Genomic DNA, 131648 nt, shown 5'->3' on the forward strand with positions numbered 1-131648 from the left:
CCCCCTGCCAATTGCATGGCAAAAGGGACAGGAAAGCCTGAGCACTCCAAAATTGTAAGTGAGGCATCTTATTTTGGTTAAAAATAATTTTAGTACTAATTATAATTCCTTTCTTCTATATGACTTTTTGGAAAGGGAGATACTTAGACCATACTTGTTGGCTTTCCTCCACGATCATCATACATATTTTTAAGTACAGTTGTATAAGACTAGGTCTAATTATTGCATGATCTTTCTCCCCCTGAAAAGAAACACCAGTTGAATTTAGTAGTTCTTTGGTGCAACTTTTCACTTGAACAAAGACCTGCTGCCCCGCTGAGGTGTGAGCACAGGGAAGAGCGCTAGGGGATGAAGGGAGCAACCAAGCTGCAGTTGCCCATGAGTTGGTGTTGCATTTGCTTTGGGCCAGCCTCTCGGAAAGCCTCTCAGTGGCCTGGTGAGAAGTGCCAGCTCCCTGGGATGTGGTGATGATCTGGAACTGTCTATCATCATTAGAGCACTTTGCTTTCAAAAACTAGCCTGACAGAAGAGTTTTGTTCTGAGGGGGGGTGTGAGGAGATGATCTGAGAGGACATCTCCCCAGGCCACCTCAGGGGCTCTGCGCATCCTTGCCCATTCCTGGCATGGTGCGGTAGCATTGTGCTGTATGCAAATAGAAGTTAATCATTCAGCATTTTTCTCTTTCTGGGCGGAAGATGCTTGTTGGCTGTGGGAGGTGTTTGGGATGGTAGGGTGGGCAGAGGCACGCTGGATGTGTCAGGACATCACTTCAAACTGTGGAGAGAGTGGAGGAAACCAGCGCGACCCTGCAGAGATTTTGTACTGGTATAATTACCTCTTCTGGGCAAGTGGGATATTTTTAGCCTGCTTGTCTGAGGAAATTAAGCTCATGTGATCATGTAATGAATGTGTGTGCATTTCTGCATGTTTAGTTTGACCATTTTGAACACATTGGCAGTTTCAAGCCAATTTAATGGGGGAGGAAAGCTGTCTAATATACAATATACAATTAAGGTTTTATACATATTGTGAAAACAGTGGTCAGGTAGAGGAGAGAAATCTATAAATGCTCCCAATCATCATTTCTTGTCTGAATGACAGGCCATAGTGTGGGCTTCTACCTTATCAGACATCAAAGACTCCACACTGGGGGACAGAATTTAGAAAAACCCATTTGAATGGCAGGAAAAGATTTGATCAGAGCTCCCAATCAAGCATGGAAAGTAGATCTTAAGGAAACAGGGCTTTGTTATTCCTAGTTCTTATGGGACTGCATATTAATTGCTGATTACTTGTATCAGCACAAAGGCAAGTGTGGATTTAGTGGGAAAGTATAAAGCCACTTCCAGGTAACACAGCTTGTTCTTCTTCCCCACGTAAGTGCATTTATGTCAGTAAGGCTGTTTTGTGCACTCAGGGTGTTAATGCTGCTTTCACTTTGGGGCAGATACAGGGCTTAAAAGCCCCAAGTCTTTCACATGGAGATTCCTGTGCTGGGTTAAACCAAAATAGCTGTCAGATTTGGGTCTCTGCTGTACTGAAAGTGACATGGATTAGGACTAGGGAAGGGAATTCTCAAGGCAAATCCTCTGTGTTTCTCTTTTTCAGAGACTGTGATGGAGCTGTGCAGCTTTCTGCACCACGGGAAACGGACTGAGGGTGCTCAGCTCCCAGGAGCTTTGGCGAGAGATCTCATTAGTCCACACCTAAACCCTGGGCATGGTCCACTGTCCAGATCTACCGTGCTTTCTTCTTCTCTTACAGCTTTTCAAGGTGGAAAACCACATCCTTTTTGCCCAGAGGACTGTTAAAGGATTTCACCAGACTGTGGGTATCTCTAGGCTTGCTTTATTAACAACTCAGAGTTGGGCCATCGCCTCAGGGAGTGGCAACAGCTGACAAAAAGATGATTCTTCATAACGTCCAATACAATACCATTTCATCATCAATTTCAAAAGTCCATTATATTCCAGAGTTCCAACTAGTTCTTCTCATTACGCTCTGGTTCTTCTTCTGACATCGCTACTCCCTGATGCAGTCTTCGGTCATCATGATTACTTATCTTCAGTATTGTTCCTAGGGCACCTGTGCATACTGCACTGAACTGTTAGTATGGTTCTTAGAGCACCTGTGCTGTATAAAACAATATCTATTTATTAATATTCCTGCTATTAATAATATCCTAAGAGAAAACAGATTTATAAAGCTTATTCCTTTTACAAATTCCCTCCTTTTGTTTTTCCATCGCACTCCTGCGATCATTCATATTTATAATTCCGCATCTCTCTTTCTTCTGCATTATAAAAGATCAACAACCAATGTAACAAACAAAACAATCACACAGAGTATTATGAAACACTAAATTTGAAGCACTGTGCCACTTTAGGCCAGTCTGTTTACAAACCTTAAGTAATTTTTCTTCTAAGGTTAATTCATTCTACTTGGCCAGATGATTCAGGGTGATGGGGAGTATGAATTAATATTAATAGACTTCTGTATTCATGTATAAATATTGAAAAATAATTAAAGGGAAACAGTCTTTTAATACAGAAATTAGTGACTTGGGGCAAAACTATCATGTAGTTACCTTATTAGTGGGACAGTTTTCAGTTGCCTTGAGACTCAGATGTAGGCTGAAATCTGCATCTTAATCTTCTTTCTTTACAAGGAGAAAGCATAGTCTGTCTCATATCTATATTTGGTGTAGAGTGCATACTCCACTGTGCTAACACACCACATCAGGAAGGAATTTCAAATGCTCCCAAGGAATTTAGTAACAAAAGTCCTGCTGATTTTTCTTGCATGCATGGGCGAGGGAACATGCTAATCTTGTGTAATAAACTGTTCTCTTTCTGCTGCTGCTGCTGGAACCTTAACAGTGGACTGATGAACTATCTAAGGTCTCTTCATTCTCTCGACAGAGTTGAATACACCGTGTCACTGTTTTCTCTGTTGACAAGATTGCAGTTGGGATGACTAGTGTACGTGGCAATTGTGAGCTGTTAAAACTGCCTTACTTTTGCCTTCATCGGAGTACAACTCCATAGGGTGTGCAGCATTTGTTTTGGACAACGCCCAATGAGACAGAAATGTTGAGCTTCCCCAGGGGTGCTGTGGGGTAAGTCCACTCTCCAGCTGACTCTGAGTTTCTCCAGTAAACTTAAGAGGACATGCTGGTCTTCTCACCTGGGATGTGAGGGAGAATGAGATGTGATCACTCTGCACTTCATGCTTGTGTATTGTTTTCTGTTTTGTTTAATCTTTTCACCCCATTCAACAGTTAAAAATTTCATTGTTTATATTTTTGCCACTATATTTACACTTGAATAGTCATCAAGTCACTTTTTTCTTTCAGTCTGTCCTGTAGCCGTCACTTTAAGGAAAGGAATAAATCCAACTTGTGTTTTTTATTGGGTGTGACAGCAAAATAAAATCAAACTTGCTAAGAAAAATGACACCAAGTAATTAATGTGTTTGGATTTGGAGACATCTGTTCAGATGAGCTGGCTTAGACGTACATCTGTTAATCAGAGCTGCCAATGGCTTCAAAATTATCATGGGGACCTTGTGCTCTTCTCTCCCTCTCTTTCTCTTCCTTTCCCTAAGGTGCTTTTTTTGCCTTCTTCCTCCAGTTTATTGCCGTATGAAACCTCCTGAAGCTTATCTGTGACTAAAGAATCTAAAGCAATATTTTATTTTGCACAGAGTTAAGTTTAAGAAGGGAAGAAGATTGTTTCTGAAAGCACTAATGTTTTAATACATTCTCAGAACAAGAAATATGTTTTTTGGTTTTGGGTTGGGTTTTTTTTTGTGCTTCAGGAGTTCTTGAGTGGAGATCCCAACACCTCAGTTTGCTGCCCATCTTGAGTCACACAATAAGATAAGAAGAAAGCAGATCAGATGAGCAGGTTACCACCAAGCTTGGTTTATTATTTCTGTATATTTGAAAACACTCAGGGTGATTGTATGCTTTTCAGAAATTTAAGTACTATGATGCCTAGAGAATAAAAATGTAAGCAGTGCCTATGTGTCAGCATTCCTCTTTACCCTGTATATGATCCAAGTAAAGAACTGGAAGAGAATTTTTAAATAACAAATGCTAGAAAGAATGGTCTTTGTTTATGTAACATTTAGAAGCTGGAGTCTAAATTTAAAGGCTCTATGAGCTTTCTTAAAATAGAAGTGGAGACTGAAGTGATATAACATGTTTGTAAGCAATGGTTAAATTTGGTGGATCTCTTCTATCATTTAATAAACAGTATGGATTTCTGTGCTGTTTTGACAAGTGCTATGTACAAATAGCATGTATGCTTTGCAGAAATCCTCTAGGATCCAAAAAAGAGGGATACAGGGAAGATAATGCTTCGGAATGAGAGAGTGGGACATGAACAATTAATGGCCAGGGGACTGAAATGTATCAGCTGTCATTTCTTCCCAGGTCTGTTTACTGTATAGGTTTTTCTAAATGTTGTTGTCCTGAGAAGAAAACAAATACTGATTTTGCTGTTATCAGTGCACTGAATTAGCAATGTTAAACTGCTTGCTGGTTTCTTTATCTCTAGTACATTGTTGGTTGTAGTTAGTAGTGCTGTGTTGTGGGTTTTTTTTGTTTTTTTGTTTTTTTTTTTTCATGGAGACATATTAAGTGTGACAGGGATGAACCAGGATACCTTTGCTTTTGGTCTTTTCTCTGCTTTGTGGGACAGTGCTTTTTGGGTAGATTTTTCTCGTCATCCTGTTTTATTAGGGTGGTATAAAGTGTCTTCAGGACTGGTAATGAAGAACCAAGAATGGAAGGGTTTTTGTTAGGGTGATGCACAGGAAGAACGGGAAGATACAAGCTATAATGCTTCATTACACTTGCATGTTTTTAAATAAAATGAATCTGGGAACTATCAAACAATAATCCAGGCAACATGGACCGTAGTTTGTTCTTACCATTTTTAGCTGGGGGGCAGTGGGCTGTCTTTTATCCCTTGGGTACTCTTTCACAGCTGTTTCCTAGCCCTTTGAGACTTTGCCTTCTCTCTCCATGGTGGCAAAGACAGCACAACCCCCTTTTGGGGGCCAGCAGGGTCCCAGGCTATTTTAGGGCTGTCTTTTCTTAAGCTCATGGGCTCTAAGCTGACAAGGAAATGGCTTCTGCCCATGCTTCAGCTGTTACCTACCTGAAGTGAATCTCATTTACCCTGGCTGGCCCTTTCCATCCCTTCTGCAGGTAATAATAACCTTGCTTTTGGGAGTGAGGAGAGTTTCCTCCCCTCTTGGTGCACCTGCCCTGCCCCAGTAACTTTGGCAGCAGAAACTTCTCACTGTCATGATGGGAGCGAAGCCAGGCTGGGCGTCCCTTTACCCCTGGGTGGTCCAGGGGTCATGGGAGGACAGATCTCCCTCTGCTGTGGCCTGTAGCTGAATCTCATATCCCTGCTGCAGGCAGTGGTGTAGCTTATGTTACTCCTTTCTCTGCGTCTGGGTGCTGGGAGGTTAGTTTGTGCCTGGCCCCCACTCGCCCTTCCTCAAGTGTTTCAGTTTCCTTCTGTTTTCTGACAGCCTTCATAGTGCGGTTCTCTGAAAGAAATACTTCTTTCTAAATAAACGTTAAGAAATAGATGGTATCAAAAGTTACTGTTTCTCACGTGCCATTCATGTACTTTCTGACCTCTGGGGGGAGGCATTGCTGTTTCCTGCCTTCCTTTCTTGACTGCTGCTGCTGCCAGGCTGTTTTTCATCGTATTTGGTTTTGCTTTTTACGAACAACAAAACTTGGTGAGGAGTTCAACCAGTTTGTCATCCTCAAAACTTACTCAACCAGTGTAGGGTAAAGAGGAGCCTCTTTTCGGGGAAATAGCTACCTCCTGCTCAACCCTCACCCTTGTATGTGAACTCCATGGCTGCACAGTCCCCTCTTTGTGAACCTGGGGAGACTTGCAGACTCCTTGCTTTCGTGCCCTCATGCTGTCATTCCTGACAATATCTGAAAATGGTGCCTGCTCAAAAGGTAAGACGATAGGAGCCAGCAAAAATCAGCAACCATAGACTTGGAGAGGTCTGACATCACTGTCCCTCGTTCAGGTGGGGCTGTCAGAGGGAAGCAGTGTTTATGTACCTTTTTCCAAGCCACATGAAACCCATCACTTTGAGGGATGCTTCCTTCCCTTGTTCTCCTTCCCCCTTTGCTGTGTAGGCCTGTTCTCCCAGGCATGAGACAAGGTAAAAAAGTAGACCCGTTACATTTACAAACCAAAGTGAAAGACCTCGCAGCTTTGAGGCTGCAGAGAATGAACTCTTGTCTCTCCCAGAGGCATTTTCATAGTGCACTGACAGCTTCAGAGTGCTGAACAAAAAGCAACTTACCTCAAGAAAGATAGTCCTTTTCCTATGCGTGTTTCCCTTGTCACACGTGAAAAAAAGCCACTGATAAAGACACAATCCTTGTTGAAAATGGAGTTTTATCACGTTTACCTCTCAAATCCTTTTTACATACAGTTGTTACAAATAATACCTGACATTATTTACACTAGAGACACTTGGTCTTTTTTTTTTTTTTTTTCTGTTTTCATGAGATTGTTTCCTTTGTTCATTTGTTCAGTTTTGTTGCTTCTCATGGACAGCTGGTGAATGCTAGTTTCCTCTTGTCATTCTTATTCTCGTCTTTCACATAGTGGTAGCAAAGGAAAAATACTTCTCTCTACTGACACAGGGAGTCTGCCTATTTCTGGCTTCTAGCAGAATTTTTATTTGTTTCAGACAGAGGAACAGATGACAGATAAGTAAGTAAACAATACTGAGAAAGTCATGCTTGTTAAATTTTGTTTTCCTGGACACAGCTGAAATGGATCATCATGCAATGCCAAAATCCTGATCTTTTTCTTCTAGGATTGTGCTATAAGATCTTTTCTAATCCCTCGCTACCTTTTCTCTGCCTGATACTCTGATGTTTATCTGTCTCTATCTTATATGCTTAGCATAAGTCAAATAAATACAGTATCAATTCATTTATTGCCAGATATTTTGAATCGCTTGACTCAGTTGCTGCCAAACTTGTTTAGGGTCAACTTCTTGAGTGTGATGTTTTTTCCATGATTTCTAGCTGTCAGCTCTATGAAAAATGATTCCTCATTTAATCTGAGTGTAAAACAGCTCTTATGTCTGGCTACCCTTGTGAGATGATGGATTGGCCCAACTTGTGCCATGAAAAAGTACATTTAAAATGTACTTCCGAGAGACCAAAAACTCAAGGACACACTTCAACGTAGTACCAAAATTGGTTTGTAACTCCTTTTAGAAGACTAACAAGAGGTCAGACAGTTTTTTCCAGCAGCCAAATCCTGTTTGTTCTCAGTCCTGCCTGCAAGGTGAAAAATCCAGTCATGTGTCTTCTGAAGTGTCTTTTGGCAATCTTGAGTATTCAGCAAATTTTGTACAACACATCTACCTTCTATTCAAATCAATATAGGCCTCTCTTCTGTTTCAGTTTTGAGGTTTTCTTCAGGATTTCTATACTCCAGTTTTTGTGTGACCATTAAATTTCAAATACTTTGTTCTGCCATACCTATTACATGAATACGCACATGAGTCTCTGAATAACTATATAATGTTTCAGTGGTAGAGGTCCATGGGCCTGTCACAGGTGTTACAAGGAATTTTGGAAAACTATTTGGTATTTGTTCCCTTGTTGGCACCTTGAGCGTTCATGGTTCTGTTTTGGCACAAGGGATGGGAAAATCGTTTTGATTTGCCAAGACTGTTTGGTTCAGCACAAACCAGTACAACACACTTTTGGATGCCCCGTTTGAAACCTATGGTTTGAAGATGGTGATCAGATTAAGATTATAATCTGCTAACAATTGGTGAGGCGAGGGGTGGGGGTGTGGTGTGTGTGGCATGAAAAAACAAACAAAAAATCCCAGACTTTGGTACATCAGTTCAATTTCCCTGTAACTGCCCTAAATTCCTCCCAGTCCAAAATAGTTTAGAATTTGCTTCCAGATCTTGGTTTCACTGCAGGTGTGTCTGTTCTAGTTTAAAATCTAGTTTATTATAAAAGATTATCTAAATTTTACATCTTTTTTAAACAAATCAAGCAAGCAGATGCTTAGAGGAGAGTTATATGTGTCATTTCTTAGCTGGAATTGTGTTTCCAGAGTGACCTGCAAATCCAAACACCAGTGTCACTTTCTCAGCTGTTCTGTGGAAGGAAACCTAGCAGCTGCTGTCTCGTACTGTAGGCTACTTGTGGCATGCTCTGGGTTTCTGGCAATAGAATTAACATGCCAAACCAATACTGTGATTTAAACATGTCTATTCAATTTCCACGCACTGAATAAAAAACTTAGAGCGGAGTTTAAACAATCTTTAGAGGTCTTTCTTACGCTCATTTAGAACAAAATGAACACTATAGAAACAAGTCGTGATTAAAATGAAAATCAAGTAAGTTATCTTAATTTTAGGCAGGAATCAAATACTCTTTAAGAACTCACACAAAGTACTTGGTTTCCTTCTCTGGTTGTTCTCTTTTAAATATTTTTGGATTAAAAATCCTCTCTTGGTTTTGATTCAGCATCTGATTTATATCCACATGTTCATCTTGTTTAAATACTTTGACTCAGAGGAAGAATTATGTTAAGAAAATATATTCAGTAGCTAGTAAACAAGAAAAGATTTTACTTGTAGAATGTGAAAATGTAGATTGTATGGTTGTGTGTTTTGAAACCTCAAAACACTGGGTTTGTCTGTATAGACTCAATAGTAAATTTTTTGTATCTTTTTAAGTTTAAGCATCTTTTTTTCCTCTGGTTAGCCAGTGTCAGGTGGTGTTCATGGAAGAATCCCTTCACACTTTGGATGGTGACAAAAAAGAACAGGCAGCTTAATGCTACCAAACTAGGGGTGTGTCAAATCTCTCGCAAGAATGATAAACTCAATGGGGTTGTCTATTTTTAACCACCTGTTCTTTCCTTTTGGCAGACTAATCAGTGTTAGCTGAGCTGTTTCACTGAGTGAATCCAAGCAACTCTGTTGCTTTCTGAAATGAACAGTGGACCTTGAAAGAGCATTTCAAGTCTGCTTTAATGTATGGTCCCATTTTGAAACACCATGTCAAATGAAGCCAGTTCGGAGCAGAAGCCTTCTACAACAACAGTCAGTTCAGTTGCTGTTCAGGCTGGGGATGCCAGTATTGTTATAGCTGTACTTAAGGTAAGGCAACAACTTACCTTACCTAAGAGCATGTCTGTTCTTGGCTTTCTGCTACACATCGATTACTACTCCTTTTAAATGTTCTGTGCAAATGAATAGTTAGTATAAAATTATAAGGCAAGGACATTTAATGAGGTAACATCTAATAGAACTTCCTTGGAAGTTAACACTTATTTCTGTTCACAATTTCTGTTTGTGGTTTGTTGTTTTTTTTTAAATAGAATAAATAATTTGGGCAAAATATGTAGGCTCTTAAAGCAAGGAATTCCTTCCATTCTATTTAAAAAGAGATAAATGCAGTGCACCATGAAAATGTGCTAATAAGCATGTTACCTTTAATTCTAGCTAAGACTCCTCAAGAGTTATTTTTAAACTATACTCAGCAATATTTTTACATAGTAAGTAGTTTATCAACTCCATAAATGCAGGTTGTGTGTCGTCTTTTCAAATATTTGCTGGGGAGGGAGGCCTAAGCCTGATAATGACTGGTTATTTTTGAAAACTGAGACTTGATATTCCCATAGTTTTTAGTAGAAGTCCTTGAGTATATACAGTTATGTTTAGAGCACCTAAAGTCCTGTTCTGTGAACTGGAATCCACACCTACAGCTTGCACAAATTTGTCATGGGGAGTAAAGCTGGATGATTAGGTACTGAATCCCAGCTGGGATTTATTGGTAGTTTGATTCTTCATTCTCCAGACAACTTGGAAAACACGCAACCTTCAGCCACTAGAGTTTGTAGTGTAGCATAAAGTGATAATGAGTGGGTCTGTCAGGGAATTAGGGTGATTAATCTGGATGGGATTACCTCAGTTGTGCAGGTGGGAAGGTTCTCCTATTAGTTCTCACCCTTCCTGGGACACGCTGTCTGTTGCCTCAGGGGAGCAATTCTGTTGCAAGGAGACTTAAGTTTAGGGTGAGGACACTCATTTTTCCTCTGTGCTGTGGGAGCCTGCTCCTAGTTGTGCAATCTCTATATATATTCAGTATATCATACATGCATATTGGATCTGTGTGGTAGAAATAAGATATGGGGTTATGGTTTCTGCATTTGCTGTAATATATTTGTACCTTCCACCCACCCTCACCCTCACCTAATTTCCTTAACTATATTTGCAGTCTTCAGCTGAAAGAGGACATGAGTTAGAGAAACCTTTTTGGCTCATTGCGATAATCTTACTCTTCACAGGCAAAACCAAACTTACAGTAGGTAGTGGGATTTTGATACCTGTTTTGAATGAAGTTCATATTGTATCCTCTGTGTCTTCATTCTGCAATTGAGTGTTTATGATTCCCTGTGCTCCTGTGACTATGGAAAGTATGTGTGACCTGGGAGTCTGTGTGAGTAAATAAATGCAGGCAGGCTTGTGTTTTCTGACTGCTGTAATTGTTTACTTAACAGTGTGGAAAGTGGGTGAAGCTTCAGCTAGCTGAATCAAGACCAAATTTATTAGAAATTGGCAGCAATCAAGATGAGACGAAAAAACTACTGCAAGATCATGAATTCCTCCTAGCTAAACTTAAGGTAAGCTGTGATAAAACCACACAAAAATACATCCAGTCTTTGTAGTTCAGGTACAACAGCTGCCATAGCTGCCTGGGCCTCCTATTGCAATGTGGTTGTGAGGTTAAACTCCACACAGGAAAAAATATGTTCAGCCTTTGTCAGTGCAACAGGTCAAAGCTAGGCCTGCGCACTGGAAAAATAGTGTTAATTCCTATTTTCTGACAACAACAGTAAAGATGCACTATTTTTTCCACTTTATACATTACTGTCAAGTCAAGTAAAAGATTCCTATAGCACTCAATAACTGCTAATGGAATGTCTTTTTTTTTTAATTCTCCAATGTTATGAAAAGTTTGATTAGTTTCTAAGAGCTGTAAACACAGACAAGCTCTATGTAAGTGTGAAGTAGATATTCTAGGCACATTTTAAATATTTTTTCAATATTTTTATTGAATATTAATTGATGTAAGTTATGGTAAGAATGATGTAGTAACATTGAATATTGCTTGTCTTGAGCTAGGAAGATTTTTGCTAAGTAACAGACCTAAGATCAGATTTTAGCACTCTTGAGAACAGATTATAACAACAGTGGCATTTGGATACAGGGTGACATGCTTGCATGAAAAGGTTGAATTATTTTAAATGTGGACTTTGACACCGAGAAGAGTCTAAAAGCACCTAAGAAGAAATTTTGTTTGCATGTTTTGATAGGGCACATTGACTTTATATCTTTAGACAAATTCCTCTAAAATCTTGAAGTTGTGCACAGCAACTTATCTTAATAGATTGCATTTATTTTTTTGAGATTACATAAAACTCAGATCTGAAAGAGCACACATGATCTGGATAGGATCGAGTGCCTTTGATCTAATACTAGTGACTATGTGCTTCTCCAGTCCTAAATCTCAAATGTATGTGAGGTAATTTAATACAGTATATAGACAATATAATTTAATATGGTGCATACTATGGATTTTGTGTAGTATGAAGAATAGCATTACAACAACAACAACAACAAAAAAGTATGAATCTCCAAAACAAACCCCCCATAACAGAGAAGGTGGTTCTGCTATCTTTACTTATGCAAGTGCCTCATCTTTATTGCCATCCGTGCTAAAGTCAGGCATTCTTGGAACAAGCTGCTGTATCCTGTTTGAACAATTCAAAATTAGCTGAGATCGTACACACTGACAACTGGAAGAAGCTGTGTTGGGTTGGTTGTGGTTTGTTTTTGTGTGTGTGTGTGTGTGTGTGTTTTTTCCCAATTGTTAAAAATAAATTTTAAAGAGAGAAAAAAGAAAATGTAATAAATCCAACCTTTAAAAGAAAAACAAATGTTCAGATAACATGTTACCCTCAAGTAAAATTTTAGTGTTACATACTTATACTAAATGTTGTTTGCTAAGGGGAAGAAAATAATACAAATGTTCTGAAAGACACCTTGTAGGTCTTGCCATCCAAATATATCAGGAACAAATACTCATTTCATGTCTTATATCTATAGTCCTTGGAAAATTCAGCATTGATTAATGAACATTCTATAAAAGGATTAAGTCCAAAACGACTATTTTTTCCCCAATAACTTAAGAGCTGCAGTAATACAGGACTGCAGTGTCACTATCATTCGTACTGTGTGTTTTTCAGATGTGACTGTCTTACAGTAAGCTGTTAACACTTGTTCGACATTATTGTTTTAAGTTACTCAATCCACTCATCAAAAGTTTTTTACGAGAATGATTCTCAGTCATTGAAATACTAATTATAGAAATATTTCCCCTTAGCATTTGTTAATGAATTATTCATTAGTTATGTAAAGATGGATAAAGAGGTAGTGATGTTTCAGTCTTCAACATTTATGGACATAAAGATTTAGTTACTTATGAGAGAATAAAAAAGAATTTAGAAATGTGGGCAGGAGAGGGACAACACAAAATTGCAGTTGCTAGATGGTCCTTGTTTTGATGGTGTCCAGCATATGTAATTCTATTTGATCTTTTACCATTAGTGAGCAACATAATTTTGTAAATTTTAACAATAATTAATTATGCAAATATATGAATAGTCTCCCAGCTGTGGTCTTATCCAGTGCAGTTTTTAATCCTTCCATATTGGCTACAAGTTGTTATTTTCACTGACTATCTTGTTCCAACTGACTCTATCAATGGCATTCTATGGCAGCTTGTAACATATTTACTTCTGCTCTTAATTAGATCTTGGCATTTGGAATGTATTATAAATAGTCTAAAAAAAAAGATAAAGATGAAGATGTGGTTTTGTGCTCCAGTAAAATTTGTTCTAGTTATGTGACAACATTGTGATATTTTGTCTCAGGTTTACATATCTTTTAAAAACACATATATGCAACTTAATAAACCTAATACAACAAACAGCAAATCAGAAATATCTTGTTAGAACAGCACATTTATTAAAATTAAAGCTTCTATAATTTATGAATATCCATCAAAAAAATCCTTTTATTCAAAATAGTGTATTCATTACACTTTATATTTAATCTGAATTGCTTCAATGATTAAATTTGTACGAATTCAAAAAGTAGCTTCATTTGGTTTTTTCAGTCTGTAATTTTTCAAAGTAAGAACATTAGAAAGTTACATTATAGCAAGAGGAAAAAAGTTGTGATTTTTTTTCTACTGTGCTTCATTAAGAAGAAGGGAGGATGAAATCTTAACATTGCTAAATGTTAAGAAAACCTAAACAACCAGTATGATACTCAGTGGGGCAGATTATAGTAATAGAAACAGACCTGTTAAATGAGAAAGCAGTAATTTTTAGAACATTTCTTTACTGCTTTTAATGTTCAGAGTTATTCTGATAAAAACTGGTGTATTTAGGGCAATAGGAGAAAACATACCCAAAATCGTTTCCTTTGATAGAATGTACTCTGTCATACTCATTACTGATTTAAATTTGTTCCACTGAGTATGGGAATTTGGAACACCCTACTATTTTAATAAAAAGCAGAATACAACTTTTGAAAAGGTCCCTATTTCAAACGTTTATGGATTATGAAACAGACATGTTATTGTTAGCATGAAAAAATAAACACTGCTCAGGAAATAGCACAACTGAGACCAACCAAAAGCCATGTACATGTTGTTTTACAACATCGACTTAAAACTCCTCTCAGTGCTCTTCAAATTTCATTCATATGTATCATATTGATGTCCTTTATAGAGGCAATTATTCTATTTGGTTTTGTTGAATTCTCATACTGACTACTAGCAGCCCAGATTAATGAAAATTGTTTAGCAACAGTGATTTAAGAGGTAAACTATAGTTCAGTTTCTTAGTTTTGTTCACTAATGCCTAACTGATGGCAAAAATTCATATATGCTTGTCACTTGTTCTAGGCAAGCTTACAGGTTTGTTATCCTTTAGAGATAAATTTGGTGTTTGTAAGTATTAAAGAATTACTTATTCTTTTATAACTGATTAATTCATCTGACAGGTCTAGCCGCTCCCAACACTTACACATATGAACTGTTGCAGGTTCCATAAACTGAAATTAAATGGTTCTTTTGAACATGGTTAAGAATTAACACATAAATGTTTTCAGGTTTGGAATCATAGCCTTTTCTCTTTGTGAATTGACCCTTCAGTAGCCTCAACTAATATTCTGATTCTAAAATAATATATTCTATTTCTCTCTTTTGCTAAATTAGACCATATCAGCAGTAAGTTGTTTTGAAAATATCAACTTCTGTGATTTCATGCAAGTCTCCTTCTCAACATTTGCCTCATCCTTGTTTAGCAGGTTTATAAGTTCTGGAAATGTAAATATAGGTATATGTATATTTTGATATCTCATTCTTTACAATATTTAAAAAAAAAAAAAAAAAAAAAAGAGAGAGAGAGAAGAATCAAAACCAGAAAAACTTGAGACACAAAGCTTCCAGGAGGTAAAATGATATTGATTGTATTGTGCATACACATTTCTCTGCCTTTCTTCTGTTCTCCATAATTCAGTTGTTTCCAGCAGAAGTCCTGTCTGGAGATAACATTCTGTCTTAGCGTTTGAATCTCCCAATATTAATGCTTTCTGGACCATTAAAAAAAAAAACAACAACAAAAAAAACAAACAAAAAAACCACCCCAAAAACCCCAAACAAATGACTGTGTGTGCATGTGTTGCCATGCTTTTGGCTACGAAAATGTTAAAATCCCCCCTAAAACAAACAGCGGCATTCTTGGTTTGTTTCCAAAGTTCTGTTTTTTATCATGAAAGAGACTGTGGCAGAACCACTACAAACCAGAAATAGCCTATAAACTTAAGTTTAAAACCAACACTGTTACTAATTTGGCTCATGAACCTGAAGATTGCTCCTAATTATTTTATTTTATTCAACTCACAGAGCATAAATTGCAAAATAGTAATTTATATGTTAATATCCAAGAAAACAAATGAGAAAATTACATTCTTCAAAAACCAATAATATAATATGCTATTTTTTTGCATCTTAGCTATTTTAAAGTCAGCTATTTCAAGTAAAATTATTTTTATAATACTTATTTTTCAGTAATTTTGTTATGGAAGAAATTATCGTTAGCATCTTCTGAATTATTTACATGTAAATATCGAAGTGCCCAGCAGTAAAATTAGCAGCAAAGCGCAGCTGCATTTTCATCATAAAGGAAAGCTGAGTTTTGCAAGTGACTTGAAAAAAAAGGGAAAAAGTAAGATTTAATAAATATTTTTTTCAATGTTCAGATTACTCACCAGTTTCAATATTTGCATAAATAAAATTCTCACTGAAATAGTATTTGTCTCAAAATAGTTTTGTGACTGCTTTCTGAGCTTCAGGTTAATAACTATTTGTGTTGTATAATTTCACCACTACCTATAAACACAGATTAATTTTGGCAGCATCTTGGTGAGGTGGATAGTATACACCCCTGAAAATTCCATTATTCCCTTGTGGTGGTTTAAGCCCTGCTGGGACCGGAGAGCATGTTGCCGTTGCCCCCTCCCTACCCTCAGCCGGTCGGGCTGGAAGTTAAGCACAGACCCCGGGCTGAAATAAGAAGAAATGCAATACAACAGAGTGATAGAACAATCTGAACAACAACAGTATCAATGGTAACAACAATAAAAAGCAATAACAATGAACAAGACAAAAGATATACAGAGAAATACCGCAAAATGGCCAGGGAACAAGCCTGCCGCGCATGTGTGCGCAACCCCAAAACCAAAAACGAAAGTAAAAAAGCTCCGCCCCTGGACCTGACGTCAGTATGGTATGAATAACCCGGTTGGAGATCCCTTCCCCCTCCCTGTCTGCTGGGGAAAACTTGACCCTATCCTAGTTGAACCAGGACATCCCCGTAAGAATCTGAAGCTGGACCTTAGTACTACGTAAAATACGAGCTGAAGTGTGAAATTTGGCCCAAAATAATAATGAAATATAGGGAAGGAAGAAGGAAAGAAACTACTGAGCAGGATCAGAGTTTAAATGTGTTTTTTAAATTATTATTATTTTTTTTAATTATTGCTACATAAACCAGCTTGAGGAGTTTAAAAATCCATAAATTCAGTAGCTTTCCTACTGAAGATTGCACTGAAATGAAATGTGAAGATCAGATGCACATACTTCAGTGCAACGTTTTGGAGCTCTGCATAAGATTCACCAAGATTTGGAAATATTGTGATAGTTCATGCCTTGGTATGCTCCTTGCAGTAGAAGTTTTTTTGGTGTGTGTGTGTGTGTGTGTGTGTGTTTTGTTTTTTTTTTTTTTCCCTAAAGCTAATCTTAGCTACATAACATGTACACAACATAATGTTGTTGAAATGAGAGAATACTGTAGCAGCAGAGATACACAAATATCTCATCATTGACAGCAACTTTGTAGCCTATAGACTACAACTAAAAATGCCTACCTAAAAATAAGAGAAAACTGTGTGTTATGAAATAATTTTAAGTTAGTAGCTAAAATTAAATGGCCTTTCGCATTCTTTAGAACCTTCTGGAGATAAGAATCTGTCATAAAGCGCAGCACTCATAGCAGAGAAGGAAGTAGTATGGGGAGCAACAAGCTGTTTTTGGATTATCTCAACCCTGGGCTGGAACATCTACTGAACTGACTTTGAACAAAACATGGAGGGAGTGAAGAAACAGGTCAAATGGCTTTTTCAGTAATAACTACCTCTGAGGCTGAGTGGTCTGTACACTCCACACTGCTTTATGTTTCTGCCCTCACCAGGCAAATGACACCTTTAAGAAACAATCTCATGGTCTCCCTCTTCACTAGAGTCATATTTTGCAGGTTAGAAATAAACTGATGGCTTTCAGGGACTCCAGCTCTCTGTAAGCCTCTTGAAATAGCTTGAAAGTAAGGGCGTGAGAATCTCACCCATGGCATCAACAGTTAAAACTGTGGGTTTGGTTTATCCCTCACCTGTAAAGGGTAGATAGCTCTCCAGAGAAGCAAGTATCCTCAATAGTTTCCAGTTTTCTCACCAAATTTTGGAACAATTCGAACAACAAAAACTTTAACACTGCATAAAAGCGAGTTGATGTATTTGAACGTTGACATGAACTATGTACCAAGTGAATCAAAATCACTGAGGTAATTTGTTGTAGGACATAGCCCTCAATTTGGGTCTATTTTAAAACAAACTTTAGGATGTAATAGCTATTTCCTAGTGTTGGGTGATAGATGACAAGAAAGGAGAATGACCCAGTCTGCACATGAAACCTTTGTTATTTTGTTTTCCCTTTCATGGTCTCTTCATATGTCTTCATTTATCAGTACTTAATCTACTGAAATAATGAAATACATAGGCATTTATTTTCCATTTTTATAGCTTTTTAGGAAATTAATACCTTATATCCTAATTCACGTCTCTTCTAGAAAAATATTTTCTAAATGTAAAATAGTGTTAGTGCTGAATTTGGGTGTTGAGTGCTATCACTTTGAGTAAGGCTGAACTGTTAAGAAAGAGTAAACGGTTTTCCTGTGTCCTGTAGACAAGAAGAGCTCTAGGCATTTCATGTTATATTATCATATATAATTAGAAAATATTGATCATTCTGTTGATGGACAGATAACGAAGCAGTGTGACATGGAACATTAGTATATAAAGTTCTCTCTTATGTGTCTGAAAAGCTAGTCAAATTATTGTTCACCGTGTCTTCATGGTAACAAAAACATTTTATACTGTGCTTTTATTGGGGTAGCCTTTTAAAATCATCTTGAAAGCAGCCTGGCTGTTTTTTCAAAATATATTTTGAGAACTGAGGTTTGTTCTGAAGGAATGTGAATGTCATATCCTGCCTTTATGTTGTCTGTGAAATGTAATGAATGATAACAGGAATAGCTGGATAGAAACTATTAGAAATAATTGGAAGATTGAAATATATTTATTAAATGTATAGATTGTTTGAAGAGCAGCATATTATAGTTATGTGTGCTCATTTACTTACTGGCAAATGGCTTCAGTTAAACAAATTGTTTGCTAGCATTCTATGTGCAAAAGCTTAGAAACAAATTTAGTGGCATAATTAGTAAGATGGAAACAAAATGACACACGAATCTACCAATTCTACTAGCATTATATAACACAATAGAAATGTGAGCGCACTATTAATGGAGGTTTGCTTTTGATGTGCTTGATGTGTTTTGTACTGTGAAAATCCCACGTGTCTGAAGTTAACCAACAAGTGGGAAATAATGGATGGGGTCTGAAAAGATGTGTAAAGTGGCCTTCCAGGTGAAGTAACTTCTTTCTTCCTATTAGTATTGCATTGACCATTGGAGATTTCAAGACTTCACCTAAAATGCAGTTTTCTCAAACAAGTGAACAATGTAGACAAAGATGTGCCCTATTAAGTAGCTATATTAAGTAGCCATACTTAATGTCGGTATACAAACAATTGAGACATGATGCAAACCAATAAAAACCCCAACCAAACAAGGAAGTTGAAAGAACTGTGTTAAAGATTGCAGTGACAGATTAATTTTTGTTTAACATTTTTACGAACTCAGTTCATTAACTTACAATTATCATTGTTTTGAAGCTGGGTTTTAAATTTTATTAATTGCAAACCCACATAATCTCCGTGGTTTAAAAATTCTCATGAGTTAGATGCTGTTCTTTTTTTATTTCTAGTAATAAGGATTCTGACTGCTGCACATAAGACTAGAAAAACACCTGCAGCAACCCTTAGTTACCTTGTCAGCTAGATAAATATTTTTGAATAAAAGTTGACTGGGGTACTTGTGATTAGATTCCTAAGGCAAAATATTTTTCCTGATCTGATTCTTGTCTCGTGGTATAATGGAGACATAAAACAGTTGCTATCAATAGTTACAGCTGTGTGACAGTATCTACTCCATGCAAATGACCTTATTTAAAGTCAACACATCATTTGAAATAAATGTTAATTAGATTTCTGTTTAAATACAGAACAAGTAGTATTTGGGGAATTGGAGCTTTTCTTCTCATATTATGAGGCAATCAGGATGGGGATTCAACAGTACAAAAAGAAGTGGTTTTACAGAAGGATTGGAAAGCAGCAGCTCCCATTCCTGGCATTCAGAAAATAAAATAGAATGTGCATTGTTCTCTAGAACACTGGCTTTTGATCAGATGCTCTCTGATGGGTTTGTCACAAAACAATAAGCATGCATTCATGTTGCTGATAATGACTGTTCTGTACACTGTAGAAAAAGATGGATTTGTTGGAGTTTTTCTTATGACTGTTAATTTTATCACTTTGTTTTCACAGTTGGCTGCCTGTAAATTTAAGTTAAAATAATTCATTTTTTTTTTCAAAGAAATAATAAAAGTTCCATACTTTATTATACTGTTCTCATAGTACTGCTTTTAGAACTGATGAGCCTCTTTGGTTCAAGCTGACATCTCTGTGTAGTACGCAAGGTCTGGGGAGGACTGGAGGATATAGCTCTTTGTTTAGAACAATAAAGTTCCCTGCAATTTCCTCTCTTCTGTTGGATATATCAGAAGAATTTGAAGTTTTCCAGTTCTTTAGCCTTTATTAGAGGCTGTGTTATGAGAATGAGTTACCATAGAGTTTCATTTTCCTAATTAGATTTCTTTTCCAGTACACATTCATTTGATAGCCCATAATAACAGAAGAAAGTGGTGCTTTACTAATTCATACTCATGATAAAACCTGAGATGGGGGGAAGAATAGAACAAATGTTAATGAGTTTTTCTGACACACTTAAGATTTTTAACATAAACTGCAAATGGTCCAGCAGTTATCTTTCTCATGGTGAGATTAGTAAAGGGAATGAAACACGGTAGAACAATTTTCTTGACAATAGAGTATTATTATTTGGCAGCCAGCATGAGGAATGCCAAGGGCTGAACTTGAAACATTGCATAAATTTAGTGTTTTTCTGGAAAATATGTGCATATATTCAAGCTACTCTTGTCTGGATTGCATTGAAAGCTTGTAATGCCAGGTAATGTAATATGATGGCATATGAAAGAAGATTCAAAATATTTGCATTACTACCACTTCCATGAAGATCTGTGTTTAAGGAGATATAAACCCATTTGAATCTAAATTTTAGTGATATAAAGATAAACTTTCTTAACACTTGTTTTTAAATTTCATAAAAATATTGCCTCTAAGCACAGATGAAATTCAGAAGCTTGCTATGAAACATGCAGGAACAGCTGCACTCCTATCACTAGGAACTGAAAATAAAGCAGGAGTAGGAGAGTTGTGGGTAGTTTATCAGACCCACTGAAGATATATCCTGACACCAGTATCAGCACAGTGTTATTTCTTCTTCTTTTTTTTTTTTTTTTTTTTTTTTTTTTTTTTTTTTTTTTTTTTCTTTCTTCTTTCTTCTCAGGCATTGGAAGACCAGGTGTGGGACCTGCTGCATGAAGCAGACAAGGCTGCAGAGGAGAACAAAGAGAAGAGTCAGGTGTACGATGCCATGGCAGAGACCCTTGGGGATGCATGGGATGCCCTCATCATTATGTTAGAGAAGCGACAGGCACTTCTGGAACTTACTTCAGTGTTCTTTGAAAATGCTTTAGAGGTTTGTATTTAAATAAAATTATTATTAATTTGAAACCTTCTGCATCTTACTGGTACTCTGTCAACTGTCATTTTACTCTTTTATAGGTTCATTGAATTCCTAAAGGTTGAAGCAATTAAGAAATCTCTAGATGTATTCTTCCTTTTGCACCTTCTGGATAGCTCAGGATGAAACTGAACAAAAATCCATGTAGGCTTTAAGAAATATCCTAGTCTCCAAATGATGTCTCCAAAAGTTGTACTTGACAGAGACAGTGAAAAATGGAACTTGACACAAACTTTAAAAATGTAATTCAGTAGCTATGGACATTCTGCAAAATATCTTTTGTTGCTTATAATTTAACTTATTTGGCATTAAAAGAACTAAATTCTCAGGTGCCTTCACTAATGCTTATTGAAGATTGGCCACTGAAAGTTTTACACCAAAAATATCCATAAGAGCTATTGTAATTATGCAAACTAAATGTTAATCTAATTTGCCAGTCCTTCCATGTGCACAAAATGACAACTGTGTGAGCCTAGAGACAGATTTTAGTGTTGTCTTTCCCTGTTTACCCATTTCCCTGTATCTCTTATCCTCAATTCACTGATCCATAGGGAGCTACATCAGAGAGGGATTCCATGTCCTGAAGTGTGCACTCACTCTGTGTAGCCTTACATTCAATTCTCTCCAATCTTTTACAAATTTGCATTAATTTTCCTTAAATACAGAGATTATGATGAAGTTCTGCAAAGAACATTATGCCGTGCTTCTTCCCACCCTATGTTTTCTTCATGCAGTTTGCTGTTAAAATTGACCAAGTGGAAGATTTCCTGAAAAATGCCCAGGAGTTTGACAATATTGACTCTTTGAGAGAACTCCTCCTGCAACAAGAGCATCATACAAAAGGTACAAACAGTATTCTACTCCTGATGGTGTGTGACTGTGCACTGACTGCTTAAAGGATTATTTTACTCTTCCTGTGAATACATTAATTGTGAATAAGAAACTACAGAGGTTTCTGACCCACACAGAAAGCAGGGTAGGAAACTCCAGCTTACCTGAGGATTGGGAAACCATCACAATAATTTTGAGAAACAGCATCACATCTGGGTTTTGTCTCAATGGCTCTCAGTGCACCATTGTATTTGTGTTTATATGTACTATTAATATGTACATACATGTATGTATATACACTCTTGTAACTTTGTAGGTATACTGTAGGTATGTAACTGTTGAAAATACCTTAGGGTACATACCTTCTAAAGTAAGTATTTACAACCTGTTCATGCAAGCATGAAAATACATTACACTCATGTATGCAAATAGAGAGGTAGTTTTAAAAATACTTGAGTAATATTTGAAATACACTACTAGAATTACAAATCACATTGGTTTCTTTCCCTATGAAATTGTATTCTTACAGAGCTTTTGGAAAAGTCCCTTGCACTTTTAAACAAAAGCCAAGAGCTAACTGAATTCATAGAAGAATTCAAATGTGAGGGGCCGAATGCAAATCCGGAGCTGATCCAGGGAGCCCAGAGCAGCTTCTTGAAAATTGACAATCTCCTTGAAATGCTACAAGACAGGAGACGGCAACTGGACAGATTTCTTAAACATCAGCGCCAAGGACTCCAGCAGGTTCTGCAAATTTGTTTGTGGCACCAACAAGAGAACCAGGTAAGACAGATAATATTAAGGGAAGTCACATTAAAAAAAACCCCACAACACCTTAGCAACTCTTTTGCAGTAGATGCCATCACAGAAAATGAGTTTTAATATATTTATTAGGCCAGTATCCCTGGGCCACTTCTGTTTGAGATGCTAACTTTTGAATATTTGACTTTGTAACTATAACATCCATATTTTAATATAAATTTAATGTCTTCAAAAGCACTATTTCCATTATGTGGATCTCTCATGTAAGTTATCAAATGTGGGGCTTCAAACCAAGCTAGATTCCTTTCAAACTGAATTCCCAGCACAAACAAACCTCTAGCCATGTGAAAAATAACAGTAACTGGTAATAGCAATTACAACCGCAGCAGACTGTTTCTGGACTAGTCAGTTAAAAAGAAGATATAGCATAGGTAGCCAGCTGGTGTGTCTGAAAACAGAGGAGTATTTTGTTCTTGGAGCCAGATTAAAATTCTTTAGGGTAGTGTAGAGATTGCAGGTTTTCCACACCTGCAACCTGTTTCTCTTTTTTCTTCCAGCTTAGCTTCCATTGCTCAGATCACAAAGAATAAGTATAGAAACTGTTTTCTACAGGCAAATTTCCTGATCATCCGAGGAGAATGGCCAGTATTTAACTACCTGTTAGCTCATATCTGCATCCAGTTTGAGGCTGGTATACACACAGAGTGACAAATTCAAATACTTTTTCATGTCATGCTTATCAGAATATACTGATTTGAGTATCTTCATTAGAGTCAAACCTAGTATAATATATGATTTCTACATTTATGGAAAATTCGTTTGTGTGCATTGTGGACAAAAAATAAATTCACATATAAATACAAAGAGTGGAAATTTAACTTTTAGAGACTTGATATAAAATTTCTCTGTCTGGCCTCTAACACATTATGCATATATTTCTGATTGATGACAGAAATGATACTCTCAAAGCCTCTCAGCATATCTGAAAACGAATATTCCAATCTCTGTACATGGACTGAACTCCTCTTGGTGTGCAGTGGTGCTACATATGCAAAACTAGCATATTGAACTCCTGCTGACATCAGTGGGAGGTCGGGTGATAGAGAGAAAACAGAATATGGGAGATAAGCTCTGCTGTGTAAGATCTAAGAGTGGTGGTCTTTGTATTTCCTCTGTTTTGCTAGGCATAATGATGTAAGGCCGAGGCTGCATAATCTGTGGGTTGCTTTTTTTAAAGAAAAGCCAAGCAGCTGTAAAGATCACTACTTAATTAGTTGGTTTTGAAGAACTAAAAATGCAGCACGTTCCTTTGATCTCTAATTGGAATGTGACAATCTGATAGTCATGATTGTAACATGTAACATGATTATTTTTCAGTATTATCAATACGACAAATTGTGCTTACTTTATAGAGAAGGGTATCTGACCTTCCTTTATAGAAGTGTCAGCATCACATTTTCTGATAATCTCTTTCATTAATGAAAATCAGAGGTAGGTTGGACTATTTTGTGCATAATTAGTTATCTTTGGAACAAGATTTATGAAAGTAATTTTTCTTAATCAATCCAATCGTGCATATATAAGAATTAAAATTATTCATGGCACTTGGTCACATCAAGGGCAGAGCTAATTGCTGAGTAAAACTGGGGGATAGGTGAGTACACCCACGTTTGCTATCTAGACATATATGGGAAACAAGCAATCTTGATAGAAGTTACAGTTCCCTTTTTTCATTTCATTTTCATTAAAGGTAGTTTAATTGACATGAAAAATCAAGTAGTGTAACCCAGTGAATTAAAGGCTGTCATTGGATTTTACCCCAAAATATTCAGGGCATCCTTCTTCACTTGTAATCTTTATATTGTAAACTGATAGGGTTATAACCTTACTTGCCTAAAAGAATTTCTGTCTGGTAGGATATGGACAAGTTCTGTTGTTTGTTTGCTTGGAAGCAAATTTCTATTATGAGAAATGAAGATTTTCATCTTAACATTTGACAAAGAGGATCTGCAAATCCAAATGTGTCAGTGCACATATAAAAGGAGAAATTCACAGCGGTAGCTAATGTGTAGATAACTGTCTAAATATGGACTACACCTGCTGGTGGTGTGCTTTTGCTGATTTTTTTTCCAGTATATTGCTGCTACTTCTACTGATAGCTAGAATGCAAACACTGAGGTTTATCTCAGACAGTTTGGAGGCAAGGCTGAAGATTTTCACCTAATGCATAGAACTATTTGAATCATCAAAATGATGTATGAAGTTCTGCTATAAAGTTTGTTTGATTCCAACACATTCTGCAAAAGTTTTTTTCATAAATATCAAAAATTGCGTTTTACAACGGATGCTAAAACACTTAGTTTAAGTTATTCAAATACACTTGGTTTAAGTTATTCAAAATTCAGTAATCAGATCAACAAGATTACTTCTCTGCTAGCTACTCCTGGTGAAATTGTGGCATGCCAGTGAGTTTAATAGGATGTCAGAAACTCTGATTGTTGGTCATCATAATCTTTCCTGAGCATGTATGTATTCTTGTTAAAATACGCATGTACCTATATGGATTACTTGGTTTTAATATTTCACAATTGCAAATGTTCCCTTTGAAATTGAAATGATTACTCTTACTAGCTAATGGAACACTGTGTAAATGAAGTCCTTTCTTAAAGCAAGGGAAAAAAGAAGGCCAAAAGAAAGCACATAGTGCTTTTGTCTATATGGACAAGAAACATCACAAATGAAAAGGATTGTTCCACATTATTGGAACTTGAAATGCTGTTGTTGACTGGTATACATCACATTTAGTGGTGTTTAGTTTCTTGTTTCCAGGGTCTTTTACAGTCCTTCATAAACATGGTCTGACAAGCCACAGGTAGCTGCTCTGTGACAATGCAATGCTGATATTTAATTCTTTTCCTGTAAAAGATCATTTTGTTATCCCTCTTCTTTATAAGGCTGTGCTTGATCATAGAAAAATCACTAAAGACTGGTCTTTAAATTGAAGCGCTGCATTTTTTTTTTTTTTTGAGAGTATATATGTGTCATCCCATTTTGCCCTAACTTCTTATTTATGAAATAAGACAAGGATGCTTAATCAGCAATGTTGTGAAGATAAATATATTGAGGATTAGGGGAGGATTTAGTTAGTATTGTTATGAAGAGACTGAAATGTCCCCAAGATGAACAAAACCAAATCTGTGCTGTCATGATGATGCCTTCGCATACTGATAAAAAATATTTTTTGAGATTTCAGATAATAAGTAAAGCACTAGCCACTCAATACAGTGATTATTGTCATGAAAACAACCTGTCTGGTATTTAACAAAGTCATTTTTTTGTGAATGCACTGGAGAAATTACTTGAGAATAGCTCATCTGTAGTTCTGAGTAGGTATGTCAAATTATACAGTGCAGGCTGCTCATCTTCAAACTGCCTGAGGTAAAGTCAGATTTAATTTATGGGATGTAAGTATGTGTGTGTTTAACACATACGGAAGAAAGGGAGTGAAAAAAACCCAAGCAGTTTTTCCTAGGGGGAATTATTTCTAGAAAGAAAAGTGTGTTACTTCCTAATTTCTGTTCTCAGCTATATTTGCTCCTCCCCTCCGTAGTCTCACGTTAGTGTCAGATTGTTCAAGATGTTCAGGGGAGCCCGGGACCGCACACCGGGGGCTGAGCTGTGAACTGTGAACATACCCCTGAAGCTCCGGCCGTGGAGAGCCCATGCTGGAGCAGGGTGTCCTGGCAGGAGCTGCAGCCCCTGGGAGGGCCCGTTCTTGAGGATCGGAAAAGCGTGAGGAGGAAGGAGCAGCGGCGAGGAACTGTTATGTACTGACCATAACCCCCCCCATCGCCCCTTGCCACTTGGTGAGGGTGGGTGGGCAAAGCAGTTGGGACTGAAGGAGTGAAACTGAGCCTAAAGAAAAGGGCTGGGTAGGAGAAAGGGGTTTGGGGTTTTGCCTTTATTTCTCACCAAACCTATAATCGGCAGTAATTTAATTTTCCCCAGTTGAGTCTGTTTCACCTGTGATGGTAACTGGTAAGTGATGTCCTTGTCTTTATCTCAACCCATGAGGTTTTAAATTTTATTTTCTCCCCCTGTTCTGTAAAGGAGGAGGTGTAAGAGAGGCTGGGTGGGTGTCAGGCACCTGGCTAAGGCCAACCAGCCATACCAAGCTAAGCTATCCTGTTAGTTTGGTGTGTGTGTCACCTCTAGGTCCCTAATTTGTTGGAAAACTTACTGCTTCTGAACTGACAGTAGAAAATGTAAGAAGGCAATGGAAGACACTAAGCATTGAAACCACCTGGACCATCATCAGTGCAAAATGAGTGGTTTAGTAACCTGAGAAAAATGTTGAAGAACCTTTGATTTCTGATACGGGTTATTCATCACAAATAGAGCAGATAATTGTTGTAAGTGCATGACAAAATCTAATTATTGAAGAGTGGGAGTGATTTTTAGATTTAAATGGATCAAGGAAAACCACTGTCTTTTTCAAACAGCTGTATTAGCCTTCTTTCCTTCCCCATCCCTCCACCAAAATCACTGAAACTAAGATTCTGTGGGTTTCTTTCCTAAAAAGCAGATAAATATTCTCAGCTGTTGCTTAAGAGCTAACCTAGCACAAGTGAAATCAGTAAGAGGTATTAGCTGTAGTGGAAACCAACTGATTAAACTCATTGTAATGGAGAGAAATGCTGCCAAGTGGTAAAGGGATGCTTTATTACAACAGGCTTAAAGATTGACTTTTTCCTGTCTAGCATTATAGAAATACTAGTTTGTTTTCCTAAGCAGATACATGATAGAACAGTCCTAATTTAAAATGGATTTTTTCTTTCCCTTTTAGCACAGTTTTTATTGTCCATTCCATTAATTTGTATTTTGGTGAACTAATAGTTCTGTGAAAATGTGTGCTTCCAGGAAAAATGTTTCAATCAGTAAGTACACATCTGGAGGGATATGCTCAAGAAATGAAGGCTTGGTAGTAAAATAATTTACTTTCCTAGCTCTCTTGAACTCCTGAGACAATGTACCCATTTTTTTTATTTGTAACTGAAAATGTTACCAGGACATTTTAAAGGCTGTTTCATTTTTCGAAATGTTTAAATTTATTAAAAATATCTTCTGCATGATCAGATTTAAAAAAATTGTATGTAGAGTGCTATTAAAAGCTGTAGTACCTAGAGTACAAAGTAACTCTTAGCATGGCATACATGATTTAAGTATAGTGGTGATTTTCTTGACTGAAAAGATTGGAGGAAGTGTCCTTAGTACTAATAACTCCGTCTGACTACTGTGTTAAAATGCAAAGCTTCACTCGGGGATTCTTGCCGTGTGTTGTTTGCGAAGAAAGTGAGAGGTACCTACTGTGAATCAAGCATAAATAAATGCAAGTCATTCTGTGCAATTTAGAAGATATACTTGTATGCTGCATATGGTTGCACCATATACTTGCTAAAGTAAGTCTAGTATAAGGTGGTTTTTTTTTTTCTTTAAGGCTACTGAAGATTATTTGACATAATCTTCATATCTCTCAATAGCTCAACTGGTTTTTCAAGCCAGAGATAGAGAGGTTCTATTGGGTCATAAGGCCCATTTAGTCTTTTTTTTTTTTTTTTTTTTTTTTTTTTAATATATATATATTCTTGCAAAAGTAATCAGATTTATAATCTTCTACTATATGCAAAGGGATGTTTTTAAGTTAATGTTATTCTAGAGAAAATGTGCAATATCTTCATTGTGTTATAAACCATGCATTTATTCTATGTGTAACTAAAACTTTTTATTTTACTGTGTTAATTTATAATTTGGTCATATGGGATTAAATACATTTTTGTCTATTTTATTACATATGTTCCAATATGTGTTTTGAGCACAGTTCTTTCCTTCTGCATTTATTAACATTTAAATAATACGAATGCAAACATTTGAATAAAAGCATGAACATTAGGGATGAAAAATGAAAGGAATTAAAATTAGGGCTTCTTTTGTACATAAAACTATCTTGTATGTATTTTAAAAAAGGACAGTTGGTTTTCAAATTTGTCACTGACTGACTTGTTTTTATTTAGGTCACATCTTGGTACAAGAAGAACATCAGAGATTATTTTCACAAACAAAACTTAGGCTCATCTCTATTGGAAAATGAAGAGTTACTTCAAGAGCTTGAAGAAATGGAAGTCAAAGTGAAAGTAAGCAATATGATAATTGGTAAAACAACTTTAAAAATCAATAACAAAATGTGAACTCAGGCATTTAATAAGCACATATAGGAGTACATACTTGGTGTGTGTACATAAGATGTATATTTCTGTATGTCTAAATGAGAATTTTTCCCATTTTACATCTTTTAATGCAGACCTCCATGCTTATCATTGTTTTTCTCATTTAAAGCTTTAAAAGCTAGTAATAACGTGAAAGAAGAGTAATCCTTTATGTTGGTTAGTTCGTTTTTCAAATTAGTGACCAAATTCCAGACTGGTGGTTTATATATTAAACCATGTTGCAAAAAATAAAAGTAATTTTATTAGAATATTACCAAATTTTAATGTTCATAAAGGATAAAAAGCCACTTCTACTATAATTCATTGCCACTGAATTGTGTACGTGATTGGAAGAGGTATTTGCCCATTCAATTATTGGGAATTGAAAATAATGGAAAATAATATTTTCCTTGTGAGTATTAGTTTTCCAGAGAATAAATCTGTTACCATAATTCATAAAAGCAAAATAAGGTGAAGGAAAATGTTGATATTAAAGAAAAAAGGGTATTTGTGTGATGTAAATCACATTTTTCCACTGAATTTTTATGTCCTTTTGATGGAAAGTATAGGCTTTTTATGTGTAGAAAAATTTCAGAACTTGTTTGGTTTTCTGTTTCTGCTCCTAAGCTAACTAGACAATTTCCTTTCCTGTTACATTAAAATGTTAATTTTTAATTATTGCATAAAATATTATCTTTAATTATTATACAAATAATGTATAATAACAAAATGAGGATGCACTTACTCAGCTGCGCTTTTCAGTTAATTAAAAGTATAGGCTGAAGATTATTGCATCCAGATCCCGAAAGTGGTTATTATATTAAATTGAAAGAAAAATTTAAAAATCAAGATTTTGCTATAGCTGTTTATCAGCAATAGACAAAAATGAAGAAAACACTTTGCTCTTATTGTGCCCCAGATTAATCTCTCTTTATTTCACTAGGAAGCTGAAATACTGTCCAGTTCAAGTCCTCAAGGAATACTTATACGGGGGAGGGGGGGCAGCACGTTGAGTGTTTTCTTGGGAAGTTGTGTGATTTCATTGTAGGATACTCTAAAACATCAGTATTTTTTATAAGTCTACAAGGAAATACAGTGGGCAGTATTTGGCCTTTCAGTGCTTGTGGAAGAGCTGAACTTGAAAAATCTCTGAGAAGGCTTTTTATAACAGTTCCCTTATGGAAGGAAAGAAGGATTAGCATGAGTGAGACAGATTTACATCTTTGTAGACATACAGTGCAGGTATATTGAAGCATAACCAAAACACAGTTCTAGAGGGAATTCTGGGGTTCTGACACGTTTCTTTTTCAAAATGAAACAAAGCTAAATATGTTGAAATATGTGGAGTTAGTTTTCTTACCAAACCACTTAGAATCTGGTTGACATGTTTTAATGCTACTGAATTATTTTTTGCTGGCTTTTGGGTATTGTGTTGTGTTTTTTTTTTTTTTTTTTTTTTTTTTTAGATTTAACATGAAAAAGCTAAATGAGGCATTAATGCAGGTCTATAGATTTTTACAGTTGATAAGGTCTTACATGTGAAGAGTATTCTCTGCAGTGGAAAAATGGCTTACAGACTCAGCAGGATTGTCATAATTTTCCTGTTCATCAGAATTTTAAGATGAAGGAATATGCTCCATTGCACAGAAATAGGATACCGGTCAAATAAGTCTGTAATCTGAGAAACTTCTACTACTTCAGTGGTGTTAGTAGTCCTTATATGCTTATTAGCATGAAGTCTTTTTAAAATTTTCCTCCTCGGAAAGCTTGCTTACTACCTAAATAAGCTTTAATATTCTTTTAAATTGGTTTTAATTTAATGGAAATGTGCTTGTTAAAATCCAGTTTAGAGTCTCATCATATAAAATATGCATCCTTTTTTCCTTAATTTTGCTAAAATACTTGTCTCTGTTATAACCTGCAGCAGTTAGTACCACTAATTCTTACAGAAAGTTTCATCACTTAATATGCCTTGGTAGTTATTTTTTGAGAGAGATTAAACGTATTTTTATATGATTCAGGATTTTGAGACTGTTGAGTTGCTATGTAGTGAGAACACACTGTGCATCATATTCCTTACTCCTGTGGGTTTGTTCATATTTTAAAATTACTTTTGTTACCTATGTCAGTGCCCACTGTTTCAGCTTTAGTTCATGTGCTGGGAAGAGGCATGGTCTGAATGCATGAGGTGTGTTTTTCACTGACCTGTGAGTAATGCTAGATGTTCTCCCCAAATTGTTCAAGTTAATCTAGAACGCAGCAAGGAAATGAGTCTCTTCTGTTGGAATTGCCATGTACTATTTAAGCTTGGGTATGTTGGGCAAGGGGTATGTTGGGAATTTAGGGTGTCTCTCACTTGTTAGTTGTTGGTCCAGATCTACTCCATTCCAACAGGGAGGGAGAGATAACTGCATCTGTTGAAGAAGCCTGTTAAATAAGTTTCTGGGGTTCTTTGTACAAGTGCTTTTATCATACCAGTTGTCAACAACAATGGACAATGTCAGAAAAGGAATGCTCTGAACTACACAGACAAAATAGGTCTACTCCTGTTCACTGTACTTCAAAGAAGGATAAAGCACCATGGTGGGACATTAAAGGGACATGAGGGAATTAAAATTGCTGCTGTTTGTGAAAGATCTGTGAATGACAAGATTACTTCTTTTGGGAAAACTGCCAAACAGCATCTTTCACTAGCAATAATTTCACTTAAAAAACCAGCAAATGTGAGGCTAATGTTCTTTAAGCATGCTGAAAATAAAAGAACCTACCCTGTAATCTTCTTGTGCCATATGCACACTTTGGAGTGTTTTAATGAAGAAATTTATTATTTTTAAATATTTTTCTGTCTGCTTTACCAGACATTCCCGTGGAAGGAGAAGCTAAATTAATTTCATAAAGGCTCTTCTCTTACTTAATTCATTACCAGAGAAAGTGGAGGAATGCTACCTAAGTCGGGAAATTGCAGTATAATACCAGTTGTTCCTTTTGTTTTGAATAGCATAATAAAGCACCAATTGTAAGTGTTGACAAGTACAGCAGGGGTAAAGTACACTGTGTAACAGTTTTACTATTTTATAGTTTTCCCAATAAACACAACAAAAACAAAGAAGCAACTAAACACCAAAGCAGTAGTTGCAAGACAGGAAGAGATGAAATGGTGTTTTTCTCTTGACACAAAGCTCCTTTCCTTTTGGGCTGTCTAGTCTGCCTTTCAATACCTCTTTATAACCTAAAGAAGATAGTGAGACTGAATACTGTGATAGCATTTATCACAGGTAAAAAAATGTAGGGAAAAAAAGTTTTGATTATGAAGGTTTAATCCTTAAATTTGATGTATAATTTGGGTCAGTACACTAGAAGCACAAGTCAGTTCAGTACGAATACTTGAAAAGAGAAATAGACAAATCAGTCAAATAGGCAATCAGTTCTGATTAGCTAAATATGCTTCCAAGTGGTACAATGCAGACAAAATATGCAAACTTGTATGGATTCAACTGAATCTGTTTTAAAGCACCTTAAATTTTCAAGTACCTGGCTCATTTAAGTGTCAGTAACGTTTCTGATTCTGTGGCTTGAAGTTCTGAAGTGTGATCTTCCTTTTTAAAGCATCATATCTGTCACTACCACTAGGAAGGTTCATGGTCGGATATGGCAGAGGCATGCTTTGAACAGACTTAATGTTTTTTGTGGGAAATCAGGGAAAGTGTACAATGGAGAGTGTCAAGGATGATTGCATACCTCACTGTAAGGGAGAGTCATTCGATTTAATTGATTACCAGACAGCTCTCAGCACAGATTGTCTCACTGGAAGCAGCTATTATCTAAACAGTGTTTTAATTTGCTCTTGGTTAAATAGTTGGGCTTAAGGGGCTGTTTGTCATGGGTGCGTGGTTTTACCCAGTACAAGTTTCTTGTCTTTGTGTTATCCAGACCATTTTCACCAGCAATCACACTGCTACTTCTGCCTGTGAAAATGTGTCAAGGAATGTAGAATGAAAACCCTGTCAGTGAAACTGGAATTTGCTGAGAAATCCTTCCTAGTTGAAATACTTTTTAAAATTGTGTTAACTTTCAGGCCTATGAATGTGATACATGTTTTCCAGTGTTTGTATTATTATTGTGCTGGTATATTACTTTTCTATGTGTAGTTGATTAAAATGGAATTTTTTCTCTTAGCAATGGAATTCCACTGTGGAACAACTGGAGGCTGAAGCACTTAAGATCTTGCTTTCGGAGGACTATACAGAAAAAGAACATCTAAAGCTTTCAAATCAGAAAATCTGTCTGTTGCGAGAAGAAGTGTGCTTCCATATGGAAGAAAGGAAAGCCCTGCTACAAGAGGCCAATGACTTTTTTCATACTGCTGGCAAGGTTGGTAAGAAGCCAAGTATGTAATGGTAACCTGATAATACAACTGTCAGTGTGCTCTTGAATACTGATATATGTGGGATTATGCAAACAGAACTCGTTAAACAGTTTGGAATGGAAAATTACAAACCTGATTGCCCTTTAATATGACATTTGCCTTAAACTTCCATCTGAAGTGGCAAATGCATTTTATAAAACATTTTTAAGTCAAAAAAGTATATTGAGCACTCAGTTTCCAAAAAAAGGTATTTGGGAAATATTATCTGCCAAAAATTGTACTTCAAGATCATGGGTTCTGTCATGATGGCATAATGCCGTATGAAGATACAGGAACTGCTCTAAAATACCCAAGCTGTTACAGGATAGTATAGATACCAGAAATGATGTCTATACTTGCAGTGGTCTCCAGAGGGTCTAATTAATAATCAGACATGAGAAAAAGGAAGGATAATACACAGTTCCTCATACTGAGCATGTCATATACCACGTGGTTGAGACATGATGTAACACCAAAGTGGCCAGTTAAAAAAGCACAAAACTCCTTTAATGACAGCACTAATGATGAATTAAGGCTTACACCTATACTGAGGTCAGCAAGAGAATGTGTAGGCAGTAATTTCCATCACTGATGAGCTCATGTGGAGAAGCAGTGATTCAGATTCTAGGCTTAGATCCTTGTAGCTCTCACAGGAGATGGCTAAGACGGCCTTACCTGTCTACTGGATTCTGCACCTTGCTTTTTTTATGTGGGTTGTGTTTAGATACAGCGGCCTTGACTAGTATTGTGTTTCATTTTCTGTCTTCCTAATCTCATGTAATGAGAATGCATAAATCATTGATGACCAAAAAAGGAATATTTTTAAAACTGAGTTTTTGCTTTTCAAACATCAAGTCCAGCAACAACTACTTGTATGAAAATTATTTTAATAAATTTGGTCATTAATTTTTGTTACATCCTTCTTATACTTTTTTCCTCTATAATATAAGCTGTTTATCATACTTGAACACTTTAATACACTTTCAAGACTTCTTTTTCTTTTCATTGTCTCTGATGTGAGCATGAAAAGAATATTGTTGTAAACTTTCTCTTCAAATCCCTATACCAAAACAAAAATAGCAGATTATTTTCTTCAGTCATCTGAAGTTGTTTTAGATTAGTCATCTTTTGATATTCTTACTGGTTCAAGGCCTAAGATCTTAAAATTATTTTTCAAATACCGTATTACATGAATTTTTAAATTAAATTGATTCAGTTGAGAATTTCAATAGGTCTTCAGTAAACGAAAGTTGAAAACTTATTGTTCAAGTAAAGAAAAAACACACAAAAAAAAAAAAGACAAAAAAATTCCTATGTGGGAGTACAATATGGTCAAGGAGATGCATATAGAAAGGAATAAAATAATAGAGTAATAGGCTTAATAGAAATTACCTGAGATTCAGCCACATTAAGTGAAGTGGAATGAAAATGTTGAAAGTGTGCACCTACATGAAAATGAAGAGTCGTCAGGGATCCAATGCCTATTGTTTGCTGTAAAATGCTCCCAGTTAAATATTTATAGTCTGGCTAGTGAAAGTATATTCACTTGTATTTCTTCTGAGCCTTTTTTTTTTTTTTTTTTTTTTTTTTGAGAGAGAGATTAGAATGAATTTGGAATCAGTTTACCAAAACCAGTTTTCTTTGGTATAATCAAAATAGTTATAATCCAGTTTGTAGTAGATGCATGCCCAAATGATAAAAATCAAAACCCTCTTTGGATACTATTTTGACACTAACTTGTACTGTCTTCTAGAAACTCAGTGGAGAGGTGAAAAATAAGTTGAGTAAGATTTCTCCCCTCTTAAGTAGTAGTGCTGGAAAATCTTGAAAAATTCCGATTTCCTCCCAGAATGTTAGAATATTGAGGTGGGAAGAGGATAGCACAGTTAATTAAAAAGTTTTTATCCTAAAATCAGGGTTGGGCAAACTCATGGGAACAGCTGATAGAAGAATTGATTAATAAAGAATTGAGGGAGGTTAATATAATTAGTTCCATTGGTATGTGTCAGGTTAACAATAGGCTTTTATGAGAAGACCAAATAAGGATCAGTAAAGGTGGAGATAGTGTTATAACAAACTTCTGCAAGTTATATTACTGCTATTTCTTGTGTTGATGGTGAAAGTGAAAAATACAAAATCCTGAAGCCACTTTAAGCTGATTCAGAGCCAAATCTGTTTTAAGCCTTAAAATGGGAAAACAAGTAGGGATTTTTATCAACAGATGAGCTTCCAGTGGAGTACTGTGGATTGATTGCTGGTATTTTCTTGCTTGTAATGTTTATAATTTATGTAATAGTAATAACTAATGAAGTCAAGGAAGTCTATAAGCAACTATATGGGCAAAGAAATTTTAACCTTGTCTTTGCCTGCACTAATTTTTGTTTTGAGCAACAGTTGGGGCTGTAATCATATTTGCCTTTAACATCTACTATGTTCCTTTGGGGTTTTTTTTGTTATTATTTACAAACCCTTGAAGTGTGAGATATCTTTTGCTCTAATAAGTCTAATGGATCATGATTTCATTTATGATGAGGAATCAGGGCTGGGCTAATGGAAACTCTTAAAACTGTTGTTAATAGTCAGCCTCCTTCTAGTTTGGGCAAGGAGCTATGCAAATACAGGTCTAGTTTTTTGAGAGCGAATGTAGCGTCTTTTCAGAATACAGGGCTGTGCTTTGTGGAAGTACCTGCTGCAGAAGGCATTAGCTTAGGTGTGTCTCCACAGTATGCCGTTACACCTGTTACGTGTAAGAGTGAACAAAACACTGTAGTTACTGTAGTTCAGAAGAGACATTTCAGTTGTTCTTGGGGTATACCCGCACCTCTGGGTTCCCTTTACATGTAAAGGGCAAACAAAAAAAATTGAGTATTAGTTTTTTTGAACTAACTCAAAAAGAACTGATTTTAGATCTTGTGTATCCCACTGTTATTTTAATTTGTAATGAATTCAGGAAATGAAAAACAGAGAAGTATAGCACTTGCATTGTGTTCGTGTTCTTAAATTTTGGTGTACATCTGGCTTCATTCTGTTTGTGTTTTGGCTGCATTAAGCAATATTTTTCTGTATGTTTGCAAGCTCCTTGGCTCTTTTGTCTCCTTGGCTCTTTTGTATTCGTGTACATTCCTTGCTAAGCTTTCCTTCAAATATCAATATATTTCTGTGTCCTTGTAGTTGCCTTCAGTTTGACTTTTTTGCAGGGGGATCTCTGTGTAGCTGTCCTCTGAGAATAGCTGGGAAATGATATGTGGAATAATCTGAGATTGCTTTGGTGTGACAAGCAGTTGAAAATTTTCATTTGGATAGCTTTAAGTAAATAAGGCTTCTACTGAGTTCAATATATTTGCAGATTTACAGTTTTAGTCAGCTATGGAGTATCTTGTACTTTGGTGCATAAGTTACTTCAAAATTCACATTTTGATTTTGAGCTCCAGGATATATGTACTTTCTTCTAACTACTTCAGATGTTGTTTGTGGTTTTTGTTTTTGTTTTTGTTTTTTTCCCTCCTATGTGCCATTGCAAAATTAAAAATCATTTAAGGTAGTATAGATAGCAACTAACTTTAAAGTGAACATACAAGATGAACCTAGAGTTTGAGCATTCTTTGCATGGAGCTGTGGGGATCGGAATACACACCTCTGCATCATCCAGTGAAACTTACTTTACTTAACCTTCTAGACTTTTTTTCCTTGTTAATGCAATTTTCAGGTTTGTATTTGTGGTGATAACATTCAGTATTTGTAAAAATAAACAAATGCATAAACAGAGGTCCATATTTCTGAGTAGAAGCCTTGCTGATAAATCCTTTCTTTTGATCTTGATAAGTGGATGAGAAAGACAGACTGAACTAAAATAAAACTAAAGTAAATTCAAAGAATTGAAGTGGGAAAAAGAAGAATCATGAAATTTTAATCATTCATGTTCTCGATGTTCACAACCAGAAAGCTGAACAGACTGGGAAAAGTGCATTGCATGATTTTTGTTGTTTTTTCTAAACTACTTAAAATGGATCCCAATCATGAAGAATGGTCAAGGTAACCATTAACAAGGATATTTAGAAAGAAGTGTTAAGATCCCTTTTGAATGACACTTGAATTTATTACAAAGTCTTTTGTAATAGCAGGAAATGCCCAAAGTGTTTCAGGAAAAAGTGATACTATTTCTACTTGTAGGAGTTATGCCTACATTACCTTCAGAATGTTGGTGTTCGTTTTAATGATGCTTGTAAGGCTTTGCTAGCATAACTATTGTTTTTCCCTACTAATCTTCCATGCTGAAATGGGAAAAAACCCCTTTTATAGTGATATAAATGCTTAAAATTAATGACTCTCCTTCATCTTTAACTTGTGAATATGTAAGTTGCAAAGTATTTTTGTGTTATTAGCTGATAGATCAAGTGATACAATTTCTATAAAGAATATCTTTTAATTTATGCTCTGGTACCACAGTTGCATGTAGATGTGCTGCTTTCTTCTTGTATTGTTGTCTATGCCATAATATGCTTATGTTATTAACAAAAAAAAATCAGAGATATATACATATGCTAATTCTTGAAAAGAGTCTGAGATAGCAGGCTGGCTTTGTGTGGATTGTTTAATGTTGATTTGTTTGAGCTCTTGAAAGTCTGAATTTAGTGCCTGATACTGCTATTCTCAACACAATGTGAAGGGCATAGGACTACCAATGACTGCAGCAGCTGCTATGGAAAAAGTCAATCCAGATAATATCTTGCTGTACACAGGCTTCCTACTTGCAATTGAGCATAAATCTTTGCTAGTGGTAGCAACTTTAATTGATTGAAGTAGCAACAGCAGTGAGAATGCAGGCAGTGCAATCCGATAAAGTTGTCTGTCATCCTTGAAGGTGCAGATTGATGAACATGCAAGGCTCTCGGATACCTTTAGGAAGAGAGGATACAAAGAACACGTGGTCTTTTATTCTTCCATCCTGATTCTCTTCTAAATAGTCTGTTGTCCAGTTCTCATTCTGCTCATATTGCTCTTTGACAAATGTAACAATGGCAGTAACAAGTGGCTTTTTGTTTTATTAGTTTTACATATCCTTACTGCTTTTTAGCAAGACTCAAAACTTGTTCTTACATTCGCTGCTTACCTAGTTAAATATGTTAACTGGTAATACTTGTAATAAGTTTGGCTGAGTGGTTAACTCCTTCTAAAATGTTTATAAATCTGTAATCATTCTTGAACACTTTGTGACTTTCCTATGACTCTTTAATATTCTTAAGTGTGGTCCTGAAGACTGAAATTCAAACAGAACCTGTTAGACAAAGTAAATAAACTTAGCTTAGTTCCTTAGTTCATGTGAAGGGCCTCTACAGAAAAAATCTTTGAGATTCACATAGGTCCATGAATCTTACGAGTTTCCAAAGATCATTCTAATTCCTGTCTTGCTTTATTTAGATTTAATGTTTTTTCAGTGTTTAGAGCAACAATAACAACAACAACAAAATCCATGTTAAGAATTTTGTGTTACCACTGTGATGATAATTATGCGCAGTAGATTTGGGCACATTTCTATTTCACTAATATTAGTATTTAGTAATATTAATAATGGAATATTTCAATGTTGTCCTTACTCTGTCTAAAAAGGCAGAAGTCTTTGTAGAGTACTATTGTGACTTTTTTTCTGGTATTTGATTGAGAGACTTCTTCTTGCACTAAAGGAAAACTGAGAATAGGTATAACAAAACCGAAGTTGCATATGTGCAAAATGTGAGCCTACTTTTAAAATAAAAATATAATTATGTTTTCCTTGTTGGATATACATTTGATATATTTAAAATATTAAAAAGAATAATAGTTTTGGTAAAACTCTTTAACAGTGAGCTTCAATAAAACATTGAGTGCTAATGCGCTCTATTACTCATTATTTTGGTTCTGCTTTGGCATGTCAAATTGGCCTGACTGTTGCTCAGAAAAATGGAATAGTTTTAAATTCAAAGACTAATCATGATTTTGCATGACCATTCTTATATTAACTTTTGTTGAATTATACCTGTGTTCTTCTGTGACCTGAAAAGGCAATATCAGGCCCTAAGTTAAAATAGTGCTTTTCATTTCTGAAGAAATGTCAAGTATTAAATGTTTACTGATCATCTATTTATGTAAAAGTATATACATGCACATTTCCAACAGAAATATTTACAACAGATGCTTTTTTATTTTTTCAGGTACTTGATGGCCTTGAAGGTATTGAGAATTACCTTAAAGTCTTTAATTCAGAAGACTTAGATTTGCCTATCTTGACAATGAAGTATGAGGAATTACAGGAAACAATTAAAGGTTGCACAGCGACTACCTTGCAAAAGGGACAAACTTTAGTTAATAAAGCAGGTTCTCAGAGGTATTCCCTCCATTTTTGCATATCTGCTGCATTTCTCTGTATCTACCTGTTGCTTTAAAACTCAACTAGTTAGAATTGAACAGGATTTAGAGCCAGTGCAGTTAACTAAGGTGTGCATTTAAATGACCTGAAACTCAGTGTCTGCCATGTATCTGTTGGTATTTATACAAACCAGTCTCTTTAACAAAAATATTTAGGAATATTACATGCTACTTGTAAGAGTGGTGCCAAACAGTGGAATTAGTACCTTAGGGCAGTGTTCAGAAGCAGCAATTTAGTTAATATTTTGGAAAAGTAAATGTATGTAAATGTTCATAGCTACTGATAATTTTCAGTCCCTGCTGCGCAGTGTAATCATTTTAGACCTTTTTGAAAGTCATCATTATAGCAACTATAACGTGATTTGATGCAAGACCAAAATACAGGTGTTAAGCCAAATGCATAAAATATGGAAGTTTCTCCACTTCTTATTCGTTTTAATTCAAGAATAAAATAACTTTTTCTTCCAAAGCTCTTGTTAATTGCAGTGATGATGTACTCCACAGATAGGATTTTAACACTGATGTAAAGCATGACTTAGTTTATAATCAGTCCCAGTGGCTTAATATCTTCTCCTTTTCAGGTCTTAGTAGGAGGCTGGTGCAATAAGAACAAAGACCGTTTATATTAATGAGTTGTTCTTCAAAGACAGAGCAGATGACTGTAGCTGATGTTTGACTAGTGGTCAGCTTAGCTCTACATTCCCATTGCATGGTTATGTCCTTAATTATTCCTGAACTTTGAATAGCTTTACTTCAACACTAGATAAAATTTTAATTTAAATCTCATGGCCTTGCAAAAAAATTTATCTAAAGTGCCTTCACCTGTCACCCCAGATGTAATTGGCTGGAACCTAGCAAAGGGATGACATAGAAAATTCAAATAAAAAGTTGTTTTGGGAACGTATGCAGCTGGCTTTACAGCTGTTGTTACTGATTCAGCATCTCCTGGTATTTCAATTAAATGGAAAGGAAAGGGATTTTTCTGAGTGAAACTTTGATTCCTAAACCAGCCATAATTTCAGAGTGCATGCTGCTGTGTTCTAGTACTTGATGTTCTACTAGACATTACATCAACAGAAGCAGATTTTGTGTTTCAAATTAAGTTGGCACAACAATGATTAATGTTAGGCATGCTAAATACCTTGATTGAATCCCTAAAATAACAATTCATTGTTTTTATTCCTTATTAAGAGTTTTAAAAAAATATTTATAAACAGTCCAAGTCAGTAGTGGGGATAGTAAGATAATCACTGGTACACATCAAGAAGAATATGATGAATTTGTCAAAATAACCCTATCAGTCATTTCTGGTAAAATTCAAAAAAAAGGTAATGCCAGAGGCAGATCTCCTGATCTGTGTGCCAAAGCGCTGCTCAAGATATTCTAGAAATAAATAAAGAAGGCAAGATTTCTGCCTAGATGACATTATAATATAAAAAACAGCATTACATCTGAAGCAGTAGTGATTTAGAGAAGGCAGGTGAAACTTACAACAATATCAATAGGCAATCTCACTAGAAATGTGTTTTGCTGTTTCTAAAGAACAGTGGAAGATTCCAGACTTTCAAAAAATTTTGAATAGCTACTTGCATTATAAAAATAAGTCCCTTTTTAAGAAAGCAAACACAAAATATTATGGCTTTTCAGTTTTTCTCTGCTGCCTTCAGACCTCATTACTCAAATGTAATGCATTTGCCATATATTTCAATGAGTAGTGTTAGTACTTCTGTGCAGGTGGAACATTTTATATTCCTCAGCATGGGCTTCAGAATTACTATCAACAATTTAAGCTGGCAAGGGACTCTGGAGGTCATTTGTCACAATTCCTTGCTCAAAACCTGTCATTAAGATTAAGTTGTTCAGGGCCAAATTTGGAGTATCTCACAGGGATGGAGATTCCACAACCATTCTGGGCAACCTGCTCTAGAGCTTAAGTGCTCTCCTTGTGAAAGATGTTTTTCTTGCATCTAGCCAAAAATTCTGTTGCTGCAACCTGTGAACATTGCCCCTTGCCATTTTGCTGTACGCCTCTGAAAAGACTCTGTCTTTTTTATAAACCTCCTTCCTCATAGATAATGAAAGACAGCAATTAGATCACCCCTTCACCTCTTCTCTACTCTGAACAGAGTTCTGTCAGCACCCCCTTGTATATCATGTGCTCCAGCCTCCAATCATCTTGGGAGCCTCTGCTCAATTCCCTTCAGCTTGTGTGTCTGCTTTGTACTGTGGGGAACCAAGATGGACAAACCGACCTCCAGATGAAGTTTCAGAAGCCCTTAACAGAGGCATGTAACTTTTTGGCTAGTCTCTTCCAGATGCAACTCAGTATGGGGCTAGGATTCAATGCCACAAGGATGATCCTGACTCGCATTAAACTTTTTGTACAGCGAGACAAGTTTAGGTGGTTTTGCTTAATCCATGGTTTTCGGAGATATCCAGAATGGTTCCAGTGAGCTCCACAGCCTAGTAATGCTGACATAGTGAGTTCTGTCAGCAATTGTGGTAAAGGTGTATGTTCCAGAATATTAATTTCCTCCAGAAAGGTTCACATTTTGAAAAAGGAAAGAGAGAGGCCTCTCTTTGTCACTGTGCTGTTTTTAAATGCTGGCCAATATTTAGCCCAGTGATTAACCCACATGGGACAACAAGATTTGTATGAACAGCTGAGGGCCAAAGGAGGAAGCTATGGACAGAAAACAAAACTCCTATCAAGACTGAATCCTGACTAGTATTTTGCTCCTCTTATTGCACAATTCATTGATAGTCTTAACTGCCCTCACAGACTTCCCATTTCCTTTATCTAACTGGACTGGAAATCCTGAGGGACATGGACAGTTGCCCTTTGAAGGTGATGAAAGGTGTGAATCTAAAAAAGTGTAGGTATCTTTTCAAAAAGCTGCTTTGCCATAGGACAGACAAGAAGGTATAATGTGACGGTGAGATACATAGCTGTTATGTGTTTGCAGTCTGGTAGGATTCTTGAACTAGCTGGCAGCAAATAGAAATCTCTGTGGAATTTGAAAATAGCTGCCAGCTCCCAGAAGGAGTAGTTGGAGCACAGTAGTTTTAAAATTCCTTCATCATTTGTGATAGAGAAGATACTGTGTGCTCTGCTACTAGCATGGCTTGTTTTTTAAAAAGAAGTCAGATTCTCCAGTTTTTCAGACAATATATTTATTAATAAGGAATCACCTGACCTTGCTCAGGTTGGGTTACACTTTGTCGATTTTGATGAGATGATGCTCTGAATTGCACTGTATCTTCTGAATGGGGATACTGGAAGATGCATTTTTAATGCAGTATCAAAGTGGCTGGTATGTGTAAGTACCAGTTTAAATGCACTGAGAGAAGGTGGAGTACTCGAACACTAAGAGAATGAAAATGAAGTTGGATTTCTGTATCCACATTGTTTTGTTATTTTCAGAGTATCCAAAATTAAGCCAGGCAGTTTGTATGCATATGTTAAGACAGGTCTAGTAGTTTCTGATTTACAAATCTAATACTGATATCCTCACATTTAGGGAGGACTATGCTTAAGGCTAGTGACACTGACTTCAGTGTCATAATTGGAAATCCACCGGAATAAAAATGGAGAAATATGATGCTAATTCTGTCCTACTTTCAAATCTTTTTGAGTTATGTTGCAGCCTTATTTTAAAAGGTAGTCCAAATAAATGAAAATACTGAAAATCTTTACATGAGAAAGAGGAATAGATTATAGAAAAATGGCAGAGGGCAGGGGTTTTTTGTAATCCTAGTGTTTCAAAATGAAAACATTGGTAAGTCTGATTTTTTGAGATCTCATTTTTAAATTAAAACAAGCTAGAAAAACAGGAAGAGCAAAAATTTGTATGTATTAATTCTAAGGAAAATTATTGAGTCAGTAAGTTTTGTCCATTAGGAGAACATTTGTTACTTTACCAGGCAATTAGCTTTCCTGTAAGAACTGTCTTTGTTTTACTGCTGTTATAAATTTATTGTGTTAACTCAAAAAAACCCAATGATCCTTTCAAAGATTTTATAGGGATCTGAATTATAATTTTCAAAAACTATAAATCTTGTTCTCTTACTGCTTTGTTTTTTGAAGTAGTGGTGCTAGTAGAAGTTTTAAAACATACCTCTCTTTAAGGAGTGCTGAAGTAGAGGAGTGACATTTTCAGAATTTAAGGATAAAGCACAAACTAACAGGTTGCTAATTTTTGACAGTAATTTACAAATTTGAAACCACTTACTTCCTAAAAGCGACTTAAAATTTAGTTTCTCTTAGTGATCAGTTCTTGTATCAGATTCAAACAGAATGGTCTATTAATACCATAATTCATGTTAGTAGTGTAGAATAAGGTTTTTCTTTGAGGTTGCAGAATTTAACACTCTGAGCCTGATCTGAAGTGAGGAGAAAATTTCCTACGATTTTAGAGGACAAAGGAGGAAACCTTGAATAAGCATCTGTATTAACATAAGTTTCTGATGAAACTAAAGTAATTAAAAACTTTTTTTTGGACATGTTTGTCTTATAAAAATTCTTAAGATCAATACGTTTCAGTAGTAAATCAATTGATATGTGGGTTTCTTTTTTTAATATCAAAACTTCAGATCTTAATTATTTCAGATTTTAATAATTTGAAGAGGACTGCCTCAAGTATTCAGATTGTGAATTTCTTCTGTGATATTAAATGGTTTAAGTTATAAGACAAGCCATTGTTTGTAAATTGATGCTTTTTCTTCTGTTAAAACAGCATCTTTAAAGAGATGTTGACTTAGAATGTGTATGACATTTTTTCAACCACTGTGGAAACACTGAGATATTTGAAAGGCCAAAGAAAACATTATTTTTAAAGAAGTGATATGCCATATATTTTTACTCTTTTTAGGCTATTCTATTTGTGATTTTAGTCTTTAGATAGTGTAACTAAAGTTAGAATTATTTATGAAATGAGATATTTCTTAGTGAATCAGGATATCTGGCACATGAATCTAACTTATGCACTGGTGATAAAGGATTTATTTGGAAATAGCGTTTCTGTGTGGAAACAGAATTTGAAGCAATTTTGTTTGGGTTAATTTTAATATTTCTCTTGGTAATTTTTGTTTTAAGGGTTGCAGTTTAAAATTAATGTTACTTGCCGTACAAATCAACAGAAAAGGTGGTGGGTTTTTTAGTCATTATCATCCTGATTGCTGAGCGAAAATGACCAATAACAACAGTTCTATTCTTCCATTTTAGCTCTAGGGTGATAGGAATTCAGAAAATGATGGAATATGTTAAAAATAAAGTAGATCAATTAATCAGGCAGTGTCCAGATTATAAAGAATTTAATTTGAAGAAACAACAGTGGACTGCCTCACTTGAAGATCATCTGAATAAGGTACATGATAGCACGTTGTCATCTTAATACATTCATGAGCGGTACATTGTAGTTCCATAATTTAGCTATGTGTATAGTAAAGTTGACTCAAATAATTGCAAATAACATCGGTTTGTTAGAGTGCACAGTTTTAGTTAGAATGCTGAATGCTATTACCAGCACAAACCTAAAGCTGTTCTGAAAAATGCAGCTGTTTCCATGAGAGCATTTCACCAGTGATCTTCCATAAAACATGGACTTGCTTAGATAATGAGCTATTATAATTTGTTACTTTGGAAAAGAAGTGAGCAGTCAGGACTGTGACCTGCAGTGCAGGTTTCCTATACTGTTCCTATGTCTTCTGTTTAATTTGGCTGAAGATAAAAATAGAAGTGTGGCAAAACTGAGGGTTAATAAGCATGGTGACTATGAACCACAGCAAATTTTCAGTAAGGCTGAAGTAGTGTTCTGTTCACCATAAAAATTCCCTTTATTCATTAAGATACCTATGCATCAAGGACATCACAGCCTTCTTTAAGCTGTTGGATGTTCTGTAGTACTGCAGACCTTTTTGATGACTTGTCAGAGATGGAATAGATACATGCTTCCTAAATAAGATCCCATGTGTAAATTCAAATTTAAAAATACAGTTTTTGAACAAGGTTCGTATGAGGGAAATCCCAGAGTGTAGACCAAAAAAGTAAATCAAATTTAATGACTGATTAAGTCTGCAGTCTGATATTTTATATTATTTGCGTGATGTTTATAATGAACTATTCTGAATCAAATGGAAGTCAATTTGCCATAAATTGATCCCTTTTCATACAGTTTAAGTAGGAGAGGCCTTGTGGTATTAGAACACAGTGAAAATATTGTTGAGTTTAGCTGAAAATAAGAGTTGCTGACGGCTGCTGTTGGTCTTGTAGAAATGATGTCACCAGTGTGTTGTGAATCTTAATCTAAAACTTCAATTATGAACCTAATTTTTACTCAAAATATAGACCCAAATTTTGACATATGGTTTCATTCTGCAGTTAGTTCTGATCACTTTGTTCCCACTTTTTAATAGAGAACATTTTTAAGATTTGAGTCATAATACATGAATTTTCATTACAGGGAAGAGTGCTTACTGTTATATTCCTACAAAGAAGAACACTTTTCATGCCAAACTTCTGCTAATGCAAAGTATCCCAAAGAATCTGGTGCAAATTCAACTGCTCCTGAGCTTAATTTAATAAAGTGACTGCTCAGTCAACAGCCACTTCTTGAAACATATGGTACATGTGAATTCACGTGTCTAATAATAACTATACGTGTCATCTGCCTCTGCTCTTCATAATCTGTTTTGTTATCATCATGCATATATAACATCTTACAGGGACAATGAAATGGAGTTGTGTACATGTATCTGCATAAAAATAGATCTCTTGGCTTGGCAGAGAAACTTTAAATGTATTTTCTGAAAAAAAAAATAACAGAACTATTCTTGCCCAGGTTATGATGTCTAGATTATGATGCAGTTGTGCCCTATTGAAATAACAAGTCTGGGATATTTAGGATAAAGGAAAGCACTATCAACAAAATGAGAGCTAACAGAAGTTTTTGTCTCATTCTGACCATACAGAATTTTCTTAGGAGAAATAGTAGAATTTTCATCTTTTGTATTTTCATTCTTGAGTTTCTCTGATTATACAAAGTACATAATCTACACACATACAGACAAGCGTTACTTCACTTTTTTTCTATACTAAGGAATGTTTTAAACTTTTTATACTCTCTACTTGTATAAATTAACTATATAAATGATACTTTCAAATAAAGGTATCACAGTCGATTAAAAAAATCACCGCGATGCTTGCAGTTGGTATGGAGATTGGTTCGTACTTCTCCGAGTCAGAAAGAGTTTTGAACAAACACATTGAACTGGCTAAAGAAACAAAGGTAAAAAAACCCAAACAAACAAAACTTTAATAATGTTAAGTATTTTTAGGAGGAAATGCATGCTGCATGTGATTCTAAATAAGGTGAGAGGCTGAGAGTTTCTTACGTATTCTTGGAAAGAAAATAGGCCAATAGTTAAGTCTAAAACTGTAGTTAATGAACAAAACCATAGATGACATTACAAGTCAGTCATTCTCCCGTCACTGGTTATCTCCATTCCCTCTATCTCGTCATATTATTTGTTCCTACCTCTAGATCTCATTATCAACCATTGCTAGGAAGACTCTTCTAATGTGGGTTGCTACTCCTACCTGAGGCACCAAGTTTAAAAATTGTCTAGATAGTCAGAGGCACAGAAAAATTTTCTTATGGTTTATTATGCCAAATAAAAGGGATGAATCAGCAAAAAAAGAAAAATTAGTTCCTGGGTGGAGAACCTTTGACAGGGGCTGTACAGTTGCCATCAGGTATCCATTGGTCATGTTAGCAGTGCAGTCACAGTATGAAAGCGCTGCAGCACTCAGCTCTGTAACGTCAGTGAGGCTATATTTAAGTCACATACAGGGCCTTTCCAACTCTCATAGCAGTGCTGCGGTATCTCAAAGTCACTTAAAACCATTTGAATCTCCTCCAGGGTCTTGACACAGGTGCATATTTCTTGGCTAAGCTGAAGAACATTGTAGTATGTATTCTAGGATATCCTATGTTTTAGAGGTTCTTAAAACTCCATTACTCCTATGGAGTACTTTTTTGTTTCAGGCAACAGTTTATGGAACCCAAGAGCTGGATCTGTATGTGTCTGTGGAAATAAAATTCACTTTAAAGAAATTCTGGAGAGCATATAGTAAAAACATTTTAAAAAATCAGCAGATGAGCAAGAGCTCCTTTCTGTTCCACAGAACTGTATAATAGTTTTAATTGTCTTTTCTGCCAGATGTTTCCATACCACGGTGTTAATTTTGGTGCAGTGTACAATCTGCCCTGACAATAGTAACCTCTCCTACTTATTCTTTCTGTGGATTGTGCTATGCTACAGTTTGTGCTCTTGGCTGAATGCCAGAGGTAGATATGATAAGGTGGTATTGTGTTAAGTATATAAAAATAGATAGGCACATAGACAGAGATACCTGAAACTATGAGTTAAGGCAGTGAAATCTGAAAAACAGAATCCTAGCTGAATCATGGAAAATGTTAGTAACTTATCTCTTGCTCAGACAGCATACTGTGACTTTCTTCTGGTCTGAGCAGTTAATGCAGTAACAGATGCAACCCACTATTCGATCTCCATCTGATTTCTGCAGATTTGCTGCATGCAAGAACGCTGCTTTCAGCTGGAATGCAGCATAGGCCAGCTTGATTGATAGGGACTAGCCTGGAGCTAGGAAGCAGTTGATTCAAGAATGAAGGTGTGAATGGAACGCATAAGGCAAAGTGCTATGAGGACAGGCCTTAAAACAGCAGTAGCATCATGAGGATCCAATACTTCTGGAGTCTCTAGAGTGGTCACTGAGTTCTTCTACAAGATTTTATTATCAGACCAGCAGTTGAGAGATTTAGACTCAAGAGAATTAGTTCAGAAAATTGGGCTATACTGTTTATTAAAGGAATTGTATCAATTCTGGCTATTGATGTTCCTATATGCAATGCTTCTGTTCTTTTAATTCTTACACTGTTAAGTGGTTTTCTTAGCCTGAACACTGAAATCGCTACTTTTTTTTTTTTTTTTTTTTTTAGGTATTTTAATAATTACATCCATAGTTTTTAGTGTCAAAATGTTACAGGAAATAAATGGTTAATTTCAGCAGGTAATGCCAATTATGAGCTCTTCTTCAACTAGAGTAATTGAATTTATACATAAGAAGGCAATACCAGTGAAAATGAACAATGTGTTATCAATCTTTACAAGTCCTTTTCCATCATTATACATGTTCTATGCTTGTACCCTCAAAGGAAACTTCACACGAACTGGAAGCAGCTGAGAGAATCATCAAAGATATGGAAGAGTTTGAACCTGAGCAGGTGGCAGCTTTTTCTAGCAGAACTGAATTTCTGAATGAAGAACTGAAAAAAATTGAAAAAAATATTAGTTCAAAACTAGAAATTCTAGAAACTTATGTGACCTTTTTAAAGTCAGCTATGGAGGTACTGATCACTTATTCTCTGACTAGACTGAAAGTCTTATAAATGAAAAATGTGCTTTTAGCTAAGACAAATCCTGTAGGTGCTGTGCCATTGAAGCACTGCAGGTCTTTGTAAGCTCCTTTCTACTTTAAAGATGTGTTCCATCAGGGCAGGCAGCCCTGATCATTGTATTTGCATCAACATAATGACTAGTCTATGTACAGATTTTCTACTGATTTAAATTGATATTGTAGTAAGTATTATAATTGATTTTTTTTACTTCTCCTGCACACATGTGCACATTCATTATATACATAACAAAATACTTACATGTATGTACTCTTAAATTTACTGATTTTGCTTCATATATTTTAAAAAATATTTCACATATGTTGATATAGATATTTCTCATAATATGTTGATATAGATATTTATCGCTATCTTGCAGTACTTCCACTGAAGTATTAATTCATCTGAAGGGGTTTAAAAATTAAATATAAACCAGCTGTAGCCGAAACCGTAATCAGTTCATTATCAGTGTAATTTTGGTATCTGTGCTAATGATGCACAGGGCAGTTATTTTTCATTTTGATGTAATGCTTGTTTTAAGATTCTGCAACACTGTTCTTTTATATTTACAAAGAAATTGAGGACAGAGTGGAACCTATCAGATAAAATTCATTTATTTGAAGATAAACTCCAAAAAATTGAATTGTCTACTTCCAATTATTGCTAATTTCAGTTACTTTGCGTTAAATAGATCTGTGAAAATCATTGCATTGATACACATGTATATAATATCAATGTAATGATATGTGACAAAAATTGAACAAATTGCTGCCACCCATCTGTTTGCCATATACTGGTTCACAGGTTATTTTTATTTAAAACAATTGTATTATTTAGTATTTGTGTGGATTTTAGGGAGGATAATAAATCTTAAAATTTGGAAAAGATTCAGAGGCTGCTATTCAATTTTATCATGTCTGTATACTTCTTATATAAAAAAAGAAAAACAAAACCATTATATTATTTTATTATAGCAGCTCAATTTTGATATGGTTTTGATGCTTATTTTATGTCTTTCTGTAGGTGAATGATGATATTCAAAATCTGAAGGAATTCTATAAATCAGAACCGCTAAAAACAAACAGGGAGGCTGAAAATAAAATTGCAGTAGAATCAGCTAATACTCAGTGGCAAAAGGCTATAGAGAAGATTTTTTCCATCCAAAATATGGGTTGCAGTTTTCTTAATTTAGTAAATATGGTGAGTATAATCTGAAAAATTGTAATTAATATGTTGATGTTTGCCTGTGATCAGGTCTAATCCTAATTCTGTGACTGATGGATCGTGATTTCTCAGTACCTACTTTTAAAGGGACTGATGCTGCTGTATACTTTTAAAATATGGAAGTATTTGAATCCTAATGGCATTTTAAGTAATATAAAAAGTTTTGTGATTAACAATAATGGAGCCCTTAATAAATGTTCCAGTACATGCATACAAATATAATGCATGCACATTGCTGTTTTGTTCATGCGTTGGATTTAAGGTGATGAATTAATTTGGTAAGAGATGAATTCCCTTGCGTTCTAGCTGGTCCTCAGAGATTAGAGGGGCTAGGGGTGGCTGGACTTATCTCTTAATAGGTATGCCAATTAGGGCCGTAACTATAGGTCTGACCCGGATACACAAACAGCCCTTATGCTGTAGGTCTGGTTGCATTCAAGAGAAGCTGTCAGGGTCATGAGTAGTACAGTTTATTTTTATGCAACATTTACAGATTCTTTGAGATTGCCTGTGATAAATGCACAAACTGCAGGTTGATTATATAGCACTACACAAAAGAAAAACAATTGCAATCACACACATGCTAAGTTCCTGGGTAATCACTTGGAGTAGCCAGGGGTTCAAATTTTACCAAAAGGCATCCTTTCGGGGGGTGGAGGGGAGGGAGCACAGACCCCTCAATCTGTCCCTCTGATTTGGTGTTGGATTATCATCCCTCCAAGTTAGACACAAACTCAGGGTAGTATTTATCTTAGTACATATGTGTGAGTAGGTGAGACTGTAGTTATGCCATTATCTTTTGAGTAACATCACAGCACATTCCTTGGTGCGAGGGGTACCGCTGGTTTTTGTGGGAAAAAGAGGGAGGATAAGAAAAAAGGCCAGCTGGCTACTGCAAAAATCCTTGAGATAAGTAAAAGAATGGGACTGCATGACCTACACCTCGCTTCACATTCCTCCTGGTGCCACAAATCACTGGATCTTAATGACATCCTGTGCTTGTTCTGGGCACCATGAGTCGAGGAAATGTGTGTTTTACGGATTTCTCACTGGTTTGCTTTTCTCGTACTTCCAGCACTTAACATCATGTTGGAAAGCAGCATATACTCAAGTATAGTATTAAGTTTACTTTATTTCCACTAAGAGGCAGTCTTTACTAATTTGAGTGTTAGAACTACTGCCTTACAGATAATCTTTCCTGGGGTCTTTACATTCTGTCTTGGGTTCAGCTGCACTACCTAGGCATCCCTGTCTAATTTTCCAGCTTCATGAGATGATCGTTTGATGTGCAATTGTTCCCTAAGGCACTCCTCCTAGGAAACAGTTACATTAGGGTGAGAAGGGGGTGCTGATGTTGATGACATACTACAACAACATACAAGATGAGCTGGAAAAACCTACTTGAGGGAAAAGTGCTCAGGCAGTTAGTGTGATCTAAATTGTGTGCTATCACAACTGGATGCAGTCAGACACAGATAAAATAGTGTAAAGGCAAGCTGAATACCTGTGAATATGAAGTTGCACTGTAGTCACATAAAGACTTAACATATCTTCAGATACTATCTCTCTAAAGACATGAAGTGTGCTGCCACAGTATTTTCTGCTACTGTGTTCCCATGATATTCTTAACTGTAACTTTTAAATATCTGGAAGACAGGATCATACAAGTAGTTTATGAACCCAACTTTTTCTCAAAAGAAAAATACTGGAGCAGGAAAAGGAGAAACATCATTACCGAGTTTTCAGGTATTTCAGATATGAGCTGTGTTAAAAAGAGGAAAAACCACCAAATGCTAAACACTTTATCCCTCCTATGCTTCAGTGTGATTTTGGTTATCAGCACAAAGGAGCAGTCTGTTCTTCATCCACTTCACTTTCCAATTACTATTCCTCAAAAGGCTGTTTTGGATAGTTCTTCCTATTCAGAAATTACTTTATGAGCATTAAATAGCCATCAGATGTGAATAATTCCGTCATTACTGACCTGACGTAGTTTTAAACTTCGGCGTTAGCCATGTCCTCAGTATACAAATTCTGTTGATCTATGCCTATTTCTAAGAGAAAGGTGTATTTAAAGACACCTAGAGCACTAGAAACTTTCAAAGAACTTATGATAGAACAGTTGTTTCTTGTTAAGCTTTGTTGAGACTTTAATATTACAAGGTTTTAATGTACTTTATAAAAACATATTTTGGAAAAAACATGCCTGTTTATTTGCCAGGTAAATGAGAATTTAATATTAAATGTAGAAAAATCTGTACAAGTAACAGAAGATATCATTGTTAATCTGAGTAAAGAAAAGGAAGAGCTGACTGATCTTTGGGCAATCTGGAATTTTAAAACTACGCAAGTAAAACCTGTCAAGCAACAGTGCCGGATATTTAAAGAACAACTAAAAACTGTAAGTAAAATAGCTAGGAAGAAAGCAACTATGGCAAACATTTCTGGATTGTTATTAGTTTGTCTGTTACTCTTTCATAGATGGCTATAGGTATCATTTAAGAGAGGTGATCAATAAGATACTTCTCCATAGCCTATTCTGCCATTCGTAGTCATCAATAAAGTTTTTGATCTTTTGGCCCATATGTTCAAACACCTACAGGTCCGAGTCCCCACTTCAAACTGTAAGTTTTAATCAAGTCCATATACTACACCAGCAGTGCTTTAGTTTTGTGGTGTTTTTTTTTTTTTTTTTTAAAAAAGACCATTTATTGTGACTTCATAGTTACTAAAACGAACAGTGTCCTGATAGTTACTAAACTCAACTGCAACCATGTTCATAAACAAAGAGGATTGAAGCCTTCTTGGCACAGGACAGCATGCAGTGTTCCTTAAAAGAAACACTAGCTATGCTACTAGCAGAACCAGAGTTTTGTAGGTGCTGTTTGTCTAGTGCACCATAAGCCACAACATCTGTTATCACAGAAAATACACTCTCTGTATGGGTCCTCTGATCTTGGTGTCTGAATCTTTTTTGCATACTGCCTTAAAGATTTCCTGTCACCCTTGTCAGTCAGAGGGTTTGAGACAGAGACATTTTGCTGACAATATTTGGGTGTCTCGTTTGGGGAAGGTTCTTGTTACAAATTCAAATTTGAGTTTAAATTTTTTTAATTTATTTACTACAGGTAGAAACACTTAACTGTTTGATTATCTTTTAGACTACCTATGGATTAGAGATGCTTCAAGAGGCACTTCAGCTTGAAGCAACAGTTGACCTTGGAAGTGACCTTTTTGTTATTTTGGAACTACAAAAAAAGCTTAACCAAATGAAACCACAGTATCAGGTGAGAAACCAAGCTAGTGAAGCGCATGGTGGATCAGAAGCTCTTTTTGGTACAAATGATTCACTTTCAGTATTTTATGTTTCACATTACTTTTCCAGAAGAAAGGGTTTGTGTGTGTTTACAAGATGTCTTCAATGTCCAGAGAATGACTTGTATGGTGTTAGCTGCTTATTAAAGTGACACACAAGTGTTGGTGTGGTGGAAGTACAAGGAGAGTATCAGCTTCAAGCTTTTGAGTTAGACCTGGCCAGAGGCTGAGGTATATGTCATACTGAGCTTCCTACCTCCTCTGAACACTGTCTCTGATTAGCAATTCAGTCTGTCATTCCCCTAGAAGTCAGTTTGACTTCTTTTGATCCAAGGCTATTTCTGGGTGATAGCTGAGATTCATGCCTAGTAAAGTACATGGAGAGTGTTTTAAAGAGCATGGCACTGATGTTTCAGGCAATTCCCTGTTGTTAGGCTGTTATTTCATCAAATGTAGTGGAAAACATGCAAATATATATGTGTAATTTGAGTAACTTCTGTTTTTTTTGCTAGCAACTGACTGCTGACCTTGAGTACCTGGTAAAATTATTAGAATTTCCAAGCCAGAAAGGATTTCCTGTGAAGGAGAATTCTGAGAGAATAAGTGAGCTTATTCATTTCCATCAAATGGTAAAGGACACAATGACAGAACATGATGATATTTTCAACAAGACAGTCAAATTCCATTGCATTAAAAAAAAAGTGAGTATAATCTTCTAAAATATATGTTCTTCCCATTGCAATTAAACTTTTTCGGTTTGATGTCTGTTGTCTGTCTCCCCACCCCCCCAAAAAAAAAAGAAAAACAAAACCACCAAACCAACAAAACCAACCCAGCATTAACCTGTCTGGTAATCAGAATTAAAATTGTGTATCTAAAACTGCATGAAATTTGGGGAATTTAAGATTCAGTTCTGAATCCAAATTTAATTACAGGGTAACACATTATGGGCAAGGAAGGAGTTGTAAGCTTTGTTTTACATTATATTAAACACACACTGATTTTCATTTTAATATCTTCCAGCTGGAATGTCTGTCAAAATCAGGAGAACTGGATATTCCTGAAATATGTGAGGACCCTGAAAATATGCATCATGCCAAAGCCTACCTTGTGAATGCTCAGGAGAAACATGCACATATCAGACAGCTATATAAACTGCTTATTACCCAGGGAGTAGATATCTTGTCTGCAGTGCAGGAACCTGTGAGTAGAATTAGAATGATTTGTGAAATCAAGGATAGATATGAAAGAAGATTATTGGAGCTATCTGACTGACTTTTAGATGTATAAAAATGTATTAATACTCTGAGAAAAAGAAATACAGAGCTTTAAGATCCTTAAAAAAGAAAGCAAAACATAAAAATTTAAAATGTAGATTTCTACTTTTAGAGTTTGCAGTTATACAGCCATTAAATTAAATGAGACATCAAGGAATTATCTTCAGTAGTTACATTACAAATTACTTTTGCAAAGAGAAAATAAAAATTAATTTCTTATTTTAATTTTTTAATTGTCTGAACAGATTTTTCTCCAGAAAACACTGAAATAGATTTGAAATAGAGAGGAAATGAATCTTAATCATCACTTGGAAAAAAAGAAAGCATAACTTTCAGATCTCTAGTATTCTTTGTGCAGCTCCATGCCCTGTTGGCATTTCTTGAATGCCACATCTATATATTAGACTCCAACTACTTTGTAAAGGTTGCTTTGCATATTTATTGTCCTGTAAAGGATAACAAAAGAAAAAAAAGGAAATATAGTAACAGTGTTACTTTATTATTGGATTCAAGACTGATTTGCATGGCAAAATGACTATAATTTTAGAAAGGAGTTATTTATTCAAAGCAGGATTGTCATTGCCCTGTATTCATTTACTAGGGAGAGAGCAAGACATTCCCTTGTGGCTTGCCTAGGTTATCCACATTGTCAGTCTGCTCTTCCTCTTTGCTCAGAGAAGACACCTTGTGAGAGTTGTGATTTCGACCCAAAACTACTCCTCAGACTGCTAGTGATGGAAACGGCTATGTAGTTGCTCTTGTTGCAGTGGAGGTTTAGTAGTTTAATATAGCTCATTGTGACTGACTATGCATGTTCTGCCTCAAAATGATTTTCATTTTAGATTGGTTAAATCAATAAATTTCCTGAGTTTCATAAGTTTCTTTCTTTATTCACTGTTTAGAATTGCTTGAATGTTTCTGTAAAGAATCTGAAGCAAGATCTTGCTAGATTTGAGTGTGATAGCATTAACTGGAGCTCCAAAGCCGATAAATATGAGGAAGAACTGTCACAGCATTTCCAGCACTGCATCACTCAAGAGGAGATAAATGAGGTAAATGAGATAACAGTCCTTTAATGTGTTGAGATTTAAAAGGGCTGTTGTGTTCTGTAATACAAGTTACTGTTTACCATTCCCCTAGATACTTCATATGTAAACAAAAAAGTTGATTTTCATCTTACCAGCAACCTTGGATCCACACAGCAGCAATAATTATCTGTGATCCATACCTCTGCAGTTCAGGAGTGTATCAAGTTGTTGGGCTGGAAATAGAATGCTTTCACTGTACGAAGGGGACTGGAAATAGAGCAGCTATATTTTCTTTGGCTTTCAGCTTTGCTGGCTTCATCTGAAGTACATGAGTCTTCAGAATTCTTTCTTATGAAGCTAAAGTTTCAAACAAAAGTATAATTTACATATATTGTAAGGGTATTAGAAAGAACTTGTAGTCTTTTAAGGAAGAGTTCAGAATAATTCAGTACTTAACATTTTTTTTCAGAAACTCAGAATATGATACTTAAAAAACTGCTGGAAGAAAAGGAAATGTTCTTTGGCACAAGATACTAGAATTTAGTATTATGGAATTTAAGAAAAATTACTTAGTATGATTATTAAATTAGCATCTCAGTAGGCCAAATACAAATCCACTCACAACTTCACAGGCTGAGTTAGATAAATGTACTCGCAAAAATTAATTTAGAAAAACATTGCATGGAATTGATTTTCTCAGACTTCTCCATTAAAATAAGAGGCTGATGACCTGTACACTTGATGTTCTGTAGATTGCACTTGTGTGCATCCAAGAAGTACAGAAACTGGATTCTTACCTGGAAGGATTTCACACTAATGTTCACTAAGTGTGAAATATAGATGGTGGAAACTCAGGACACTGATATTTGTATTTTCTTATTTTATCTTTCACTAAGTAAATCTACACCTGAAAAAAAAAAAAAAAAAAAAGACTGTATTTTCTCAGAATCACTAAAGTAGAGGTGACTGAGATTTCTGTCCCAACTAATTTAATGAGAAAATTATTATTTGAATTTTTTTCTCTTTTCCAAAATTCTTTTGTGTCTGTGTGAAAAGTATCAATTTTCACAAAAATGTATTCTGAAATTGAAAGAACACATGCATCAAAAAAAGGTTTTTTTTGAATCTCAGTTAGAGTTCGAGTCCCTTGTCAGTTAGAAGCTGAGTGTGTTTCTGTGATCATCTGTGCATGTCTCCCGTGACTGGCCGATGTTGAGGCCATAGAACAGCAGATGGTACAGGAGATGCACTCCAGTAGAGGGAGCCGTGCTGTAGAAGAGAATGAAACTTGAAGTACCTAAACAAGAAGTCCCATTATGCTTTGCAGTGGCATAGCAGAATCAGAATATTCGAGGTTTGGGCTAAAGTATTCTAGGTTTTTACTGAAAACCTCTTGACTCTGCTGAAGAAAAAGAAACATTCACTGAGCAGCCTGTATGTAAGGCTGGCCATATTCAAAGACAAGCTGTTATGTTAAATTAATCTCTTGTTTCTGTCCTTTGATTCTCGGATGAGGGCAGGAAAATGTGACTCTTTTTTTTTTTTTCTTTTTTTTTTTCTATTTTTATTACTTGTTAGACTTCCAGTGAGAGAAGATTGTAGAGGGGAAAAAAGCATTTTCTGTCTCTTTCTAACTGAAATGAAAAGTGTGTCAGTGACATGTCACACTCACCACATGCTCTGTATTGCAAAATGTAAAGTTTTAGATTCTCATAGTTAATGGACACCCTCTGCAAAATAATTTCATAGCATATTTTCAATTACTGTGTTAATTATTGATTTTTTAATTTTATTTTTTTATTTCTTTTAAGTTGGAAAAGCCATGTTGGTTAAAACCTGTCATCTGCAACCCTAATTGAATCTTGAATATAAACTAACTGAAATATGCTAAAATGGTGTGTGGATAACTTTTTTTTTTTTTTTAGATTCTTTTTCTGTTAGAGGTTAACATAGAAGATGTTTCCTGAACTAATATTTGACTAATGTACCTGCATATGCATTAATCCACTGTCATTTTTCTTCATTTTGTTTTCATTTTTTATGACTACTTCTGTTCAGGGATTAAGAAACCAGACACTGAACTACTTCAAGAATGTTAGTTATAAGTATTCACTTCAGTATTATAAATTCTGTTAGATTTAATGAGAAAGTAGTATGAATATAGCCAGTATCTAGCAGACCTGTCTGATACAATTTCTTTACCATCTACTATGTCTAAGTAAATATTTCATGTGCTAGCAGCAAGCAGCAGCTGTTCATAGCTGTCACATAGTGAACAGCCAACCAGAGCAAACTTTAATGTTGAGTGAAAATACTTGTAATTCTGCTGTAAATACTTAAATTATTTTACGTTTAAGTGTGTAAATCATGTGAGCAAGGGCTTTGGTGATTAGGACTCAGTTGTGTTTGAATTACCATACTTAGAGGACTTGGTTAGCTCCCTGTGTTTTTAAGGTATTAGTGCTTCTGTAAGAAGCAAGGAAACAAATACAAATAAAAAATTTATACCCAAGGATACATGGCATGAATTCTGAAACAGGCTTGAAGGACAGAAAAGCAAAATGCATGCCTTTTGTGTGCCTTCTCTAATTTAAAGAGAATTTTAAAAGACCAAAAGGATTTATGCCCTCTACATCTTTGAAATGTGTAAGGAAAGCTCATATAACCTGCATTACACCTTTGCAATAGAAATGAGTCAAGCCACAGGTAATTGTAGTGTAATACTACACTGAATCTGTTCATGGGATTATAAGTGACACGTAAGATAATGTTTGCAATGAAAAAGCCTTTTCTTTAGGTTATCACTTTAAAAATAACATTTATACATGTCTGCATGAAACTTGCAACAGAAGAGTAACAGATCCTGAAGCACATTCTCAGCTCTTCCCAGTCATCTCAATTCTTTCTTCTTCATTGTGTCATTATTTATACACTTATGGAAAGGTATGACTAAAAATGTGAATTTTAACCGTAAAGAGTAATGAGCTATTTCTGTTCACAAGTCAGTAGAAATAGATAGTTAGTGCATTTCTTACCCTGTAATTTATTTTGATTGTGGTCCCAGAATTAAAGTAATCATTAATGACTTGAACAGCACCTTTTCTTTCCTCCCACTTTCTGGCTGGCTGTTCTTTAATCTTTGCCGCTTTGAAAATCTCTTTTCATCAACCTGCTTTCACAGGCTGTTTTGATTATTAGTGCTACTATAAGTTTTATGTGTGAATAAAAAGGGAAAGGTAAGTGGCTAACAACATTGAAGTACTCCTAGAGCGGCTTGTAGAGGAATCAAGCATTTTAGTGAAACTGTACTGTTTACAAAAACATGTTTAAAGGAGCTTTATAACATCTTCCATTTATTTTGTAGTTGTGTGATAAATCAAAGCAATTGGCACTTATACCCCTCTCCTCCAGGATCAATTCTCCACCCATGACAGGCCAACTATAGTTAGGAACAGCTGCCTGATTAATGACTATATGACACAATGGACAAGTTACAAAGTTCCATTAAACTTGTGAGCTGAAGTCACTGAAGTGTATTAGGGTGTATAGTTCTTTCAGTATTTTTAAATTTAATTTTGCAGAAAATAGTGGAAAGCTGAGGTATGTTTAGATTCCTAAAAATGGCAGCCGTTTATCATCCTTGGTACAATTGCTGATGATAACAGGAGTTGTGTACATGCACTCTGAGGGAGTGATATGCAAGTCTGAGCTGAATCTGTTTTTTCCACTGGGGCTAAAAGAGAAGAGTGACAGCAGCTGCAGACCTTTGACACATGAGCCATCATATCTGAAACAAGGTGATCTAATTTCACATACTGCTATGAGGAGAGCCTCTGGCATTATAAATGATCACTAGCCTATGTATGTGCATAAGCCAGTGAAATAAACTAAAATAAACTCTTGCTCATCTCCTTTTTTTCCCTCAAAATTAAATCAGCAAATAAAGCTCTGTTTTCTGAATATAATACTGTGCTGCAGAGGTGTTTTATTAACAGAAGGCTTTTAGATAGATTTTATTATTCTGTGTACTTAGGTGGGATAAAGAGCTTTAACTGGAGATGACTGTGCTGGTGACAGAATTCCCTGACTTTCCATTACACTGAGTGAAGACCATTCACTGCTTTAATAATGTGGCAACATCCCACTAGATGAAATTAAAATGAAAAATATATCCGTTGATGGATTAACATTCGTATGTAATAAAAATAATAATGATTGATTGCTAGCTGTTTCAGTAACAGTAGGTTCAAAATAAGCATTTATTACTCCCTGGATTCTTTGGCGGGGAGGGGAGCAGAGGGAATTCTGTAGGGATTTTTAATATTAAAAAAGCCTCAAATATGCTAACTAAATATCACATTGTGGATGTGACCTGTACTTGTTAACAGTAATCAAGTAAGTTTTTTTCATTTGTGTATCTGGAGGAACAGACTATAAAGCATTAGAACCACTGCATTTCTTTTGCATCGTTTCCTTTAGATAAATGAAATTTTACAGAATTTATTCTGCATTCTCCTAAAAAGCAGAATATTGTCAACCCAAAGGATATGAAATTATTTTTTAAAAATGTCAGTCATTTTTATATTCTTTCAAATTTTATGAATGATAAATAAAATGTTATCATGGAATTGCAATTTAATTAAAATAGTACCTTTTATAAAGTATTATAAGCATATTTTAAGCAGGATTTTTACTTGGCTGGTTTTCATATATGTTACTAAAAGGTATCAAAAAATAATGTCTAATAGGATTTTTTGCAATTGTAAATAAAATTGAAAAGTGCATAGTTTTCAGAGAATAAATATTGAAATAAAATTTATACTTGTACAATTCATAGTCCTTTTGTGGTGTTTTAGGCCCTGCCAGGACCGCAGACCACATTGCCGTTGTCCCTCCCCCACCCTCGGACTGGGCAGGGCTGGAAGTGAGGCACAAACCACAGGTTGAAATAAGGATAAATTTAATACAGCAGCGTAACAAATAACAATCTGAACAACACCAATAGCAATAGCGACAAACAATAAAAAGTAATAATGATAAACAAGACAAAAGCTGTACAGAGAAATACCACGAGGGACACATCCAGCCCGCTGCGCGTGCTTCCCCAGACAAAAGCCCACAGGAAACTGTTCCCACGCTTGGTGCATGGACCTGACGTCAGCATGGTATTGAATAACCTGGCTAGAGCCCCCTCCCCACTGCTGGGAAACAACCCTATCCTAGCTGAACCAGGACACCTTTAAAGCTAATTTAGCTGAATGTGTTTGATATTGATTGCTTGTTTATATAACATTGCTGATGCAAAGAATGACATGGTTTCTTAAGGCCACACTTGTAAGAGGACATTAAAACAAACAGATGATTAGCATTGGAAAAAAGATAAAAGAATATAACAACCCTATATTGTAACTCGTTCCCATGGTAAACAAACACTGTTTTTAAAATTATGTTGGTCATATATGACTCTTCTTTTGATGTGTATTAAATTAATTCTGATAAATTGACAATGCATCTGATCCATGTGTGTAAATGAAGGTGTAGCTTCCTAGGGATTCATCGCTGTCATTCCTATCATTCTGGATTTTTAAAATATTTCATAGATTAAAAGAAAATGTAGCTACACTCTTAAATAATAAGAGTTTTGCAGCAAATTTAATATAACTAAATTAAATAGTTAGCTGATGTAAGTCCTTTGAAAAGTCTTGAAAGGCATGGATGCTTTATGATCAGAGTTACTAGTTCATCTTAGTTTATATTATTATAAAAATAATTTTCCCTAATTTTGAGCTTGCAGCACCAAGTCAGTGCTAACTGGTAGTACTCTTGCATGGTACCAAATCTAGCTGTAGGTAGGTGAGGCTTGCTTTGGGTAACTGTTAGGCAGAATCTCTTTGCTACCATATGCATAGGATAGTTATTTGAAAGGTGGGTTCTCATATAGTCTACATCTTGATGCTTCAACGAGCTGGATTCATCTTTGTATGCTGTGAATAATTGTACTAAGATGTTTGGACTAGTGCAGTGTATAAAATTAAGCCCCTGTGTAACTTCCTTTCAGAAACAGGGCTTCTGAAAAAGGGGAGGGGGAAAAACCCCAACAAAAAAACTCAACCTGACATAAACTAGTTGTTGTATTGTAGGAGAAAAATACTGTGAATAAATACAAATCTGGTTGCCCTAGGCCAATAGAACTCTGTTGTTCTGGAAAGTAAGCATGGGTATACATTCACATGGTTACCATTTCCATTAAATGCACTAGAGTATGTGTAGGACATCTGCCTCTAGTTAAAATCAATTAAAGCTCTCGGACATGATTTTTCACAGATTGTCTGAGCAAGGATCTCATCTCATCCTTTGCTGTAATCCTTTTTTTTTTTTTTTTTTTTTTCCCCAGCCATTCTGGAAACAATGCTCAGCATTCAAAATGCAAAAATTTTCATTTGGCAAGATATGAGTTTCACTACTGGAAAGAAATTCTGAAGATAGATGCTTTATGAGATGGCATAATACTATTAATTTCTGTATTAGTTAGTGTTCTGATAGTGGTCTGTTAAACAGCTATTGCAAAAACCTAATTTGAAATGTGCTGGTTTCTTTTCAACTAACAAATATGCTTACTCTGTTTCAGCTCAGAGAATCGTTTAAGGATCTCAAAAAGAAGTTCAACAATTTGAAGTTTAACTATATGAAGAAAACTGAAAAAGCTCGAAATTTGAAAGTACTTAAAATACAGATTCAGCAGGTTGATACATATGCAGAGAAAACACAGGTAATATTAAAAATTTTAGTCTTAGAGAAGGATTCACTGGTTGAATTGCTGTGGCCTGTGCCAAGCAAATCACAGGAAATAAAAATGTGTGTGAACTTCCCTGTTACTTAGCTTGAAGCCTGCTAGTCTCACCCCTTCTTTCTATTCACCAGAAAGTCTTCTTTCAAAGTCTCCAACAATCTTTTAGTTGCCAGACAGAACTGGCACTTTTTTTTTTTTTGCTTGCCCTGCCAGTCTCTTCCTTCACAATTTTTTAACCTGAAATTTTCAGTAGCTTCTATGATTCTATTTTTGCTATTTCTTTTGTTGTTACAGAATATTCCTTTTACACCCCAACCACCCCCACATTTTTTTTTTTTATTTTACTTTCTTGGCAATTTCATCCACAAATGCAAATTCAAATCACAGAATCATTGAGGTTGGAAGGAACCTCTGGAGATCATCTAGTCAAAATTCCTTCCTCAGGGCACTGTCAACGACAAAAGGTTGCTCTGTGTCATGTCCAGTTGGGTTTTGAATATCTCCAGGGATGGAGACTCCATATCCTCTGTGGACAAGCTGTTCCACCCTCAGAATAAAAAGTGAGGTGGTGTGTTGTTTTTATTCTTAAACAGAATTTCCTGCATTTCAGTTTGGGTCCATTGCCTCCTGTCTTTTCACCAGACACCACTGAGATGATTCTGACTCTGTTTTCTTTGCTCCCACCTGTCATTTTTTTATACACATTGGTAAGGTCTACCTTGAGCCTTCTCTTTGCCAGGCTGAATTCCCAGCTTTCTCTGTCCTTGTATAACACGTGGTCAGTCACTCAGTCATCTTTGTGACCCCTTTCTGCATATGCTCCAGTATGTCCAGGGATTTCTTGTACTGGGGAGCCTGAAGTGGACACAGGACTCCAGATTTAGCTAGTGTTACATAGAAGGGAGCAATTAATTACCTTTGACCTGCTGGCAACACTCTTCCTGCCATTGTATATTCTTAAAAGTGTGTATGTGGACAGTTCAATAAATACTTTGCTATTTTAAACTGTTCTCTTCCTTTCCAAACAAAAATCAAGGACCTATCTTTTTGCATCACTTGTAAAACAGTGAGTACAATGAAGTCTTGATCAACTGTCAAGACCAGTATTCCCAGGATATAAAATATATAAATGTATGTATACCATTTTATCACAAAATTTACATGTCATGTTTGTACCAGACATCATAAAGTACTAGTATGAATACTTCCCCTTGGTCTTTGGTATTATGCTAGATTGTCACTGATGTTGCTTACATCAGATTCTTAAGCAAATTTGTTAACATTCTAGGACATAAATAATTGCGATGCTTAAATTGTCTCGTATCTAGTCAAAGACACCAAAGGCTTAGTAGTATTTTTTTCCTTTGTATATTCAATGAAAGCTACTTTGTTCAAGATCCCATGTTTTATTACTAGATGTTTATTTGTTCTTAAAGTGAAAAATGTAACTCAATTCCACCTTTAATAAATATAATCTATGTTGAATTTAATCAGCATGGTACAGGCTCACCAGTTTCCTTTGATTTTTGAAAAAGCAACTTGTATTTTTTAAGACACAGGACAAGAAGTAGGTTTGTATGTTTTTTCCCATGTTTTTTACTTTTTATTTCTAAAAATAGAAACATTTTTATTGCAGTATTTAACAATGCTACATCTTTTAAACAGATTCTTAAAAAGAAGATGCATAATTTAGAGAAGAAAGTCATTGGCTCTGTAGCAAATGAACCTAATGCTAAAGTTGGAGTCCTCTTGGAGTCAGTCAGTGACTTACAAAAACAGCTGAATGACTTTAACAGAGTCGTGGAGGATTACAAACAAAATCTGGGTCTCGTGGAGCATCTGCAACAGATGATGGAAGAGGTACTAGTAAACCTGAAATCCCCACTGTGGCTGTAATAATGATCCAGGACTGGGATAAATAAAAGTGCTTATAACTACTTCAGGCAAAATCTGTGGCTTCCAAAGTAGTAGACTGGTAAAAATCTGTATTTTCTTCTGTTTTTTTCTTTGTAACTTTGTGGAGAAAAGAGGGGGGCAAAAGTATGCAACACGACCATATTCTTGCACTGCTGTGCATACGACTAGGGTATTCACCTCCATATGACTTTCATAGTGATTCAGCATATCTGTGATCATACTTATGAGCTCATTTTCTCTAACTATAGTCTAAGGTAACACAGAAAGGGCCACAAGGCCCTCTGTGATGGCTGTCAAACCACAAGAGACAGGTCATCACAGTACCCACTTTGTTAGTTGTCAGGAAGAGCTGTCTGTGTGGTATGTAGTTCTGGAACTGAAATGTAAAATACTCAGTTACTTAAAAGCAGCTTTTTTTTTTTTTTTTTTTTTTTTTTTTTTTTTTTTTTTTTTTTTTTTTAAATAGTCTTAATTGTTAAGTGTATGCATATTTTTTTTTTCTTCTGAACTGCAGTCTAAGTCTTTTTGGAGGCTTCTGTAACTTTATTTTAAGGTGTCTGAGAACTGCCTCATGCATTGCCTTTTTTTAAAAGAAAAAAATTTTAATGCTATTTTCCTTCTTGCCACATTGTGTTGCTGCATCTGCTGTGATGCAAGCACATTCCTGTCATCACTGTTTATTTTTAGAAACAATACTGTTCATCTCTCCAAAATGATCTAAATGCATGACAAATTCCCTTAATCATGGATCACAATACTAAAGTTCTGTTTAAAAGATGTTTTCATTGTCCAGTGACCTGATCAATGTGTCATTTCATATATCATTAGAAAAGCAATTTGTTAGCATTCGTGAATTTACATTTTTAAATTTCTCTCTTACTTTGAGGGGAATAAATTATTTCCTAGAGCTAAAACTCAAGATTGGATTTTTTTTTTTTTTACTCAGTGTAAAATACCACCTTTTACTCAAACAGTTTTCTTTCAGTGAACAGGCAGTGTCTTAAATACTGACTTTAATGGCAGTTTAAAATGGTGATTATCAACTGCTTGCTGTAATGATGCAAAAAGATGATACCGAGTGAACACCAGATTCTATCCTTCTCTGAGTATTGTTAACCAAAAATGTTTAATAAGGGTATGTTCTAAAGCCCATTCTTGTCAGTAGAAAGATGCCAAGCAACTTTCATGGCTGCTGAGACCAAAACACCTGTTTGCTAGTAGACTAAATCTAAACAACTTTGCTGCCCTTACAGAGGTATAACTGTGGCCAAGATACAAATTGTGAAATAAGTCAGTTGATATACAAGGTGGAAAGAACTCAGAAATAAAACATATGTTCACAGAACCATTAACTGATAACCTCACCATGCTTGTAAAGTGAGCGTGGATCTAGTGTTGAAAGAAAATTTAACAGCTATTAATATTAGAAGCAGCATTGGTAATGAACAGATTAAAACCAGAAAATTTAAGACATACTGTATGCCACTGATTATGGAAAGTCCAAGAATAGTCTGGTCTATTCTACAAAAGCTTGAACTGCTGATAATAATTAATTATAATGCAGTATTTTTATGTCTCAGTGTCAATTTTGGTTTGAAGATGTGAGTGCAACAGTCGTTAGAGTTGGCAAATATTCTGCAGAATGCAAAACAAGACAAGCAATAGAGACTCTCTACAAGCAATTCAAGAAGTTTATTGAGCCTGCAGTGCCTCAACAAGAAGAAAAAATCCAACAGATTGCAGACCTTGCAAAACAGTTATATGGTGAGGAGCTGTCTGGTAATGTACTGGGGGGGAAAAAAATACAGTTTAGGACAGAAGGAAGCAGATTCCTAGATTTATTCATTTCAGAAGAAAATCCCATGAAGTTTAAATGTTGTTTTAAAGTATTGACTAGAAGAGATGAAGGATTTCAGAACAAATATTTTAAAAATAAAAACATTAAAGTATTCAACAGTCTGGTGGTTACTCGGTTCTCTGTATACAGCCTGAGTTCACCTTGAAATCAAAAGTGTGAATGTCCTTGTAATATTTAAGCTTGGAATTAAGACTTCATGGCTTATGCTATCTCCTAATAGGCAAGCCTTTGACGTCAAAGTATATTACGGTGATATACCTCAGTGCTGAGTTATTTTTTTACATTAACACTGTGAATAAGTAGTGCCAACTTCCTTAAGCATTTTAGCAGCAAAAAATGTCGATTGTTATGTAAATACTGTATGTGCAATTGTATTGATTTGGAACGTTATTGACCAGTAAGAATGAAGGTCAACTAACTTCAGATTTTGCTTTTTTTTCTCCCACTTGTAATATTTATATACTTGCTGAAGTTATTTTATCTGAAGATAAGGTGACCATCCAAATGTGCCAGGGTACACTGTAGCCTATCAATTCAAGTAGTAAATCTGAAAAAACTTCCACAGGGTCCTAAATATGCTGTTAAATTCCTCTAATTTAGTGTTGTAAGGACTATTTAAAGAGCACAGGTTTGTGTTTGTTTTTTGGGTTTTTTTGGGGTTTTTTTTTAACCTTGTCAATATTTTAAACATTCCTGTCTGTAGGAAAGAAGCTGACAGAACAGATTCTTGATACCAGCTGTTAGGAACATTGGGAGAAAGAAGCTGCTTTGTGCTTTTAAAGTCATTTCATTGGAGAAAGCTTCTCCATCCTGCCTTTGCTTTGTATTTCTCATAATGGGGACCTAAGTGCCTCCTAGCTGTATAATAAGGCAACTAGTTTAGGAGACACTTTAGGAGGTTAGCATCTCTCAAAGTAGTATCACTCACCAGGTAGAAGTCGCTTTGTTCAAGGAGAAGCCTAGCAGAAGACCTACAATGACTGTCACAGAACTCCTTCAGCAAAACAAAACAAAGAAACATGTAATTATTGTAGTATCTTGGGGTTACAAAGTACACGGTTATTCATCTGCTTGAGCCATTCTGTTCTGCTTTTGTGTTTTGCCTTTGTAGGTACTGAAGAAGGAAAGAAATATGTTGAAAAAAACAGTTTAAAGTATAAAGAAATCATTAATTCTGTTGATGAGTTGTGTAGATCTCTGAGTGAACTTAAGGAGATTAAGGTATTTTATTTTTTTTATCTGGAGAATGCATTGCATCTGTATCAATTTACCAGGCTTAGTATTTGAATTAGTACATTTAACTGAGGATCATCTATGGTAGTATGAAACATTCCTTAGTTTTTCACTTTTCCACTACCTTAGGTAATGATCATAATGAATCAGTGAAGTGCTACTTGTTTGTGCACTAAATATTCCTCCTAAATTTCTTTTTCTTGACTTTTTTTCAGGACTGCTACTGCTTTCAACTAATCTTAAAGGGAAGATGTCACAATTACTTTGAGTATCTAGACAAATACTTTTTTTCATATTTGTTCTTCCTTTGGTACTGTAGTATAGGTAACTGCTAGCTTTATAAAATGCCAAACAACCTAGCTTGGTTCCTTATTGGAAAAATCATCCTAGAACCCAAGATGTGTTAAAACCAAAGTAATTTAAATTAGAAAAACATGGTGTATAACATAAATATTAAAGAGAGCAATGACATTTTTTAGGTTTATATTCTGATAAGCTTCTATAAGTGTAATTAAGTATAAGGTATCAACTGAGAAGGAATTATGGAACAGAGCTGAGAGGGCTAGATTTCTGTAATAAAGGCTCCATCTACTCCACCCCTTGCTTTTAAAGCAATACATCAGAAATGTCCCACATGTAGCAATAGCTGATGGGTTAATTCTTCTGTGAAGTTGGAAGAGTTAAGATGCTTGCATTTCCTGCTTTTGTTTATGTTGAATGTTGTTTCACTTTTCTTTGATGGAATTATACTATAAAAACTAATGAACACTCAAATTATCCATTAATACCCTTAAAAGCAGTAAGATATGTCAAAAATACAAATGAGTTCCAAAAATCATTAGACGAATGGAAAGGCTTTGCCTTGCACCGTGAGCACAAAGAAACTTCAATGCAAATGCCAATTAGGTGTTCTAAAGTTCTCCTCCCAGTCCATGTGTTACATAAATGCTATTGTGTGCAGGACAGCAGCCCCAGGTTGTCTCAAACCAGGGCTTGAACATTTGATCTTTTTTGCTAGCTCAACATAATATGGATCTTTTAAAGAGAAGTGGAATTTCAAAATGATTGTAATATTTTACTTTGATTTGCTAATTGTAAAGTTTTCTTTCTTTAACAGAGTTGTTTGGAGAGTGCTTTTTTCACACCCGACCATCATAAACTATTTACTGATTACTTTAACCTTTAGATAATTCTTTGAAAAAAGGCAGCCAAAAGGAATATTATAAATTAATTTTCTGCAATAGAGAGTAGTTCTGCAACTTTTTCAAATGAAAGTTGTAATTTTTCTTAATAATATATAGTACTCTGAGATTTTCAAATAGTACTCTGAGATTTTCAAATAGTACTCTGAGATTTTCAACTAATATTCTTATTGAACTTTTCCAGAATATCTCAATGTCTGTGTCTTATGAAGAATAAATCTTTCAGCAAATTATCTACACAAATAGGTGCCATGAGTATGGAATGCCATGAAAATTAATTCAGTTTCACTTCCTGTAACTTTTAAAATGTAAGAAATTAAGGGGGAAATGTATTGCACAAGCTTTCCTGATTTTATATGGCTGTTATATTTCAGAAGAAAACAACTCCTGTATTTTTCAAGTGCAAAATAAGACTACTTCAGACAAAAAATAGATTGAACAGACCACATAGAATTTTTCACTTGTTTGGTTCTAGAATGGAAAATTAATAATGCAGCAGTTTGTGATAAGAATTTATGTAGAACTGTAACTTTCAGCTGGACAAGTAAAGATGTGAAATACACAATACTGTAATTATAAAACTTTCGGGTTTTCTTATGTTGTGCCACTGTGATGTTCTTTGAAATGTCTAGATTTCCTCCGTGACAATTTTAAAGGATTCATGAAATCTTCATAAAATAAGTATGGTTGTCCAGATTTCTGTTATGGAAGTACTTTGTAACCGGTTGTGCAGTCTTTGAGGCTTAAGCTAGAAATAAGTATTAGCCAAAAAGAGTGGTAAAGTAGCTGATCTAAAGTACAGTTAACTACATTCAGAGTGGTAATGGACTGTCCAGATGGGAAGTTGAAGGAGGGAGGAAAACATGAACAAATACAAATTCTGCCTAGTTTTATGCTTAGAGCACATTCTCCCCTTTCTACCTTTTAGACAAATTTGAACATTCTAGAGAGTCACAAATGTTTCTTTCCTCCCTAAAACTTTTTTCCTGAAATCCTGTTTTATTTGGGTTTTTTTTCCTGGTTTTGTTGTTTATCCTGTTTTTCCCTAATAGTGTCACTTTAATCCTTTTTTTTTTTTTTTTTTTTTTTTTTGTGTACAAATTAGTTAATATTCCTCAGATTCTTGACTAACCACTTGAGTTCCTCAGTCTTTGGTGTCCTATACTTTCCCTGCTTCAGAAAAGATCCCCTCAGCTTCGAAAAATGTTGACTTTGCTTGTCCAGGAATGAATGATTCAGGTTATGCTGCATATTTTTGCCAGAAACAAATTATACCTGTGCTGATGATAGCTTTCAGATAGAATTTCACTTTTTTTTTTTTTTTTTCCTATTCTGTTGTGCAGAGCACAAGTCAGTGTATAGCTAACAATTGTTACCTTCTCTTGTGTATAAGCTTACTTAACTTTCTTCTAACATGGCAGAAAGTTGAGTTTTCTGAAGAGTTGGTTCCTGTTCAAAAAGAAGAAAAAAATGGTCAAGAAGCATGTGAGGTTATTACGAAAGACAAACCAGAGGAACAAAAGCAGCAGGTTTGTTAGATTTCTATTTTTTTTAAAACCAGAACTCTGCTTCTTAAAAGGCTTTGTGTACTGCTGGAAGGTTTCTTGCTTTTCAGTTGTGAAGCCTCTCTTAAGATGGGTGTTATCAGTATAGTCTTGGTCATTTAATTTCAATTTTTTTTTTTAGTTACCCCTTTGCCTTCTATCCAATCCAGATATTCTTCCCTATGAGTTTTAATTTTTGTAGGCTTCTTTTTACTTGCCTTATATATCCTTTTACTTGCCTATATATCTCTTTTTCTTTTCTAAAATAGTATTCTTGTCATGGTCTCCTACCAATTTTCCTTTGGTCTGTTGCCCCATTCTTAATGTAGATGTCCTCTTTGTGATCTTTCTTCCTTTCTCAGCGGAGAACATATTCTTCTCTCTCCTTTACAATAAGACTAAAGGGAATGTAGGAAGTAATATTCATATAGCCCTAATATTCATATAACCTTTAGAGATAAGCTGTGTAAGTATTTGATTTATAAGTAATATGCTATGAGAGAATGCTCATAGCACAGAATTTGAACTAAGTAATGGTGGAAATTATGATTCTTTGTTGAATCATTAAGGTCTTCATCAGGAAAGAAAAGTGAGTTTTAAACATTTTTCTTCCAGATGGCATCAGGTAAATTCCTTACAAATTCAGAAGGCATTACTGAGAAGAGAAACAATACTATGTTTCCTACCAACACTCAACAGGTATCTTCTGTTCATGGTGATTTTTTTTTTTTTTTTTTTTTTTTTAATTTTTTTTTTTTTTTTTTTTTATTAAATCAAATTCATGGTCATTGTGTACTTTCAAAGGAATTTTACTCCTTAAATCATTGCTTTTCAGAAATGATGCATATTGTTATAGATTATTGGGCTTTGATTGTCTTCTCATTTACAGTATCACAAAAATGCAATGCAAAGCAAGAACAGAGTTGCTTCAGCTTTGCAACTGTGAATAACATGAAAACAGTCACAGCAAAAACATGATGGAACACAGCTATGGCTGTCAGCAGTTCAGTATGACATCATGTCACAGATAATCTGCTGTATACCATTATACGTCAAATAAATAACAGAACTCAGCATCAAATAGTCGTCTTCACCCTCACCTAAAAACACTTAGGTTACATTTCAGTTGCCACAATTTCTTGCATCAGAGATCATAAATAAGTTCCAAAGTATGGGTTGCGTGTTGGGGACAATGCACAAAAAGAAATTAGATAGTGAAAGACTGGATATGCATTTAGAATTATATAAATCCTACCAGGCAAGCATGTTTTATTCATGGATATTCAGTAAATGAATGTGAAAGGTTCCAATTAGTCAATGAGTAAATGTAGTCTTAGGAATACAGGCAGTACAAAACTAAACCTATGTTTTATGACATTAATTCCTTTAGTTTAAGAACATGTTGAAGTCTTGGAATCCTGGATGTAAATGGAAATAATTCACTATGTGAAATATTTTGGTAATTTGGAGTGGGTGGTAATATATCTAAGTCTTTAGAAAGGTAGGATACATTGGTAGTTGATCTAGAGCTCTAAAATTTCCATTTTGCAAGCTGATAATAGACCAATACTACAAGACATTAAATTGTTTTGTAGAAATTCAACTAATATTAGCATTCCCTTCAGTTCAATACAGAATGTTCTGCTCATCTGCTGATGAGCCAAAATCGAGCCTAATTAATTTTGTTACCTCCATTCCAAGTCAATGGGAGTTTCACCATGGATTTGGAGCCCAGATTTCACTCAGAATTCTGTGACTGTTCTGCAGAGCCAACCTCAGGAGAATCACCTCACCCAGCAGATGTCCATAGACCTATTTCCTATTTTTCTAGACCACAGTTGTATCAGTCCTTATCAGACTGTGTCTCAGCTGCCAAGGGGAGAAGTCAAGGGTATATGTGAAACAGCAAATAGTTGTGAAGTATGGCAACTGTGATGTCTCCACCCTTTTCATCACTCCATACTTCACTTAAAGAAGTAGCAGGTTCTTCTCACTTGAACTTTTCTGTCTTCCATTTCCATCCTTTCTGAGGGAAGACTTGATCCATCCCCAGCTCCTTCTCTAGTGGACCAGAAGTCTCTAATTTCGTCTATACTTCTGCAAGCTAGTTTTGCAGTATTAATTTGCTTCAGTATTAAATATAACCCTCTAAAAAGTGGCCTAGACCTTCTCATGGCACACTCATCCTCATGCTTCTTTGATCCCAGGTGGCACACCAGGGCTGAACGTCTTCATGCTGCCAAAGCCTGCGTGACAGCTTGCTCACTCACTGGCCACCTGTCATTCTTTTCCCCAGCATTTTCCCTGGGGTCATTTTCCAGCAATGTCTGAAATAACTGTTCAATTCTGTCACCTCCAGGTGAGGTGACCATGAAATTGACAGCACATCCGTGCGCTAGGATCCTAGATTAGACACTGGAAGATTCTTACATGGTCATGGCCTTCTGTAGTGACCCAAATGTATGCCACTGTGTGTACATGGACGTAGACTCCTCGATAGACAGAATAAATCTGGGCCATTGATTTAATTCAGACAGTAGAGACTGTCCATTCAGAAATTTTGACCTGTGTTTTTTAAATATACCTGCTCAGAATGTAACATTCTAAAGAATTTTTCAACTTCTTAATATTTAATGAGATTTGGTTTATTAAATTTGTTAGTGCAGTTCAGACCAAAACAGACAGAATTTGCTACTGAAGTGCCTATTAAAACTTCATTTGAGGAAGACCTACAAATTTGGTCAGGCTTAAAACTGAGTGTGTTACTTAGAACCTGTTAAGATTAAAACAGCTGGGTGACAGTTAAATTTGTAAAAAACTAGAAAAACATATTGTCTGAGAATTAGAATACTGGAATTAATCCCTAAAAATAACAATATCTTGGAACATTTTATAATTAATTAGAGCCCAAATTAAAAAAAAAAAAATGTAATATGTGCAGAAGGACGAAATAACTTAGTATAATATTTATTGTTTTCTGAGTAATTGTAAAGGGGAAAAATGGACACATTTCACCAAATTGAAAAGTCAATTAGAATTTATCATGTTTATATCCATGATATATTTATACTTGAAAGATACTTTGGGGGTCAGACTTCATCAGAGAATACTTGTGGAAAACACATTTAATACCCAAACTTCATCTTACAACTGATTGAATTATTTAGTAAAATAGACAATAAAATCCCAACTTTCTTCCAGCCATTCATTCAGGGATATGGCATGAATCACGTGGCTTTGAAATAGCAAATGTATAACTTAGAAAAACATCTATATTAAAACTACTGTATCTACAGAACCAGGGCGTATGTGAGGTTCTAGTACTTCTTTTTACTTTTATTTTGTTAATTTTGTGCACTGATTATTAGGTTATATTTAGAGCAATAAAGCAAAAAGAAAGCCAAAATGAATGTGCCACTGCACTTTTGTACTGAATACTTCCAAAGAAACCTGGTTTGGAAAGCAGTGACATCCAGTGTATCACTTAGTTGCTTTGAGAGAACACTTTATAGTTGATAGAACCATTGCTTAGTAGATTATATATTTTTGTATAGAACTCAATAATGAGAGAATATCATAAGAAAACATCATGAACACCTTTTCTGAGAGCCCTGGCACAAAAGAAATAGGCCTACATATGTGATTACACGTTTATATAAATATCAAGAGGCAGAGAAGTAATTAATAAATCAGATAATGTCTTTAATGCTTTGTGTTTAAAATTAATGCACTTATGCCAAATTCACTTTCTTTTGAAACATGATGAGAGGGATTTATCTTTTTTATTCTAGATCTGAGATAATATAAAAATAATGTTACACTGTTTTCTGGTAATTTTTGGACAAGAACCTGAAACAAACACCTGGCAAAAAATGAAGGAAATATAAAATGCTCAGAAAATATCTTAAAGATATTGATTCTGTAACAGTTGAACATGACTGTTGACTCTCTCTAAGAATTACAGTCCAGTAACTTGACTCTTAATATATTTTTATTGCTATGTAAATATGACCCATTTAGATGTAGTTGGAATCACAGAATCAGAATCACAGAATCATTCAGGTTGGAAAAGACCCTTGGGATCATGGAGTCCAACCATCAGCCCTGCTCTACAAAGTTCTTCCCTACACCATATCCCCCAACATCTCATCTAAATGACCCTTAAACACATCCAGGGGTGTGACTTCACCACCTCCCTGGGCAGACCTTTGGTTACCTTCTCCTCCACCTTCCCCTTGTAAATGCTCTTATAAACAGCACCTACAGGAAATCCACAGATATTGACATTTGTTTATAGAAAGACGTGCTTTTTATTGTTAATGTTATAATAAATTCTTGTCTATAATTATAATAATATCTGCTAGAATCTATCCAAAGAGTTTGAAATTCCAGTTAGCTGCTGCAGAATTTTCTGATGAATAATCCTTTTCCATGTATTTTCTCCTGCTCCTTAAAATACATTAAGCTTAATTAGAAGACATATTTTTGATAGCTTCTGCATGAAAAGGGGATGCATAAAATTATAACTCATTCTGTGTCCCTGTTTTTTCTTTTTCTTCTTCTTTCCCTTCTCTTCTTTCTCCTCATAATTTAAGGAGAGGAATAAATTGGCTGATACTCCAATTATCTGTCCAGCTGGTGAGGATCTTGTTTCACAGGATACAGAGCTGTCATCTTCAGCCAAAGAGGATAGTTTACGGACTGAATTCCTGGCAGAAGAAATACCCTCCGGAGATGAATATGAGTGTATATCACCTGATGATATCTCTTTGCCACCACTTTCTGAGACACCAGAATCCACTCTCTTGCATTCTGAAACAGAGCTAGAAGAGCAGTGTTCGTGTAGTTCTCATAGTCTGCATGTTAGTTCCTGTAGCTTGCAAACGCAGAAATCCACTAGTATTAAAAAAGTGATGGAAGCATCTGATCTCTTAACAAATTCTGCTTATGCTGATGCTACAAATAATAGAATGGAAAGCCCATCAGATCAGTTTGAGATGTTTTGTATCTCTTCAACAGATTCTGGTCCAGAAGTCAGAGCAGTATCTCCTTTGACTTGCAGCTTACAAGGAATATCTGAAGCTACTACTGCTTCCTGCACTATAAATGCCAAACCAGTATATAGTGTGATGAGTGAAGTGTGCAAAACACATTTGCAACACCTTGAACTTCATAAAAGCATGGCAGAAACACAAGAACAATTGCATGACTTGAATAACTCTACTAAAACCCAGGACAGGCTGCATGCTTTGCTGGATGCATTCTCAGGTTTCGTGTTTCAATCAGATGCCACCAGAAGCTGTCCGAGGCAGATGGTCACCCGAGAAGAGATTAAAAGTTCATCAGAAAAGAACAGCGTGGCCAGCCTAACTGGACAGGCGCCTAACTTCTCCCAGCTTCTATCTAACAAAACTGTCATGGAAGGTTCTCCAGTAACTTTGGAAGTAGAAGTAACGGGATTCCCAGAACCTACACTGACATGGTGGGTAGCTTACAATGAGAAGTAGTAGATATACCTATTAGTAAGACACCTTGAATCACTTATAGCCAGATTAATTAATCTATAGACTAGAACAAATGCCTTGTATCCATTCTACTCCACACTTACGCATGATTCCCAACTTCAAAACTGCTTTTGACAATTAACCTACTTGAAATAATCTCTCTGTACTTAATCTGATAAATAGTGAGGGCATTAAACTATTGCAAGCATATCCATTGCTTTCTAAGCAAAAACATTATATAGATTTTATATTCTGGAATATGATATTCCACTTGTTGGATAATTTCTTAAAACAAATGCACACTCCAAATTTACTTTAAGTAAATTCATCTGCATTTTCTCAGGATCTTGGCACTATATATGGATGGACAGACACATACACGTGTGTGCACGCTAAAATGTTTATATAGCCACTACAGAGTCAGAGACACACATTTGTATGTATGAGTCACTTGTCAAAAACTGTGATATCTACATAACCTAAATATCTACTCTAAGAGATCCAGTGTTACTTATTTGTGTGCATTTTCTATTTCTCTCTGAATTGCTCTATGTCTAATTCGATTGCTTTATACTGCATTTGTGAGAAATACAGATGATGTAATATAAACATATTTAGATGATTTTTTTAGAAATTCCCTGCCAGAGGGAATAAACACTGAATCAGGGGCATGATTTCAATTAATTTGGTAGTAGTCTGCTATGTGTTAGCATATTTTCCTAAAATTTTATCTCACTTGCCATTTCTCCACTTATTCCATTAGACTTTCACAATGGAGAACTTTCTTTTAATGTATTAAAATTAGATATGCTTCTTACTGGAAATGTTTTGGTGTTAAGATTATTGTTACACATGTAAAGAATTAGGCAAACTGTAAGCTTTTAGTAAGCTGAATTTTCTTCTATGGCACTGAAAAAATAGTGGACACTGCAGCCTTGATGCTATACTGTGTTGGTATCAATAAAGTTATTTTGTTTTAAATCTGGTATTCTATGCTTTGAGGAATATTATTGATGAAACAAGAGGTACCTTTTAGTTTTACAAAAGAAAGCATTACTTTAGCTCAAAAATATATGCACTGTTGATATATGGACTTTTAAAAAATAACATTGAACAGAAAGCATTTTGCAAATTAGAAATTTATGAAAACAGACAAAAATATGGGGCTTTTGTAATGAAAACTTCACCAATACCATGTAATTTGTACTGTTGTAGACATTTTATTGGATATACATGTGGAAAAGCATTTTTGTGTTTGTGTTAGGTTAAAGTAGCTTATGCTGAAACATCATGAGGCAAGAAAAACCAGAATTTTCTCTCACTTCCAATTTGTAAATCAAGAGTTAATAACAATACATGGTGACAGATCCCCAGGTGTTAGGACATGACACCAGTTTTCTGACATAACTCCTGTTACATTGTTCTATCTTGTTTGGTGATGTGAACTAAGTAAACTTTAAGTAGGCTGCGGTGGAGAAGCAGGTCCTTGACTGTTTATACTGCAGACACAAGTTCGGAAAGTTTGTACGTTGCTTATGCATTTTAAGTGCCTATTTATGAGTTGAATTTGGATTGACTAAATGCCTTAGTTTCAGCACGAGCCTGAGCCCTCAGGCCATCATGCTTCTCTCCAATACTACAGTGAGATACTGTGACTTGTCCATTGAAGACCATTTTCAGAACCACATATTCTAGTATTAAGAACATATTATCCAGCAATTTTTTAAATATTCATCCATATTTACATATAACTTGAAATCTGAGGAATGGGAACACAGCAGTGAGCTCTATCTCCTCTGCCAATGTAGCATTATAGAGGTTGTCTGAATTTGTGAAGTTCTGCTTGGCATACAGCAATATAAATCTGACTTGAAAACTGACTCTCTGCTTCAGGTACAAGAAGGGCCAGAAACTGACTGCAGATGAGAACTTAAAGCTTATACAAAAGGAGACAAAGCATACTTTGTTCATTCAGAAGGTGTGTGATAAAGATGCTGGCCTCTATGTTGTTCGGGCTAAAAATTTGAACGGCACTGTCTCATCAAGTGCCATTCTCCACGTGAAAGGTAACAGGCCACCTATTACAAGAAAAGACGGGATAATGCTGTGTGTCATCTATATTAGCATATCACTAATGTACTGGCTATTCACAAAATAAGTACAATATTGATTGCACTGGACTTAATTCTCACATGCTAAGACATTAAATTTATTTTCTTACACTGCATCTTTCACAATCTGTACCAAACCACTTTTATGTCACACTCGATATATTGCTTGTTTGTTTAATACCAGTATTATGTGCTTACTTTCCTTTCTTATAGTGATGTTGAGATAAAAAGTTACAAAGATTTTCCAGAATCTGAGGCGGTTTTTCTTTCTGAAAATTGTTGGCTTTACAAAGTGTTGGGAACAGTTTCAATGGTTACAGGTATTAAATGTCAAGATACACTCATGTGGAGTTCTCAGATCAATGTATATTTTATGATATGCCTTTTTTTTTTTTTTTTTGGGAGGGAATGTGGAGGGTGTTGAAATGGTTTTTGTAGGTTAAAGTTTCTTAGTAAAGAAATTGTACTATTCATGATTGCACCAGCATAGATCTGATTTAATCTGCCTCAGCCCAGCAGATAGTCTCCGCAAATGAAAGTTGCAGTAGTTCCAACAGAGTTGTGACTGCGCAACAAAGACTTGACCCAGAATCATCAGGATTTGTGTAAGTGGCATGTAGTATACAGTAGACCAGAAACCCCAGATGTTTACAAAATGAGATCTTCCAACATACCAATCTGCTTAGATGCTTATGATACATTTTTTTTCTGCCTTATAAAATTAAAGATATAAATATTTCTAATAATCCACTAAATTGTTAGTGTAAGACGAGAGATAATTTATGAAGTAAGCATTTGTGCATGTTTAAAATTTCAACTTCAAACAGAATCAACCAAATTGGGGAAATACTCAAAAATGCATTCATACCAAAGAAAAAAAAAAAAAAAAAAAAATTGTTTTATTTCAGTCAAATAGAATTCTCCTGTAACTTCAAAGCAGTAAATCCAAAGCAGAATTTTGTTCATCTACATATTGCATTTTAGTCTTGAAAAGGACAACCAGAAGTACTATTTTTTTATTAAAGTAGTAATTTGTTTAGATATTTGATAACAATGACATAGCTGTGCCAGTGGAAGATTTTGTTTATAAATCCTTAAATGTAACTTCATTCTTTAGCTACAGTACTTCTTGTATTTGTACAGTAAAAACAATTGACAAACAGCTACATGATTTTTCCTGCATCTTTGATTTGCAGCTTTTGTATTATAACTGCATTGATGTGGAAAATTTCTAAACAGGAAATATTTAATTTCTCTTGCATAATTTGCTGAAATGAAGTAAGCCTTTGTGTACCATGTTATGAGAGGAATATATATTGCAAATTGCTGGCAGTCAGTGAGATTGAAGACTGACAGATATTTTGGCCCAGTGACTGCAACTTTATTAGAATTCTTGTAACTTTGAAACAGGAGAAGGTCTTAAGGGAATATAACTTCACAGCAATAAGAGAGGGATCAGGAGGAGGAGGAGGTGGTGAGCAGGTGGGGAAATTCAAACTAAAATGTGTATTACCCTTCATGAACAAGTTTCTAATTTATGTCATCTAAAAAATTTCATTAATCTCTCAGGTATAAAAATCACCTATTTTCCTAAACTGTACTTTCCATTTCACAGTAAAGCTAATTTTATAATCAGTATGATTTTGAATATTTCAGTTTTCATAACAGTAAAACTCAGTTTAGTGTTTTTTCTGCCCTTGTGACTTTATGTATAGTTGTTAAAAACATAAGGAAAAGAACCTATGTGAGCAAGATGACTTGCACAAGCAGTACATTAAACAATATTGTGGTAAGAACAAACCAAACCGCCTCTCCTACATGCTGTAAGGTTTTGCCTGCTGCAGAGCTGCCAGTGCTTGATAACTATCCTGTTGATATAATTCATTATCTATTTGAAAATGAGTCTTCTGGGTGATGACTGCCCTTTAATCATCTGTTTTTACTAAGAGTTGACATAATTAATAATAATAATTAAAAAAAGTAAACATAGATGTTCTTTTCACATGTTCTAAGTAACTTGATATAACAGGTCAATTTTTCAGGCATTTTTGCCTTCAGTATGGTAGCTAAATATATGCACAGAAAAAAGCCAGGAGTGGAAGCAGAGATGTCCTCTTTCCTCTTCTGTTTTGCCTCTGCCAGAATTAGGCCTTTAAATTAAGCATTAACTGTGTCAGAGACATTGTAGCTCTACAGATGCTGAACTCAAAGCTGCATCTGTGTTTTAACTTGTGAATCCTTCATCTTGAAGACTATGGAAAGTTCAGTGCTAGAATGATCATTATTCTATCTTTTTTATATGGTCAGTGTGTGAGTTCAGAGATATGCATTTGACCTTTTTGGTTGGAGGAGAGCCATTTGTTGAGCAAACCAATGCTGTGAGGTGAGTCTCTATCTTTCAGAAAGCAGGACTAGAGCTAGGATTTCAGCCCTGCTTGGAAAAATTGTTCCCAAACTCATTTCTAGTTCTATCAAAACAGGAGAACAAGATGTGGCCTTTTCATCGTGTCGTAGAGTAGGACTTGGAGGTATCTTGGATCTGGACTTGTAGTTGGATCTGATTGCTTACTGGCATTTACAGAAAGACCACTCAATATTTATGATAATCAGCTCTACAAGTTAAAAAGGCAACAAACAGATACAGAACTATTTGGCAAGTCTACATATATTATGGGAACATACTCTTTTCCCTCCCTCATAAGGCTTCCTGATGTACATCCAGACTCCTAGGGTATTACAAGGGAGCAGGCATGCAGACCTTCTCCCTCGTGCAATTTTGCATTAAATCTCTTTCCATTAATTTCATTTAACAGGCTTTAAAACTAATGGGAGAGATCTCAGTAACTTTCTTTACCTGAAATTTCACAGCCAGATTATAAATCTGGTTTAGAAAACTGTGTAGGAGTAAGAGATTCAGCTTTCAATCCAAGTGGGTTTTATTCCAGCTTTTTGCTAATATTATTTAGAAGATAGTCAGTGATGTAGCCTTTTAGTGGGATTTGGCTTACACTTCCAGTTCCAAGCATAACAAGAACTGTCATCTTTCCTCTAAGAGGAGAGGAGTTAAAGAGAAGCCTCAGAAAGAGAGTGTAAATTTTACTCCAGCATTTACAAATCTGTGCTGTGTGTGCCTATAAACAAACATATTCTGCCTTTAGTAAAATTCTGAGTCTGTATCATGCTGCATATGTCTAATCAAGTATACTTATATTTTGCCCCCTTAGCAGAAAAATGTTTAAAAACAATATAATGCTGATTCTTTTCCTGTTGAATTGTAGTTTAAATAGTTTGTGAAATGGCACTTGTTGCTAAGGTTTGTATTTTTCTTATCTCTTTTTTTTAATCATATTTTGAATGTACTATTGGTAGTTCATGTACTGGACGAGATATAGAAGTAGTTTATCTTAGACTTCTTAAGGCATTGCTATTTGAGACTTGATTTGGGATTATATGTTCCAGGCAGGCTTTCCAGATGAGGAAGCTGTATTGACATGATGCCCCTGTAACTGTTCACTGCTATGATGTGATGTTGAAACAGCGCCCGTACTTAATTCTATTGGCTGAGGGAGGAAATTTTTAAGCTACTTCTATCTAGAAAGTCACTAAAGGAAAGCTGCCCTCTGCCCACAAAACTACAAAAGCTTAATGGTAGTGAAATGTCACACTTGGTGAGTTTAACACTCTTTCCAGCTTGAACCATAAATGTCTGATGTAACTGACAAATTATGTAGCACAGATTTCAATAGACCCTCACAGAAAAAAGATGTCAAGGGTGAATGTGTCTCCAACTATGCCAAGATAAAACAAAATATTCCACTGGCGAAGGGTAGATCAATGCAGAGTTCTTTGTACACCCTGATTAAGATTATATGTATCTAAAGTTTATATAGAAGATCTGAATCAACTGCCTTTCTAAGGAATGTGAGCCTCAGTTTTGTTATCCAGTTCAAAAGCATGTGAAGTGGCTTGTGATCAGCTCCTGCATCACTGCATCCACTCTATTTTTTTCTTAAACATGTTACCTGTGAAAAATAAGCTTCCTACTACTGGATTAAATCCTGGAATTGAGTTCCTATTTAAATGTTAAATAAGATCTTTCAAGTTTGACTTGTGAAAATAAAATGAGATGCAAATGAATCCAACTTTTAAAAATCTAAGTACACTACTGTTTTCAAGAGTGCACACAACTATGGCATTCATGCTATTGCTATATAACAGATGCTGTGAAATAATAAAAAGTCAAAACAAACACCTTGTCACTTCTGAGAATGTCGTCGTTTTTGCACCTGAATTTTGTCAGATATTATAATTATTAAATGCAAAAAGATATAAAGATAAGGCCAGAAGTTGCTTTAGCACATCTGTAGATCTTAAATCATTGTAGAAGTACATAATTACTTTGTTCATTAAACATCTCCTCTGAGAGTTGAACATTTCTGTGAATTTTAGATTAACAACTTGATTTTGTGAGTATGGTTTTGCATCTACTTTAAATCAGGAATAGTTTTAAATGCAGTTTTTTGTGGGTGTATGAATACCAGCCACATTTTTAATTGCTGTAAGAAACAAAATTTTGAAAAGAGAGAGAGATTAGAGACACCAGATACACAGCATGATACTGGTTTTAATGCTTTGCTTTGTAAACAAATGTGTAATCAATGCTGATTACTGCTGTGTTGGCAGTCTGGGTTTAAGTACTCTTATATTTAAGGACTCTAATGAATGCTGAAAAAATTTTTCTGGAAAATTTCTGCTGTTTTCTGTTCAGATAATCTTTTTAAAAAGAAAGATAGTAGTCTCATGATACACTGATATTTCTCTGGAAAAAAATCCTCTCATTCTATTTCAGCAGTAATTTCAACATAATGCTTCCCCTCACTTCTTTTTTTTTTATAGTTCATGTTGTGCATGTTTCACTTCCTCCTCCTTTTAACCATAGCCAGCTACATAGGAGCCAGCAGTGTGCCCAGGTGGCCAAGAAGGCCAATGGCATCCTGGCTTGTGTCAGCAATAGCGTGGCCAGCAGCGACAGGGAAGGGATCTCACCCCTGTACTCGGCACTGGTGAGGCCGCCCCTCAATTCCTGTGTTCAGTTTTGGGCCCCTCACTCCCAAAAGGCCATTGAATGACTCGAGCGTGTCCAGAGAAGGGCAACGGAGCTGGTGCAGGGTCTGGAGCACAGGTCTGATGGGAGCGGCTGAGGGAACTGGGGGGGTTTACTCCTAACCTCCCTTCTTCCTTCCTCATGTGGAGACACCTATTAAGAAAGTAAGTGGTGAACGAGATTGCCAGACTACAAGATGTGGAGCTGTGTGAAGGGCTATTTACAAAAGGTGCATGAGTTTGAAGGGGAAAGGGATTAATTATTTTCATTTTTCAAAAGAAGCAGCCTATTTGAGAGCCCAGGTGTGAGTCAGTAGGCAAAGGGAGGATGAGACATTCCCCTGGTTGGCTTTGGATCAGATGTGGCTGGAGCTGCAATGGAGAAGGTGGTTTTCTCTCTAATGACTGGTAAGGTATGCCTATTTATGGATATTTCTCTGGAGACTTTGCTAGGGTAAGCTAGTCGTTTTTGTGTTTGTATATCTTTTGTGGCTTAGAGGAGCTGTGTCTTTAAAAAAAAATACTGCTCAAGAGTTCCTTTAATTAATCTATGCAATGGTATTTGAGGAGACTGGACCTCTGGATGATGGATATTTCAGATCAGCTGGGTCATGAGATGTACTTGGTATTCCTTAATAAAATTCCTTGTGATTGTGTTAGGAGCTTGACTGAGACACAATCTCCAAAAAATAAAATGCAGTGTCTTAATTTAGAGCAATGCTGAGCAAATTAAAAGTCTCTGAGCCGCATGGTGTGAATTTCAATCTAACCTAAATTTTTGGAGAACATGGGGGATGTTGTTAAACTTGCTAATTCACGTTTCAAGGCATCAGAGAATGGAAATTACATGCCCAGAGTAAATAGATGAAGAATAACTGTGAAGCAAAGTAATAAAAAGTGGGTGCTGAAAACAATTTGGCTTGACCTGGTACTTAATGCCTGTGTGTGAGAGAGACTTGAGGCAGGGATGAAAGTTGTGAAAAAGCTAGATGCAGGTGATCTCTCCACCTGCAGTTTTTTCATTGCTCCAGACCATTGAGTTTTCCTTGCTGGTTCCTCAGTTTGTAGCAGAACTCTCCTGGTTCCTACAAATTACTTAATGTTTAATATTTGAGAAACTTCTTATCTGAAGCCGAGTGGAAATTCAGTACCACTGACTACCTGAATTGTTTTTTCTTTCCACAATGCAAGAAAATGTCCAGCCAAGAAATAATTTTTAATTGACAAGTTATCTTAGCTTATTCTGATATTTCATTATGGCATCATGGGAAAACCATTGGTGAAATATAACCATCCATTCTATTTTGAAGGTTGCTTACAGAGGGTGAACTCTTTTACAGTAGATTTTGTTTCCATTTTAAGTTCTAGCCTGTGCCTTAAAGAGCTGTAACTGTCACTTCATGGTTTTCTTTGCACATACTTTCCCCTTTGCTTTCTAGAAACTGCTCATTTTCATTTTTATGTTCTGCTGACATGCTGATATGAAATCAAAATGGGCTCTGATCATTATCACCATTCCACTCAGATTATTTTCTTTTTTTTTTTTTTTTTTTTTTTTAATACAAGCCACACAAGTAATGGAATCCAGGCAAAAATGTCACAAGGAGTGGCTGATGCCCACTTAATGTTTTCTGCTGGAATATAAGCTAATCATTCACTGTTCATGACTTATTGCCAGCTGTCTGCAAAGAGGAGGCAGGAGTGTAAGCTTGGTTCTCTTGCTTGAAGTGAAACTGCAGACTCCAAATTTCTGTGCTTCAGGTGCATGTAATGCAATGGTGGTGGCAGCTTGCACATGCTAACTTTCAACAGCTAAGAAGTGAGTTGTCTGGGCTGCTGAGACTGGCTAATACAGACCTTAGGTTAGCAAGAGTATGAGAGTAAAACTCATATACTTCTGCTCTATATTGTAGCATCAGTCCTACAGTACATGGGAAGAATGTAAAAGCAGCTAAACTAAGCTTGAAAGCTTATTGCAAGAGCTTACCTAAGCAGTGGATTTATTAATTCAGTGGGTGAAAATGCCTCACGATGCTGACAGTCCCACATTTGACAAAAATAGCCATGGGCTTAGTGTATTTGGGTTTAGAAGTTGCTGGGCACCTTTGTGAGATATGCTGGGTTTTGTTTCATGATAGTATAATGAAAAAATTTTTGTCCTAAAACAGTGGACTAATGCTGGCATAGTGGAGAGCAGTTTCAATCTCTAATATTAATCACGCGTTTCCATAACGTTTCACTTCTGAGAAGACCAGTGGTTACTTTTGTTAAAGATTATTGACACAAGGTACAATTTACAGTAAAGAGGAACAATACATTATGTGATAGGAATGCAAAATGTTCATTTTTGTTGCAGCATATGTCTTTATGTGTGCTGTATATTAACATCTGCTGCTTTGTATTCCCTGTGTCAAGAATACTTAGTCTAAGATCAGAAGTTGTTGTCTTTTTTAGTGCAGCCCTGGAGGTAGAATGTAAGCGGAATCTCAGGTAGTAGTACAGTGATCCAGTAAATCCAGCTTTACAGCTCATTGAGTTACATGTCACACAAAGGAATGCTTTGATTCAGTATAAACTGATGCTGATGATTGAAATTTCTTCAAACAATTTTGATGTTTTAATTTGTATTAACCAGGACTTGTACTGGCTCAGAATTCATCTGTCCCCCCACAGCTGGCATGAAGCCAGTACAAACTCAATCTCATATGCTCTGGTTATTGAAATAGAAATGCAATTATTTGCCCCTCCTTGATCTCAACCAGATTTGTACTGGATGATCTGCTAGTACATGGTTTCAGCATTAATGATGGCCAAAGTTGTGATCTCCAGATCAAAGTGGTACAGAGGCTACATTCTAGTCTTTATCAGTGTTGCAAATGTAGATAATTTTTTTTAATTTTATTTTTCAGTAACATTTTTTTGACTAGAAGAATAAGTGAAAGAAGTGAAGAGAGTGATGTACAACAATGCACTAAATGCAAAAGTTTGCTCTCTTGACTTTGTCACTTAAATTTCTGTGGATTATTTACTCTTCCACCTTCACTGAAGCACAATAATCCACATAGATTTGTCTGCTACCTGCACAGAGAACATGGTTCTTTAGCATTACCGTGGAACTAATACCACTATGTCAATGCATGCAATTCTTGGGTCCTTAATATCCATGTGTTTCAACAAACTTTATATTATATAGATAAACAATGTCTGCATACTAACTGTCTGTCAAACAAATTATGCTAAATTCCAGGTGCCAGTAAAGGTATGCCATGTGGTGAACTTTATGAGAACTGATTTTCTCTTCAATTGTTTTAGCTGTGCCTTTTAAAATATGGTGAATAATTTTCTTTCAGTACAAGGAAAACGGCCAAACTTCATACAAAAATTTGGACATACAACTCTACAAGAAGGAGAAGATCTAATCCTGCATTGCACTATACATGGAAAGCCCAAACCACATGTCTGCTGGACAAAGGATGATATCCAAGTGGTGTCTGGAGATATCAGTGTATGTTCTAATGTTCTTGAAATACTTATTTCAGGAATAAAGAGAAAGAAGATATATTTTGCTTTATGCTACTAATAATCTGTGTGCATTTTATTGTTTTACAGATTGAGAAATTAGGAGATACCTATTACCTTTTAAAAAGAAATGTAGTCCTTGCTGATACTGGGAAATATATCTGTGTTGCCAGCAATGAAGTTGGAAAGGCAGACTGCTCTGCTTTCGTAACAGTGATAGGTGATTCATCCTGCCAGCTCCAGGCTTGTAGGCAAGTTGTTGCCATATTAAATGAGCACCTTGTTTCTACTTACTAATGTACCTGTTTTGTTTCAGAGAAAAATAAAACCCCAGAAATTTCCACTATAACTCAGGCTAAATCAAAACGGGAAGGTAAATACTTTTCAGAAGTGAATGTCAGCACAACTGAGCTAGCACAAGCCCACAACACACATTGTTTGCAAGATCAAAGACCAGTGGCTAAACATCTTCCAGTAAGGTAATTTACATCTTACTCTGTGCTACATCTTGTAATACTCCAATAGCTGTAAGGACCTTAATTTACAATTTTTTACTTAATTTACACATCAAACACTAATCTCATTAATTTTTGCGTAAAGTGTGTGATGTGTGACTGCCTTTTACCCTTATTTGTACATCAGAAGGAAATTCTGTTAGATGAAAGATCTTGTGATACAAGAGAATGGTGTTTGTATTTAGTTTAGTGAAATATTTTTTTTAAAATCTAGGTATCTTAATGTAGATATTAATGTAAGGTTGATCAGCTCAAAGATACAAAGTATTCCAGAAGTTCAAATGGATACAGCCGCATTAACCTGAAGTTTCAGTAACTGAATATGTCAACAAAGTTTTCTATTAGGTAAGCATCTTATTTAGAAGAATAAGTAGCAGTCCTAATAGCACAGGGTCATTGTTCATTAATTGATGAAAGATGATAAAATATCCCACTGTGCAATTTCAGAAGATTAAATAAGATACATGAAGTCAATAGTCCTTGTGGTGACTTCTTGCACAAGGTTAAATCTTGCCTCCTGAATTTAGGCTTTGATAGCCTGCTGTAGTTTATGGTGCTAAAACTGCCTGTCTTTTGAGTATTCAGGGATAAGAGAGTTTTTATACCCTGTGACCATTACTAATCTGGTTTACTCTACTATTAGTTCACTGTTTCACTGGAAACATCAGATAAAATGAGTTAACGTAGGGATGTAGGTGGGGGCTAGGAAGAGATTGTGTACATAAAAATAAGATTTGCTGTCAGATGTTTTCAATAGACAATACCTGAACAATTCTATAGATAATGTTTATTGCACAGCTCTGAAACTGGCAAGACTATTTTATGGTGAAAAGCTGGTTTCATGATGATACAGTAAAATAGCTTTCTCTCCAGAAGGTATGTGGAGCAATGTAATAGAAAGGAGGCTCCAGGGGTCTCACGGCTTTAAAGAAGTGATGGTTAATGTGACCCAGGAAAGTGGTTGAGTCTGTGGGACTGCTGTCAGGCTAGTTTTTCGCAGTCTGCTCAACATGTTAAGTTTACACTGGTTACATAAAAATGCATTTGTTGCCTAAAAGTGCCTGAATATTTTTTGAACTTTTCCTATGTAGTGCATTCTATGACAAAAATCCATAGAAAAAAGAAAGAACAATGTTCTTTTGTCTTTAAATTCCTGAGGTTTCTCTATCTAGACATAGACCAAAATGTAAAAGGAAAGGGAAATTACTGCATATGTTGATTCAAAAGCTGTTCTCATTTCATCCTAAGTTGCCTGCACATTTTCCCTCATGTCCTGATCAAGCACTGATCCCATATATTTTGTTTGTGTTTTTTTCTGTATTGCTGTGAGGTGGCAGATATTCCAAAGCAAAAATATCAAATGCAAGATCATGTTAATTTTACTTATGGCACATAAATAATTCAGTATGATTAAAAAGATCATGAATGAAGGTCAAATTTCTTCTCATTTTTCTCCTCTGTTCTTAATAACCAGAGGACACTTTAGTTATATGTCAGTAAGACGAGTTCTAGCATATTTTACATTCTGTCTGGAATCACTCTTTATATGATCTGTGATCTTGTATTGTCTCAAGACTACAGTCTATACCAACTCACCACAGTGTTGCTTGTGAAAGGGAATGCTGCAGCTGCCACCATTTAAAAATACAGGCAATATTAATTGACCTTTTTTAAACAGGTTTAAAGAGAAACTCTGGCTTCAAGGAGTGTATCTTGAACTTGAGAGGCCTCAAGAGATTAGCTTCAATTTGGAACATGATCCTGCTGTGCTCCAGCCTGCTGCAGATGATCAGAAGATGGACTGAACTGCAAGATGCCTGATTTGTGAGGATATTCATGTGGTCTGCTGTGGCCATTAGTAGATATTGGCCATGGGTGAGGAGAAGATAAATCTTTGAGTGCTATTTGATTTATATCTGGGTTACAATTTGTATTCGGTTTCTTTATAAATAAATCATTAATAAAATAAAATTCACCTATGCACAGCATTTATTAGACAGTGATTTCTAATTTCTTGCAGTTGTGTTCCGGTTTGTTGGGCGAATTTAACAGAACGTGATGATGGAAAAAAGAGACATCAGCCTTTAAAATTGTGGATCTTCTTGGTGTTTCATCGGTATCCACTGTTTTATTCTTCTACAAATTCTATCAGTTCCATCAGTAGTTCTCCTTACTTGCTTATATAGAGGACTCAGATACAAATGAGAATTTACAACAAAATGTCTTTATAACTATAAAATTATCTGGTTAATTAAATACAGTGTTAATTACCTTATTTCTGACAGCTCTGAGACACTTTGAGGAGCCATCAAAAAGAGTGGTTACTAATAATAGCAAACCTTGTCTTATGCATGCTTTGTACCAAGAATGTCTTCAGGGAAGAGAGAGCCTCTTTAAGGCAGTATAATGGAGAAGTCTTCCACTATATTACTTCTGCGTTCAGGTCTGGATTAGTGTGGCAAAGCAATTAATTTCCAGTTGGTATATGTGATTACTGTCCAAAGAAGTGGACTATGAAGTGATATCCACTTTAGTTTCAAAGCACATCCTTAGTTTAGCCAAGGACTTCCCAATGGCAGAATTTCTCAAGAAAGAGACTGTGGGACTTTCTTTCTCAAGAAAGACATGATATAAAGAAAACCTGAACTGAAATTGAATCTTTTGAATTGTAGGGCAGTCATCAGCATGAAGACATTTTTGTCTCTATCTCATGAATTCAGAGTCTAAGTGTCTTTTTCCTAGCAGAGTAAGGGGAGGACTATTGTAGTGTCATCCATTTGCACCATTGAAAAAAGTAGATCAGGAAACACCCCATTTTGGATGGCTGTTTGGTTGCACAATAATCAGTAGAACATCTATTTAGGCTTGGGAATGACTGTTCTTCATCTTAATTCTTCTGATTCAGATTTTTAAAGTCCTACCTAGCAAATGATTCGTGCTACTCAGACTTCTGCTTCAGTGCACTGCATATGGCTTCGCCAATACCAATATTGTGTAACTGTCTATTGTGCAATATTTTGTCATTCTTTATGGAAACATTGATTAGGCCTACACTGGGTTTGTATATCACAGCAATGCACTCACACTTCTTGCAGAAAGCAGATAGGGGTTTAAGCAGTGTCGTGTCTTTGTGTTTCATCCAGGTAGATGTCATCTGCAAAATCAGGACTGAAATAACATTTTTGAGAGTTGCTTAAATCATAATACCAAAACATTAAATATTTGTCTGCAACAAGATATGGATTGGCTGGTAGAAACTTAAATTTATCTCTAAATTAAAGTACAGACATAGAGAGGAAATGAGCTGAAAAAAATATCATGTACATGTCTTCACCTGATCACATAAATCACTTGCTTGACGTTATGGAAAAGTCAATGGCATCCTGCCCACAGGAGAGTCACAAGGCTATGTATATGTGCACATAAATATAGTAGCTGGGGACTGAGGTTCTTGCTCTGCTTATTTACCCTGTATTTCTCACAAACAGTTTTTTTCTGAAATGGAATGGAGACAAATATCAAACATCTTGTGGATCCCATATGATTACCTTTCTGCCAACTAAGCACCTCCTTTGCACGTGTTGTTTAGATTTAAAGATTTTACAGAAAATACTGTGTTTCTAATTGCAGTCATATTCAGAGGACTGACAAAGTACATATCAGATGTGTCCCCCCCAAAATTCAAAACCCCCTAAAATTTATGTTCTTTTATCAGCTGGAATCTGTAAGTATGGCATATAAGATTTCCTATTTAAAAATCTATTCTGTAAAAATGAAAGTGTAGAGTTCAATGCCTGCTGATCTTGACTCCTTAGCAAATTTGAGGCATTGGGTTCTTCCTTCTTTTCCACTTGATTGTCAGCCTATAAGAACAACTTGAAATTTAATATTTGAGGTGGTCTATTTTTCCCCTTAATTCACAAAATATGACTTTACTTAAAAAAAAAAAAAAAAAAGTGTTAATGCTTTTCTAAATAATACATGAGGCAAACCAGAAATCTGTATATCTGTCATTTCCTATTATTTTCTTACAAAATAGTAGAAAGTAGTGTATATAAACACATAAACAAACCCCCCAGCAACCTTCTTTTTCCAGTGAGGACCACAGATACTGCTCCAAGCATTCCCAGGGAATGGATCCATTATGAAACATGGTAAGTGTGTTTGGTTTTCATTTTATAAATCATAGATACCGATGAATTTATTAAAAGGTGTGCAAAATTTGCCAGGATATATGTATCTACTAAACTCTAAGGTCTATCTCAAAGTTAGATAAAATTTTCCCCCAGTATTATGTTATTAACTTGTTTTATTAAATGAAGTCGAACAGTGAGTAAATATATTCTTTACTCAAGGTCCAGGTTTTCTTAGTAGGGCCCTGCTTTCTAAGGTGAGGTGTTAAGTAATGTTTTTATTCCTTCTTTGTTCTGAATATGTAAATGTGCAAGGGTGATATATAAAAAAATAATAATCAAGGAAAACTTGGGATAAATGACGTCTGTAATTCTCCTTCTTAGATATTTCCAATGACATGAGTGGCAGCTATCAATATGCATTTAGTGAACATGAACCCTGATAACTATTCCATATCCATTCAAATCTAGTCACAGTTCCCAGTAAGTTGATCACATGTGAAACACCTAAAGTAGTTTTCAAAACTGCACAGTGCCTTAGTTATCTTTTCTGCTTTGGGAGAAACTGACAGTGTCTTTTTCAGCAACAAGTAAAACAATTTTCTGCAAGCAAGTTTCAGTTTGTATTGAGAAAGATTGATGTATCTTGCATAATCAGTTACAATAGCTCAAATAAGAGACATTAGCATCTGAAAATGCTGCAGCTTCTCAGAAGCCAGCTGCAGCACACAGATCTGGATGTTCTTGCGAATATAATGCATTTTATAGCCTTTCTTTAAGGTTCTAAAGGTTTTATCACAAAGTACTGTATATAGTCTTTGCAGGGAAAGGGGAGTTGATGAAGGTGATGGAAATGCATTTTAATTTCAGGTCAGGATTTAATGGTTTAATAGTTAAGATTTTTTTTAGTTATTTCTAAATATAAAGAAAGAAGGTGGGTGGGAGGAAGGAAAGCAATTTTTAATTTTTTTTTAAAGTGTGTAGACTTTAGAAAACTGGAAATTTGGCAAGGATATAATATCTAAATACTTGGATTGTGTTTTATCAGTTCTGTAAGGATTTAGGACAGCATCTTATCAGTGAGAAGTTTTATTTAAAGTGACCAAATTATTTATTTCATCACTCCCTTGGTTCTGCATATTTGATTGGGGGACAGAGTGAAATGAAAATAATATATGAAAGGAGATGTAACAGACATTATATAGGAAAGAACAGAACAAAGAATGAAGGGAGTGAGGGAAATTGTAAGTAGAGAAGGAAATGGGAAAGATACTGATTCTTTTTATGCAGTTTGAAAATTAGCATGTGTACATAAATTAAAGGAAAAGGAAAGAAGGCAGGGTTTATGGTATATTGGCTGTGCAGCTACAGCGCATAGTACATTACTACTGTTTGACAAATAATAAAGAAAAGGAAAGGTTGTGATTTTTTTAAAAAACAAATTAGGAAATTCCACTTCAAAAAAGCAAATTGAAAACTTGCCTAAGTGGCAGTCTGAAGCTTTCAGTGTTTAAGAAAGAATGAATTTGTCTTTAAGCTCTGACTAGAGTCTTCAGCTTTCAAGGCATCTTCATGTGGACCTACTAAAGTAATCGTTCCTTTTGTGCAGCTCCACTCATCAGGTCAAGAAGATTATTAGAATTAAACAAAGTGAAACACTGGTATCCTCACCACAATATTCCATTGTATTGAAGATTATCTGCTATTTCTTAAATATATTGTTGGCCTACAATGTAATATTTATACTGTAGTAACATTGGCAATATACTTAAAGCAGTAGCAAACTGAAGCAAATGATGAAGTTTTCATAACAGTTAGGCTCTTTGATATCTGTTAGCAATAAAAAAATTAAAAATGAGCCATAGTACTTGACTTTCAGTATCTGTGAGAGTCCAGATAGTACCAGTGAAGAGACTATTCCTCCAGTTTCTGTTGTTGTTATTGCTGCATGCCATGACTAGCCATAAACTTGATACCTTATGGTATGGATAAATTAAAGGGCAGATCAAATTTCTGAATTTCTTTAATGAGATCACATCAATATATCCTTTCTTGTTTCTTTCAGATATGCAAACTATAGTATAATATCCCCTTGAAGGTATCATAGTGGTGGTATTCTCTCTCCTTGGCATTTCCTGAAGCTCCTGCTGAAGGTTTCCTTCAGGTTGTTTATAAAACACAAGTGCAGCTGATAGTACAAAAATTCAGCCTGTGTTTAATTATCCTCTGGGAGATCCTTTTTGATGTGGATCTTGGTAAGAGCAGACTGAAGCCCTCCATTTTCCAAAACAGCTAAGCACATGCTTGACTTTAATAACATAAGTAGTCTTATGAGCTGGTCATATGCTTAAAGAGTTTGTTAGATATACATTATACATATTCCACTTCACAAGGAAGGAGAAGGATTTTTGAATAGGAAGGCAACAATGGAAAGAGTCAGGCAGGTGTGGTGTTGTGGCAAAACACCTCCCATTCCAGCTGTAGATGAGAGTAGTCTTCTAACTGACCTCTGTTTCAGAGGCAACCAATCTAATGGTACAATTAGCTGCATAGAGTGAGGAAGCCGACCCAGTGTAAGTTTACAAACTAATGCTATTTCATGGCTGATTAACTCTGTGGTCTGCACAAGGCCTCCACAGGACTAGAAAAAAGCTGTTAGACTTAAAATCTACTTTTTAAGAAATTACAGTAGTCATCTGTGTTAATTTATTTTCACAAAATTTGTATTTCTGTGCTTTGTATGGTATTGTTTATTAAGCTGAACTTCCTGGAACAGAAAAATTGCAAAGTAAACAAAAAACCCCGAGTGCCAAATCTATATATTGCCAAATAAAATTTTAGAATTCAAAGTTATGGAAAAAAAAATTAAACTGTGTATTATAGTGTGCAACCACATGTCTGAGCTTAGTTTACTTATTTAGTCTGGTGATTGACAGATGCATTTGGTAGCTTCTTGGATGTCTTATAGTGAAAGAAAGTAATGCTGAATCTCACTGATATGACTATCCACTGCTAAAATGCTTCTTTATTACTTTCATCATCTTGTGCTTATGACTTAGGAAATTTGCAATGGCTTGTAAACTGCACATTATAAACAAAATTGAATTACAAATCAAAATCTTTGGAACAGACGATGTTTCCTCTGTGAATCTCTTTTGTGCTTCCAAAATTAACTTAGTCAGTCAAACCAACAGGTGGTATATAGTTACACAGAGTGAATCCCCCCTCACAAGATACTTTCTTTTAGGAAACCAATCAGAAGTGGTACTGACATGATGAGGCAGACCCGTCATCAGAGCTGGGGTATATAAAGCAAAACAACTATGTTAGCACTTCTGAGCAGTCGTGCATTCCCCGCCTCGCCTCGGGTGTAGGGATTGCAAAAAAACAAAACTACACTGTCAAGACTGTGTAGTTTTGTTTTTATGATTAGAGGCTCTACAATTCTCATGCTGGGATTGTCTAAAAAATCTTACTCTGGATAAGGACGTCGTTCAAGGAGATTTCGTTGGGCTTAGCCCACTCTTACAGGCACTTTGAGAGATCAGGTTAGTAGCATGTTTCTGCTGGTGTAATGTATTTCATGAGTCATTTACAATCCTGATATGATCTATTATTTATAAATTTGCTCATGGGTGGGTATAGGTTTCAGAGTATAGACATGGATCACTTAAATTGTCTGGCAAGTTTATGTCTTGAATTTCTGGGAGTAAGTTTGGATAACACTCAACAAAAAGTTTTCCCAGTATATTTGTTGTTAAAGACTATATGAATTAAGATTTGAAAAGGGCATGAAGCATCTGCTTAACTTAAAAACTCCTTTCTGTGGGAGTGTTCAAGGTTATGCTACTGAGAGATAAACTGAGAAGCTCCAAGAATAGCTCTGATAAAATACATGTGGTATCAGCTAAGCGCTGATGACTTTTTAAGGGAATCAACTGCTAAGGTATCAATTACATGGCAGCTCTGGAACACTTGTCTGCTGTCATTCATAGCCAGGAAGGCTATTTCTGGAACATGACATTTCAGATGCATACTTTCAATTCTAATTATACAAAAAGCCTTATAAGATCAGATCTTCATTACCAAAAATTGCCTAGACAATGAGATATATAAACTTTGTGTGAACTCAATGACAATTCTACTTAATTAAATTATTTCCAACCTATTCTGGATATATGCTTTCATAATTACATTTTAATTATGTTGTAAGATTATTTCCAAATATTTTAGCTGAGCTTCAGAACATAGTCATAAATGAAGTAGATCTTAGTGAAATACCTGTGACAGATATTTGTCTTCATCTTCCTTTCAGAAAACTGGTGTTGTGTTAGGATGAAACTGAGCAATTTCTTTCTAATTTGATCTCATTTCCCCCCACCCTCAAAACTTTGACTGTTTCTCTGTCAAGCTGGAACAACTATCCAGATAACCAGTAAAGTCAATAAAAAGCAGCTCAAAATCCCAATCTCAAAATCCCCATCTTGCCCTTATGCATTTAATCCATGTAGACATTAGGCACTGATTTCAGTGAAGGAACTCATGTCATGCAGAATTTTCACCCCTTTGAAAGGTAGCATAAATTTGGCTCATAGTGAAAGAAACTTGACTTTCTCATTAATTTTAAAGTTAAACCTGGGACTCTCACAAAATCAGGCACAAAAGCCAAAGTAAACAACAGTAAAAGTGTGAGTGAGATTAGTAAGATATTATATGCTCTCAGGGGAATTTTTTAATGAGAAAAAATTTAACTTTAATAGATGTATTATACTATTAAAAAGATACTAGCTACATTTTAAAAACCTACACAATTCAACATCAGTAAATAAATATGTTCATGCAAATATAAAATACTTGTGATACAGGACCTTTTTCTAGTGGCAGTGCGCTATTTCAAGGTAGGATCATGTGACATAGGAAGAGAAAGCAAACTATTTTTCTTTCAGATTTTGCATGAATCTGCAGTTGTTCAAATCATCAGTGTCAGTGGCTACCTTATATCCTAGCTCACATTTCGAAGGTGGCTGTCTTCCCATATTCAAAATTCCACTGAGATACTCTCTAAGAAAGAGTAGAATTTTATCTTCATCTTTAATGCTGGTATGCTTCTGTGTTAAATGAAATGATTTATTACTTACAGCTTGCTTTTAAAAGAGAGCCTCTTGGCATTTTTTTAATTATTAAAAGCCAGATAGATTGTAGACCTTCACATTTTTTTTTCTTTTGCTACTTAGTGATCTTGTTGTGTTCCCATTGGAGAATGCAAATGCTTTACACTAACAAAACATTTTCAAATCATTAAAAAAAAAATGTTAATTTTATATTATTTTCTCTTTAGGTAAAGGAGATTAATGGACAAACAGAGGCTAGATGACCTGCACAAGGTCATGCAATGAGTCAAGCAGAACTTTGTCTCCTGTTGCATACTTGTAATGCTAAATCACAGCTTCACTAAATATAACAGTTTCACATTCAGTTCAGCCAAGAGTGCTCTAAGATTAATTTGCTATACAATTTTCTCTAAACCTATAGTCTTCACATTTCACCAGGTCAATGTGATTTAAAACCAAGAAGAGTAAATTGTTATGAAAATAGCAAGAATGATGTGTGTATAAGAAAAATTTCATCTTTAATTATGTTTTTGTTGCTTTCAGAGTGCCTGTAAAGATGACGACAAAAGCACCAACATTTACACAGCCATTACAAAGTGTTGTGGCACTGGAGGGTAGTGCCGCAACCTTTGAGGCTCATATTAGTGGTAAGCTTTTGATTCGTTCTTGCAAGATTGGTTATTTTTTATTATTTTTGGTAACATTTATGCTAAGACAAACAATAACACTTTTCATAAAACATAATCTGATCATGGGTAAAGATCAGTGCTGAAATGTGAATATATATCAATGTCAGATGGTACTGATCAGCACTGTGAGGTGCTGTCAGATACCCACAAACATACTATATAAAGTTACAGTGCTTGGCAGGCAATAGTCAATCTTCCTGCCAATGAAACTGTTGTCTAATTCTCATATATGTTAGAATCATCAAAACTGGGGGGAAATAGCATTAAAAGTATATACATAAAATCTATATACTGTGCTAATAAGGGATCTTCATATGGGTGCAGAGAGAGTAATCTTGTTTGGATGATGATCAGACAAAATGAGGATTCAGGGTGCAAAAGGCAAGGCATATGCTAGTTTTTCATTGACCTCATGCTAAGTGTTAATCTGGCTAAACTGTATTTCTATGTTCTGTGCACTTGAGTTTACTTAAGTCCAGAGTTCTGGCAGGAGGGGTAAAAGCACAAAATCTCGGTCCATGTGGCCACTGAAGAGGGTAGAAAACCCTAGTCTGCTAAATAGCTGATGTGTATGGTGATCATGATGGTAGTGCAAGGGTGGATTAATATTATTTAACTTGTTGATGCAATTTATAGATGCCACATAATTTTAAAAGATACTTAATTTTGCCAGTCAACACACTATTAAAACACCCTATCTTGTGCAAAACCCCATGCAACCCCCCAAGATAACTTTAGCAGATAACCAACGCCCTGTTCTAAGAGTGCCTCTGACCTCGGCAGTGACTAAGGAAAAGTGACATGTGTTCCTGCTGGTTGAATTATATTGTCTTACAGGCATTTGCAATGTGATGATCCACATACCGTAAAACACTACCCAGATACTCTGTGACAGGTGCAAACACATGATCTGTCCAACTGACATCTATGGTCCACTGTGGTTCATCCCTTTGTCCCTTTGGATAATGCTGGCTCACACATGGTATTTTTTCATGCCTTTCCACTGATGGCTAAATACTTATTACAAATACATAAATATATAATCAGAACAAGTTAAGATGCTAATATTATGGCTCAATGTGTGATTTTGGCAATTTTCATTTGTGTGATATTATGAAGTACATGGGAGGGGAGCTTGGTTTCTTACTAAGAGGAGATACAGCAGTTTTTCTAATAGAATATAGCATATATGTATTTTAGTCCCAAGTATCATGTGAAGAAATCTTCTGCGACCTTTTATTCACACAGTGAGATTCTGGAATAGCTTTCTGCCCCAAAAGCATCCACCAAGATCAGTGGCTTGGCATTTACTTTTTCTAGTGCATAAATAATATGAAAGTTTTGTTTCTTGAACAAATTGCACAAACAATGGACCACAAGCTTTATTCTGCTACATTGTCTGCCCTTCCTATCTGTCATGAATTACTGAAATTCAGCTTTCTTTCTATCTCTGATAATACTGTCCTTTTATATACAAGTCAAGTATTAGTACAGAGCTACAATTCAAACATGAAGAGCCCAGTTAATCTAATAGTACTGAGAAGAGCTTAGCAACCACCTGCGATGCAATTTTTTCAGTTTGTAGAACAAATGAATTGTACTGTTGTATCAGACTGTGAATTAAGTGCCACATAACAAAGGTTTAGTATCAGACAAAAATACCCAATACTTCTCCCTGCACTTAGAAAGTGCAGAACACACAAACCTAGTGATTAAAAGCAGTAAATGCCAGAACAGCTAGGACATCATCACAGGGGCAGCCCTACAGGGTGAGTAGTGACTGAGGGCACATCATTGTCAAGAAAGTCTGCAGTACTGTTGGCATTAGAACTGTGCCCATCCTCATGTCTCCACAGTACTGATCAAATATTGAATTTGTTTATAAAGAACTAACCTGTACTCTGCTAAACTTTCTTTGGGCTGATATTTTCAAGTATTACTCAATGCAAGACAGCATTTATGTTTTGCATAATTGTTGAAAGTAGAACATAGATTGCTGCCAACACAGGTTGTCAGTTCCTCTCATGTCATTGTCAAAACAATCTTATCTAATTCAACTACTTAAGCAGTGAAATTGAGGCACTTCAGGTTAATTTTCTTCTTTTTGGCAATAAAGCTCAAAAAAACCTCAAGGAGAGTTTTAAAATTAAAAAGAATGCCCTAATAATTAGTATTCAAATCATAGTAATTTGGCACATATAAAAGTAAGTCCCTACTCCCAACAATATCTGTAATCTGAGGTAGATCTTCCCTTTTAGTTCCTAGCCCTGTGGCATGGGACTAGCAGAGTGATAGTATATTTGTGAAGCTGAGTTTCTTTTAACATGAATTTAACATTCAAAATTACTTCTAACTTTTCATCCCTTGAACAGACCAGTTTGAGACATCAAAATAGTCTCCATTTTTAAAAATGTAGGCCTTGTTCAACCTGCCACACAAACTCCTGCTGCACCAAGAAAATAAAACATTTTGACAATGTTTCAAGAAATTTACTATTGACAGCATGATTTTTGGTTGCCTAGCTTAAACCATGTTGAAACTCATTTACAGAAATGTTGAAGACACATAGCTCTAGATGAAATCAGTGGGATCTGCTGGATACTCTATGGCCCAAGTTGTATCAGTAGTACAAAACTGAATTATACCAGCCCCACTGGGGCTGTTTGAAAACTTCCATCTGTGAAATTAACAATGCTTAAATGTACTTCTACCCTTTTGATTTCTAATCCTCTCTAAAACTGGCCACATTCTCTGTGTGTGTGTGTGTGTTGTGTTTTATTTTACATATATCTAAAAATCAGTTTTTCAAGTATGAATAAAATTTAAAACTTCACTAACCAAGTCTGCTGTGACTGCAGACACTCAGTAAAAGCTTCAGTCTACATAGCTCAGCTTCTCTTTCATTTTAGTCTCACACAGTCATATTCCTGGCACAATAACCCCCCAAATAATTAAGTTAGTTTATATGGATACTTTGAAAAGGAAGTAGAATTCTGTGGTCCTGGGGTTTTCCAAACCACAGGGAGTGGCACAGGAAAAATTAGAGCAGCTGTAGTAAGCACAGCTTCAGATCTCATTCCTGAGCCCCTGTGCAGTGCAGTTGATGATTTGACTTGAGTGGAAAAGTACATGAAGTAAATTTGCAGGGATTTAAATTTTGTGGAAATGATGTTCTAGAACTACAGAAAAGACTTTGAGCTGTAACTGTCTCCTTAAATTAGTTCTCCTTTTGTGGCTCATATAAAATTTTTACCTGTTAATCAAATGGATTTCAGTTGCTCAGTAAAGTTGGCTGAGTAGAACTCTAGGGAGAAAATTTCTATTAGGAATCTAAAATCATCATTTAAAGCCAAAAAACCAGCTGTAGATATAAGTGAAACTCTTCTGATCAGAAGTCTTGCTCATGACCCTGACAAAAAAAAGAATAATATATTTGAACAACAAAAGATCAGCTGATTCCAACTGACTGTTTTCCATCAAACAGAATTCACTCCAGAAAAAAAGAAGCAAAACCCAAACACATTAATAGCACTTGATATTAATGTCTGCAATACTCAATTTTCTGTCAGTTCATTTTCTAAAATCAGTTAGTGTGAGGACAACTACTTAACTGGGTTGAAAGTTCTGATTTTTATTTTGTCTCCAAACTATTGGACAGGATAATTTTGTTAGCCGTAAGCAATACCACCTCGATACTATCAAATAAATACCTCATGTGAAATGAATTCATAATTTTGATGAACTTCTATTCCTCAAAAGCATTGCCAAATGCTACAGTCCACTCATTATGAAAGTGATTTCCTAAATACAGTAGCCTGTGCAGTTGTCCTGTTGCTCTGTGTATTTTAAAGACCTTTCTAAAAAGAAGTTCCTTTACCAGTGTATCACTAGACAGATAAACAGATCTATGCCTATGCCATTACACTCCGCTATATCTGTTGTATACGTGAGTGACTATTATGGTAAGTTTGAATATCTGGCATATCATAGCATTTTAATCTCCTTTTGTTTTTCTTTTTCTTTAGGTTTCCCAGTTCCTGAGGTGAGCTGGTATCGGGATGGCCAGGTTCTTTCTGCTGCAACTCTGCCCGGTGTGCAGATCTCGTTTAGTGATGGCCGCGCTAAACTGGTGATCCCCACCGTGACAGAAGCAAACAGTGGAAGATACACCGTACAAGCCACCAATGGATCTGGACAAGCAACTAGTACTGCTGAGCTACTTGTCACAGGTATCAAGCATCTAAAGAAAAGTGCCTCTTTCTGCTCCGTGAGAAAGTGTCACAGATAGTGAAAAACATTTGGATTTGAAGCACATGATCAGCAAAGAAATAGCAAACCAAATTCCTTTTCCTAAAGCAGTGTAGAATTCAGCATATATTCTCACCAGTAATTTCTAACAACGTCCTTTATACCTTAACTGTATACAGTTTAATCTTGATTTTATAAACTCTTAATCGCAATTATAAACTCCTGATTTAGCCCTGCATTCTTCTGCTCATATGCCCTGTCTTACTGGCTACATTCAAACTGCACATAGAAGAAAGGAAAAAGTTCTGCAGGATGGAGCTCTTAATATTTAATGATATAAATGGATTTTAACAGAATAACTCACATAAAGGTCCATACTCAAGAGGCTGCGGTTGCTACCTATGGTTATAATCAAGGTATCTCTAATTCTAAAACATTTGCAACTGTGGACATAATCAGAAATACCAGAAATTTTAAACACATGAAAAAAAAATTCAGGGTGTTTGCATTTTGGAAAATCAACTCAATGTTTTGAATGTTTGAGACGGTAGTATCATCTGTCAGTAGCATGTGAAGGAGAAATAGACTTCTAGCCCTTACAGTTCCTTTTAACAGATGTTACTTTCTATTTGTTTCTTCAATAAAACTACAGCTGGAACCGCACCACCAAACTTCGCACAACGACTACAGAGCATGACTGCAAGGCAGGGAAGTCAAGTTCGACTTGACGTGAGAGTGACTGGAATCCCTACACCTGTGGTGAAGTTCTATCGGGATGGAGTAGAAATCCAAAGCTCCCCCGATTTTCAAATTTTACAAGAAGGAGACCTTTACAGCTTAATAATTGCAGAAGCATATCCCGAAGACTCCGGTACCTATTCAGTAAATGCCACAAATAACGTGGGACGTGCTACTTCAACAGCTGAATTGCTAATTCAAGGTAACGGACTTGAAGTTGCAAGCCATGTACATAAGAGAGCATTTATTGTTGTAATGGCACAATATGCACCACTTAATCAAAGTGATATCAATAAGTTCATTTATAACTTCTGTCTCAGGAGTTACTAACTTGCTGTGAAAAAGCAGTGACTTTGGTGTAATTTGTGAAAGATTTTTGTCTGATAATTTAAAAGGACCTTTTATCCAGAATGGGTCTTTAAACTGAGGATACAATAGACAGAAAAAAGTGTGGGATACTGTCAGTTTTCATTACATTCTGTAGATTTCTCAAAGTTATATTTGTAAGCTGGCTTTGATAGAATAGATGTATTAGACTGCATAACTCTACATGGTCTTGTAAATGAGCCTGGTAAGGATTAAAACAGTTCTTAGACAATTGTAGCAGTGAATCATCCTACGCAGAGCAGCTTGTCTTGAATTTCACCTGTCAGGCTTCCAGACTGGGAAGTCATTTGAGATCCAGGACTGATTCTGAAGAATCTAGAATAAATGTGTTTTGTTTTGGTTTGTTTGTTGTGTTTGGTTTTTTTTCCTAATGACATAGTTATTCAGAAATATTATTTCAACTATCTTCACAGTTATTTGCTTGTAGATATTGCAGGAAAAACAGATGATTGCTTAATTCTGTCTCTGTTTTTTATATACTTTTGTATATAATTGGAATTGACCATTCATTTATTTCTGCAACAGCTTATTGTTTGTTGCCATATGCAATTCTCCTGACCGTGTTTTCTCTTCCAAAAGGTGAGGAAGAAGCCGTTCCTGCTAAAAAGACAAAGACAATTGTTTCGACTGCTCAGATTTCACAAACAAGACAAGCCAGAATTGAAAAGGTTAGGGTTTGTTTTTGTTTTTGTTTTGTTTCTTTTTTTTCCAAAACTAAACAGATAAGGCTAAAATGTGAATGATTACTTGAACAGTTTCTCTGACTTGTTTTCTTAATTTCATTGTAGAAGACTGAAGCCCACTTTGATGCCAGATCACTTACAAGTGTTGAAATGGTCATAGAAGGTGTGACAGCCCAACAGCTCCCACACAAAGCACCTCCACGAATGCCTCCTAGACCTACGTCAAAATCACCAACCCCACCAATAATTGCTGCAAAAGCACAAATGGCACGACAGCAATCACCATCACCTGTTAGACAATCACCATCACCTGTAAGACATGTCAGAGCACCAACACCCTCACCAGTAAGGTAAACTTATTCTTTCAAATAGGATTGCTTTTTGAATCACTTTCACATATAGCAGCAATGCTATAGAATGAGAGCATAGTATAAAATGTAAGAATGCACTGACTTGATACTGAGTTTAATCTGATGGTGAGGTATGATGTGCTGTATTTGCCACTGCAATAGAACTGCGTCTCTTATGTAAATTTTCTCTCTCATATGGAAGAAAATCCTTTAGTGAATAAACCCCACTTGATTGCTCTACATACAAATGAAGTAGCACTCAAAGGTCCACATTCATGATGAAAAAGAAGAAAACAATAGAGCCCTTGACTATTTTAGATGAACAGAGAAAAGAGCAATAACACTGTGATGAGTGGCAAACAGAATGGAAGGATATGTGAAAAAATGTGAACACATGTTCTATGTGTGTGCTGGTAATGACTGCAGAAATAATGTTTTGAAGGTAGGCAAGGTAAATGTGGTTATGGAAAAATGAAGTTTAGCTCCGCTGCATAAAATGACTTTAGAGGGGAAGTGAGGAATTTGAGGAGCAGGGCTGGTGGTCTGGGAGATCCCAGGAGGTCTGTGCTGAGAGGCTGGTAAAGAGAAGATTGATTTGGAAGTCCTGCAGTTTCAGCATCCTGAAGAACCATCATCATGGAAGGAATGGCTCCAAGCTGAGTGCTCCGAAGAGGCCCGTTTAAATTGCCAGAGCTAAGTAGGCTGTTGAATTTTGTCTGATTGAGAGTAACTTGCAAGGAGAGGAAGAAATGGATTGGTAGTAACTAGCAATACCTAACTGCATAGATAAAAGAATAATTCAATAGTGCCATCTAGAGTGTATATGGAACTAGAAGTTTGTACTCCCCTGCTACTCAACCCCCTTTTAGAAATACAGTACATTAGAAAATAAATCTAAAAATTAATATGATGCTGCTGCCCCCTACTGCTGCAATTTGTTAATGTTACCTGGGAAGTACAGCATAAAAAAATTCCTCTCAAAGAAAATCCAAGTTAGAAAGCCTGTTAAAGCATTTTGAAAAATGCTTTAAAACTATGTGCTAGGATTAGAATGGAATTTTTGGAATATCAGAATTTAGAAACTAGCACTTTCCAAGTGACTATCAATTATTTTGTCTGAGATTTGTAAATGTAAGTATGGGAAAAAATACAGGCCCTAATCTGAGCGCGTGTATGGATGACTTGTGGAAATGCGATGTGGTGCAGGAGTAGATACAGTTATTGCGAGGTGGCTGCCACAAGATATTTTTACAAAGAGCAGTTACACTAATCATTTTGTCTCTCTACGAGACCAGACCACAACTATAGTATGTACTACCCACAGCCTGTAAGACTTTTATATTATTCCCATTAGGAGAATTAAGATAGAGTAAATGGAAATTAATAATGTATTTTTACATTTTAAATATATGTGCTTCAGTAAAAATGCCCTTTGACATTTGCCCTGATTTCTGTTTGGAAAGCTAACTAAGCTACTCCAAAAACGTGTTACAGTTATGAGTATGACAAAAAGACACATTAGACATAATGTTGAAAACAGATAAGTGTAATTTACAAGTAGAACACCTCAAAAACTTTTAGAAATTAAACTACAAAGTACTGAAGAATGCCCTAAATGGGGAATGAATTCAAGTTCAGGCTGAAGTTGTTTGTTTAGTTTTCCTTGTATGACACTACATTGATTTTGTTAATACCTTATTTCTCCATTAGATCAGTTTCTCCTGCTGGAAGAATCTCCACCTCACCTATTAGACCAGTGAAATCTCCATCCCCAATCCGTAAAACACATGTAGTGACAACAGGTGGGGCCGAAGTCCTTCCTCCTTGGAAGCAGGAAGGTTATACTGCAACCACAGAAGCTCAGATGAAGGAAACAAGAGTATCTACAAGTGCTACCCAAATAAGAACTGAAGAAAGATGGGAGGGGAGATATGGGGTCCAAGAACAAGTTACCGTTAGCGGTGCTACTGCTGGTGAGGTGGCAGCTGGTGCTAGAGAGGTAAAGTCTATTTTTTGGAAAGAGCATTGGTTTTGCTCTATGTGCTAAATGGAGTCCAAGAGGCTGTGTGTAAAAACGTGTGTGTATCTGCTGTTGAGTGAGTTCTGTTGCAAATATTTAAATGCTTTTTTGCAACATTCTGTAACTTGTTTTGTGCTTCTGAATGTATGCAAAACGTGAAAAAATGTCTTTTGATGTGACTAATATAGGTGAGAAAGGACAGTGAAAAAACAGCAGCTGTTGCTACGGTTGTTGCTGCTGTGGATCAAGCCATGGTGAGAGAACCACCTCCAGGTGTTGTAGAGCAAACTTCTAAAAGGACAGCAATGACTGCAGTCCACGTTCAACCTGTTCGGGAGCAGGTAGAAATAGAGCACAGACACTCTATGATTTCCCCTTTATCCAACATGCAAATAAGGCATGATTCACCGTGAGGAATTAACAAGATATTACCCAGTGCACTGCAAAAGCATGCATACTCATATCGAGCATCTGGACTGTAAAGGAATGCTCATGGATCACTTAGTCCCTTGCTTTCCATCATAGCAGGATTGAACTAATTATTCTTAAACTGCTTTTAAGTTTAAGAATGCCTTCTATGAAAGTGATCCTGTATTCTCCCTTATCATTTATTCTCTAACATTATTCTTACACTGATGAAGTTTCTCCTCTAATACCCTATTTATAATTTCCCCACTAGGAATAAAATAATTCTCTCTTACTATTTTTCCTTCACTACCATACCTCTCTTATTTTTTCTTCTCTTCTTTTGATGACAAATTTGTTAAAATGAATTTTAAGCCTTTTTTTGTTTGTTTGTTGCTTAAAAATCAGATGAGAAAGGAGGCAACGGTAGTAGTTACCAGTGATAAAGCTACAAAACAAACAGTAATATCAAGAACTAGAGAAGGAATTGTTACTTCACAAGAACAAAGGCACATCTCTCATGAAAAGGTGAATACAGATGTTACCAATGATCATCATACTCTACCTTGTTCAAAATCTAATATCCCATCAAAAAAAAGACAAGCCTATGAACAAGACAAGTGGCATACTGAAATATTATTTTCTCCTTTTATATACATTAGTTTTAGTTTACACTGCTATCATTCTGTCTCTCCTTGATGATGACTGTATTTTTTTTTTATTTCAATTCCATTATTAATACCTAAGAATGTGATAGATAAACTTGCAAAATAATAACTTAGAAAAAAAATCTATTTTTTTATATATTGTATAGTGATTTACTAGATAGTATTCTCAATCATTTACAGATCTGACAAGTAGGAAATACCTCTTAAATTTTCCATATTTTTTTCCTGGTTTTCTTTCTAAGCTTGCCATTTGTAGCCTGCTTGCTTTGTTGGCAGCACAATGGGTCAGAAAAACTCATTCTGCATTGAAATAAATTTTGAAAATACTGATTTGATTTCAGATTATGTTAGCATGTGTTTTATCAGGCGAATGTAATTTAATGGAAGACCAGCTTTTATAGAGAAAGTGTTCTTGCTCTAGAAAAATAGTTACATTTGCATTGTGTTTGAAATACGTGAGGAAGAAAGTGTAACTTACCTTTAAAGTACGAAGAAACAGAAATCCACCTGAGCAAAACCTTACATGTTTATGTGCAAATTACATCATGAACTTCTTGGCAAAGTGAGAGGTGTGCAAAAGTTGTTTTTAACATCCTACACTTTCTCAAACTGATTATGATGCAGGACAGTTTTTCTCTGATCCAATATTTTTATTACTGCTTTCAGTAGCAAAGCAAGCATTTGTGGTATGTTTTATTATTCTTATGCTAAATGTATATATGTTTTATAAAAAGTCTGTTTATGTTGTAACTGTTGTTTCCAGACTAGATGATTTTGAAATCCAGAGTTTGTCATTTTTCCTCCCTTTCATTTGTATCTTCTTTTCCAAATGTATCGAAAATCACAGACCTTAGAATTTTAAAGAATATATAATTTAAACTTCTTTATTTGTAAACATTCAGATACAAAAAGAACCAGAGAAAACTCCACTACCAACAGCAATAATTGCCACAGACAAAGCCAAAGAACAAGAAAGAATATCAAGAGCTAGAGAAGAAGTATCTACCAGACATGAGCAAGTGCACATTGCTCATGAAAAGGTAAAAAATGTTACAGATGTTTAAATCATTGTTACACTCTACTAAGTTCATAAAACCTCATTTTTCACTGAATGTGCTAAAAACCTTTGCTCTGCTTTTTCATGAAGAGACGATTACTAACTGAAAACTTTATGAAACAAATTATTCCAGATGTAGGCCCAGTATTACAGGTCCAGTTCTACTGACTTTTATGGCAGCTCTGTCTACAGAGGAATAGTGCAGCTGCCCTTCCTACAGAACCTTTGAGCATTATGGCTTTTATTGCCAGGGTGCTCAGAATTTCATCTGATGCTTAATGACCTTTGCTTTTTGTCTGAAGTTAGATTTCTGAAGATAAATTATAAAGGTTACTTCTCACGGTATGATATGTACCTATGGAGTTTCCTTTAGTGAAGTTCATATTTGTATGAGGACTGAATGTATCTACTAGGCCATATTGTGGAACGATTGTTTGATGGAGTAACTGATGAAGTAGTTCCATCTACCCATGAGAATAAATATTAAGTCAGTAATACTTATTTTTATGCAAATGTTTTCTACAAAACATAACAATGATATATCACAATTAACTAGGAAGTAGATTCTTCTCTATTTCACACACAGATTAATGTGATATCTTAATGACTTTGAATACACATCATTCAGCTAGTCTATAACTTGTTCTGTGCAAAGGAATTATTCCATTTCTCAGGTGATGTTTTTCTCTTACTGATACACATTCTGAAACCTTATCCCAGTTTCCCAAAAAGATGTATAATTTTGGCAACAGGCATAATTAATTACTATTATTTTTCTTTACCATAAAAACTAGATAAGAAAGGAAGATATCAAACCTTCTGTACCTAAGGTAGTAATTACCGCTGATAAACCTAAAGCACCGGTCATAATATCGAAAAGTAAAGAAGGAATTGCTACCAAACAAGAACAAGTGAGCATAACCCATGAAAAGGTGAATAGAACTATTAAAAACATATTTGTTTTCCTATCCTTTCTTCTTTATAAACCTTATGTGTCCCTCAAAAAAATACTAACCATACATTTCCAGCTCATTTTATCTGATTTATTCCACTTACAAACTTTTAGAAGTACTGCTAATTAGACTATATTATTCCACCTCTACCTTTCTGTCCTAACTGCTTTAATTAATAGGATGACCCCAGTTCTCTTCTGACTGACCTTTGGAATGGACTTGAAATGCATTTTAACTTTTTTTTTTTTTTAAATCATTAGTTTTATTTAAATAGGTGTCAGGATGTAACAATACTTATCAGTGTACATATAATACAAAGCTGCGTGCAGTGCACAAGGATCTAACCTCTTAATTGTCCTTCCCTGTTCCCATTCCCAAATGCCTTCCCATTGTTCAAACATCTTTCCAGATCATATGTAACTGAAACTTTTATTTCTGCTATAATAATTAGATTAAAAAGGAAGCTAAGAAAACTACTGTAGTTCCGAAAATAATTGCTACTGATAAAACCAAAGCACCAATCACAGTGTCCAGAACTAGAGAAGAAATTACAGCCAAGCAAGAACAAATCCATCTAACTTATGATCAGGTGAATATAGCTGTTGCAGGTGTGAAATGCACTGTTACAATTTGTTTTATCTGCAGACCTCACCTTTTAAGACTTACTTGGGTACAATAGAATGCCCTCAAATTAATTCATGATAATATACCCATCAAGTGGGATGATTGTCAAGTAACAGAGTCAGTGTGATTCTTTCTAGTGATAAAGAGGTTTATGCCTCACTCTGTTAGGAAATGCCTCTTTAATGACTACAGTCAGATTTCTCTGTGAAAGCCTACTCCCTACCAATGACTTTCAAATAATGTTCAAATTTCTGATGCTGCTATCTTTTTCTACAAGAGGGTTCCTTGCAATCTTATGGTTGTCAGATGAAGCAACCTCTCTCTATTAAGATTTAATTGTATTGTTCTTTCTACAATGCAAACTTTAACATCCATTCAAGTGTGTCCAGTTTATTACTTCTGACAATCAGATGCTTGTTGACACAGTTTTGTTCCAGTAGGACTCTCGCAGCAGAAAAGCTTTTCTATTATAAGACAGCCAGGAGCTGTCATATGTGTAAGAATAACATAGTTGCCAACAGCTTTTATTTAAAGTCTATGTATCTACTTTGTTAGAAATAGTATTGTACATTCTTAAAATACTTTTATAAAATATAATAAAAGAGCATAGCATATAATATTCACTCAGGGGAGTCAGACTGCTAAGAGCTACTTTTTAGATAATGTAAATTAGGGTCAAATTCAAGTTGGTATAAACAATAATTGTGAGATCTGCAGTGATACTGAATAAGAGGTCTCTATTACCTAAATATCTGTAAACAATCACATTTTTGCCTTGCTTAAGCTTTTTTAGTTTAAGGTGATAATGATTTTAAAATCAGCATGAAATTATCTGTTAGTTTTTTTCCCATCTACAAGTCATACATTTCATATGATCTGTTGCTACATTGAGATCAGTTATGACAATAATAATAATAAACACTAGTAGTAGTAATCATCCTATTACCTGCTGTTTGCTGATTGGGCAGAAATTTGGATCCTGATAACATAGAAGTTGACAGTATTTATAAGTTATTAGAAACAAAAAAGAGTCCTGATACAAATGCATTCTTTATAATTTCTCAGAAAGCTCAGTTTTTCTTTTGTAAAATCCTGTAAAATAGATTATCACCAAATTAATAGATATGCCTGAGCTGAAATTTTTTATGGGTATATTCCTTAGTAAATACATTCACATCAGATGATAGACACATTCTCTACATTTTTAGTAGCATCCAACAGTTATATGGAGCTGATGACTATACTGACTTTAAAATTATGTGCCTCCTAGACAAGTAGCCATAATTGTGACTATGAAGTATTGAAAGTAGGCTTGCATACAAATAATGATATATGTAAAGCACGCAAGCATAGCTCTATGTTCTGAATATGCACAGATAGAGCTAAAAAAAAAAAAAAAAAGTCTGTATTTGAATCTACTGTGAAACCTATTTATGGGTGAACACATTTGATGTTTACATTATTAATTTTGCATATCTATGCACTCTTTCTTTGTCAGGAATATACGTTGCTGAACATTGTATTTATAAGTATTTTCCATATATGCAAGCCTTTAGTATAGTGATGAATATTTGTATAAATTCTGCCAATGTTATCCGTAGACCGAAGCTGGAAAAAGGGCTGAAGCTGTAGCTACAGTTGTTGCAGCAGTTGATCAGGCACGTGTTCGATCACCCTGGGAACCCGAACAAGCAGATGAAGCTTATGTAAAGCAGAAAACTTTGGCATATGGCTATAAAGAGCATGCTGTTACAGACCATGCTGCTGAGGCCCCAGCAGAACGTCATGTTGTCACTAAAGAAGTTAAAACAGTCTATGTTCCTCCTGAGAAACATATCGCAGCTACTGAAAAGAAGGAAATTCAGTTATCAACAGAGGTTAGTCTCGGTTTACATTACATTCTTTTCCAAAAACTACATCCCAGTAAAATCTGTTCCAGTTTGGAGAGTGGCATCACGTTCTCGACAATTTTTTTCATTGCTTTGCATAGATAAAAAGAGCAACAGAAACTGAGAAAACAATTCACATTGAACATCCGCGACCCCGCACAGCAAGTCCTCACTTCACAGTCTCAAAGATTGCTGTTCCTAAACCAGATCATACGTATGAGGTAAGTAGTGAAAACTGTAGCCAAGATGACCAGCATTCTTGTTTATTAATACCTGGTAGGTCACCCATTCCAGTTGATTTTTCCTCTCCTCCAGTATGGTTCTTTCCCAAGAAGAAGAGTTGTATACTCTCTGCAGTAGTTTTTGTTGCCTTCTTTGAATAATAAAAAGCAGTGTTGTAAACAGATATATGGACTGCTAAAGTGTGATTTGTAATTTAGTTATTTAAACAAGCTTATAATCTGTTTAAGGATGCAGCTTCAATACTTCATGTCATGCAGAGAAATCGTAAACTTTTCTCATGCAACTTACATTTTATAAAGAGCAGAAGTATCCCTCTACAATCTTATTATGTGCATCACAAATTGAAAACAGTGCTTCTTTCTTCCTTGCAGATTACAACATATTAAGCTGATTTTGAAAGAGGAAAAATCCAGACTGTATAATATGACATCATCCATTTTAATGTTATCATTTCCATTCTGTTTGACTCCTTCATATAATATTGAAAGTTACCATTTAATTAATTTCCTCATTCAAGCATACTTTCTCTCTTCACCTGGATTTTAAAAATGCACTTTTTTCCTCTCAAACACAATTAAACACTATAAAAAGTACCTAAAATATTTTTCGTTAAAGATTTATGTATATTTTCCAAAGTTATTACACCTACAATAGCATTTTGAAATCTCTTTGATTATTTTAATCACTGACAGTTACATAATTAGTAGTATTGTTTATTGCAGTATCAGTCTGATCAAATGGAAAGCTAAGGCCTCAAGTGAATAAATTTAGAGGACATTTCTCACTGGTGGACTTAAGAGCTTCTTGACCATTTAAAGAACAAATTCTAAAGTAAAAAACCAAAATATTTGAATGTTAGACACATAAAAAATAATACAAGGATATTATATCTCTAGAATTCTACTACTTCAGTCTAAAATTATAATTCATTTTTCTATCTATCTATCTATCTAATCTATCTATCTAATCTATCTATCTTCTTTGATGTCAACAAAAAGTAACTAAGGAAGGAACTGGTGCATATGCAAGATTGCTCAGGAAATTTACTGTTTCATTTGAAAACAAGAGAACAACAAAGCTGTAACTTTTTTTTCTGTTCTCTAGGTTTCAATAGCTGGATCTGCCATGGCTACTCTGGAAAAAGAGTTATCAGCTACTACTGCTGCGCAAAAGATCACCAAGCCTGTGAAACCACCTCAGCTAAAGCCACACGAAGTCAGGATAAAAGCAGAGCCAGCTGCCCCTCCACAGTTTCCTTTTGGGGAGGCTGCTGAAGCCTATAAAAGTCGCTATGATGTTGAGACTAGAAAAGAGGCAGGTGTAAGCATTAAAGGTGAAGCAGTGTGGGAAGAACACTTGGTGTCGAGGAAAGAAGGTGAAGCAAAGGTATGTTAGTAAGCAAGTTTGCATCACTTTGACTGACTTTCATCTTAAAAATGTAGCATAGTCTCAGTTTTCTCATTGTAATTTTCCACTTTTACAGCATTCTGCTGACTTTTATCTCTTTGTTGTTTTACACAAATCCTTCTAAGGACCTAATATTTACCTATGACAAGCAAAGAGCTCTCTTTACCTAATTTATTTTCTTATCTAAATTCTTCTGTTTATGTCCTTGGCTTTGTTAGGTGTTTATTTACTGTTCTTTAAACATCCTAGGTGACAGAAACTGCCAGAGTTCCTGTACCTGCAGAAATCCCTGCTACTCCACCCACCTTAGTCTCGGTAAGTAATTTGTATGTAGATTAGAAGAGTTACACTATGTTTTTACCTAACCATGAAAATTTGGCTTTATGTAATCTCTCTCTGTATTAGACTGGCAGACATACAGTTTATCTCTGATACACACTATCCTCAATGTTTGTAACGGGGTGATTCTTCAATATTATGTCACATAGTAGGTTGACCTTTGCTGCAATGAAACAATTTCTCACCATGATCTGCATAAACATCAATGTACCTTTTCATTTTCTGTTAATAACAGTAACATTCAGGGATCTCAAATACAGTTTCAAATACTTCCCTTTGGAAAATGTATCTTTTTTTCCTGGGTACACTGCTGAACAGAACACTGTTTTGAAGTAGACATTAAATTCTCCATTCAAATGGGTTTTAGTTGTTTAATAGTGAAAATATATACTGACTGTGATATTTTTTTGTCATACAGGGCCTCAAAAATAAGACTGTGACTGAAGGCGAGTCTGTCACTCTGGAGTGCCATATCTCTGGTCATCCTCAGCCTACTGTGACATGGTACAGGGAAGACTACAAGATTGAGAGCTCAATGGACTTCCAGATCACTTTCAAAGCAGGGCTTGCTCGCCTTGTGATTCGTGAAGCCTTTGCAGAAGACAGTGGAAGATTTACCTGCACTGCTACCAATAAGGCTGGGAGCGTCAGCACATCTTGCCAATTATATGTGAAAGGTATGTGTATTTATCATTGTAGGAAAATTATAAATTTTGTTAACTACATATTACTTGTAATGTAATTTAGACATTTTGTCAGCTCCCAAGTAGAATATATGCCTTGAATTGTATTCTAGGGCTGTTAGTTAACAGGGCTGGAAAAAGGCCACTTATGGCCTGATGGACTCTTGCTTCCTCAGTGGAAGTACCGGGCCCTCTGAGTGAACTAACTACTTAACCTTCTCTCTCTTTGTGTCAACTAAACTCGCTGCTTAAGCACTATTAAAAGATTTTAAAATCCACTATATCATATTTGCCTTTCAGTTTCAGAAGAAATTGAGACTCGAGAAACCATTTCTGAGAAGGCTGTTAAAGAAGAGAAACGGTAAAGTTACTTTTCTAAACAGACTGCTCTTACTGTGGTCATTAGTTTCCTGGACTCTGTTTATAAGAGCTTCATACATCAGCTCACTTACTTGCACTGAAATCTTATTTCAGCTATGTGGAGACAAAGGACATTGTAATGGAAGATGTCTCTGCTGCAGCAGAGGAAGTATCAGGAGAACCCATACCTCCTTTCTTCATAAGAAAACCCATAGTACATAAATTAATTGAAGGTGGGAGCATTATTTTTGAATGTCAAGTAGGGGGCAACCCAAAGCCACATGTCTACTGGAAAAAAGGTGGAGTTCCTCTAACGACTGGCTACAGGTACTTTGAATATAATGCACAGTAACTATTTAAACATAACTTCTAAGAATATTTAATTGACAGTACCTTAGTTTTGATTCCCTTATTGATGCTGAGCCAAACAACATCACTGATTTAATGAAATTTTATTTTTGAAATGGGAAAATCATAGGATCATGTCTTAATGTGAGGCTTTAGAAGACTGCTAAGTTTTAAAATATACTTTAAAACTTATATTATTCAAAAGACCATAAAAGGAGCAATGCTACATATCCTTAAACACAAATCAGTTTTGCGTTTATTTTTGTTCTGTTTATGTGGTGTTTGCATTCTGTCTATACAAATATAGAAAGCAACACACCTTCTAGCAGAGGAATAACACATTTGTAACATTCTTGAAATATATTGTGCTATAATGACCCATATTAGGAAAAACTATGTGCACACAGCAGATAGCATTTTACTGCGTCTAATAATGAGATCTCTGATATTTCAGTGCTGCTGTTTGCATCCCATTTATTTTAGTGACAACAGAAAGAAAATAGACCTGTACTCTAGTTTCAGCATGGTTACTTTTCCTACACTGTCCTGCAGATTCACTGAGTGAGAATTTCCTGCAGAAGTTTCTCTTTTTTTGTCTTGTACAAGTTAGGAGTGATTCTTGATTAATTTTATAACTGAAGGCAAGTTCACTAAAAAGTCTGTTCATCAGAATTATAGAGAGCTTGTGCTTTTCTGTTTTCTGTAGATACAAAGTGAGTTACAAAAGAGAAACCGGGGAATGCAAACTTGAAATTTCAATGACTTTTGCCGACGATGCCGGAGAATATACTATTGTTGTTCGTAATAAACATGGAGAAGCTTCTGCAACGGTCTCCTTACTAGAAGAAGGTACATTGTAGATTAAATAAATGAGAAAAATATTTATTAAGATTAACTTTAAAAGGGAAATACATTTTAAATTGTGCTGCAAAGTCTTTGCAGCTTTGTTTGGTCAGTTCAGGAATCATAAAGGGAGATCTGGTGGCTCTGTATCTGCAAGACAGAGTATTTGACATCAGGTTTTTGAAGGCCTTAAATTCTTTCCTTGGATGTGTGGCTATAGGAACTTTCTCCTGTTGATGTCCATAACAGTCTACATAACATAATACATTCAGAGAGTGATGTGAGGAAAGGAGGTTATTAAGGTTAATAGAGTAATAGGTTGTTCTATTACAGGGAAAGAAGCCAACTCTTTTTTTTTTTTTTTTTGACCTTGTAAAAATGCATAAAAGTTTGAAGGAGACAGAGCCACACTGAAGAAACTGTAAAATAGTCTCTATGTGTGTTTCCAGTTTGAGAACTAGAACACCTAAATAACACAGTAAAACTTTTACCTGTTTATAAAGCTCATCTGAAGGCATCGGTCTTTGTAATTTTTTACTGTTTGTATTTTATTAGCTAAAGAGACAGAAACTGTGCTTGAATCTCCAAAACCAGTAAAATAAGTTTATACTTGTTTTCTCTATTCAATCTAGTAAAACTTATCAAAATTAATATGTTTTTAATTCTTAGCTGATTATGATGCCTACGTAAAATCGCAACAAGAAATGATGTACCAAACTCAGGTGACTGCATATGTACAGGAACCAAAAGTGGCTGAGGTAGCCCCAGCTATTTCATATGGTGACTTTGAAAAAGAGTATGAAAAAGAGCAAGCCCTAATTAGGAAGAAAATGGCAAAAGATACAGTGATGGTCAGAACTTTTGTAGAAGATGAGGTATGTCTACCACTCCATACTCATTTTGTATTCTTACATTTTACCAGTACAAATCACTTCTTTATGAGGTGACTATCTGACACACAGAACTAATGATCTTGTTTTTCCATATAGGAATTCCATATTTCTTCTTTTGAAGAAAGACTTATCAAGGAAATTGAACTCAGAATTATTAAAACCACCTTAGATGAACTTCTTGAAGAAGATGGAGAGGAGATGATGGTTGATATTTCTGAATCTGAAGCTATAGAAGCAGGTTTCGATTTAAGATTAAAAAATTACAGAACCTTTGAAGGGACAGGAGTTACTTTCCATTGCAAGACGACTGGATATCCATTGCCAAAGGTACCCCAGACCTGTGTGACATCAATCTATTTAAAATACTATCTGGTGCTCTACTTGAAAAATCCCTTAGCATCTCATTGTCAGACGTTCTACATTCTGCATAGAAAACAACAAATCTCAAAGGAAATGCAGTCTTTTGTTTTCAAATCAAGCTGAATTTTCCTTGTCACTTAATAGAATAGCGTTAGGTTGGTTAGACAGTTCAGAGATACATTAGATTTAAGTTGGTCTTGCTTCTGAGTATCTCATAAGTTAGTCCACAAAAATGGAGAACACAGTAACAAGTCCAGGCTTTATATCTGTTTGTAGCTCCAAAACTCATGTTTGAGGCTACTGTGAAAATGTGTTGCTTTGTTCTTACTTATTTCCAGTAAAAATGTTGGTGTTAACACATATACATAGGGTGTGATTATGCATCAGCTGAAAAAATAGGAAGTTAGAATATGTTGTATGTGTGAGTTATTACTGGATCTTTGTCTTTAGGAGAGCTCACATAGTATTCCACTGTTTCTTTCCATGCAGATTGCATGGTACAAAGATGGTAAGCGCATAAGGCATGGAGAGCACTACCACATGGAAGTTCTGCAAGATGGCAGTGCCAGTCTGCGTTTGCCTGTTGTTTTACCTGAAGATGAAGGAATTTATACTGTCTTTGCCAGTAATATGAAAGGAAATGCAATTTGCTCAGCAAAACTCTATGTTGAGCCAGTTGCACCCACAGCAACTCCAGGTTATATGCCAGGACCAGAAGTTATGAGAAGATATAGGTAGGTACACAGTAGTATAGAGATTTCATGAAACTTCAGTCTGCTGTGATAGACAGTCCAAAAACTCCTTACACAGCAACTAAACAGCTTAAGTTACTAGAGTCTGCATACATCCAGAGAAGTTCTAAATGCGGTTTTCATGGTTTATATTGATTCATGTGCCAACTATTTGTCTGATTTGCCTTCTTAATGAGCAGTGCTGTTCCCAGAGTACCATCATTCACATGCATATCCAGCCACAGTATCAGATTTGCAACCTCAGAAACCATATTTATTTCTTAAAGTATTCAGGTGTTGGAAAAAAATTCTTCTGCACTTGGAGTTTTAGTACTGTGTGCAACTCTTATTTCCCGCCCCTTGAAATAGCTGTATTTCTATGACAGAAAAAATCCTGCATTGCCATGTACTGTGTTCTGTCTCCATATGCATACACACAAGCACAGACTTACACAGGATTACATCCATATATGTACAGTACCTAAACCCCCAAATTTCTCTGGCTCTGGAGTATCCTAATGCTATTCAGCTGTACAAATTCCTATCAAAAACCTAAAGAAAAGTGACTACACGTAAAAATTAATTTTGTCACATTTTCTCACATAAATTGATTAACCTCTTTAAAATAAATTATACTAAAGGCAAAAGCTGAACTCTGTTTATCATGTCATACACATCTGTCTTATCTTTTTCTTCCAGATCTCTTTCTCCACGCTCTCCAAGCCGATCTCCTGCCCGCAGTTCTCCTTCTCGTTCTCCTGCCCGCAGATTAGAAGAAACTGATGAAGGACAACTAGAGAGACTATATAAGCCAGTTTTTGTGCTGAAACCTACATCGTTTAAGTGTTCACAAGGACAGACAGCAAGATTTGACTTAAAAGTTGTTGGCAGACCTATGCCAGAGACATACTGGTTCCATAATGGTACATCAGCCTCATTGTTGTCAACAAATAATCTTAAAAACCAATTTTATATGTGTTTTACATCTTGTTGAGATACTGTTTTCAGTGTAACTTTCTTTTTCACGCATGTCTGCAGGTCAACAAGTGGTTAATGACTACACCCATAAAATAGTTATTAAAGAAGATGGCACCCAGTCACTGATCATTGTTCCTGCTATGCCTGATGACTCTGGAGAATGGGCTGTAATTGCTCAGAATAGGGCAGGCAAAGCTTCCGTCTCAATGACACTGAGTGTGGAAGGTATCTACTGTGCACACTGAGGAGTGTTTATTAAAAACCATGGTTACGTCAGTTCCTCTTGTGATATCTTACCCTTGCTCTTTCAGCTAAGGAAGACCTAGTCAGACCACACTTTGTGGAAAGGCTGAAGAATGTTAGCGTAAAAGAGGGCTCCAGACTGGAGATGGCAGTGAGAGCTACTGGTAACCCTAATCCTGACATTGTATGGCTGAAGAACAGTGACATCATTGTACCTCATAAATATCCCAAAATAAAGTAAGCAATTCTATTTTCTTTAAATAGTAAAGGAGTTCCTTTCCAGAATCACCATTCTGCAAAGTGCCTCCTACAGTGTGCTGAACACCCTTGCTTCCGTAGAAGGGATTCACTAAGGGCTTAGTCCAATGGCTACTGAAACTGCTAACAGCTTTTGCATTGCAGCAGGGCTAAGAGATATAAAATATTTTGTAAGACTCACTCCATTTTTTCCAGATAGTGTATTTTGTATTCTGCAAAGCCAATGCATTTACAACAGAGATTTAGGAACCTTTATCTGTCTCTGATTTTGAAGCCCTCTGCAGGCAAAACTGCCATTGAATTCCAGGCTGTTTTTTATTATCCTTATCTGTTTGATTCTTAGGCACTGCACTCATAAACATCAATAAATGTAAACAGCATGTTTAGTTCCTGGGAGATTTGCCTTTGGAGGCTTTGACCTAATTTTGGAGAAGGGCAAAAGTGAATGACAAAGAAGTACAAAAAAGTTTAAATAAAATTGTTTTAATATTTCAGGATTGAGGGAACCAAAGGGACAGCTGCCCTTAAAATTGAATCTACTGCCAGGCAAGATGCTGCATGGTATACTGCTACTGCTATCAATAAAGCTGGGCGAGACACTACTCGGTGCAAAGTAAATGTTGAAGTTGAACATGCAGAACCTGAACCAGAAAGGAGGTTAATCATTCCAAAAGGAACTTACAAAGCCAAGGAGATTGCAGCACCAGAGTTAGAGCCTCTCCATCTGCGTTATGGTCAGGAGCAATGGGAGGAAGGAGATCTATATGACAAAGAAAAGCAACAGAAACCATTCTTTAAGAAAAAGCTCACATCTTTACGGCTCAAGCAATTTGGCCCAGCACACTTTGAATGCAGGCTTACACCAATTGGTGACCCAACCATGGTGGTGGAGTGGTTGCATGATGGAAAACCCTTGGAAGCAGCTAACAGGCTCCGCATGATCAATGAGTTTGGGTACTGTAGCCTGGACTATGGAGTAGCCTATTCCAGAGATAGTGGAGTGATCACTTGCAGGGCAACTAACAAGTATGGTACAGACCATACATCTGCTACTCTGATTGTGAAGGATGAGAAAAGCCTTGTGGAAGAATCCCAGTTGCCAGAAGGCAGAAGGGGACTGCAGCGAATTGAAGAGTTAGAAAGAATGGCCCATGAAGGTGCTCTTCCTGCAGTTGCAGTGGACCAAAAGGAAAAACAAAAACCAGAAATTGTTTTGGTTCCTGAACCTGCAAGAGTCCTGGAAGGTGAAACAGCACGATTCCGCTGCCGTGTGACTGGCTATCCTTTGCCCAAGGTCAACTGGTACCTCAATGGACAACTTATTCGTAAGAGCAAAAGGTTTAGACTCCGTTACGATGGAATCTACTACCTGGATATTGTGGACTGCAAATCGTATGATACAGGAGAGGTGAGAGTCACAGCAGAGAATCCAGAAGGCTTTATTGAACATAAGGTGAAACTTGAGATCCAGCAGAGGGAAGACTTCAGATCTGTTCTTCGTCGTGCTCCTGAACCCAAACACGAGCCTGTAGTGACAGAGCCTGGAAAACTTCTCTTTGAGGTACAGAAGGTAGACAAACCTGCAGAGGCAACAACCAAAGAAGTGGTGAAACTGAAAAGGGCTGAAAGAATCACTCACGAGAAGCTTTCAGAGGAATCTGAAGAGCTGCGTAGTAAATTCAAGCGTAGGACAGAAGAGGGCTATTATGAAGCCATCACTGCTGTGGAGCTTAAGTCTCGCAAAAAAGATGAATCATATGAAGAAATGTTAAAAAAGACAAAAGAAGAACTTCTTCACTGGACCAAAGAGATTCCAGAGGAAGAGAAGAAAGCACTTCCTCCTGAAGGCAAAATCACCATTCCAACATTCAAACCAGAGAAGGTTGAGCTTAGTCCAAGCATGGAGGCTCCCAAGATATTTGAACGAATTCAAAGCCAGACTGTAGCCCAGGGGACAGATGCACACTTCCGTGTGAGAGTGGTGGGCAAACCAGACCCCGAGTGCCAGTGGTTCAAAAATGGTGTGCAGATTGAAAGGACTGACCGTGTGTATTGGTACTGGCCTGAAGATAATGTCTGTGAATTAGTCATCAGAGATGTGACTTCTGATGATTCTGCCAGCATCATGGTGAAAGCATTCAATATAGCTGGTGAAACTTCTAGCCATGCTTTCCTGTTAGTACAAGGTAATTTAAATTCTCCTACTTTTATGCTACTGCTTGTCATAATGTGTTAAGTCTATACGGTCAGTGCACTGTTGACTCACTGCATATTATTTTGCAGCCAAGCAGTTAATCAGCTTCACCCAGAAGTTACAAGATATTGTGGCTAAAGAGAGAGACTCCATGGCAACATTTGAATGTGAGACATCAGAACCCTTTGTCAAAGTGAAATGGTTTAAGGATGGAATTGAGATTTATTCTGGAGAGAAATACAGGATGCACTCAGACAGAAAGGCTCATTTTCTTTCTGTGCTAGCAGTTGAAATGTCTGATGCTGATGACTACAGCTGTGCACTGGTTGAAGATGAATCCATAAAAACTACTGCAAAGCTTACTGTTGAAGGTGAGAAGCACACAGCTCTGTACCATGCAGTACTGTTGAAGTGAAATCAGCTTCAGGAAGAAGTAAAACAATTTAAACTGATGCACTAAGAAATGTCCAAGCTGCTTTCATATTCTTGGAATCCCGTATGAAAGTTTGGAGATATATTTATGTAAAATGGTTACGCTGTAGATAAATTTCCTGAGGCTTATTTAGTAATAAATGTTTTCATCAGGGGCATCTGAGCTTATTCATGAATGTAATTATTTTTGCCTGTAGGTGCTGTGGTAGAGTTCATTAAAGAACTTGAGGATGTCGAAGTACCAGAATCCTTCTCAGGTGAACTTGAATGTGAGGTTTCCCCAGAAGATGTGGAGGGGAAATGGTATCATGGTGACGTTGAACTCACTTCCAATCATAAATATGTGATTGCATCCCGCCGTGGTCGCCAAATTCTCACTATTAAAGATGTTAATAAAGATGATCAAGGAGAGTATAGCTTTGTTGTTGATGGAAAAAGGACTCGCTGCAAACTGAAGATGAAGCGTAAGCATTTCTAATACTTATGTTTTCTATATATTATAGCTTCTGTATATTATAGCTATATTACTATATCCCATACTGCCTTAATAATCAATATCCTTCTTATCTGTTATGAGGATCAACTAACTTCATTTCATTCCGCAGCTCGTCCCATGGCTATACTTCAAGGACTTACTGATCAAAAAGTTTGTGAAGGAGATATTGTACAACTTGAAGTTAAAGTCTCCCTAGAAAATGTGGAAGCTGTCTGGATGAAAGATGGGCATGAAATTCAATCAAGTGATCGTATTCACATTGTGTTGGATAAACAGTCACACATGTTGCTGATAGAAGATGCTACAAAGGAAGATAGTGGAACTTACTCTTTTAATGTTCCTGGTCTTGGACTGTCAACCACTGGACGGATCACAGTGTACAGTAAGTCATTATCATGATTTTGAAGGTGTGTTTAATTTTTAGGTCCTTTAGGATTACTTTCTAAAGGCATAGGTTTTTTCATGATTAATATTTTTTTTAACTTGACAGGTGTGGAAATAGTGGTGCCTCTAAAAGATGTTCACGTAGTTGAAGGAACAAAAGCTATCCTCGAATGCAAAGTTTCAGCACCTGATGTGTCTTCCTCCAAATGGTACCTAAATGATCATCAGATAAAGCCTGATGAACGTGTACAAGCTGTATGTAAAGGCACTAAGCAGAGGCTGGTGCTTACCAGAACCCATGCATCAGATGAAGGACGTTATAAACTAATGGTTGGCAAAGCTGAAACAAGTTGCAATGTCACAGTTGAAAGTAGGTTTCCTTTAAGATGCACAGTTCTTTGTGAAATTACTTCTTTAAATGCAAAACGGTGGAAACAACTAATATATTTGTGATGTGGTTTTTTTTTTGTTGTTTTTTTTTTTTTTTTTTAAATAGAAATTCAGATTATTAGAGGTCTTCATGACATCACCTGCACTGAAACACAGAATGTATCCTTTGAGGTCGAGCTGTCCCACTCAGGAATTGATGTAATATGGCAATTCAAAGGCCAAGAAATTAAGGCTGGTCCTAAATATAAAATCGAAGCACGTGGCAAAATACATAAATTGACAGTGGTGAAGATGATGAAAGATGATGAAGGAGAATATGTATTTTATGCTGGAGAGAAGAAAACATCTGGAAAGCTTATAGTAGCAGGTTAGTAGGGTTAAAGTCCAAGATTTTTAGTTCACTGTGACTTGAAAACAATGTTAAAAGCACTGTATTTTGTAATTGTAGCAATTCTGCTGTTTCTGTACTTTTTTTTTTTTTGTCTTTTAATTTATCTTTTTTCCTATGTTGTTCTTGCTTTTTTGTGATTGGTATAATTTGAATTAAAAAACCCTTTTAATTAAGTGCTAATATATTTTGCTAAATTAGAGCCAAATATGGAATGCTGTAGTATGCTTTTGTTGTAATTAAGATTAAAAAGTAGTTTTTGTCTTGAATGTTCAGTATATGTGTGCTGACAATAAAAATAATAAATATGAATAACTTAGGAGAGAAGTAAGAAACATATTTTTGTGATGTTCAGGTCACATTCTATTCTTAATATTTCAAGAATATTTATGGGCATGCTGCAAATTAGGGCAAAGAATTCCAGCATCTACTTTTCACTTGGTTGCATTTCCAGATGGGGGAATGTTGAACAGCAACACAACAAAAACATGTTCTTTTGCTTCCCAACAGGTGGTGCTATTTCAAAGCCCCTTACTGACCTGACTGTGGCTGAGTCCCAGGCAGCTGTTTTTGAATGTGAAGTGGCAAATCCTGAATCAGATGGCCAGTGGCTAAAAAATGGTAGACCATTACCTATGACAGATCAGTACCGTTCTGAATCTGATGGTGTAAAGAGAAGGCTCAATATCCCTGTCACGAAACTGGATGATATGGGTGAATATAGCTATCAAATAGCAAGTTCAAAGACATCTGCCAAACTGAAGGTTGAAGGTCAGTATTTTTTATAACTAATTGATGTCTTTAAGATGTCTTTAAGACTCAGTCCAGTATCACTCACTGTGTCTTGGGTCAGGCCCTAAGATACAAGCATATTTTTCTTCATATTTTGAAAATATTTTTATATTATGATGTGCTTTCTGAGGTAGCAAGCTGTGAGAGACCATCATCTGAGCAGGATGTGACACAAGCTTACTCTACTTTGGAGTCTTCATACTTGGAATTTAGCATGGTATTTTAATAAAAACACTTTTTACTCAAGGTACAGGCTAACAGGTATTAGAAATTCACTCTTTGCTAGTTGTGCAGTAAACATATAAAAAAAAAATTCCCTGTTTCTCATGGTTGCTACAAGTTAATGTTACTTTTTGTGTTCCCAAGCACACTATTTCACTGGAAACTGTATAAATCAATATATACATACTAGGTTTTAAAATTAATCACCATGATTCAGTTTTATTAAGAAGATTATATTTACTATAATATTTATTTTTTGGTCCATTTTGTCAAGTGTGGTGTTTGTTTTTTTTTTTTTTGTTTTTTTGTTTTTTTTTTTTCCCTAGCTGTTAAGATAAAGAAGACACTAAAGAACTTGACTGTGACAGAAACACAGGAGGCAGTTTTCACTGTAGAACTGACCCACCCTGACGTGAAAGGAGCTCTGTGGATTAAAAATGGTGTTGAACTTGAATCAAATGACAAATATGACATTTCAGTGAAAGGCACTGTTCACACACTGAAAATCAAACACTGTGTTGTCACTGATGAGTCTGTTTATAGCTTTAAGCTTGGAAAGATAGGAGCAAATGCCAGACTTCATGTGGAAAGTAAGTCAATCTGGTTTGAATATTTGCTTTAATGTGTGGTTTGAAATTCAAATCAAACACACTGCTGAATCTTGCTAATTTTTTTCCTCAAGCTGTCAAGATCATCAAAAAGCCAAAGGATGTGACTGCTTTGGAAAATGCTGTTGTCTCCTTTGAACTGAGTGTATCCCATGACACTGTACCAGTCCGATGGTTCCACAAAAATGTTGAGCTTAAACAAAGTGATAAATACAAGATGATCTCTCAAAGGAAAGTTCACAAGCTTATGCTGCATAACATATCTCCTGCTGATGCTGGGGAATACACAGCTCTTGTTGGGCAAATTGAGTGTAAAGCTAAACTGTTTGTGGAAAGTAAGTATTGTAAGTTTGTAAGAAAGTAAATATATGAATTGCTAGACCAACTCATATTGAACAACTTGACCTGACACTTCATAGCCTGTTACTCTTGGTTTTTTGAAGTCTTACACACACACTGATTTTTAAAAAAAATTTTGTCTTTTCCCCCCCCCCTCCCCCTTTTAGCCATACACATCACAAAGACCATGAAAAATATTGAGATTCCTGAGACCAAAACCGCTTCTTTTCAATGTGAAGTTTCTCATTTCAATGTGCCTGCTGTCTGGTTGAAAAATGGTGTGGAGATTGAAATGAGTGAAAAGTTCAAAATAGTGGTCCAGGGGAAACTCCATCAGCTCAATATCATGAACACAAGCAGTGAAGATTCTGCAGAATACACATTTGTCTGTGGAAATGACAGAGTCAGTGCAACTCTGACCGTAAAACGTACGTAAAAATTAAATTAGCCAGAATATTTTACAGTTACCAATAATAGAGTTTGTGTTAATACATGCACTTGGTGCAATTCAGACAAAACCAGCACTGCTGTAAAGGAGTTTTCAAATAACCCTGAACAGCCTTGATTACATTTTTAAAAGAGATCTAGAAACACTGACCTTGAAAGTTCAGGCCAACATGCCTAAACTCCAAATCACCATAGGAGACAGATTATGGGTTCCTATGTCATTTGGAAGTTTTGGGAAATTTAATTGTCATTGATTCTGGAGACGGAGCCTTCCTTTTAATTATAACAAAAATCAGAATCTGTCTTAAACAATTTTAATAATCTCAGATCCAGTTAACATGTGTTTCAATAAAGCAAAAAAAAGAACAAAAAACCCCAAACCATGTCCATTTCTTTTCTTTCAGCCATCTTAATTACCTCCATGCTAAAAGACATCAATGCCGAAGAGAAAGATACAATAACATTTGAAGTTACTGTTAACTATGAAGGAATCTCATATAAATGGCTAAAGAATGGGGTAGAAATAAAATCAACTGATAAATGCCAGATACGAACAAAGAAGCTCACACACTCCCTCTCCATAAGGAATGTTCATTTTGGTGATGCTGCAGAATACACTTTTGTTGCTGGAAAAGCAGCTTCATCGGCCACTTTATATGTGGAAGGTATTTGCCCTCTCGGTATATTTAGTGACTTCTATTGGCTTAAATTGCATCATGGCACTCATACTACTTTTTTTCTGCCCTAGCTCGTCACATTGAATTTAGGAAGCATATTAAAGACATCAAGGTTGTGGAGAAGAAGAGGGCTATTTTTGAGTGTGAAATTTCAGAACCTGACATTCACGTCCAGTGGATGAAGGATGGACAAGAACTCCAGATTGGTGACAGGTAAATGATTGCTTCTACACTATATTGACTTTTGTTATGTATTTTCTTCAAGGAAATAACTTGCTCATTTTCTTTTCTGATGTCCTTAGGATGAAAATTCAGAGAGAAAAGTATGTCCATCGTCTCATCATTCCTTCCACAAGAATGTCTGATGCTGGTCAGTACACTGTAGTAGCAGGTGGAAACACATCCAGTGCCAATTTGATAGTGGAAGGTCGTGACATTCGTATCAGAACTGTCCGTAAAGATATTCAGGTATGGCCTATACATAAGAATAAATATTTCATAACTTTGTCACTCAAAGAATAGTGCAAAGGAAGTGCAATCATATCTAACCAGTTAGAATCCTAACACAAAAATCTGTATTCATAAGGTCAGGGCCGCCTTCTAGGAAACTGAAATGTGTGACCATTTGTAAAAACAAATGCTATTTCTAATATTTATTCTACTTGTTCAAAGGTCATTGAGAGACAAAGAGCTGAAATTGAATTTGAAGTCAATGAAGATGACATTGAACCACAGTGGTACAAGGATGGTATTGAGATCAACTTCCAATATGAGGAAAGATACAGTTATGTGGTGGAGAGGAGAGTTCATCGAATGAGCATCTTTGAAACCACTTACTCTGATGCTGGAGAATATACTTTTGTTGCAGGACGGAATAGGAGTTCTGTTGTTCTCTATGTGAATGGTATGTGTCCCTGAAAACAATGCTTTGACTGTATCTATTACCCTGTGTTGTTCTGATTTCTATATAACTTTTCTGAAATTCTAACTCTGAAAATAAAATTTAAAAATTAAATCCAAATTGAATCTTATGTCTGGAACGCTACCAAAATCCTCATGTACGTGGGTGTTTCTTGCTCTACTGAAATAGCTGTCTAGCTGATGAAAATGCTATAGCAGTTCTTTTTCCCAGTGTATTTATTTAGATTAGGAAATTCTCAAGTCCAAACAAAGGTAATTTGTTCATATGGACAAATACATATTGCCAGAGGAATCAACCTAACAATTCTTGGACACATTCTGCCAGAAAACACTTAGGCCAACACAGCTAATTATGGTAAGGCACTTCCCGCTAGATCATTCCCTGTATCAAGGAAAAGGGCAGATTTTTATGGGCACACAAGTTTGGGAATAATAAGATTAAAAAAAAAAAAAAAATCCTTGCTAATATTTTTAAAGTCTTGATAAATATCAGTAATGAGTTTTCTCTCTGTCATTCTTTCTCCCCTCCCCTTTCCCCATCACTCCCTTGTAATTTGCAGCTCCAGAGCCACCTCAGATTATTCAGGAGCTAGAGCCAACCACTGTGGAGTCTGGCAAACCTGCCCGCTTCTGTGCTATGATATCAGGCAAACCTCAGCCCAAAATCTCCTGGTACAAAGATGATCAACAACTTTCTCCAGGTTTCAAGTGCAAATTTCTTCATGATGCACAAGAATATACTCTATTGCTGATAGAAACTTTTCCTGAAGATGCAGCAGTGTACACCTGTGAAGCAAAAAATGACTATGGAGTTGCTACAACTTCAGCTTCACTTTCAGTGGAAAGTGAGTTTCCCATGCTCATAGCAGTGTCTGTGAAATGAGATTGTCAACACGTGTGTGATCTTCTTCATCTTTAAAAATGATATTTTTCTTATCCTTTAGTCCCAGAAGTTGTTTCTCCTGAGCTAGAAGTGCCAGTGTATCCACCTGCTGTCATAATACCACTGCGTGATGCTGTTACATCCGAGGGGCAGTCTGCTTGTTTTCAGTGCAGAGTTACAGGGACAGGTGGGTTTAATGAAATCCTGTATATCTTTTCATCTCTCAGAATTTTTCATCTTGAACTCATAAAAAAATGCAACAGTATATGTGCTGGGATAAGTCTTTCCCTAGTTACTTGATATACACACACGTATCAAAGTGTTATTTGCTGACAACTATCAGTTAAGTAGGTCATATGTCAAAGGTGGCATCAAGCATGGAAGTTATAAACTGTCATAAACATTAAGCATTTCTAAAAAGAAGGTCTGTTTCAAAAAAAAAGTCTTTGGAGACTTCTCAGCATTTCAAATTCTAACTGTTGTTGGAAAAATGTCAGTGAGTAAAATGCAGAGTTTCAAAACACAGTATGATGGTGGGAAAGTATTATCATGTTAAATGAACATAATGAAGTTCCTGATGACATACAGTGTCATGATTTTCCTTAAATAATTTACTAGTTTCAGTTACATAGAACATCATTCTACAATTAATTATTTCCAAGTTAACACAAAGCCATATAAAACTACCTTTCCTCACTTCAAAAATGGCCTTGTATATGACTAATAATAAAATATTCACATGATAAACTGCAGAATATGATCCAGTTCCAATCCCCAAGAATTTACAATTATTAAAGGTAAATAAAACTCTAAATTTAAAAATAACTCTGAGTGATAGCTGTGTAAAAATCCTCATAAAATTGATAATAGACATAGATACGAAAATAGATGTAATTTGCATTTTCATCACTTGAAATCAAGCTACATTTAAAAAAAAAAAAAAAAGAGTTTTACAACAAATATGATTCTGATCTAGAAGTGGTGCTAAATCTAGAAAAATACATGTTGGAAAGACTGGCCTGTTCTTTGTGCAAAGCATACTCTTGTAACTTTTTCTACAAAAACTGTATTTATATGAATGTGAAAGTTACATGTACAGCACAGAGCATAAGGATCCTTTCATCTAGGTCCCCTTTCATAGAATCATATAATTGTTTAGGTTGGAAAAGACCTGTAAGATCATCAGGTTCTACCTAAACCTAATGCTGCCAAGTCCACCACTAAACCATGTCCCTAAGTGCCACATCTACACATCTTTTAAATAGCTCATGGGATGGTGACTCAACCACTTGCCTGGTCAGCCTGTCCCTATGCTTGACAGCCCTTTTAAGTGAAGAAATTTTTCTCATTGAAAATTTCCTTTATTGAATACTGTATCCAAATGGAGTTGCATATCTCTAACTTGTGTTGTGAAGACCTTTTATATTAGGTTAGATAATATATGATTGCAAATACAGTTGTTTAAGAATACACACTATGCAGCTGGCTATTGAAAACAATGTGTCTTTCTTCTGATAACAGTCGTAGCACACTCTTTATGTAAAAACATTTGATTAATGACGTAATGTAGTGCCAGGTGGAAAGGCAAGGTTAAAGTCTGCTTCAGTTCTCTTCTCTCCCGTCTACAAGAAACTATACAAGTCAAGTAACACAACTTTTTGTATAGGAATTTTACAAATATACAAAACCAGGATCTTTCTTTAGAAATATGAGGTGTAAAACTTAAGATATTTGCAACAAAAAGCGGCATGGTACTGTCCTTAGCAAAAGAACATTTTGTTTTAATTTATTTAATCTGTTCAGCTCAACCTAGTGATTTTATAGCCTGTTTAATCAGGCAATTGTAACAGAATCCCTTTTTAAAAATGATACTCTCTCTGATTTTAGTAGTAGCAAAATATTTTTAAATTTATTCATTAAGAGGGGAAGGGAAAAACTATTTTACTCAGGAATATAGCAGCACCAGAATCAGTTTTCCCATACAAATATTTCCAATGCAGAAATGAAAACTTTAAAGCATCAAGTAGGCGACTTTCTACTGATCATACATTACCAGAGTAATACAAGGCACATTTAAACTTAAAAAAGATACTTGAGATTAAGATTTCTGACAGATAATAAATATAAAAAGTGTTTATTTACTAGTCAAATATCTTACACTTTTTTTCTTCTTTCTGTTCCTTGAGCAGATCTGAAAGTCTCTTGGTACAGCAAAGAGAGAGAGATCAAGCCATCACGGTTTTTTAGAATGACTCAGTTTGAAGACACTTACCAGCTGGAGATTGCTGAAGCTTATCCAGAGGATGAAGGAATCTATACCTTTGTGGCTAGTAATTCTGTAGGCCAAGTGACAAGCACTGCTACCTTGAAGTTGGAAGGTACAGTGTGCAATTAAAGAAGATGTCTTGTTTAGGTCATGTTCCAATACTAACCTTAATATACACTGATGATTATATGTGAGTCATTGTTTGTCATGTTGTCTTTTAACTCAATTAATTGCTACTATTTACAACATCCACAGCCTACATTTATGTCTCCAAAATATAGGTCATACACAGGAAAACTTACTGCACGATTTTTCAGCGTTTCATGAACCTCACCTTTTCATTCTTTCCAGTATTAGAATCTGTCATGCACCAAAGATGGTAGAAATCCTTTTTCTAATAGAAGTGCTTTGCTTACTCATTCTTTGATTTGACCATAAGGAGAATCTAGTAGGAGCTCTTGTATAAAATGAATTACTTAAAGTGTTGGAAAACATGTTAAATAGAGGTGTATACCAGGTAATTGGGCAACTGAAAAGAAATAGTTTACGTTCACATGAATTGATGAACTGTTGACCGAAGTTTAGATAATTTGCTATTTAAGTTCTATATTGTCCTTGATATTATTTAACCATAAATATTTTGTTTTCTTTTTGCAACAGATTTTATAAATGGTGAATTAGAATAATTCATGCTGTTAATTTGCAAGTTAGAAAAAAAATCTTGAATGAGAGAGAAAATTTAGTGTAGGGTAAGAAATTAAAAGTTGGCATGCTTCTTTTCAGGATTTAAAAATGTTGAAGAAGTTACATCAGAGTCCCATTGGCATGTTTCTTCATCTGTTAAGGAGGAGTCTATTGGCCAAAGGCCCACCTTTATCCAGCCTATTTCAAGCTGCAGGGTATGCAGTGGGGAATCAGTCAGATTTCAAGCTAGAGTCTCTGGCATGCCCAAGCCAAAAATCCAGTGGTTTCATAATCAACAACTAATGTTGCCAACAAAAGACGTAGTTTTCCACTTTGATGAGTCTACAGGCACAGCTATACTGATAATAGTAGATGCTTTCTTAGAGCATGCTGGCCAATACTCTTGCAAGGCAAGAAATAGTGCTGGAGAAACAACTTGTACAGCTACACTTACAGTGACTGCAGAAGGTAAAGCCCCATTTTACTTCGAAGGGATTCAGTTTGTTGTATACCACACTTCTATGTTGTTACTAATGCTCTTCTTTCCTTGTTTCACACCTTTTCTTTACCAGCTAATGTTAGTAGTACCCACCCTCTGTAACCCAGCCACTCTCATTTCTCCTGTTCAAGCTATAACATACAGAAATTTGCAAATTTGTATCTTGATATAGGTCAAAGCATAGCATTTTACTGAAGGCATTCAGATTTTTAAAATAAGTAATTATGTGATCTTTATAGCATTGACCGAGGTATTTTGTGCCATCCTTAGGAATATAAAAAAACCCACAAAAAACAAACACACCCCCCCCCCCC

At 35.7% G+C, this 131648-nt stretch overlaps 2 protein-coding genes across 3 annotated transcripts in view; both read left to right on the plus strand.

Moving 5' to 3' along the window:
* Positions 1–9096: 9096 nt before the first annotated feature.
* On the plus strand, positions 9097–89041 carry CCDC141 (coiled-coil domain containing 141). Of its 2 annotated transcripts, XM_026853095.1 has the most exons (29): positions 9097–9198; positions 10602–10724; positions 20556–20747; positions 21527–21635; positions 22153–22406; positions 28457–28576; positions 32825–33019; positions 39242–39414; positions 44680–44821; positions 46622–46741; positions 48692–48883; positions 49955–50131; positions 52377–52556; positions 53317–53442; positions 53983–54171; positions 54494–54673; positions 55650–55799; positions 62404–62544; positions 64231–64425; positions 66063–66246; positions 67452–67561; positions 70197–70304; positions 70935–71018; positions 74915–75801; positions 77717–77889; positions 86388–86542; positions 86647–86776; positions 86873–87035; positions 88750–89041. In XM_026853095.1, exons 1-29 carry the CDS (start codon positions 9097–9099, stop codon positions 88874–88876), a joined length of 5181 nt encoding a protein of 1726 aa, XP_026708896.1. In that variant the 3' UTR covers positions 88877–89041. The 2 variants fall into 2 exon arrangements, with proteins under 2 accessions (XP_026708896.1, XP_026708897.1); XM_026853096.1 differs by lacking the exon at positions 70935–71018 and having other exon boundaries at positions 74918–75801.
* A 7830-nt stretch (positions 89042–96871) lies between these two features.
* The window catches only part of TTN (titin), a 241668-nt gene continuing 206891 nt past the window's right edge, over positions 96872–131648 (plus strand). The window contains 42 exon segments of the mRNA XM_026852428.1: positions 96872–96962; positions 101030–101233; positions 101905–102192; positions 102957–103045; positions 103166–103410; positions 105121–105414; positions 105624–105771; positions 106244–106363; positions 107406–107543; positions 108355–108492; positions 108965–109102; positions 110739–111014; positions 111128–111247; positions 112374–112655; positions 112926–112991; positions 113434–113692; positions 113999–114059; positions 114173–114385; positions 115113–115255; positions 115919–116124; positions 116239–116469; positions 116992–117236; positions 117933–118156; positions 118272–118436; positions 118523–118691; positions 119208–120898; positions 120996–121277; positions 121536–121802; positions 121944–122216; positions 122325–122588; positions 122715–122975; positions 123507–123767; positions 124337–124600; positions 124693–124953; positions 125125–125385; positions 125809–126069; positions 126153–126294; positions 126384–126549; positions 126754–126985; positions 127563–127847; positions 127947–128072; positions 130075–130263. Of these exon segments, the coding sequence (XP_026708229.1) occupies positions 96872–96962; positions 101030–101233; positions 101905–102192; positions 102957–103045; positions 103166–103410; positions 105121–105414; positions 105624–105771; positions 106244–106363; positions 107406–107543; positions 108355–108492; positions 108965–109102; positions 110739–111014; positions 111128–111247; positions 112374–112655; positions 112926–112991; positions 113434–113692; positions 113999–114059; positions 114173–114385; positions 115113–115255; positions 115919–116124; positions 116239–116469; positions 116992–117236; positions 117933–118156; positions 118272–118436; positions 118523–118691; positions 119208–120898; positions 120996–121277; positions 121536–121802; positions 121944–122216; positions 122325–122588; positions 122715–122975; positions 123507–123767; positions 124337–124600; positions 124693–124953; positions 125125–125385; positions 125809–126069; positions 126153–126294; positions 126384–126549; positions 126754–126985; positions 127563–127847; positions 127947–128072; positions 130075–130263 (10039 nt within the window).

This window comes from Athene cunicularia (genome assembly GCF_003259725.1).
Source record: "Athene cunicularia isolate RWA chromosome 7 unlocalized genomic scaffold, athCun1 chr7_part1, whole genome shotgun sequence".
NCBI lineage: Eukaryota > Metazoa > Chordata > Aves > Strigiformes > Strigidae > Athene > Athene cunicularia.

What these genes read in the sequence shown, in the direction of transcription:
- CCDC141 (XM_026853095.1), top strand. Translation starts at nt 9,097, where the DNA reads ATGTCAAATGAAGCCAGTTCGGAGCAGAAGCCTTCTACAACAACAGTC. An exon ending in CATATGCAGAGAAAACACAG is followed by an intron (nt 62,545 to 64,230) that starts GTAATATTAAAA and finishes TCTTTTAAACAG; the next exon opens with ATTCTTAAAAAGAAGATGCA. An exon ending in CCTTGCAAAACAGTTATATG is followed by an intron (nt 66,247 to 67,451) that starts GTGAGGAGCTGT and finishes TTGCCTTTGTAG; the next exon opens with GTACTGAAGAAGGAAAGAAA.